At 34.9% G+C, this 132,195-nt stretch overlaps 15 protein-coding genes, 1 long non-coding RNA gene and 2 pseudogenes across 40 annotated transcripts; 8 read left to right on the top strand and 10 right to left on the bottom strand.

Annotated features, from left to right (window-relative positions):
* Nucleotides 1-22,133: 22,133 nt before the first annotated feature.
* Nucleotides 22,134-23,534, bottom strand: LOC110601606. The gene is made up of 3 exons (XR_002485847.2): nucleotides 22,916-23,534; nucleotides 22,451-22,710; nucleotides 22,134-22,299 (listed from the first exon to the last, which is right to left on the bottom strand). It is a non-coding gene; the product is annotated as an uncharacterized LOC110601606 (long non-coding RNA).
* Nucleotides 23,535-23,768: 234 nt separating this feature from the next.
* Nucleotides 23,769-28,146, top strand: LOC110601603 (potassium channel KAT1). Its single transcript, XM_021738797.2, has 11 exons — nucleotides 23,769-24,399; nucleotides 24,486-24,704; nucleotides 24,885-25,043; nucleotides 25,139-25,196; nucleotides 25,292-25,609; nucleotides 25,886-26,125; nucleotides 26,335-26,433; nucleotides 26,530-26,562; nucleotides 26,675-26,860; nucleotides 26,942-27,683; nucleotides 27,903-28,146. The coding sequence occupies exons 1-11, from the start codon at nucleotides 24,221-24,223 to the stop codon at nucleotides 28,043-28,045; spliced, it is 2,376 nt and encodes a 791-aa protein (XP_021594489.1). The 5' UTR covers nucleotides 23,769-24,220; the 3' UTR covers nucleotides 28,046-28,146.
* LOC110601605 (mannosyl-oligosaccharide 1,2-alpha-mannosidase MNS3) lies at nucleotides 28,079-37,212 on the bottom strand. Its single transcript, XM_021738800.2, has 6 exons — nucleotides 36,736-37,212; nucleotides 34,948-35,903; nucleotides 32,262-32,523; nucleotides 29,273-29,470; nucleotides 28,936-29,084; nucleotides 28,079-28,804 (listed from the first exon to the last, which is right to left on the bottom strand). The coding sequence occupies exons 1-6, from the start codon at nucleotides 36,811-36,813 to the stop codon at nucleotides 28,558-28,560; spliced, it is 1,890 nt and encodes a 629-aa protein (XP_021594492.1). The 5' UTR covers nucleotides 36,814-37,212; the 3' UTR covers nucleotides 28,079-28,557.
* Nucleotides 37,213-42,162: 4,950 nt separating this feature from the next.
* On the top strand, nucleotides 42,163-50,203 carry LOC110601684 (60S ribosomal protein L18a). Of its 2 annotated transcripts, XM_021738915.1 has the most exons (6): nucleotides 42,163-42,625; nucleotides 42,835-42,910; nucleotides 43,596-43,710; nucleotides 47,666-47,781; nucleotides 47,885-47,948; nucleotides 49,650-50,203. In XM_021738915.1, exons 1-6 carry the CDS (start codon nucleotides 42,430-42,432, stop codon nucleotides 49,989-49,991), a joined length of 909 nt encoding a protein of 302 aa, XP_021594607.1. In that variant the 5' UTR covers nucleotides 42,163-42,429; the 3' UTR covers nucleotides 49,992-50,203. The 2 variants fall into 2 exon arrangements, with proteins under 2 accessions (XP_021594607.1, XP_021594605.1); XM_021738913.2 differs by lacking the exons at nucleotides 42,163-42,625; nucleotides 42,835-42,910; nucleotides 43,596-43,710 and adding an exon at nucleotides 46,911-47,054.
* A 5,596-nt stretch (nucleotides 50,204-55,799) lies between these two features.
* LOC110602627 (cytochrome b561 domain-containing protein At4g18260) lies at nucleotides 55,800-57,630 on the top strand. The gene is made up of 4 exons (XM_021740195.2): nucleotides 55,800-56,187; nucleotides 56,275-56,436; nucleotides 56,989-57,137; nucleotides 57,233-57,630. Exons 1-4 carry the CDS (start codon nucleotides 56,056-56,058, stop codon nucleotides 57,579-57,581), a joined length of 792 nt encoding a protein of 263 aa, XP_021595887.1. The 5' UTR covers nucleotides 55,800-56,055; the 3' UTR covers nucleotides 57,582-57,630.
* A 449-nt stretch (nucleotides 57,631-58,079) lies between these two features.
* On the top strand, nucleotides 58,080-61,132 carry LOC110602628 (uncharacterized protein At4g18257). Its single transcript, XM_021740196.2, has 3 exons — nucleotides 58,080-58,582; nucleotides 58,680-59,003; nucleotides 60,599-61,132. The coding sequence occupies exons 1-3, from the start codon at nucleotides 58,302-58,304 to the stop codon at nucleotides 60,756-60,758; spliced, it is 765 nt and encodes a 254-aa protein (XP_021595888.1). The 5' UTR covers nucleotides 58,080-58,301; the 3' UTR covers nucleotides 60,759-61,132.
* A 3,184-nt stretch (nucleotides 61,133-64,316) lies between these two features.
* Nucleotides 64,317-70,906, bottom strand: LOC110601141 (DNA replication licensing factor MCM3). 11 transcript variants are annotated; one of them, XM_043950804.1, is made up of 17 exons: nucleotides 70,635-70,898; nucleotides 70,435-70,532; nucleotides 69,402-69,610; nucleotides 68,609-68,739; nucleotides 68,292-68,530; nucleotides 67,955-68,191; nucleotides 67,592-67,746; nucleotides 67,312-67,520; nucleotides 67,032-67,197; nucleotides 66,754-66,956; nucleotides 66,492-66,551; nucleotides 66,323-66,410; nucleotides 65,971-66,176; nucleotides 65,503-65,599; nucleotides 65,271-65,403; nucleotides 65,006-65,098; nucleotides 64,317-64,677 (listed from the first exon to the last, which is right to left on the bottom strand). In XM_043950804.1, exons 1-13 carry the CDS (start codon nucleotides 70,695-70,697, stop codon nucleotides 66,139-66,141), a joined length of 1,896 nt encoding a protein of 631 aa, XP_043806739.1. In that variant the 5' UTR covers nucleotides 70,698-70,898; the 3' UTR covers nucleotides 64,317-64,677; nucleotides 65,006-65,098; nucleotides 65,271-65,403; nucleotides 65,503-65,599; nucleotides 65,971-66,138. The 11 variants fall into 11 exon arrangements, with proteins under 11 accessions (XP_043806739.1, XP_043806738.1, XP_043806740.1 ...); XM_043950803.1 differs by having other exon boundaries at nucleotides 65,271-65,599; XM_043950805.1 differs by having other exon boundaries at nucleotides 65,271-65,599; nucleotides 65,971-66,152; nucleotides 70,635-70,897.
* Nucleotides 70,907-71,772: 866 nt separating this feature from the next.
* LOC110601652 (3-oxoacyl-[acyl-carrier-protein] synthase I, chloroplastic) lies at nucleotides 71,773-76,219 on the bottom strand. Of its 2 annotated transcripts, XM_021738868.2 has the most exons (7): nucleotides 75,683-76,217; nucleotides 74,460-74,891; nucleotides 72,895-73,068; nucleotides 72,559-72,672; nucleotides 72,330-72,431; nucleotides 72,161-72,227; nucleotides 71,773-72,069 (listed from the first exon to the last, which is right to left on the bottom strand). In XM_021738868.2, the coding sequence occupies exons 1-7, from the start codon at nucleotides 76,130-76,132 to the stop codon at nucleotides 72,002-72,004; spliced, it is 1,407 nt and encodes a 468-aa protein (XP_021594560.1). In that variant the 5' UTR covers nucleotides 76,133-76,217; the 3' UTR covers nucleotides 71,773-72,001. The 2 variants fall into 2 exon arrangements, with proteins under 2 accessions (XP_021594560.1, XP_021594559.1); XM_021738867.2 differs by having other exon boundaries at nucleotides 72,161-72,431; nucleotides 75,683-76,219.
* A 1,504-nt stretch (nucleotides 76,220-77,723) lies between these two features.
* On the top strand, nucleotides 77,724-81,480 carry LOC110601655 (high mobility group B protein 14-like). 4 transcript variants are annotated; one of them, XM_043951180.1, is made up of 7 exons: nucleotides 77,724-77,911; nucleotides 78,187-78,303; nucleotides 79,087-79,144; nucleotides 79,259-79,303; nucleotides 80,463-80,543; nucleotides 80,655-80,749; nucleotides 81,075-81,480. In XM_043951180.1, exons 1-6 carry the CDS (start codon nucleotides 77,832-77,834, stop codon nucleotides 80,703-80,705), a joined length of 432 nt encoding a protein of 143 aa, XP_043807115.1. In that variant the 5' UTR covers nucleotides 77,724-77,831; the 3' UTR covers nucleotides 80,706-80,749; nucleotides 81,075-81,480. The 4 variants fall into 4 exon arrangements, with proteins under 4 accessions (XP_043807115.1, XP_043807113.1, XP_043807114.1 ...); XM_043951178.1 differs by having other exon boundaries at nucleotides 81,064-81,480; XM_043951179.1 differs by lacking the exon at nucleotides 81,075-81,480 and adding an exon at nucleotides 80,873-80,950.
* LOC110601653 lies at nucleotides 81,244-83,075 on the bottom strand (annotated as a pseudogene).
* Nucleotides 83,076-83,292: 217 nt separating this feature from the next.
* LOC110601656 (cation/H(+) antiporter 15) lies at nucleotides 83,293-86,706 on the top strand. Its single transcript, XM_021738870.2, has 3 exons — nucleotides 83,293-83,913; nucleotides 84,048-85,022; nucleotides 85,128-86,706. The coding sequence occupies exons 1-3, from the start codon at nucleotides 83,686-83,688 to the stop codon at nucleotides 86,457-86,459; spliced, it is 2,535 nt and encodes an 844-aa protein (XP_021594562.1). The 5' UTR covers nucleotides 83,293-83,685; the 3' UTR covers nucleotides 86,460-86,706.
* Nucleotides 86,707-91,983: 5,277 nt separating this feature from the next.
* LOC110601702 lies at nucleotides 91,984-92,504 on the bottom strand (annotated as a pseudogene).
* Nucleotides 92,505-94,652: 2,148 nt separating this feature from the next.
* LOC110601999 (agamous-like MADS-box protein AGL61) lies at nucleotides 94,653-95,291 on the bottom strand. The gene has a single exon (XM_021739429.1). The coding sequence runs from the start codon at nucleotides 95,289-95,291 to the stop codon at nucleotides 94,653-94,655; it is 639 nt and encodes a 212-aa protein (XP_021595121.1).
* Nucleotides 95,292-96,310: 1,019 nt separating this feature from the next.
* Nucleotides 96,311-97,047, bottom strand: LOC110601998 (agamous-like MADS-box protein AGL62). The gene has a single exon (XM_021739428.2). The coding sequence runs from the start codon at nucleotides 97,009-97,011 to the stop codon at nucleotides 96,424-96,426; it is 588 nt and encodes a 195-aa protein (XP_021595120.1). The 5' UTR covers nucleotides 97,012-97,047; the 3' UTR covers nucleotides 96,311-96,423.
* A 3,038-nt stretch (nucleotides 97,048-100,085) lies between these two features.
* LOC110602580 (mitochondrial inner membrane protease subunit 1) lies at nucleotides 100,086-110,208 on the bottom strand. Of its 7 annotated transcripts, none has more exons than XR_002485991.2 (6): nucleotides 109,938-110,208; nucleotides 109,617-109,841; nucleotides 109,107-109,217; nucleotides 108,627-108,686; nucleotides 106,036-106,439; nucleotides 101,579-105,915 (listed from the first exon to the last, which is right to left on the bottom strand). XR_002485991.2 is itself a non-coding variant. In XM_021740134.2 (5 exons), exons 1-4 carry the CDS (start codon nucleotides 110,061-110,063, stop codon nucleotides 108,639-108,641), a joined length of 510 nt encoding a protein of 169 aa, XP_021595826.1. In that variant the 5' UTR covers nucleotides 110,064-110,208; the 3' UTR covers nucleotides 100,086-100,881; nucleotides 108,627-108,638. The 7 variants fall into 7 exon arrangements, 5 of the variants coding, with proteins under 5 accessions (XP_021595826.1, XP_021595824.1, XP_021595828.1 ...); XR_002485992.2 differs by having other exon boundaries at nucleotides 101,579-105,902; XM_021740134.2 differs by lacking the exons at nucleotides 101,579-105,915; nucleotides 106,036-106,439 and adding an exon at nucleotides 100,086-100,881.
* A 6,775-nt stretch (nucleotides 110,209-116,983) lies between these two features.
* LOC110601997 (probable beta-D-xylosidase 5) lies at nucleotides 116,984-119,766 on the top strand. Its single transcript, XM_021739426.2, has 7 exons — nucleotides 116,984-117,289; nucleotides 117,419-117,724; nucleotides 117,801-117,970; nucleotides 118,056-118,156; nucleotides 118,251-118,592; nucleotides 118,675-119,085; nucleotides 119,159-119,766. Exons 1-7 carry the CDS (start codon nucleotides 116,999-117,001, stop codon nucleotides 119,764-119,766), a joined length of 2,229 nt encoding a protein of 742 aa, XP_021595118.2. The 5' UTR covers nucleotides 116,984-116,998.
* A 3,249-nt stretch (nucleotides 119,767-123,015) lies between these two features.
* Nucleotides 123,016-126,166, top strand: LOC110602698 (probable beta-D-xylosidase 5). Its single transcript, XM_043951157.1, has 7 exons — nucleotides 123,016-123,622; nucleotides 123,752-124,057; nucleotides 124,134-124,303; nucleotides 124,389-124,489; nucleotides 124,584-124,925; nucleotides 125,007-125,417; nucleotides 125,491-126,166. Exons 1-7 carry the CDS (start codon nucleotides 123,152-123,154, stop codon nucleotides 126,096-126,098), a joined length of 2,409 nt encoding a protein of 802 aa, XP_043807092.1. The 5' UTR covers nucleotides 123,016-123,151; the 3' UTR covers nucleotides 126,099-126,166.
* Nucleotides 126,167-127,613: 1,447 nt separating this feature from the next.
* Nucleotides 127,614-131,382, bottom strand: LOC110601586 (transcription factor bHLH144). Of its 4 annotated transcripts, none has more exons than XM_021738769.2 (4): nucleotides 131,205-131,382; nucleotides 130,366-130,534; nucleotides 129,941-130,126; nucleotides 127,614-129,034 (listed from the first exon to the last, which is right to left on the bottom strand). In XM_021738769.2, the coding sequence occupies exon 4, from the start codon at nucleotides 128,709-128,711 to the stop codon at nucleotides 127,992-127,994; it is 720 nt and encodes a 239-aa protein (XP_021594461.1). In that variant the 5' UTR covers nucleotides 128,712-129,034; nucleotides 129,941-130,126; nucleotides 130,366-130,534; nucleotides 131,205-131,382; the 3' UTR covers nucleotides 127,614-127,991. The 4 variants fall into 4 exon arrangements, with proteins under 4 accessions (XP_021594461.1, XP_021594459.1, XP_021594462.1 ...); XM_021738767.2 differs by having other exon boundaries at nucleotides 130,366-130,518; XM_021738770.2 differs by having other exon boundaries at nucleotides 129,941-130,518.
* Between the last annotated feature and the right edge of the window lie 813 nt (nucleotides 131,383-132,195).

Below are 132,195 nucleotides of genomic sequence, written 5' to 3'. Positions count from 1 at the left end.
ACGTAGAAAATGGGCTTCTGTTCTTCTTCTTCCACCCTTACTAGCACTGCGCTGATTGCTTGTTCTGAGGCCGCCAGGTATATCAGAAGTTCTTCTCCTTTTATGGGACTGCTGAGCACGTGAGGCGAGCTGAGATATTTTTTAAGCTCTACGAAGGCCTTTTGGCAATCTTCTGTCCATTCGAAATTCGGTACTTTTCTCAACTTTTTGAAGAATGGCAAGCATTTCTCTGCCGACCTCGACATGAATCGGTTAAGCGCTACTACTCTCCCGGTTAGTCTCTGAACATCTCTTACACAGGTCGGTTCTGGCATATTCAGTATGGCTTCCACTTTCTCCGGATTAGGCTCGATGCCTTTACCGCTCACCATGTACCCCAAAAATTTTCCTCCCCTAATGAAAAAGGCACATTTTGCCGGGTTCAACTTCATTCTGTACTGATCTAACACCCCGAATACCTCCCTCAGATCTGCTATGTGTTGTTGGAAAGTGGAACTTTTGACCACCATATCATCTACATACGCTTCCAGATTTCTACCGATCTGGTTTTTGAAGATTTTATTCATCAACCTCTGATACGTTGCCCCGGCATTTCTCAATCCAAAGGGCATAGCCCTATAACAATAAGTTCCATCTTCAGTTATGAATGAGGTCTTTTCCTCATCCGACCTTTCCATTGGGATTTGATGATAACCCGACATAGCATCCAAAGAAGACATATAATCAAAACCGGCCGTTGAGTCGACCATTTTATTAATATCGGGTAAGGGATAACAATCTTTAGGGCAGGCCTTATTTAGATCGGTAAAATCTATACACATCCTGTATTTGCCATTGGCTTTCTTGACTAACACAGGATTTGCCAACCACTGTGGGTACATAACTTCCCTAATAAAGCCTGCCTCTTCTAGCTTCTGCACTTCTTCCCGGGTGGCCTGCTGCTTCTCTCTTCCCACTACTCTCTTCTTCTGCTTTACCGGTCTGGTCTCGGGGAGAACATTCAATCGGTGTGTCATCACTTTGGGGTCAATTCCCGGCATGTCTGAAGGCTTCCATGCGAAGGTCGGCGCGTGACTTCGGATCAGGGCCATGACTTCACCTTTTTGTTCCTTGGTGAGGCTGGCATTAAGACTGAAGACCTTGTTTGCATCTGCTTCTGACAAGGGGAAGGTCTCCAATTCTCCAACTGGCTCTGTCCGGGCTTCTTTTGTTTCATCCCTGACCTCCAGAACTTCCGAGTCGAGTGCTTCTTCAGTTGAGCTCGGCTCTGTTACTGTGGCCAAGTATACTGCCCGTGCTTCATCCTGGCTACCTCGAACCATTCCCACTCCTTCCTCTGTTGGGAACTTGAGTGCTAAATATCTGATGCTGGTGACAACTTCAAAGTTGAACAGCGCAGGCCTCCCCAAAATCGCATTGTAGCTCAGTGGGAGTTTGACCACCAAAAATACCTCATGATGGGTGCGATCTCTGGGTGCTTCTCCCAAGGTAAGAGCCAGCTTTACCTTTCCCTCTACAAGAACCGGTGCTCCTCCGATCCCCTTGATTGGTGACTGGTCCCGAACCAGCTGTTCCTCTGGAATTCCCATCTGCTGAAACACTCGGTATGGTAGCAAGTTGACTTTACTCCCATCATCCACTAAGACCTTCTTTACCCGATAATTATGAATGACAGCTTCGATGACAAGCGCATCATCATGGGGCATCTGAATACCCTGAGCATCTTCTGGGGAGAAGGTGATGATCATGGGAGAGTGGTTAATGATTTGCATGACTTCACTACTGCTAGTCTCTCCTTCCCGGTTTCTCTTCTTTCCTCGGCGGCTCATCCGTCCTCCCGTTCCTCCAACAATCATGTGGATGGTCCCACTGGACCCATCATTCACTGGTCCAGGTCCTATTCTTCTAGGCGTCTGAGTTGTCGGACCAGACTGAGGCCTTTGTCCCTCTGGTTTTTTCACAAAATTTTTGAGGTGTCCCCTTTTTATTAGCCTCTCAATCTCCGCGATTAACTGAAAACAGTTATTCGTATCGTGCCCATGGCTCTGGTGGTACTGACAATACTTGTCAGGATTTCTTTGATCTGCTTCCGACTTCATGGGTTTGGGCCACTGGAGGAACTCCTTATCCTGGACTGCCATGAGCACTTCGGCTCTGGAAGCGTTGAGGGGGGTTGGTTTCTCGGGAACCCAAGGAGGGAGCACTCTTGGTTCAAGAGCCCGAGGAGGAGGTGGAGGCCTTTGATCCCTTTTCTCCCAAGCCTGTTTGTACGGCTCAGGCCTCTTTCCATGTTTCTTCTCGTGTCTCTCCGGCCTTCTCTCCTCCGGGGCTTTTTCTTTTCCGGCCATCCCTTTAGCAAATCTACTCGTCACCAAGGCGTCATCCTGCCTTATATACTTCTCCGCCCTCTTCATCAACTCAGCCAGTGAGGTCGGAGGTTTTCTGCTCAAAGAACCAAAGAACTCGGCAGAGGTTGTTCCCTTTTGCATGGCCTCCACCGCTCTTCCTTCATCCAGCTCGGGAATCTGCAGGGCCTCCGTATTGAAGCGGGCAACATACTCTCTGAGTGATTCACCTTCTTTCTGTTTCACTGTTTCTAGATAGCTCGTCTTCCTATCAGCTGGCACCCCGGCTATGAACCGGCTGATGAAGCGGATGGCAAGATCTCCAAAACTTCTAATGCTTTCGGCCTCCAGGCTATTGAACCACGCCCGCGCTGGTCCCGAGAGTGTTGTTGGGAACACCTTACACATTAAGGCATCTGACAGGGTTTGCAACTCCATAAAGGTCTTATAGTTCATGACATGCTCTCTCGGGTTACCAGCTCTATTATAGGCCGCCATTGGCGGCATCATAAACTTCTTGGGAACGGTCTCCTGCTGCACTATCTTTGAGAAAGGAGAAAAGGTGGGCAAAGAGGTTTGGCTCTGATCTTTCTTACCTAGCTCGGCTAAGAGCTGCTCTTTCAACCTTTTCAGCTTTTGGTTCATTTTCTCGTCTTCCGGGCTGGATCCTTTGCCCCAGCTGTATTCCTCCTCCTCTGTTTCAGTTCTCGTTTCCCTGGTTGTTCCGGCAGAATAGTTGTCTCCCTCCTCATTTTCTATCAACTCTCTTGCCCTTCTCCCATGGATTCGGGCCTCCGGTTCTTCCTCTTCCCCGGCATCGTGGCTGTTAGTTTGGAGGCGGTCAAAGGTAGGTCGGGGTTCATTGGTTCTGGGTTCCTCCACTACTGGGAGTGCATTTACTGGGGTGCTAAGGCCCCTCTGTTGCATTATCTGCCCCAACCAGTGAGCAGTAGTCTGTAGCTGGAGGGCCATAGTTTGAATGTCCTGGTTAGACAGAGTCATGGTGGGAGTATTCCCTGCCAAGCTTGGCGAGGGATTAAGAGGAATAGGCGTTTGGTTATTCAACGTTGTAGGGCTAGAGAATGAGAACTGCTGCCCATCTTGGGCAGAGCTCAGGTCATTTGGAATGTTAAGGTTACTTTCTTGGTGGTTTGCCATCGTGGATCTCAGTGGGTTTTGAAAGTGAAAACTCCGGTGATGAAAAGATCTCCTTCGTTTCCCACAGACGGCGCCAATTGATGATCTGAGATCCAATAGAGTAGGGTTTTACAAGGGTTTTTTGTATTAAAAGATAAAACTTAAACTTTCTGGGGGGGTTCCCCTTTTATCCATTTTGCTATGCTTGCTGATGACGTGTAAAGACCTTTCCATGATTGGGACACGCGTCTCTGACATACAGATTCGGGTGTACGAGGGTATCAGCAGCCTGCTTCATGCGTAACGGCCTCTGATTCTCCTCGTGCGTACGTTCGAGCGGATCTGCTAGGCTGTCCTAGTATGGCTCTGGATACTGGGCTGGGCCGAGAGTCGGGCCGGACGCTGAGTCTGAGAGGAGAGGGCCTGCTAGTCACGGACTGGGCCGTTCTAAGTGAAGAAGCTTGGTTGAGCCCGGCCTTAAAGGTGGCACGAACCAGGCTTGTCTCGTGTATCAGGTGTGTGGGCCTCTACAAGATGGGCTTTTGGCTATGATCAAGGCCCTGGGCCTGGATGGAGAAATCCAGCGGTCATAAGATATGTTCCCCTTTTGGATCTCCAGCTTTCACATGCTATTTCTCTTCTCAAATTCATATAATATACTAAGGTGACAAAAGGGTATTCCAAAAGCTCATCAAAGCCAAATTATGCCTACCCATTTGGCTTATAAGCATGCGTTTGGATCAATCATGCACCACAAATTACCCTGATCATAATTAGTGATATGATCCCTCTGCAATATATCTCCATTAATATTCGGTTCAAAATGGATGGAATTGAATTAATTTAAAATTTAAATTTAAATTTATATTTTATTTGATTTAATTTGATTTTAATTTTTAAAAAATATAGTTATTTTGATTTCGTTCAGTTTTATTCTATTTTGATAAAAAAAAAATCAAATCAAACTGATTAGTTATCAATATCAAACCCTAATCAAAACTGAAATATTTTAACCGAATTATAAAATACTTAAAATAAAGTGTAAAAAATAAAAAAAAACTATTAAAAATTCAACTGACTAAATCAAATAACATCAAATCAATTTGATTCGATTTAAATTGATGTTTTTATTTGTTAAATTTAGTTTGATTTTTAAAATATTTGAATTTAAATTTTTAATTTTTACAATTTAATTCCATTTTAAATTCACTAAATATTCACGTTTAATAAGTGCAGCTGACTAACACTAGCTAGCGGAGGTTTGGGGGACCATTGAGGGGCTTCTGATCACATGAGATGATAGTAAAAAGCTACACTAATGGCATGCAACTGCCCTGGCCTAGCCTTCACTTCCACCCCACAATTGCTATTGCTATGAAAACATCTATCAATTCCTCTGTATCTCCAGACTAACTCATTTGGTCCCCTGCTGTGTGTCCTCCTTCTAGTTAATGGGTCTGCTCTAGCTGGCCAATCTCTATTTGTCTTGAGAATATCTTGGGGCATCTTTTTTTTTTTTTTAAGAATCAGAAATTAAATTAAACGCGGGATTATTTCATATCATTGCCGACATTATAGCTTTTTGGAAATTCAGCAATGTGAAATTGAAGATAATGAATTATCATAACTTTATTTCAAAAACACTATCCATTTCAAGCGGCTGAAGAGTTTGATTGTTTTGTGCAATTGTCAAAATAAACCATACGTGTAAATGCACATTCATTCACTTAGACCCCCCATATGCAAAAAGCATTTCAAAATTTTCTTCATCCGAATGACATTTGTGTTGAATTTTTTTTTTCTTTTCTTTTCTTTTCTTTTCCTTTCCTTTCTAAATTTACTAGAATGTGTAAGCAATCATCTATAGACTATGCTTCGTAGTTTCTACTATTGTCGGAAATAAACCTAGAACATAATTACCATCCAAATATTCAAAATTACAGTGAAATTTGATTCTGACAACTATTTAATTAATTTATGTGAATTTTGTTATTTAATTTTATATTATTAAAAAATTTATGAGTTAGTATCTCGATTTTAAAATATAAATTAAATTTTTTTTAATATTTTAAAAAATTAATTAATTAATTAATTAATTAATTTTAATTATTAAATATTATAAAAACTTTTAAAATATTTTAATACGTAGAGATTAATTTAATTTTTTTTTATAAATTGAGATATTTTTCAAATCAGAGTAATTATTTAATATGAAATAATTAATTAATAAATGTTTTAAAATATTATAAAGGCTTTTAAAATATTTTTAAAATTAGGTAATCAAAACTAAACAGTAAAATTTTCATAATTTGTTAAACTAATTATGGTGTAGAAGTAAGTTTTTGCTACGTTTTAGTTCTAGAGGGCATAAAGTAGCCAGCCAGCTGCTTTTGATTGGTCACGTGTGTGTGTGTAATATTGATTTTAGTTCGGATTGTCTGTCCAAGAAAAGAAGCTAACTCAAATTTTCAATGTGATTTTTAAATGTTTTGATTCTAGTTTGGTTCAGCTTTTCGACCTTTAATTTTGATTCGATTTAATCTAATTTCAATTAAAATTTCATTTTTTGAAATAATTTTATACAATGATGTTCTGAGATTTAGAGAATAAAGTTTTTAGTGTGTATAAAAATTTGAGTGTGGAGAAAATACTTTCATTCCTTTATCTTTTTTCTTTGTCTGTCCCATGGCTATAGTACTTCCTATCTCTATCATACAGATCCATATATACAAAAACGTCAGACGTTTGTCTCATGCCAGACGGCCATTTAAGTTCTCCCGGTGCGTATATGGACAGAATTGCGAGGTGACTGGGTCTGCTGTCTTTTCTCCTGTCACTTTTCAGGGCTGAGCTCGTGGGGAACAGATTGGGATTCATGAGTGAGGGATCCAATCCACTTGGCAAAACTGGAGCTGGAGAAACTAGCTCGGCCTATCAAAAAGGCTTCGTGGGATTCGGACCAACACTGCTCTCGCGGACTTGACCTCATGTTGGGATATTGAAACTCAGCGGTCATCAATACAAATGTTGTAATGGAAAATATAGTTTAACCTTAAAATTTATTGTTAATATATATTCTGTCATGACCTTTTTATTTGGAATAAAAATTTTTATAAAAATTTAATTTATTTTATTTTTTCTATTAAATTATTTATTTTTAATTTATAAAAATTTTATTTTTAAAAAATAAAATTATACATGATTTTATTGTAAAATGAATAGTATTAAACTGAAAAATATAAATACAAAAATAAAATATATTATTAATAATTTGTATACATTTAATAACACAGACTCTCGTAATACATATTAAATTTGAGAGGTTTTAGATTTTATTGAATTCAATCCCCAATTTTTATTTAAATATATATATATATATATATATATATATATATATATATATATATATATGATGATTACTAGATCTCTTATAATCGGATTGTAGTTAATCTATGTAGGAAAGTTAAGTCGTAACCCATTAAAATTAAGGTCTATTCTTTAACACGCAGCTCAAACCACGCTCCGGCAGACCGGATAAAACAGAATTTAGACTCAATAAAGAGTAATCCAACTCAAATGACTTGATGGTTTAGTAGACAATAGATTCTTATACATTTGAGATCATGTCAACTCAAGTACGGGAGGGAATTGAATAATTTGTCTATGAAAAAAAGGACAATACATCCATATGCATGTCTCTGCGTAATAACAACATGTAATATTATAATAAAAGGACAGAAAGAACAAAAATGATAAAAGTAGAAAAAATGGATCATTCAAGACAAGTTCACATACACTTATTCTACTCTTCTCCCATATTAAATCTCACATCATTAATATATATAAACATAAATTATTTAGTCGTAAAAATTAGATTAAATTAAATTAAAATAATAATATAAATAAAATTTACTATAGATTTTAATTTAATTTAATTCAATTTATTTTATTTCAATATCCCACTCATAGTATTACACATATACATAGATTATTTTATATGTATAATTCTTGTTTTGAATAAATTTATAATATAAATAAATGAAATTTTATATAATTTTTATTATATGTTATTTTATGAATTTATATGCAACGATTTAGATAAATATTTTTGGTTGTATGCATTTTGAAATGAGAGGCAGCATTGTCCTACCTTTCCTAATACCTGGGCCACTTAAGACCAATTATACTCCTAAACACTACAAAGCTTCTACATTTCTTTGCCTAATTAACTAACCCCACAATCCAAATATTACCTAACTATTGACAATTGAGTAGATATCTTAAGAAACTACGATCTTTCCCTTTTTCTATAGTGTTGAAAAATAGATAAATTTTATTGTAGATAAATCATTTATTGTGATGATTTTTTATAATTTTAATTATGATCAATCGTTTAAAATTTAATTGTGATATATGCAAAAAATTAATTTTGAATGAATGAATTTTTTTTATTTATTTTAAGTTCTATCTATATCTTAATTAATTAATTTCGAAATTATTAATTTATTAGGTGAGTGCACGATTTGAAAAAAAAAAAAAATTAGGGGGAGGGGAGGGGAGGAGGAGTCATGGTTTGGCGGGGGCTATGGACTGCTCTAGCCACCGCGTAGTTTTGCCGCCGGTTGGAACTTAGAAACTTTTGGTTATAAATTTTTTTTAGGAGGGAACTTAGTACTTAGAAGAGGAAGAAGGGAAGAGATAGGGGTCCACACCTTCATCCAACTACCAAATTGACCATTTCTAAAAAACCTTTTTCTGTGAACCAAAAGCCATATATCACGCGTATCATGTGCGATGCACGTGTCCATGATTGGGATATTTGGAAATTTCTTTCAACTTTCGAGACTTCTATAAAATTGTAGATTGGTCAATCATGCGAGAGACCATTTGACCAATCTACAATTTTAATTATGAGATATATAGTCAAAACCTATTAACATTAAGTAATTAATATCTTGATAAATATCATTTAATTGAAAATAAATAGATAAATGTATAAATAAATTTTTGGCCTATGCTTAGCTCTATATTTGATTAAATCAATGTTTTTCTTAATGATATACATTTTTTTTATATTTAAATATAATTGTTAATTAGAAAATTATAAATGCATTTTGATAATAATTTATATTGATAAATAGACATCAATGTTTATTAATAAAATGCAATTAGTTCAAATATAAAGCCTTTTTTATTTTAAATGATATATACAAGCGGTTTTGATAACTTAAAAAATCATAATTATTTTATGTTTGCATTTTTTTTTTGAAATTTTATGTTTTCGTTTTTTAACTTTTTGAAATTTTATGTTTGACATTAGAATTTCACATAAATTATTTATTGTGAAGAAATAGTTTATCCATAACATGACATAAATCCTTATCATTATTTGAAACTTTCTGTATATTAATTTGGATCATAAAACTTCTTGATGTTGCGAAAATTAGATTAATGACGTAGTCGGAATGGTATTATGTTGTGATTAGCTATATTTATAACGAAGAGAATGTGAGGTAGCGACTGTTAATGGCAGCTACTCCGACATTCAAGTCAGTATAATGAATAAGAGAGTGAATGCAATGAATTGTTTAAAACTTTTTGTGTGAGAGAATAACGTACTTTTACCTATGTGATCATTCTCCTTTTATACTGTAAGAAGATGGAGATAAATGTAACATTTTCTGATAATTCGATGATGATGTGGTCGGCCCATTGATAAGAGATTTTCACCGGCAAATTGGTCGAAAATTCCGTGTTTGCAGGTGTAAAGAGAATCTGCTGTTGTAGCTGTTAACGATAACTTTCTTATGGAGCCTTGCCTTAAAGTTGAGAGGGTGAGTCTGTCCGACCTGAGGCTGACTTGTACTGAACCACCCGGGTCTTTTTTTCTACAGGTGAAACCGCGTATAGGTTTATCAGATTTTTGCCACATGGCCCTATCTTATGGTGACAGCTCGCTGTCTACTTTGGGTGAGTCTTATGTAGCATTAAAGGTCTCCCACTGGTTTTCGATTCTTTAGATTCAAAGGTGACAATTGTCTTTGCAATCTAAGTCATGTAGCTTGTTTGTCTGGGCTGAGTGCACAATATCTTTTGCTTTCTTCTTACTTGCCTGCAAACCAGTCAAGTTCTAGATCTTGTATGGCAAAAATTGATCCGAGTGATATAGTAATGTCTTGACGAGTTTTCGAGCTCTCTCTAGTCCTGGAGATCATCCAGGCATCTTCTAGCCTTTACAAGTCCCTTGGTCTTTTCTAGGCTTATTGAGCTTCCAGACATTTTTTCAGCCCTAGCGTTCTTTTGGATATTTTCTTGTCCTTGCTAGCTCTTTGGCCTTTTCTAGTATTGACGAACTTCTGGGCATTTTTCTAACCCTTGAGAGCTCTTTAGTCTTTTCCAGCATTGTCGAGCTTTCGGGCATTTTTCAGCCCTGAGCTTCCGGGTATTTTTCCAGCCCTTGCGATCTCATTGATTTTTCCAGCCTTGATGAGCTTTCGAGTATTTTTCCAGCCCTTACGAGCTCCTTGACCTTTTTCAGCCTTGACGAGTTTTCGGGCATTTTTCTAACTCTTGCAAGCTCCTTAGCCTTAGTCTTTTCTAGCCTTGTCGAGCTTTCGGGTATTTTTCAGCCCTGAGCTTCTGGTTATTTTTCCAGCCCTTGCGAGCTCATTGATTTTTCTAGCCTTGATGAGCTTCCGAGTATTTTTCCAGCCCTTACGAGCTCCTTGACCTTTTTCAGCCTTGATGAGTTTCCGGGCATTTTTCTAACCCTTGCAAGCTCCTTGACCTTTTACAGTCCTATCGGTGTCATACCCGGCTCGAGTCCGGCCTCGGAATTCCTGTAGTTCGGTGGAATCTCGAGTGTCGGAACCCTCGAGAAGGGTAAGACCTATGTTTTCATGTGTGTGTTAAGAGTTTTGAATGTTTTCAAGTGTGAAAGGAAATGAGTTTTGAACCTGCACAACTGGAGTTAGGGGAGAGGGATGAGCTACTATAGCCCAGTGAGTAGAACAATAATAAAGAACAGGTGATCCTAGTGCCGGTGGCAGTTCGGTTTCCGGGCTGTTACAATCGGGCTTCCTGGCCCTTTACAACCCTGACGAGCTTTCAAATATTTTTTTAGCCCTTGCGAGCTCCTTAGTCTTTATCAGCCTTGTCGAGCTTTCGGACCTTTTTCTATCCCTTGCGAGCTCCTTGCCTTTTCCAGCCTTATCGAGCTTCTGGGCATTTGTCTAGCCCTTGCAAGTTGTAACAGCCCGGACGTGATCCCCGGCACTGTTACCGCTCACGGCCCAGGGCTATCCCTCGCCTGGCCTCTTGCCACCTCGGGCTTTCCACTGGCGTCGTGAGCAGCTCTTAACATCCCTTCACCCTCACGGGTTCCAGGCAGGATTTGTCCCTCGGGGGAGCCATTACGGCCCGCCCTAGCCCGAGTGGATTTGGCCCAATTCCTTCCTCTGGGAATTAGGTCGCCTCCCCCACTGCTCGAACCCTTGACCTCCCACTTTAAGGGAATAGTCTGGTGAGAGTGAGTACCAATTGTTCCATTGGAACAATTGGTACTCACTCTCACCAGACTATTCCCTTAAAGTGGGAGGTCAAGGGTTCGAGCAGTGGGGGAGGCGACCTAATTCCCAGAGGAAGGAATTGGGCCAAATCCACTCGGGCTAGGGCGGGCCGTAATGGCTCCCCCGAGGGACAAATCCTGCCTGGAACCCGTGAGGGTGAAGGGATGTTAAGAGCTGCTCACGACGCCAGTGGAAAGCCCGAGGTGGCAAGAGGCCAGGCGAGGGATAGCCCTGGGCCGTGAGTGGTAACAGTGCCGTGCGAGAAGGGCCGGGCTGTTACACAAGTTCACGGGTTTTCTCTAGCCCTTATAGGCATTTCCTAACTCTGATTCTAACCCTAACGTGCCTCCGGGCTTTCTATAGACATGATGAGCTTTCGGATATCTAATGCCTTGGAAACTTTTTATGAAGCGAGACTGTAATATCCGGCTAGACTCAGGCATCGAAATTCCTACCGTCCGGTGAAATCTCGGATGTCGGAGCTCTCTAGAAGGGTAAAGTAAAGGTTTTCTAGAATGTTTTTACATATTTTTTATGGTTTTGATTAGAAAGGATTTGAGTTTTGAAAGAAAAGACCAAGGAGGGAAGAACCCAAGTTCGGCCGCCGAACCTCAAGTTCGGCCGCTGAACATGGGACTGTTTATGAGGCACGTTAGGCTTCCGAAAATGGCTTCCTTTCGGCCGCCGAACCCCAAGTTCGGCCGCCGAACGTGGTGAAGTTTCGGAAGCAGCTTTGGCCGCCGAAGGAGGTTTGGTCGGCACCTATAAAAGGCCCCTTGTCTGGAAAATGGGCGAGTTTTCGCTCTCTTTTCGGGCATAGGTGAGTTCATACTCTCCTTTGGTTGTTTTCATGCTTTTTCTTCAAATCCCTCAAGTTTTTATGAGTTTTATCTTTGTTTTGAAGAGTTTTGAGCTTAAGACCAAGTTTTGGAGCTTGGAGACCCAAGGAGCTAGATTTCTCCCATCTCCAAGTTAGGGATCACACCAACCCTCGATCTTCAAGAGGTAAGTGTAGATCCACACCCTTTTCTTTGTTTTAATGAAGTTTTATAAAGTTTTGATGCATGGGATAGAGTAGATGTGCATGTTTAGGTTTATGTGGGTTTTATGCTTAATGTTTGTTTATGTGATGTTATGTTGTGAGGTTTAAGTAAGTTTATGCCCTATATGCATGAGGGAGTGTGTATGCATGTTTGGGAGAGAGCATGTGAGGTTTTGGGTTGTTTTGGAAGGTTTGGAGGCTGTTGTGCATGAAGAAGCTGAGTTCTGCCATTCTGGAAGAACTCAGGTTCGGTAGCCGAAGGGACTTTCGGCCGCCGAACCTGCCTGTGGTGGCTTGTTTTGGCCGCCGAACCCTGCCCCCGAAAGTTGGACTTTCGGCTCTGGAGGGGAGTTTCGGCCGCCGAAGGTGCCGCCGAACATGCATGAGTTTCGGCTCTGGAACCACTTTCGACCGCCGAAGGTGCCGCCGAAAGTGGCTGAGTTTCGGCTCTGGAGGGACTTTCGGCCGCCGAACCTGCCTGTAACGACCCTAAAACGGACCGTCACCGGCGCTAGGATTCAGGTCGGCTTAAGGCCGCCAGAACCCGTAGCAAGCCTGCTAAACTCTCTGTGTACCTGTAAATCTCATACATGATCATACATTTTCTGTGAAAATAAAACTCTTTTCTGCACCAAGACTCAACCTGTGCATGCACTATCACTGTACTCAGTACTCTGTACCCTGTACCCCTGACTAGAGCTTGCTCTAGATGGGTTATCTCGTACCTGTTAAGCCTGGTTTTTCACATACGTTGTAAAACATATACATATACAGATCATGTACCCAAACCAAAGAATTACAACACAAAACAGTACTAAGTCAAGCACAATTCTAATTGAATATACATCTCATTATACATACATGTCCACTCTAAACTATTACAAGTCTCAGTTTCTCTTTCTGAACTCTTCTGGACTTTCCCTCTGTACACTGTACACTGAATCCTGCAAGACTGGGATTAAGGGAGTGGGATGAGCTCTATAGCCCAGTGAGTAGAATAATAAAATCAGTCATAACATATGATCTCATGGAATGCGTCATAACACAGACAAGCCACATCAAGAGTAAACCTGTCACCACATAGCCTCAGTAACTTCCGTGCCAGGGCGTAGAATCGAGCACCTGGTCTTCCTGTCATATATATATATGTGTATAACACCTCTGTACTTACCATTGCCAGGGCGTAGTCAAAGGCTCCTGGTCTTTACTATACCTGCCAGGGCGTAGTCAAAGGCTCCTGGTCTTAACTCAGAGACTATTGGATCATTCAGCATTTACTCACACCAACAAGTAACAATGCAATGCAACAGATTCGTGAATACTAATGCAGTCAACCTATTTGCATAATCATGATGCATGAGATATGCTAAAACATTCCATTGTTTCATTCAAAAGCACTAAGTTTAGTTCCACTCACCTCTGGCTCTGGACTGCCTCTGCAGGTTCAGTAAACTCTGGAGCAGTACTCACTGCTGTTCTCTCTGGTTCCTCTGGTCTGTATAAACACATAAAGACTTAAATGAGGGACCAAACTACCTTAAAATAACTCTATTGAACTACCCAAGAATCCCCTTAATCTCACTCTAAAACTCATGCAAAGCATGCAAAAGAAAAGCTGGACAGAACACTTTCGGCGGCAGGTTCGGCGGCCGAATGTCCTCTCCAGAGACGAAACTCAAGCACCTTCGGCGGCACCTTCGGCGGCCGAATCCCCCAAACAGAGCCGAACATGCAAAAACACTCGGGGGCAAGCTGTGGCAACCAAGCCACCATGCAGGAGGTTCGGCGGCCGAATGAACTTTCGGCTGCCGAACCTGAGTTCATCCAGAACTCAGCTTCAACGGCAAACCATCTCCTTCCCTTTAACATCTCCAAACATGCATACTTCAACTATTCAACACACATATACTCAAGTATATGTTCACAGGGGTCCAAAACTATCTAATAACCCCAAACAACAAAACAAACATAACACATAAACATGTATACATGCATAAATCATCAAAACTACCATTAATAACCTAAGCATGCATCTCTTTCCTTAATCCCCATAAAACCTTCAGAAAACATATAACAAGGTTCGGATCTTCCCTTACCTCTATAAACAGGAAGATGAACGTTCTGAATCCAAGGAAAACAGATCAACTCTTCTTCAACCTTACTAACTCTCAAAAGCTTAACTTTTGCTTCAACACTCTCACAATCTCTTGAACACTAGCAAACTCCTGCATGATCTGCTCAAACTCAGCAAATAAATCATGGGAGACGTGGCCAAGCTTCTGGCAACAAGTTGGACATAACACCTGTCCAAAATGCTGACTAAGGATGCCCAAAAGCTGGCTGGCCAACTCAGTTTCGGCTGCCCAATCGCATGCACAATCATGCAACATTCGGGGGCCGAACTTACCTTCGGCAGCCGAACCTTGAGCACTTTCGGCGGCCGAACTTACCTTCGGCGGCCGAACTTGGCTCAACTGCCTTAGGTCATTTCAACTCAAAACTCACTTCCATTAACCTTAACACATCAACACAAATCACACCACTTAGTAAAACATAAATCCTACCTGTTTTATAGAATTCCGACACCCCGGATTCCACCAGACAACAGGAATTCCGGTGCCGGACTCTAGCCGGATATTACACTGCCGCCGAAAGTGCCCTGTTTAGCCTTCTTTTGCATGATTTCTATTATTGTTTTATGATGCTTTAGGGGGTTTTTGGGGAGATGTTTAGAGTCCTATTCAAGTATGTTTGGTCCCTCATTTGAGTCCACCTATGTAGGATCGGACCCGAGGAACCGAGGTGTTCAGCAGTGTTAGCTGCTTCAGAGTTAGTCCAGAGGTAGCCAGAGGTGAGTAGAACACAACTCTTTTATTTAAAGCAAATTAACTTTTAAGCATGTCCATGCATCACGATTGCCATGTTTATAGGTTGTTGCATTAGAATCCACGAATATGTTGCATTGCATTATATGATGATATTGTTGTGGATGGATATTGGATGATCCTCTAGCCCTCAATATGATATGATATGACATGAGATGATATGATATGACATGAGATGATATGATATGATATGAGATGGTATGGTATGATATGAGATGGAAAGACCAGGTGAGGCCGTATCGCCCCTGGCACAGTTGGACTGTAAGAGAAGACCAGGTGAGGCCGTATCGCCCCTGGCACAGTTGGACTTGCTATGATATGTATATGTAAGAGAAAACCAGGTGTGGCCGTATCGCCTCTGGCACGGTTAGACATGGTACGATATGCAGAGGGCTATTGGTGACAACTCCATCCTTAATGCGATTTGTTTGTGATGTGATGCATTCCATGATATCATATGTTTTAATGAATTATTTTATTGTTCTGCTCACTGGGCTTTTTAGCTCACCCCTTTCCCCTAACCCAGTTTTGCAAGACCAGAGGTAGCACAAGGAGTCAAAAGAGTAATGGTTAAGGGTATGTTATAGTTATGTCATGTAATAGTATAGTAGTGGACATGTATAATGTAAGATAATGTAATGAGGTTTAGTATTGTGCTTGGCCCTAATTTTTATAGTAAATCCCTTTTTATACATGATCTATATATAATGTTTTATGATAAGTTATGTTAAACCAAGCTTGATGTATGTTATGTTGCCCCATTGGAGCATTTGTTGAGGGCTCCAATGTGGGGTTTTATGTTTTTGAGTTGTGCATGCACAGGTTAAGCTTGGTAAATGAAAGAAAAAGTTGAAAGTTTTATGAATATGTTTGATCATGTATGGGATTTAACAGGTATTCAGGATGTATGTTAGGCTTGCTACGGGTCCCAGCGGCCTTATGCCGATCTGAATCCTAGCGCCGGTAGCGGTCCAGTTTCCGGGTCGTTACAGAGACTAACACCCAGTAGATTGGCTTGGCGTATACCCGCCCTGTGACTTGACATCAAATGCCTTAGAATTTTTTTTCTGTGAAGCGGGACTAACACCCGGTTGGTCGACCTAACATATATCTACCTTACGACCTAGCATAAAATACCTTAGAAATTATTTGAGAAGTGGGACTAACACCAGGTTGGTCAGCCTGACATATATCCGCCTTGTGACCTGGCATGAAATGCCTTAAAAACTTTTCATGGAGCGAAACTAATACTCGATTGATCGGCCTGACGTATATCCGCCGTATGGCCCTGTATAAAATGCTTTAGCAACTTTTCGTAGAGCAGGACTAACACCCAGTTTGTAACGATCCGAAAATCGGACCGCTACCGGCGCTAGGATCCAGATCGGCTTAAGGCCGCCGGGACCCGTAGCAAGCCTAACATACAACCTGCATACCTGTTTAATCCCATACATGATCAACATATACATAAGAATTTTGATCTTTTTCTTTCCTTTACCAAGTTTAACCTGTGCATGCACATAACTATAAACATAAACTACATACTGGAGCCCACATCAAATGCTCCAATGGGGTATCATAACATACATTAAACTTGGTTAAACATAAATATTATAAAAACATTTTATAGATCATGTATCAAAGGGGATAACCATACACATAGGGTCAAGCACAATTATAATCCTCAATATCATCATTACATGACTATTCAATACTTTACAATTCATCATGTCCACATCTAACTATTACATAAATATAACTTTACTCTTCTTGACCTCCTGGCCTATCACGTACCTGCATACCTGGGGGATTAGGGAAATGGGGTGAGCTACTAGAGCCCAGTGAGCAGAATAATAAAACATTACATTTAAAATTCATGCTTCTCATGAAATGCATCACAACACAAACAATTCACATTAAGGATGAACTTGTCACCAATAGTCCTCTACATATCCAAAAGTGCCAGGGACGTAGAATGGGTCTTCCTGGACTTCCTCTTACATTGTGCCAGGGACGTAGAATGGGTCTTCCTGGACTTCCATACTATATCATCATCATCACATCATACCATATCATACGAGTACTAATGGATCATTCAATATTCATCCACAACAACAACATAATATGCAATACAACATATTTGTGAATACTAATGCAATACATCCTAATATAAACATGACATTTATGATGCATGAAACATGCTAAAACTTTCATTTATTTAAAAACATAGTTCAGTTCTACTCACCTCAGGCTAGCTCAGACAAGACTCTGAAGCAGCTATCTCACTGCTGGGGTCCTCGGTTCCTCGGGTCCGAACCTACATAGGTGGACTCAAATGAGGGACCAAACATACAAGAATATGACTCTAAAATACTCCCCAAAAACCCCCTAAAACACCTTAAAACAATCATAGAAATCATGCAAAGGAAGGCTGGACAGGGCACTTTTGGCGGCAGGTTCGGCAGCCGAAAGTCCCTCCAGAGACGAAAGTCATGCACCTTCGGCGGCACTTTCGGCGGCCGAAAGTTCCTTCCAGAGACGAAACTCATGCATGTTCGACGGCACCTTCGGCGGCTGAAACTTCCTTCCAGAGCCGAAAGTCCACTTTCGAGGGCAGGGTTTGGCAGCCAAAGGCTTGCCTCCACAGGCAGGTTCGGCGGCCGAAAGTCCCTTCGGCTGCCGAACCTGAGTTCTTCCAAAGGGCAGAACTCAGCCTCCAAGATGCACATTTGCCTTCCAAACCGTTCAATTCAAACACAACACTTCTACAACATGCATACACACATACATAAGCTCCTAGGGGCTTCAAACTATCCTAAACCCCAACTACAACACATCAAACATACATAAACAACCCACATTGCTAAAAAACTCAACATAGACCCATAAACTCAATAAAAACCTAAACATGTATTTCTACCCCATAAATTTTCATAAAACTCATTTAAAACATACAAGAAGGTTAGGATTTAAGCTTACCTCTTGAGAATCGAGAGGAGAGACGATCCTAGCTTGGAGATGGAGAGAAATCAACTCTTTGGTCTCCAAGCTTCAAAACTTGCTCCTTTTGCTCAAATATCTTCAAATCAAGATAAAACTTGTTAAAACTCGAAAGATTGGAGAAAAACATCAAAAATCAACCATGGGAGAGCATGGACTCACCGTTGGCCGAAAATGGAGAGAAAACTCGCTCGTTTCGGCCATGGAGCCCTTATATAGGGGATGGCCAGACCACCTTCGGCAGCCTAAAGTGCCTCCAAAACTCATGCAAGTTCGGCGGCCGAACCTGAGCTTCGACAGCCGAACCTGAGCCACTTTCGGAAGCCTAACTTGCCCCCCTAAACTATCCCACGTTCGGCGGCCGAAGTTGAGATTCGGCGGCCGAACCTGGGAATGTCTCCATGGTCTTTTTCATTCAAAACTCAATTTCCTACTTACTTAAAATCGTAAAATACTTTAAAACATTTTATAAAAACATGATTTTACCTTTCTAGAGGTCTCCGACATCCGAGATTCCACCGGACGGTAGGAATCCCGATACCGGAGTCTAGCCGGGTATTACATTTAGTTGGCTTGGCATACACCCACCTTGCGGCCTGGCATGAATTGTCTTAGAAATCTTTTGTGAAGCGGGACTAACATCCGGAAGGTCGGCCTGGCATCAAATACCTTACAAACTTTTTGTGAAGCGGGATTAACACCCGGTAGATCGGCCTGGTGTATACCCGCCTTGCGGTCTGGCATCAAATGCCTTATTGTGAGGGATCCATGCCTGGATGGCCTTGTGGCTTTTTATGAATTTGTTTCTATGGAACAACACTCGAATTATATGCTGGACCCATACTCAAAGTATATGCGTGACCTATTCTTGGATGACCTTGTGATCTTTTATGAATTTATTTCCATGGACCAACGCTCGGATTATATGCAGGACTCATGCCTGGATGGCCTTTTATGAATTTGTTTCCGTGGACCAATGCTTGGATTATATGCAAGACCCATGCTTGGAATATATGTGGGATCTATGCCGGGAGCATATGCGGGATCTATGCTCGGATGGCCTTGTGGTCTTTTATGAATTTATTTCTGCAGACTAACGCTCGGATTATATGTGGGGCCCATGCTTAGATGGCCTGGCAATTGCCTTATGGCCTTTGTTCTTGTCTCCACGCTTCCATCCATCCAACAATTCTAATTTTTCTATCACAAAAGAAGTATGAAGAATGCATCATAGTTTTATAACATTTCTAAAAAATCACAAATATTTCTCTAAGGATAAAATAAAATACTCGGTCATCTAACTTGATCAATTTTAAGACTCGGAGTTTGACTCAAGAGCTGGACATCTGTGATATTCTCCTTATTGTCACCCCTATTAACGATCGGTCCTCCTGCAAATACATGAGTAATCCCCACACACTGTCAAGGGTGGTTTTAGGAATTGTTACCTCGCGCTTGGGCCTCCTTTCTCTTCTACTTTTTCTGATGAATTTTCAAAGTGTGACGTTTCTTATTAACCTCTCGATCTCATCTTTTAGATGCTGGTACCCCTTCATTACATATCCGTGGTCTTCATGAAAATAGCAGTACCTGGTCCTATCTCGTTTTCTGATTTTCTTATAGTTGAGTTTAAGAGGCCATCTAACTTCCTTGTCATTTTTCCTAATCCATACTAAAGTATGTGTCTGTGAGATATTCAGGGGAGTGTAATTCTTATACTTACCTCAATCGTTCCTTACTCGAGAGATTGAGTAACTTTTACAGTCTCCCTCATATCCTTGCTTCTCCGACTTAGGCTCTTCTTTTTATCCTCTTCCTACTCTCTATGGTCCTTTGGAGCAATACGTACTAGCTTCCAATCGACGTCATTTGGAGCATCGTTTGATGACTCCTCTTCTTTGAACTAGTACTTCCCTTCGGACTGTATCTAAACTAACCCTGTCCGAGTGCTCGAGGTCTCTACGGAAACTTCCTCCCTCCCCTTGGGAGCTATGAGTGACGCCTCTTCCTGAACTTTGTATTGCTTGAAAATAACCTATAACCTTCTAACGTTCTAGAGCATTTGCTCGATGTTCAGATTGTTGAAATCTACTTCGCTGACCATAGGGGGTGTGTTTGTCCAATATTAGGAGTGGAAGAAATGATAGCATCTTTATCGGTAGTAACCTTAGTAGCAGCTCGTGAATTGTCTGCCGTTTTGAGAGATAAAGGAGAGATTTCTTTACAAGGGATAAGAGATCGGTTTTAATCCAAATGAATAGAGAGAATTCAAGGGTTTCTCGGCAATAGAACTAAATAATATTGGGAAGATTAGATTGATGACATGGTCGAAATGGTGCTACGATGTGATTGGCTATACCTGTAAAGAAGAGAACGTGAGGTGATAGGTGCTCATAACAGCCACTCCGACACTCAAGTCAATATACTGAAGAAGAGAGTGAATACAATGAATTGCTTAGAACTTTTATGTGAAAGAATAATATACGTTTGTCTCTATGATCGTTCTTTTTTTATACCGTAAGAAAATGGAGATAAATATAGCATTTTATGATAATCTGGCGATAATGTAGCCGGCTCGTTGATAAAGAATATTCACCGGCTAATTGATTAGGAATCTCGTGATCGTAGGCGTAAATGAGATCTGTTGAATTATAGCTATTAATAATAACTTTCTTATGGAATTCTGCCCTACAGTTGAGAGGGCGGATCTGTTCGACTTGAAACCGACCTGTCCTGAAGCACTCAAATAATTTTTTCTACGGGTGAGTCGCAGATAAATTTATCAAATTTTTACCACATGATATTATTTTATAGTAACAGCTCGCTATCTACTTTAAAGTGACTCTCATATAGCATCACTTCTTAAATTTAGTTTCAAGAATATAAAAACTTTATTAATAACGAAAACTTCATATTACCAGTTGATTGCATAATAGCATCTCCTTCTCATGCACCGAGAATGCTAAATTTTCTGTTTCTTTTGGCATGAAACACATTTTTTGTTTTGTTTTTAAATTTTTTAACAAGCATCAAAAACACAATTTTTTTGCCAACAATATCCTTTTTTTTTTTTAAATATTGTAACCGTATGATAATAATAATACTAGCTGGAAAGAAAGGAATTCTAATTGAACTTTGTATTTGAAATGTGTAAATTGACTGCTATCTAAAGAAAAAAAAAAAAAAAAAAAGAAAAAAAAAGAAGGGGGATTCGGTTTGGGGGGAGGGGGGATTTCAAGCTTCCATGGGGATATATATATCACTGTTAGGACCTAACCTAAATTTGGCATAGGGCGTATGTTGCCGGTGGCGAAGTTGACAAAAATTTCCATGGCTTATTTTTTATTAATTCAGATTGGACCACAGATTTGGGTTTATTTTCATGAGGGACCATAATCATTTCTTAGGACCACTGCGTACCCTCCATATAGAGATTAACCAAGAGAGTTTTGATCTTCCTTTTCTTCTTCTTCATTTTCAAATATACTTTAAATTTTGAGGAAAATTTTATACCATAAGTAATTTTGTGGCTGTCGCATGTGTAGTTGTTAATTGGTCGATAAAGTTTAAAAGTTCCCATTTGTATTTATTATTATTGTTATTATTTTATTTTTTTAAGCATGAGGATTTGAAATTAAATAGAACAGATGAGTAATATATCTTTAATTATTAAATTAAATCAAGCTAAACATTATTATTATTATTATTATTATTATAATATTCAACTTAAGTTTATGTATACCTTAATAGGAATATATAAAAGAATATTTATATGTTTAATTACATTTAGAAGACATTCCTTATCTATTTGCGAAAATAAAAATAGAAAAAGAAAAAAGAAAGACAAGTTCAACGTATGTTCAGTCTATACGTTCACAGATTAATTTATTTGTGATGCCAAAAAAATAAACTTTGTTATATAATTTATAATATATTATTACTACTAATAATAAAACTTTTTTTTGTTTTGAACTGTACTAATAATAAAACTTTAACAATTATAATTATTAATTTGAAATACTATTTTTAAAAAAATGAATATATCATCTTGTGTTTTTTTTAGGTAGATTATGAAATAACATATTTGATTTAGTTTTATATCGTAAAATCAAATTCTCTAAATTAGTATAAATTATTATTTAATGTGCATGCGTGTTGAGAGATACGAGTGCTGATATTCCACGTCGTCAAAAAAAAAAAAAAAAAAAAAAGTCTCCAAGAGTGTCGGACTGTCTCACGGGGCTCTTGTGTCGGACCCACCAAAAATTGACTCCAATCAGCCACACCCCGTGCCCTTGCCTGCCCCTACCTAACTCCAGAGCCTGTTTAATTAAATTAATAGAGACATTTCATTATTTCATATTTAAGGAATAATAAATTCTTAGTTTCCAATAAATCTTTTAAAAGACTGCAATTAATATAAAATAAAATAAGATTTTTGAAAATAAAACAGAGGTAGTTTTAGGTATTTACCTTCATATACTTCGAATAACAGTGTGTTGCAGAGAATCTAGTCAATCTATGCTAAACATGAATATTTTCATTGTTGCAATCATTGTGTATTTTACTTCTTTTGAAATTAAATGGGGCCTCCCAATCCTCATATGCAAGATTGTACACAGTACACTGTTTTGGAGGGCCAGAACACAACATGTGCAAATTCCCAAGGGCAAGCAAGTCCAAAAATTATACTCATTACGGTTGTTGCTGCCAGATCAGATGCATACATCTAACTGTAAATTGAAGCAAAACAAGTCTAAATCACAATTTTGTAAGACACAAGAAGGAACCGTTATTGTCTAGATCTAATTCATAATGGACTTAAGATACGAATATATAAGTCTCATTTATTTTTATGAGAATTTTATTGAAATTATTGCATCTTTAAGTACCCAGATAAGAATTTTCCATCACACATAGGAGTTCTCAGATACTAACCTATCAATAGGACATGTGCAATTAACCTGTGCCATATGCTTGTTGAAAAGTTGTTTTTGCTGCAATCTATCCAAGTTATGCTACTGGCTAAACTTTGCCAGTGCATCACCCACGTCGAAAGAATCTTTCAAGGATACCTCATGGGACCTCCTTGATCTCTTTGGGACCCTAACTGCTTTCACATGTAAAATAAATGACAACTTTTTCTGAAGTTTCACTTTACATGCAGCCTATACTTATCAGTTAATAAATATCATTCGAACTGATCATGAACATTTTGGCGCAATAAAATACTTGAAACCATCATATTGGGATTTATTCTAAAACAATAATAGCAAGGCACATACCAGAAACTGGAGCATGAACAATCCAGATAAAAGATTGAACCCGAAAGTTCAATTTCAGTAAGAGTTATTGGAATTTGGATAAAATACGCAAGATATGTAATATCAACAAATCATCAAGTCGTGGGCCTATGAAAGGAGGTGGTGAAGTTAATATAACGATAAAGCCAGAGAGAAGGCAGGAAGAGAGGATATATGGCGGGAATCCATTTCACACTTATGGTCCTGATTGAGCTGCATAATAAAACAACCTTTAGAATCTTATAAGGAGGAGGAAGAGGGAATGAATCCATATTTTGTCACACAAGTGTGACCCCTCTAAATTAAGTTGTTATTGGTCCACGTGGCATCATGATTAGACTCTAGACACCCCTGCCTAAATCTACCGGGGGTATTTGGTTTATCTCACGACTTTGAAATGAAAACACCAACATATTTTCGCTCAAATCTGTCCTTGCAATACCTTTGTCTATATATGACTCGCACCTCCACATATTTGATCATGGACCTTCCACCACCACCACCACCACCACAATCATACCAAGCAGAAGCACCATTACCATCTTCTATGCCTTGTCTCCCTGATTTGCTCTCTCAGAGTATTCGTCGCTGCAACTGCATTACAGAAAGTCTCATGTCTGCCACTTGCACTGCTATCTCACCTCGCCTTCTTCCACTGCCTTTGTTTTTTTTTATCTTATTCGTTGTCCAAACGGGAGGGAAAGTTCCCTTTTCATGTTTTTCATGCTTTCATTTCTATCCTCTAGTGATGCACTAGTTGCATAAGTTACCTGCAGAATCATTTCATACATGTCAGGACTGTTAAGGGAAAAAAGGTGATCAAAAGTAGAGTTAACCCGTGTCACCAGTCACAAGCCTCCCAGGCCATATAAATAAAGCCATTTCCAAGGGACTCATTAACTAAAATTTAACAGTATTCTTACGATTTGAACAGGCCAAGATGTCACTTTCCTGCGCCAAAAATTTCTTCCAGCGATTCTGCAGCGAGGATGTTCAAATGGAGGGCATCCCCCCCGGCAACTTCTTTTCTAGTGACCTCCTACCATCCCTTGGAGCTAGAATAAACCAGGCAACCATACTTCGAAGATACATAATTTCCCCCTACAGTTCCCGTTATAGGTGATAATATGTGTGTTCATGGTTCACTCAATTATCTCTTTCCGTATTTATAGCTCCACCTTCTCATGTCCTGCTCCATATTACAGGGCTTGGGAGATGTGGCTGGTTGTTCTAGTCATTTACTCTGCTTGGATCTCTCCGTTTGAGCTTGCATTTCTAACTTACAAGAAAGATGATGCTCTTTTCATCATTGACAACATCGTCAATGGCTTCTTTGCCATTGATATTGTTCTCACTTTTTTTGTTGCATACCTCGACAGCCATACTCATCTCCTTGTCGATGATCCAAAGAAAATAGCAATCAGGTGAGTAAGCTGGCTGCATTTAAATCCCATGTTTCATTCAGATTGTAAGAATCAGACAGTGTGATTGATTGCTATTAGAAGAAACACTCTAATCCAATCAGCAGCTACCTGTCTTAACGAGTCCTTTTTGCTCTTTTCCCCGCTTTTTGTTTGAGACAATCAATTCAATCCAATTTGCAGGTACATATCTACTTGGTTTCTCTTTGATGTTTGCTCGACTGCCCCATTTCAGTCCATCAGTCTCCTGTTCACAAATCAAAGTAGCAGCGAAATTGGCTTTAGATTACTCAACATGCTTAGGCTTTGGCGTCTACGACGTGTTAGCTCCCTTTTCGCAAGGTTGATCATCACATACAATCCAATGCACTTTTATTTTCCACAATTTCAAATTGTCATGGTAGAAGGATATTAGAATAATTGTTTGCTTCTTCCAGACTTGAGAAGGACATCCGATTCAACTATTTCTGGACTCGGTGCACGAAGCTTGTCTCTGTAAGTAATGAAAAACTTCCACTAGTTACCTTACGGAATGTGTAAACACACTATTTTAGTAATTTCCAAACATTTTTCCCTCTGCTCGATTTCAGGTAACCCTTTTTGCAGTACACTGTGCTGGATGCTTTAACTACTTGATTGCAGATAGGTATCCGGATCCAAAGAGAACATGGATAGGTGCTGTAAACCCAAATTTCAAAGAAGACAGTCTCTGGAACAGATATGTAACTGCAATGTACTGGTCTATTACCACACTAACTACAACTGGATATGGAGACTTGCATGCTGAGAACCCTAGGGAGATGCTTTTTGACATCTTCTACATGCTGTTCAACTTGGGATTGACAGCTTACCTCATTGGAAACATGACAAACCTTGTAGTTCACTGGACCAGCCGCACAAGGAATTTTGTAAGTTCACTTGCATTTGTAACTTTCTGCTATTGCACCTAGGTTTTTGCCTGATATCAAAATGTCACAAATTAAGAAAAGAAAGGAGATCAAAACAGACTAAATTAGACGAATCCCAACAGTACTCTAAAAAACCCATCTCAGATAACTCAAAAGCTAAAGGGCTAAAATAATCTTCAAGTTAATTTCTTTATTGAAAAGTATCATTTCCTCAAAGAGATATGATACTCTCTAGTCTGACAACTAATGTAGAGAAACTTTCTTTTGAAATCATAGAGGGACACAATTAGAGCAGCTTCAGAATTTGCCACACGAAATCAGTTGCCGCCTCACATACAGGATCAAATGCTGTCACATTTGTGTCTGAAGTTCAAAACAGAAGGACTGAAGCAGCAAAAAACCTTGAATGGCCTGCCAAAAGCAATTCGTTCAAGCATTGCATACCATCTCTTTTACCCCATTGTTGAAAAAGTTTATCTCTTTCAAGGGGTTTCTCATGACTTTCTCTTCCAATTGGTAATGCTTCACATGCAATTGCAAATCATTCTTTATATAAGCATATGCTTTTCCTTTCTCTTCCTCCTCCCACCTTTTCTCTGCTTAAGCTATAAGTGTAAACAGCTGTATAGCTGCGTTAAAAATCAATTAATCAACAAATTGGAACATAAAGTAAATTCTATTACCAGATATAGATAGACCCTAATCTAAATTACTCTTTTTGAAAGGCTTCAGGAATGGAGGCTGAATATTTTCCACCCAAGGAGGACATAATTCTGCAGAGTGAAGCAGCAACAGATCTTTATATACTTGTCTCGGGAACAGTAGTAAGCTAATTTCAACCTCATTAATTCTTGCAGTTCCTATAAAAGAAATACATTCTACCAAGATTAATTTGCAATGGTAACCATTCCTTGTTGCAGGATTTAATGTGCTATGTAGACGGAATTGAACAGGTGACAATTCATTAAAGTCACTATTCTTCACATGCTGAACTAACAAGAAAGTAAACCATCAAATTTGTCAAATACAAAGTGAGCACTTGTACTATCTGCATGCACTGTGCAGGTTATTGGGAAAGCAAATGCAGGGGATATTTTTGGAGAGATTGGAGTTCTATATAACAGGCCGCAACCTTTCACAGCTAGGACAAGTGAACTTTCTCAAATACTACGACTAACCAGAACTTCACTGATTAACGCTATTCAGGCAAATACAGCAGACGGTTGCATCATAATGAATAACCTTTTCAAGGTAATATCAGCATGCTGAGTAATAAAGTATTGGTGTCATCTTTTCAATTCTATAACAGAGTTCTATCCTACACAATTACAGAAACTGCAAGGATTAGAAAGCAGTCGCACAGGCTTTGATTACCAGAACAAAGATCCAGGAACTATTCTTGGTGAATGGTGTGATGGGGTACCGAAGGAAGGATGTTCTTCTGAGGCAGGATGTCAAAATAATTTACATGGAGACCGATTATTCCATGAAGTTGGAGATTCATCTGCTGAGGAATCTGCGGCTAAAGGAAAAAGCAAAAGAGGAACAGGTCATAATTTTATCCCACATGTGGGCGATGTAAATTCAACAATTGAGGATGACCAAAATTCTCTTGTTACTGCTGTTCGCAATGGGCATATTGAAATGGTTAAGCTTCTGCTGGAAGAAGGAGCAAATGCAGACAAACCAGATGCCACAGGATCGACCCCAAAAGCTCTAGCAGCACAGCAGGGACATAAGAACATTTATGACCTTTTACTGAGTTATGAAAATAGAAGGAAATTAATTGAACATAAAATAGATCTTGTTGAGACAGAATCAGAAGAAGCCAAGAATAATCAAGGCCAACATAAAGGAGTTGGTGGGCCCAATTGTTTCTATTTTCATTCCAAAATGGTACCCACAAACTCCAGTTCACGCCCTTATAGTTGTCTCAACAATAAGGAACCAAAGAATTTAACCAAGAAGAGAGTTACTATCCATATGCAGTTTCACAACAGAAGTACATTGAAGAGACCTCCTGGAAAGCTAATTACACTACCTGATTCGATAGAAGAGCTGCTCAGAATTGGTGGTAAGCGCTGTTTGAACTCAAAAGAGCATTTGAACATTAACCTAAATATTAGGAGCAAAAATTATAGATCAATCTCAAGTTTGAGTAGGTATAAGAACAAATGCAAACATAGAAATGAACTATGATATCAAACCTTGAACAAGGATGATTTTTGTTAAATCTTATTTTCTCTCTTAATGCTTTATCCAATTTGTCATCGTAGCACTTGTGACACTGCAGGTGAAAAGTTCGGAGGGTACAAATTTACAAGAGTCATCAATGCTGATAATGCAGAAATTGATGATATAAGTGTCATACGTGATGGCGATCATCTGTATCTCCTTCAAAATGACACTGAAATTTTGGATTACAATGTGACCTAAAAATTTGTAGAAGCTTTTGATGTAGACATGGGATAGCTTGAAATATTGAGCAATGTATAAATAAATATTGAAAAAAAGTGCAATACATCAGTTGGTCCAAATAGGCCTCCAAATCTGCAGCAAGTGCTGGAAAATTGGAATAAGTCAATTACAAATGGTCTCACTTTCACTCAGTACTTTTGAAGCAGAGAACCTCATCCCGATGCAAACACGAAGAATGTTAACTAAAAAAATTACATCTAATACCCATGTCATAATCCGGTGGGCCATAAGAATAGAGTTGCCCAAAAAATGTTCTTCTCTGTTCGCAATTGAGTGCAGATCAAACCATCGATGCATTGCACGAATAACAATTCTTGATTTTTACTTGACCACCATTTTAAACCAGGACCAACCATGGGAATGATGCAACAGCAACATTTCAAGTAGTCAAGTCTAGTTCCCACCAAAATACAAATTACAAATGTGCTTCTTCAAATGCGTGCTTTAGATGCAAAAGAAATCAGTCCCTATTAGGTGCCTTTAATAGGGAGAGGATGAGCTTCGGTGTTAAAGACAAACTTATCCAATGGAATGACAGAGCTATCCCCAAATAGCAAGTATAGATACTTCAATGTCTCTCCCAAATAGAAGGTCTCCATCTTGTCTCTTTTACGAGGAGGAAGCACAGTCACATCTTCTAAAGAACTGTACCCACCAGATTCAACCTTTGTGTACTTCTCAAATGCTTCAAAGATCTGCCAACCCCATTCACGGTATCTGCAATATATGATATTTGGTCAGATAACTACAATAGTCATGAAAGAAGAAAAAGAAATATGCGACCGTGTTGCAGTGGACATAATGAGATTAAAGAATGCACAGTTATGCCTGATTTTTCAAGAACATACTTTGGGTCCTCTGTAATTCGATATAGTACAAAAAATGATTCGACGCTTTCAGGGCGCAAAAGATTATGCCGATCAGCATGTTTGATTATTATGTCATCAACAAACTTTGAACCCTTATTCCCACCATCAAGCCCACCTTCAGAATATTCCTGCATAATTCAGAACCAGAAATCAAATAATTGCACAACATAATCATATAACATGTTTAAAAGGATGCAAGACAGTAACAGCTTGAAGAGAGAGAGAGAACAAGTGGTACAATGGACCATTCCAGTGCTTAATAGAGTTTATTATCTAACATTGTTTTCAGTAAACAAATATTACAAATGCAACCAACCTTGGTGTGGAAATAAGCAATTTCTGGGGCAAGACCAGTAGAAGTGACTGAATACATTTCAAAGCATGTCTTAGCTAAATCTTCGGCAAGCTTTAGATTTTCCAGGTCTTCAAATTTGAGCAGATTGTCTCTCATTGCCTTTTCTTTTGTGATGCCCTTAGTGGCACCAAGAGCAAGAGTACCAGGTAAAAAGCACACCTGGAAAAGAAAGGAGACGGTTTATACATCAACTAATATTATTTACATATGCATCATGGATGTGCTTATGAAAATCATTCCAGAGACATGTAATCAAGAAGAAATCAAATCTCTCTCTCTCTCTCTCCAACCAAAATACAGAAATGAGAAAGTCATTTACAGAAAAGGGACAAAGCAAAAACAACAGTAAATCTGAACATCAGCAAAATGCTGCCAAGTGCCTGCTAGACCAAAATCTAGGAGTCCTTAGCCGACTACTTTTGAGAGTGAACGAAACGTTTTCTCCCTAGAAACCCTTTTGTATTTTTTTTCCTCCAAACTAATTAAAGAATGCAAGAATTTAAATATATGTTGATGAGTGAACATACATATCCAACCCACTGTTGTTAGAATCTTATGATTCTCGACTCCAATCTATTTTCTATCAAATCAATTCGAATCTATGGGATGAATCTTAAATATATTTGGATTTAATGATTCTTGATTCAAATCTTACGATTCTCGAGTTGATTCTACATCCTGACGATTCAAATCTATAGGGCATATGAATTGTGACTAAATCAAAAAGATTGTTAGTGAATAAGGTGAATAAAGATGACTCAATGGATTTTCAACTGTTCCAATTAATTGTTCATAAAGAGTTTGTTAGCCTTATATTTTCAAAATTTAATATCTTATTCATTTTTGCTATAAAAAAGTGTATATAAAACCTTTTTCTTCACTATTTTTCTTTCACCAACCATTTTTTCTCTTTCCCTCTTCTTGTCTTTTTCCTTTTAGTTAATTTACTTAATTAATTATTGTTGTCAAATTATAACCATCTATATTTATAATATTCTAATATGCTATCTTTTTTACTATTTAATTATTTGATCAAATTTAAACGAGAGTTTTAATATATGTATAATGATAAATATTGCCCATAATTCTAAAGTTCATAATTTATAATAAAAAACTATATAACATAATGCATACATATTATTCTATTATGAAGGATATTTCTATTTTCTTTTTGTCGAAGAGAAGAATATTTCTAATTAAATAAATGATAATTCTAATTAAATAAATGATAATTCTATATTCATCAAAATATATTATTATGATATATTTTTACTTATTTTTAGAACATATGTTAATTTTTAATTGATTTTTAGAAGTCTTAACGAATTTTACAATTTGATTCGATTCTTGATACATGAAATGAAGATTTCAATTCTTAATTAAAATCTTGATTTAACAACTATGAATTCCAACCATATATGCAGTTACGCACTACATCATGGAGAGAGAGAAAGAAAGAGAGAAAAAGAGAGGGAATGGGGCAGCTTAAAGCACATTTTAGATGTCAAGATTATGCAAGCCAAGCAGTAGTGCATATGATAATGTGAAAGAGCAGAAAGCGTGTTGTCTGCATGTGTTGCACTAAGTCCCATTTGTCTTCCCACTAGAAAAGAAAAAGAAAAGAATTTTTTTTTGAAAGAAGAAAAAGAAATATATAGGGACAGATGCTTTAGAAAATAAGGAAGTGTCCCTGCAGAGTTTAGAAACAAGTCTACCATAATATTAGTCAAATCCCAGAGGACTATTATATTAAATCCCAGAGGACTATATTAAACGGAAGGAAAGAGCATTATATTCCCCATACATAAAACTGGGTCCTGCACCAGGAGTGTTCACTATTTGGTATACACCGGCAATTCAAACCAAACAAATTCTTCATTTGTGGTAATCTCCTTTGGTTTATCCCTCCAAATGGTTTGATTTGGTTTGTTCTCTTTTCAAAACAGAAAAGAAAAAGTTTACAAATTGGTTTAGTTTCTAATTGTTAAAAGATTGAACCACACTGTAACCTGAACATTATAATATATATACATATAATTAATTACCTGATTAAGTTATTGTTTGGTAATATTTTATTGTACGTTTAAAAAGTTTATTCCTTGATTATACTTTTCAAATTTTATTGAATGATTGTATTATAATTTGTCATATGATTTCTAATTCTCTCAAGATAAAAAAAAATAACAAAACATATTTACAAAAAAAAAAGGGGAACAAAACACTAAACTGTGACCTTTCAGCTTCATTTGATTTGGCTTTTACATACAAGTAATTCGGTTTGGTTGAAAAATAGCATAATGAAATTGTCAATTTGGTTTCAGAATTTGTCTAAACTTCACCAAATTAGGCTATTCACTCCCCTACACACTGAAGCATAAAACAAATGTTTTACCTTGTAAATCTTCTAAAGTCTGCATGGCTCGATGATGAAAATTTTACAGTATCAAAAATAAAATCATGCCCTGCATTATCTTAACAGCTTCTTATGTTTCTCATACATCAAAACTGACATTGACTGTTCTGATTTGATTCCAAATGGAGAGAGAGAGAGAGAGAGAGAGAGAGAGAGAGAGAAAGTTCATGCATTAGAATTTTTAGTTCTGAAAAAGTCATAACTAGAAGCAGTAACATTCGTGAATCATCACAGTAATTAGGTCCATATAGTTAGACCCTAACCAACACGCAAATTTCAAAAACATATGAAGCAGGCATCATCTGTTTTGAGATAATTTAAAACATATGCAAACTGATGTAGATTTATAGCTCCAGACTTGGTCAGACTTCAGATAAAATCGTTGGCAATTTCACATGAATTAGATGGTGTGGCAGATGTTATATGCCAACCATCAAACATTCAAGAATATATGGAGGAGGCTTAGAAGTTAGAACACATAAGCAATCAGTTAGGTTAACACCTAAAACTATTGTAGAAAGGTTGTACTGTACATACCAAGTGATCCATTTTGGGATCAAAAGCACCCTTTGGTCCATAAGGCAATTCCCCAACAAAAACCAATCCATTTGGGATTGATTTCTGAACCAACAGGTGCCTAACACCCTTCATTGCCTCCTCATACATGTCATGCAGATACGTAAAATTGGTATCTCGACTGGTTCCCTGCTGAAGCCATACTTTTAATAGGTACTCATAGTAGCTGTCACCACGAGAACCCAGTCTAATGTTTTCTCCACTAAATTCACCAGTGTCAGGGCTGTAATTAACAAGAAGATAACATTAAACAAACAACAATTTTATCTCAATGACCAGAAATACTTGTTCAGACAAACAGGTATTGGCTTTTAGGACAAGAAGAGAAAGGCAATAAAGCAAACAAAAATCATTGAAAATATAAAAAAGGACATGTTCCCTTTTTTCTTATTAAAAAAAGAAAGAAATTTCATTAAGTATGGGGAAGAAGCAATACAATGGAAGATAAGGAACCTTACAAATCTTTGATCTATCATTTCATAAAAAGATGAATTATAATTTCATCCCTGGTGCCATTATTAACAAGTTAGTTTCTTTATTTTCAGAAACTCAATTAAATATCTCTAACTTATGCTGATGTTAACTATATGGTCCTTCTGCCAATTTGCAAGCATATTATACATTAAAAAATTGGTCAAAGGAAAGAGAAAATTTCTGAAACCCAGAATCTGATGTTTTCAGCCTTCATCCAGTTCAAGTTTCCTCACAAACACATTCCTTTAACCTTTGACCAGCTCCTAGCCCCCTCAGCAGCTGCTCTCTCACCCAACACCCCACAGGAGGCTCACGGGACAGTGTTGAGACATCCAGCTCCTCTGTCGGTCTTCCTCAATCAAAGACCTCACCTCTTCCCTCCCTCATCCTCACCATAGCCACTACTTCAACACACCAAACCTTCACTGACACAAGACAAATCAGGGCTTGCCATTGGGTGCCCCTCTTCCCTCACCCTCATGTCATCGACCCTACTACACCCAGTTCATCACCCAAAATGACCAGACCTGCACACACCCCGTGTCCCCTCACTGATAGACTCATTTCTCCTCATCCAATGCTGTGATCCACCTGCTCACCCCTCCTTACAATAACCAACACTGCCCAAAAGTCCCTCCGCCTCCTCCAGGAGATTTGCCTCCCCATGGGCCTCCTGCCTCTCGAGGTGGACTCTGGAGATAATAGGAAAAAAAGTTTCACTAATCTGACAGGGAGATTGAGGACATTTCCAATGTCAGATGTTGATCTGGAGGAGGCATTCTTTAGGCTGTTTATTTTGGATCAAATAAATAAATGATTTTGATTATTATTACAATTCTGGTTGTAATGGGCTTACAATATGCATTTTATTTTATAATGTTGGATTAGCTTCAGTTTTATTAATTGGGAGCTGGAGGATTGATACTCCTGCCAAGTCTAATAATCCTTTTGCAGATGCTATTCTCAGGAAAACAGCAAACTCCACTGCTAGGAATGGGGAAGAGGTTGTCCCAAAGAAGAGAAGGAAAAAAGGTGAGATTGAGGGAGAAACCAAAGAAGAAAATAGAATTAATCAATAAGGGTAGTTCGATCTTTTCATGGTCCTCTAATGGCAAAAATTAAGAAATTTAGATGGAAGGATTAAACTGTCAATGGAAGCAAAAGCTAAGGGCATTTTGATATTTTTAAAATACAAGAACCAACTTATTAATAATGGCAATATCCAATGATCCAAGGACCTGATTGTAATTCAACCCAAAAAAGGAATGGAAAAAGAACATCGGAATAAAAGGGATGCAGTCTCCATCCAAACCAAACTACACCTGAGGACAAATTTTGAAGATACTTCAGAGTTTAGTCCTTGCTGTTTCAAGATGGCAATTTTATTTTATAGTTTGTTAATGCCAAATTTAGTTCTTAATTGTTAAATTGTAAAATTTCAATACATTTTAGTCATTGCATACTGCACTTTAGTTGCTAAAATATAAAATATATTTGCAATTTGATCTTTGAAATACTCTATTATAGAACATATTCCCCCCCAAAATCTTGTACTTTCAATTGATGATATTATAGAGAATTGAATCTAACTTAAAACAAGAGAACCAAAAGTAAATTTTAAAGTAAACCTCAAGGCTTTTGGAAATTAACCAAAAGAAACAGAAAAAATATTCTCTCTCTTAGGGTGAGCAAGTAGGTTTAAACAGTGAATCTTATAGTTGCCATTTGATGAAGTTGGGGAAACTGAAATCATCTAGAACCCCAACCAATTGAGGAACCAGGAAAACTGAGATTCACATTCAAGAATGATGGTTCCAGTAGCAAAGATTGGGTGAAAAGGTTTCATTTTTTAACATTAGAAAATGTTGAAAAATGGACTGGGTAGAACTATCAGATGTCTGAAAAATAAAAAATGCTTTTCAGAAAAAATGTTGACAAGTAGAGAAAAGAGCATTGAAAGTTTAAACTGCTTCAAATTCAAACCCATTCACTTGTCAATCTAAGAAACAAAAACTTTAGATTGAATGAGTGATGAATTAGTAAGGCAACCATGTAGAAACGATCAACAATAACCATATAGGCCTTCATCGTGCAAACCAATATGGACAAGATAAATTTACTGACAGCATGAGCAGACAAAAATCAAAAAATACATTAGTACAAAGACCCATACCTTATGTAGATAGGAACCAGCCCTTCCACCTTAGGTAGATTCTTCATATGCTCCAAAACTTTCATAGCTTCGATGCTGTACTTGGGATCACCAGAAACGGTACTGAGATAATTGAACTCAAGCTGCAAAGTTGAAACTTCAGAAGTACTGCTCAAACCATCAGGTGAGGAATGCGCTGAGTGATCATGTAGAACAACATCACTGAAGGGAATAGCAGTTGGACTGGATGTAAAAGCCACTAGCAATCGATCAGCCAGGTTTCTAGCAGTTTCTAGATAAGGGATTGGTTTTTGCCCCTCACGCATAGAGTTAGTCCCTTGTTCCCCTCCGCTTAAGTGATATGCACTTAAAAGACCACCCAAGATACGAATGGTAGTTTCAAATAAATTAACTTGGCCTTTCTTGCTAATCCTATCAGAAAGGTGTGTTTCAATCCATGAGCCCGCTTCAGAAACAACTTCATTAGCACCCATAATCATGGCAGTATCAAGAGCATCCACGACAGTAGCACCTAGACCTCCTAACCCGTCAACTCCCCTCCTGCTCAGTGGCATAAGTTCATCATATCCCATTGCATAGTTTCTGTAGCCGGACCAAGCATGGATGAAAGCCTCCTTTACTTTTTGTTGCCTTTCTAACCATATTGGATCAGAATTTAGCCTCCCTAATTCATGAATAGGTTTATTATTAGTAACCTTTTCGTCAGGTGATAATCGAGGAGGAAGCCTTGGTGGTTTTCTCCAAAATCTTCCAAATCTGTTACTTACATCCATAACACTTTCTTCACTAGCATTTGTTCCTTTTGCGAGTCCGTCAGAAAAAGAATGAGGACTACTTGTATGAGTCAGAATAAGATATGCCAAACCAAAGATCATCAATAACATTAGAAACTTTCCAGTGCTACAACCTACACAGTCACGCTTTAAGTTACTAGTAATCAAGGACTGCGAGATCACCTGGAAGAAAAAAGACACAATAAGCTGGAAGCATTCTACCAGAATAAATGAATATTTATATCAATGAAAATCATTGCTTCTAAATACAATAAATAGATGACTGTATAAAGACACGGGAGAAAGATAAAGAAACTTTAAGGACATCATAAGTGTCATGATAAATTATTAGTAATCTTAATAACAATTTTACGGCTATGTCATAAGATGCATTGTCTAGGTTAATGCTTAAATTTTGGACAACAAAAGGAGATTGTTGGAGTAAGTAAACTGCGTTACAAGATATATTGCTTCGTACTAAAATGAGAAGAATTGTATACCACGTTATAAGATAAGAATTTCATACTAATACATCACCAATGAATAGATAATTGAATCAGTGGCTAAATAAGCGATATCCAAGTTTAGAATTCTATTAATAGAAATAATTAGATCTGAAAAAGAAATTTCATGGTCAACTGACATTGTCCATTTATAATAGATTCACGAGCACTGGAGAAAACCAACAAATGGATAAAAGAGCAGCAGGAAATAGAATTCTTACAGCCAACCTGTAATTGCCGAGTTGAGAATTTAGAAATCGAAGCTGCTATTGCATTGTCGTTATTTATTGGTAATTAACCAAATCCACAAAAGTATTCCATAGCTAACCAATATTTAAAGCAAAAAGAGCTCGATTCTATCTCAAATTCCCACAAAAATATAAACAAACCTCCAAAGTAAACACAAACACGATCAAGCTCATCAAGCTAAATGGTTATATCAATAAAATAATAAAAAAGCAACTGCAGAGAGGGAAAGAGTCAAATTGATCACAAAAAAAAGAGGTAAGAACCTTGACGAAAGAACGTTGGCGGAACTTGGCATTATCATAGTGCACATCTTTCATGGAATAGGGCAGAGATTTCGACATGTTCGAATTATATTAGGGTTTTTCCCGTGGTCTGCAATCTACAGATGCAGAGAGAAAGAGCTGAGCGGCAATAAGAAGATTGGATCAAACTAAGATTCGTATCCAATCAAATACTGACGGAGAAATTAGAGAGAAAGCGGAGGAAAATTGTATACGTGGATAGGAATTAGAATCGCGGGAATGGTAAGCATGGACAATTTCTTGCTTGTGTCGTTCTGTTTGGTTTTTGGCTTTGGGTTGCCGCCTGGTTAGAAGAGAAATGAGCTAAAGCAGCGCGAGACAGACTTTGAAATAGAATGACGATATTATTCAAGTCAACGTCACCGAGATCGAGAGAGATAGTCTTTGGAACATTTGCCGTGTCCACACCAAATCGTTTCGGTTGTTTAAGCGGTTGATCTGAAAAAACATAAAATAAATAAATAAATATCCTCTCTTTTTTTTTTTGGCATATTTTAAAGGCAAGTTTACGCCATTTTCTATGAAATCTTGAAAATCATAAAAATGTTTTAAATATAATTAATTTTAAGTTTACATCACTTTTTTTACCTGCAAACTTCGCTCCCATCAAGACAAAACAAAGAAATGGATTCAAAACTATAAAGCCCATAAAAGCTACAAGAGACGATCCAATCCAGCAACCCTTACAAGAATTAACTTTGCCACCTAAATTGTTGCAATTACTGCCTCATGCTGAAGCCCGAAGCCTTCTTACCATTAACAAATCACAGTAAAAGATTGAATAGAATTCAAAAATTCAATAGCTAATGGTTTAGTTGTCTCAAAAGTTATATATCAATAAAAATGAAATAATTTCAGTAATTATTAAATGGCTCAAAATTAATCACTAAATATTATTTGCTAACATATGTGAATTTATAAAATAAACTTAGCATTATGGTCATGCGTCTAAAACTATGAATTTTTAGTCTGAATTTAGAAATCAATCGTATAAAAAAAATAAAATTAATAATTTATAGCAATAAGATGAAAATGAATAAAATAATTTTATTAATTAAATTATAAATAATGAATTATGTGTCGATTGAATTATATATATATATATAAAGCGCCAAGTAACAGAAACTATAGATCGAGTTTTTATTGTGAGAACTAATAGACAAGACTGCATCATTAATTAATCAAGGCGTTTATATGAAAATTAAGCTTACGTTATTTTAAAAAATATTTTTCTTAATTAAAAAAATAATTTATTTTAAGAAACAATAAGTTTTTTTAAATAAAAGTTAATTATATTTTAAATTTACATAATGTTATTAACACTATTAAACTTTGTATGCATAAATTTTTTAATATTATTATTCTTTGCACTGTAACCAAATAATAAATAAGCTATTATTTTAAAAAATATTTTTCACATATAAATTAATTTTTTAAATTATATAAAGGTTTATTGTATAAATAATGATAATAATGGTAAGTTAAAATGTTCAACTTATTTGACTAATCGGATGGTAAATAATTTTCAAATGTATTGCTCCAGATCTTGACCCCTTGTATACTAAAACCTAATAAATCTTCTCCACCTGTCTCTCAAAAGCAACAATAAACCCTTTGGGAATAACAATTCACCAATCTCACAGCTAATATCAGTCCTTCTCTTCCAGTCTCCTTCTCAATACGTCAATATTACAAATGCTCCACAGCGAAATCTATCTTCTCTCATGGGTTTCAATCGAACCTTGAAGAAGCTCTTCTGCATTTTCATCTTCCTCCTCTTCCTCGTCATATCCAACTTTGCTTTCCCTTCCTCCTCCTCCTCCCATGAAATCCAATCCAAAACTGCCCCAAAAGAACCCGCCCAGTACCAATTGTTCTACATCAAGAACGCCCCACCTTTCATTCTGGATAGCGAAGGAGTCTACAAGAAGAAGAGAAAGAATGGAAAAATGGTGAGGAAGAGAAAGAAGCAGATCAAGAACTTGAAAACCAGGCCTGCTTCTTTCTCTGTCATGCTTCCTAAGGGTTTTGTTCCTCCTTCTGGTTCGTCTCCTTGCCACAATGAGAAACCCAATAATGAAAGAGTCGCCTTTTACTGCGATCTTTCAACCTCAAAACCGTAGTACTACAAATCCTACTTATCTTGTCCAGCAAGAAGATGGTTCTTTGCTCTTTCGATACTTTCTTGGTGTTTCCTTTTACTGTTTTCTCTCTTTTCTTGGAAGCCACCAAGTTTTGAATATGTAAACACGATTTTGGATACGTTGTAAGAGATGATATTGAGCATGACAATAGCTAATATTTGAATAAAAGATGTGTAAAAACCATTTCTGTCTTCCTTTAATGCATGATGAATCTATTCTCCTTCTACCATTTTCCAACTTCTCTTGAAAATACAAGTTCTTTTCTTTTAAAAAATGTTGATTCATAAAATGAAACCAGAAGAACAAGCTAGTTTGACCTTGTTTTTTTCTTTTATCAGGTAAATCAATTGACCTAAAATTATAATTAGATTGCGTTAATATTGGGATGTATATGTTCAAAGAGAGGTCTGAACATCTGGGAGATTGAGGGATGTCAAAGAAAGATGTCTGTAGCTTTGACATTTAATTAATTCATCTCTCCATGGACTTGAAAGTTTACATCCACGCTCGGCTGTGCATGAGTATTGGCCCAGACGATTCAAGAAACCATGTGATTTTGCATCGTTTGCAGGACTACTGTTTCATGGGCTACAGACATTTTCGTAGCGTGTACTCCATGCATGCAAAGGGAGAATTTAGGTGTTAAATATCTTAATTATATTATATATATGATTCTTAAGTATGTATGCTACAGTATATATTTCCATGCTTCTTTGCAATGGTTTTGTTTCATGTATTCTTATTTTTATTTAAAATTCTTCCTTTTATAATGAAAAAGTGATTACCCTAACTTTATTCTTATATACCTCATCTTGTTTAATATTAACATTATGGAAATAAATAATAAAGTTTTGTAAAATTTTATGCAACTAGTTTCAAATATACAATGTCTGGAACTTAATCCTGAAAAAATTATACATTTGAGAGCAATTTCCTATTGTGTACATTTCATAGCTAATTTAAAAATTATTGAAGCTTTGTACAAGTATTATTAATATCTAAAATTACTAATAAAAGTATAAATTATATAATTTATTTTACTGTTAGAATAAATATATAGTTATTAATTTATTATATTAGATTAATAGTTTTATTATTAAAATAAATAAAACATATATAAAAGAGAAAATAAGAGTAAAGTCTTTTTATAAAACTTTAAATCTAAGCACTTTCTTTAAAACTTTTTTAATCGGTCTCTGACTTTGTGGAGAGAGATTTTTTTTGGCAGTTATCTTTGTTTTTAGAGGTTTAATCTTCTCAGTGTGCTGCCTTCTTGAGTTGAGGCCTTCTTTTGCCTCGTTCGGACTTCTTGGCAAGAGAAGTAGGTTTTTATACTCTTATCTTTTGATCGGGTGTAAATATATCCTTTTAGCTTTTGATTTCTACAGACTATGATTATTATCAGTGAGGTTTTCTTTGAAGATCTATATGTGTCGGGACTGTATCTTACTTTGTGGTTTGTTTTTTTAATTGGATGTCTTAAAATTCATGCCATTGGCTCTTTAAAGAGGAAGATATGTACGTGGTTATAGAAAAATATTTATTTATACTCGATTTATTATGAAACAAAATACAAATAAATAAATTTTTTAATAAAAAATAAATAAAACCCACTGCAATATCTTATGAATTTAATCTACTTAAGAATTTCTATATGGTTACAACGTGGAATTCTAAAGGTGGATTTAGTTACAATAATGTTCTATTTTTTATTTTTTATTTTTGCTTTTTATAAAAAATTAAGAAAATGTGTTTATTTTATGTAATATTAAAAATTATTTTTAATTTAAAAAATTAAAAAAATGTTTAAATTATATTTTTTTAGAAATCATATTTTTCCAGTTTGAGTAAAAAAATTCATGTTTTTTTTTTATTTTTTAAAAAATATGAAAATATTTTTTAAAAGATAAACATGTTTTCTATAATTAAAGGCGTTCCGAGAGTTTATTTTGAAAAAAAAATTAATTAAGCTTTTATATTTTTACTAAAGGGCTAAATAAGTTGAATTCAAAATTTTAAGCTAATTAAATCTTTATATTTTTATTTAAGAGTCAAATAAATCATTATTTAATATAATATTATTTTTTAATAATATAATATTATTTTTTTATAATTTAAAACATAAAAAATTTATATTTTAATTACCATAAAAATTTTAAGAAATATATAAATATAATAAATAATTTTTAAAATTACAATAATAAAGTTTTATCATATAAAAATATTTTTATTATTAAAAAATAATATTATATTATTAAAAAATATTATATTAAATAAAATCTTATATAACAGTAAAAAAAAACTTAATTGATCTAAAATTTTAAATTGACCTTATTTATCTAAAGTATAGTGTGTAATTGGACTTATATCCCGATTTTTTCCCTACAAACGAAGAAGCTTTAGTTGTTCTCTTCCTTCCACATGCTAGCTGCCTTGTTTGAGTTGTTACATGCAGAGTTGATGATGGTTTGGAAGACCCATGGAGAGAGTGTTTAGTTGCTCTAAGAATCAGCATCTTAGGGGTCCAACGGCCGATTCATCTAATGGTCACCCAGTCCTTGAAAGAGGAAGCTGTTGTTCTTGAGCTCTTCCGATCGACAATCTCCACAGTTTTACTGATTAAAGCCCCAGTTTTGAAAGGTGTTCTTAGGCATTTCTTGGTGTTTGTCCGTCTTTCCGATGGTTCTTCCTACGGACTATAGGAGTTGAGGAAATTGTAACTTTTGCTGCTTAGCTCTAGGATTTTTTTATTTTTGCGTTTATGGGCACTGAGCCTTTTTATGTTTAGAGCTTTTATTTTTTATTTTTTTATTTTATTTTTTTGTCTATGTAACATTGAGATTGTTTGTTAGGTGATTTGATGCGCACAATTTGTATCAGTTTCTCATAAATGAATACTTTATTTTGGCAAAGAAAAGAAAAGGGAGGAAGACACTCCAATGGTGATTTAAACCCACCAAATGAAAGGATCCAAGAACAGGATTGATTAGTTGATTGAAACAGCAATTATGAATTTAAGAAGCCCAACCAAAATCCAGTCCGTTCCCCGGCCGCGGGCCTAACCTTAACGACTTTTTACTTTTCCGTTTCCCCCGAAAAACGCTACCTCCAGCCTAATGATTCAAAATTGTTTGGTTTAAATTAATGAATTATAAACTTGGAATTTATTAAAATATCATTTTAATTGTTTTTCTCCCGACGCAATTTAGATGAAGTCAAAGTTATGCATATTGTCAGTAGAGAAAATTCTACAGCAGATTGCTTAGCGCGGATAGCAAGTCAGTCTTCCATTAGAAGTTCATCGTCCCTCTGTTCTCGTCCTCAGCTTTTCCTCCAGCTGCTGCATCATTGTATTGGCGTAGCTCATCCTAGAATCTGTTTTCACTAGTTAGTGCTCTTACTTTCTCTGCAAAAAAGAAAAAAAAAAATCATATATCTAACACGTAGCCGTGAAACCCAAATCCCAACTCTACGGTGAGGAGGAACAGAAGCAGAACAAGAAAACGAAACAATGACTGAAGAAGGGAAAGACAGGGATCTAGCCGGCAAACTGCAGAGCCTGTACTATTATGGGACTTTTCAGGGCGTCGCCAACTATTACCCTCCTGCTCCGCAGCCACCGTCCCATACGGTCGTTGGTTTTCCTCAGTCAGTTGCTCCTGTTAATCCTCAGTACGATTCTCATGGATATAGCAACGTTGCATCAGGTGTTTACATAAATTTATTGATTATGTGGTTCTCCCCCATTTATTTATTTCTAAAAAAACCGAGTCTTCATTGTGGTTTTTGATGATTTATTCGTTGAGTTTTTGAGTAGATAATTACTTAATTGAAGGAACTTGTTCATGCTGTAGGTTTGGTTCGTTTTTAGGTGTTCAAATTAAATATAGAGCTTATCGAATTCGTGTTTTGATAGGTTATGAAGTCATTGAAGAAAGGCCCCTGAGAGAACATAGACTTCCGTTCTGTGGTATGGGCATGGGATGGTTCTCGTAAGTTGGCATTCATTATCTTCTCGTTCTATTAGGTCTTGGAGACGATGGTTTTGCATTCCCTAGAAACTTTTCTCTAGTTTTTCTGGTAAAAAATTTCTTAAAACTCCTCGATTGACAGTTTGGTTTCATTTCACTGACCTGAGATTGCAGCCAGAAGAGTATCTTACAAGCTTACAACTTAAAGCTGCTGATCTTAACATTCTCACAAACAATTGTGCACAAAATTTCTTTGGTGGGAGATGAATATTCTTCCTCTGCCTTCTTGCTATTTCCCAGTCATCTTCTATGAGCAGTAGAAACCAATTGTCGTGACTCAATCACAACAATAGTGTTTGCAAGACAAGAAAGGAAGGGAAATTAGAGGAAAATAGAGAGAGAGAGAGAGCACTAGACAGAAGAGGACAGCAGATCAGGAGGAAAAAGTAGAGGGAGAAAGTAATTGTTTCATGAATTTTCAATGTGTTCCATACAGCCCAAGAACTACATTCACATTTATCTTTTGGCTTCACTAGCCAATTAACAAAGAAATTAAGTCAATCTATTAGTTCATATGACAAGCATCTGCTCACCAGTCACTAATCCTCTACTTCCAGGGACCTTACATTCTTGTGAGCAAGAAAGATCAATGTATTTTCCGTGGTCTGCGTGTAAATGATGTTAACCATTTGTCTTTCTTTTTCAGGTTTATTATTGGTTTCTTTTTAGGTGGCATTCCTTGGTATATTGCAACTGTTATTCTACTTTGTGTTCAGGTGGATTACAGAGAAAAGCCTGGATTGGTTGCATGTGCAATAGCTGTAGGTGATCCCTATTCATCAGTTAATTATTCCCTTAAGGGTGTAGTTCAGTAGTTTTGTTTCAGTTACAGGCCTGTTCATCTTCTAATCCTATGTGTTCTGAAATTATGGATTTGTCATGTATTCTCATTGTCACAGAAAGGTATCTGTTAAACCCAGAACTAAGATTAGAGAAAGATGTCGCATAGACCAATACATAGATGAAAAAGAACCGTGTTATAAATAACTTACCCTTCTATCCAGATTATCTAATAAAATTTACCTTTTCTTCGTTATAATTTGGCAAAATATGGGTCTTCTCTAATTTGTTCTGCCATGAAGCCCCCTCCAGTTATGACCTTTTCTTTTCATTTGATGTGGATAATGGCAAGCTAGATATGAGCATAAATAGAACGAATAAAGCTTATTTATCTTGCATCTTTAAGTCTTATGATTCTGTGGGGCTTGTCTTCTGTTTCTGTTTTGTGATGAAATTGTACTTCATTTGCCATTTTAGTTGCTGCTTGCTGGGAAGCATGGTTTTTATATATTGCCTGTGCTCATACAGGATTGTGTTTTTTGATGTGTTCAGACTATTGTTGTCATGATTGCTGTTGGCGTAAAAAGTGGAGCACTTACCTGGTGAGGAAGACCAGACTGTATATTTAGATGAGGGATTCTGTAAAATGAATGGTTTGTATTATAGTATCATTTGATGTTGCCATTTAATGTTTAAAGACAATAATGCAGTTCTTCTTTGTGCGTTTGAAATGCTAGTAATGTCTTCTATGAATAAAAGTTGAAGGAAAAGAAAATACTAAGGAAATGTGGTATATTTGGAATATCCGGTTTTAAATTTATTTAAAAATTATTAAGTTGCAATCTAATCTAACTTAGTACAGTAATTAAAAATAAAAAAAATTATTTTTTCATTTCTGAGATACAGTATAATTAATGAATTCGTACAATACTTATTTTTTGAACTTGATTCTCTAATTATTCTTTGAATTTGATTCTATTTAAATTAGAGAATGACGGTAATGACAGGAAAAATAATCAAACTACCTTTTTTAAAACCTAATATTTTAGTATCCGAAATTTAATTTCTATAAATTTATAAGTCACTCTCTAAAATAATCCAAAGGAAAAATACTTTTTCGTTCTTAAGATATTATATAATTAATAGATTTATATATCTATTTTTTGAATCTAATATTTTTGAATCCAATAATTTTAAAGTTTAATTTCATTAAAATTTAGAAAAAAAAATTTCAAATTTAATTTTCATAAATAAATAAAAAAAATTAATAAATTTAAAATTCAAAATCATTAAATATAATAAAAGTTAAAACATATAAAATATAAATTAAAATGTAATATAAATTGTGTTTTGATGCCGCTCTCAATTTTCGATTTTCTTTTAATAAGTACTAAGTATTAGTTATTTTTTATTTTAAAAAATATATTAAAATATTTTTGATATTTTAAAAAGTCTACTTATTAGTCTTTTTATTATTTTTAGTCATTATGTATTATAAAAGAAAATCTAAAATATTTCTAATATAAAGTGATTAATTAATAAATTTTTTAATAATTTGAGAGATCAACTAATAAATTTTTTAAAATTATAGAGATTAAATAGTAAAATGTTAATAATAAAATTAATGAATAACTAACTAGTAAATTTTTTAAAATATTAGAGACATTTTAATATATTTTTTAAAATTAAATAATTAATTAGTAAATTTTTTTATATTATAGAGACTAAATAATAATTTTTAATTTTATTATTGATAAAAATATTTTTAAAATTATATATTATCTTTTTTTAATTATAAATTTTGATAAAATTAAATTAAGAATGAAAATATAAAATTTTAAAAATAAAAATAAAAATTTATTAATTATATTATATATATAAACTAAAAAATAATTTTTCCACTATACCGCGCAAAAAGATATAAGTTTGAATATCCACTTCTCATTCCCCATTCAAAAAAAATTGTGTTACATGTTGGAATCAATATCTTCATGATCTGCCGGGACCTTTATCAACTGGTTACTTCATAGTTGATATTCGATACCATTGCTAATCCAGACATTTCTATCATACCCTCCAGCGGACCCAGGTTATAGCCAACGGAGCCATACATTCCTTGATTTTTTTTTTTATAAAAAAAAGCCTAATTTAGAATTTTGAAAAATTAAGGTATTTATAATTTTTTTCTTTAAATTTCTCTGAATTTTGGATTTTTTAGGTATAATAGTCTTTGAAAAATATAAATTACATAAACCTCACATTTTTAATAAAATTTGCAATTAAGTTTTATTATAATTTACTTTTTGAAAACATGAATTATAATTTTTTTTAAAATAAAAATTGAGATCGAAACAATAAAATCCAAAATCTCTCAAAATGTATTTACCATCAGGTTAAAGCACATAAATTACAACTTCACTTTTTCATTTACTATACATTTTATCATTGAATATACAAGTATTAATTTCACTAATTATTGACAAGTTTAACAATTTTCCTTAATACTATTTAAAAAATAAACAATTTTCCTTAATAAAATGAGAATTTTGCTCATTTATCTTAAGGTAAATGATATTTTTAGAATTGTTAATTAATTTTGTTTTAAATTTCATAAAAAATTAATAGAATTTTTTATTTTAACATACTACATATTTTCAAAGTTGATATTCCACTAAATATATACCAGAAGAACAGGGCCATAAATTTTAATTTAATGTAATTTATTTTTGTAAATTAACAACGAAATATCAATTTTGGTGAATACTCTGATTCACTTAATCAGTAAATTATTTTACTAAATGTTAAAATAATTCTTTAGCTATTCCAAAATTAAATAAAATATCAATATGATTAAATAATAAAATTAAAAAATTTTAAATAAAATAAATTTATAATTATTAAATACTATGTAATGCTATATTTGGCAATATTGCATTACCTCTATTTACACTTTGTATACATTATAGATTAATTCAATAAATTATTTTATAAATATATTTATAATATTAGAATGTACTTAATATTAAAAATATGATATTTTACCTGTATAATATCAATTCTTAAAGTGAGATGGGAAATTATTATTAAATAAAATCTAAATTACATTAGCTAAATCAACGTGTGATACTCCAATTGGACTGTGAACATGTTTCTGTGAAACTACATGTTACTCTAACCCATCTTTAGTATTAGGGTTTTCCGGGCTCTTATATAAATCCACCGAAACCCTAAGGCGCTGCTCTTCTACAATAGAGAGTGGGAGGGGACTGCAAGCCGGAGATATTTCCAGTTTATATTCTTCCCTCAAGAAATGGTTACTCACAGGGTAAGTTCAAACACAACTTCGCTACTCTAATCGATTAAACGATACAGCAATCAAAGTCCCGGGTTGCTATTTGTATTTGTGCCTTTTCAATCTTCAGTTTAGCTCGATCTTTTTGTTTTATGGGTTCCATCTTACGTTGTTTGGTTACTAGGAAAAAAGGCCTTTATTTTTTCCCACTCTGTACCTGCTTGATTACGTCGCCTAAATCACTTTTCTTCTTCTTTACTTGGATTGCCAGGCAACCAAGTTATTCTCTGCATTTTGAGCTGGTTTTGTGGGTTGCGCTTTCTTTCATTTTATGTGTTTTATATTGTCAGATGAATTGGTTTACTAATTTGGATGCTCTACATTTATTTATATTTTGCTTTTTCATGATACGAGTGTCGGATATCTCTTAAAAATCCAGATAGTAGGATCCACTTTTGAATAGGTTTAGGAACTTAGGAGTTCGAACCATTTAGTTTTCGTGTCAATAAGGTTTTGAAAGGTATGCAATTGTGAAAGATAGTGTTGATTTGCTATTGTTTTTACGAGAATTTTAGCAATTACATACCAGGTTTGACGTTTGCTTTTTTTTTTCTTCCTTTTTTATTTCCTTTTGTTGGGTGTAGTTTCACCAGTACCAGGTTGTTGGAAGAGGGTTGCCCACCGAGACAGATGAGCACCCTAAGATTTACCGGATGAAGCTGTGGGCCACGAATGAGGTTCGTGCAAAGTCCAAGTTCTGGTGAGTTATTATTAGATTTGATGTTTTTTTTTTTGGTTAGGATGAATGTGGTATTGGATTTTTTTAGTTGGCACTTGTTATTTATGTGTGTTTGTTTTGACAGGTATTTCCTCAGGAAGCTGAAGAAGGTCAAGAAGAGCAATGGCCAAGTTCTTGCTATCAATGAGGTATAAATGCTGAATGTCAATTTGTTATTGGCACAGCTGATTGGAATGATAATTTTGTGTAAAAAATTATGGCATGTACATAGTATTGCCATTTACAACAATGGTGTTCTGTTTTAGTGATTTGTTTGTTTTGGTTTTAGCTTATTCTGTTATATGTTTACCTGGTCTTTTGTTGTTAAGAATTAGTTTCATTTCAATTAAAAATCCTATTGGGATTTTGAAAATTATCCATCTTGATGTTTGTTTGTTCCTGCTTGTAGCTTCTGTTGCTTTTCACCATCAATTTATGCAGCTAAACTGTGAATTATTTTTCCATGCTACTGTGCAGTTGAATTGATGCCTCTACTTGGTAATTTTATAATAAAGCTAAACTATACAATGTGCAGGGTTTAAGCAATCTTGTTCTTGCCAAACTTCTACTTATTGAAGTTGTATGCTTAAACATTGAAAAGATGTTATGAGTGTACCTGTTTAAATGCTTCATTATCTGGTCAGTGTGGATTTGACTAGTTCCCGCTAGACTCGTTCCCTTGAAGCAATAGTACTTGTGTTGTTCTATTTATCTGTCCCACAGCTATTCGTTGCTGCTTTTGGGTGAACACTGGGGTAACTACATTTGCTCTTTATGTTAGTCAATCTCAATCCAGTCAAAGGGAACTCTACATGGTCGTTATTGATATTGAAACTATCAGTTGTTTATGATCTATTGGAGCTGAATTTGAAGAGAGAACCCTTATGTTACATGTACTGTCTAGGAATATGTTTGGACTTCAAAGATCAAAGTAGGGTGAACTGGTTTGGGTTGCTTCATTATCTGGTCAGTGTGGATATGACTTGTTCCCACTGGACTCGTTCCCTTGAAGCAATATAAATTGTGTTGCTTTTTAATATGTCTTCCTCAGCAGTTCCACATTGCTTTGGGGGAACACTGGAGCAGCTACAATTTGTTGTTAAGTTATTCTATTTCTTGTTCATTTAATGACATTGAACAGTGTAATCTACAGGAAATGTTAGTCTCTTCCAAATTTCTTGGAACTGAATTCGAAGACAACTTTACATTCTAGCCAAACTAATTATGTAGGCTGAACTAGTTTGAATGCTTCATTATCTGGTCAGTGCGGATATATGGCTCATTCCTACTTGACTCGTTCCCTTGAAGCAATATAACTTGTGTTGCTTCTTTCATATCTCTCCCTCAGCTGTTGCACATTGCTTTGAGGGGAACATTGGAGCAACTACATTTGCTCGTCATTTGATTCTAAATCCCATCCATTTGAAAGGCGCTGAAGTCTTGTTACACTTGGGAATCAGTCTTTTGCAAATCTTTGAAACTGAATACGAAGAGGAACTGATTTCTAATCGAACTGTTTGCTGAAACTGTGCTTGAAATTAAAAGAAATTAGTGTTGAATTTGTTTATTGTGTCATTTTTAAAAGTGTGATCTGACTGCTTTCCTTGAAGCAATATGTCTGCTGCCTTTTTATCCTCTCCCTAAGCTTGTCTTCTTTCTGTTGGGGAGGCCTGGTGCTGTTACCTGTAATCTTTATATTAGTTTATTCCAACTGAATGGCTTATGGTACAGATCTATTTAAATTTTGTTTCCTTGGCCGAGCTTGGTTGCATGTTAGATTTTTCTTTGATGTTTTAGTATTTTCTTCTCCTTGTTCCTTTTACTGATAATTTATGTAAAATGCCTTGTAGATCTTTGAGAAAAACCCGACCAAGATCAAGAACTATGGCATTTGGCTGCGTTACCAAAGCCGAACAGGTTACCACAACATGTACAAGGAATATCGCGATACAACACTGAATGGTGCTGTGGAGCAAATGTACAATGAGATGGCTTCTCGACATAGAGTGAGGTTTCCTTGCATTCAGATTATCAAGACTGCCACCATTCCTGCTAAGCTGTGCAAAAGGGAGAGCACCAAGCAATTCCATAATTCGAAGATCAAGTTTCCGTTGGTTTTCAAGAAGGTTAGACCGCCAACTAGAAAGCTCAAGACAACATACAAGGCATCCAGGCCAAACTTATTTATGTAAGCTCTATACTCTGATGAATGAGGTGCAAAGAGATGAATGTTGGTCTTATGGATTTCAAATTTTGTAGACTTCTCGTCATTTTTGTTTATCGGATATTTTGCTTTGATTTGAAAAGCCTATTTGGTAGATTTAATATTTGGGATGTTACTGTTATCATCTTTCTGAACATGGATCAACGTTTGATGCCTATAAATCGGTTTAATGTTTCTATATATTTAAGTTGAAAAATGTGCATGTGGTTCTCTGGAGGTACTTTATCCAACTTCCGATTTAACCTGCATTAGATTAGGGAACTGGGTCATTGTATGCACATCTTTTAATCAATGGTTAAAGAATAAATAGCTAGTCAAATTTTGTTATTGGATGTTCAAATTCAAACCATTGTTGGCTTTTAGAGCATGCATCGGCACCTGGTGTGCGATTGCAATTGGGGAACACGGGGGAAGGGCCCTAAGAATGGCAGAGCTTATTCTAAGCCTTGGGGATGTGGGCGTCGTTTTGCTTGAGTCGATGTGGCTGGGTGATCTGTAAAATTGAGTATACGGGCGCCGTCTTACTTGAATCGCTGTTGTTGTCGGTTGAGATCTCAATTTGATTTTACGGACAGCATAGGAATCATGATCTGTTGATTGTTGTTAATTTGGGCTTCATGAATTGCTGTGAAACAACTACTGTAAAACCCAACTGTGTTGTACTGTGAAATTGTAACCTAACAGAGAATACAAAAACTATTAAATGGAATCAATTTTTTTTTATTTGGTTCAATTTTGTACATAAGTAGTTCACATTATTAAAAATTTAAATAAATTTTACTTTTTTTTTTCTACAATATATATGAATATTAGAAAGTTAACAAATAAACTTTTATTTTTTAATTTAAATAAATTTTACTTTTTTTTTTCTAAAATATATATATTAATATTAGAAAGTTAACAAATAAAGTATCATTTAAAAAATAAAAGTAATCTATAATTTTTGAGATGGATAAAAATTAAGCTATTCTTTATGGGGTGTGAGCATAATTACATTGAATTAGATTAAATATATTATATAACAATTTTTTTTCCCATTTTGTTATGTGTACTAAATGTAATCTTTTGGGTTAAATATCAAAATTTTTTTTGGTTGGATATATTATAATTTAGTACCCTAATTTAGTGTAATCAATTGTTTCTTTATCGTGCTAAATATGGCAAGATTAATATTGATGGTACAACTCATTAGTCATATATTTTTGTAGGAGTAAGCTAATTAGCCTGTGTAATTTCCAAAATTAATAAATTAATCCCTCCTATATATGAAATTATAGTTAAATCATTATTGGTATATCATTTTTTAAGGATTAATCTGTTATATATTTTTAAACTATATAAATTAAATTATAAGAATATATAAAATTATAAAAATTAAATTGTAATGAAACGAAAATATTCTGCTCAGATAAAATTAATTTATTGACTACTTAAAATTATAATTACTAAATAATTAAATTTTAAAAATATAAAGAATAATAATAATATATATATAATTTTGAGAATTAAATTATAATTTCCTTTTTTCTTTCAAAAGAATATTTATCAAATGGAAAGTATCATTAGAGATAGATGAAATGTCATGTTTGCATTGGTTTTGGCATTAGCACTATCTTAAAAAGATAGAGAAGAGAAGTGTGATTGGTGACTGCCAATTTTATTTACCTCCTCAGATGTTTGTTCGAAAGCTGGATATATTGGGCTGAATGGCTTTTCCCTAGAGCCTTTTCCTCCCTCTCCCTCTCGTTCAGGTTTTGTTTTTTCCCCTGAAGATGTTAATGTAGTAAAACGGCTAAAAAGCCCAAGATAGAAGTTTAAGTCTATGAAGACTAAAGTCCAATCCAAGATTCCTTCTAACTCTAACTTGTAGACAAAAAGAACTCTTTGGAATTTTGTTGTTGCTGTTTGAAACCACGCTGGATGCGGAGGCAACAAGGTCATTATCAGGGATGGCAGGCGGGCGGGTTTTCACGGGTACCCGATCCGTCCAAACCCTATTAGAACGGATTTGAGTTTTTATAAAATGGATTTGGGCGGATTCGAATTTGAAAAATTTTACCCGTCTCGGATTCGGATAGAGTTCAGGATTAGGTGATCGGATACCCGTTACTTCGATTAACTATACTAACAAAACTAACCCTAACCTTAATTTATTTTTTCATTTTACTCTTTCCTCTCTTCGTCTACGTCTCTCTCTCTCCCTCGCTTCCCTTCCCATAGTTCTCAGTCACGCCTCTCCCCCACTTCACTGACGACTGCCGGCAGCCAGTCGTCACCGGCGACGTCTCCTTTCTTTCCCCGATAAATCTTTTCTCCCCCGTCAGGAATATCTCCTTCTCTCTCTCCAGCGGCGACATCTCCGACTTTCCAGTTAAAGACAACTCTTCCCTCTGCCAGGTCGGCGATATCTCCTTCTCTCTCCCCAGTCGGGTGAAATCTACTCTTTTCGATTTACGCTTCTCTCCCCGCACTTCACTGATGCTAGAGACAACCCTTCTCTTCTCATTCGGCGACATCTGCTTTGATTAGAACTCTGTTCAGGTTTCAAGATCTTTTATGTGTATGTTCTTAAAAAATTTTATAATTTATGAACTTCCAAATGTTAAAAAATCTAATTATTTGCTATTTGATTAATGTAATACTGTTGATTTTTAAAATTTATGGACAATTAATCTAATTATTTGATTATAAATCATTATTTGCTGGGTTGCTGAGTTGCTGGTTCTTGTCATTGAATATGTATTGTGCAACTGTTAGATAGTTTATTTGGTTTTGTCATTGAATTGAATTAAAAAAATTATTTGCTGAGCTCGGGTTCGGGTATTGTGCGGGTATTGTTAAACGGGTTTAAGACGGATTCGGATAGTAAAATTAAAATATTAAACGGGTTTGGGACGGGTTCAAAAATTATATATATAATCGGGTTCGGGTTTGGGTACTCTTAATTTTGCGGATACCCTATCCATTTACATCCCTAGTCATTATCTAAGATAAAAGGATTAAAAAAACAAAGCATAAGGCCTCTAGATATAAAGAGTCCACAACCAAAGATGCCTCAGGAACCCACAAAAAGAAAAAAGTAAAATTTTGGCCAAAACTTAGCCAAAAAATAAAATGAGCCGAGAGTTGGTGGGTAACATTTCGACTTTGTTTAGTTGGGATTAAATTACCTAAAAAATTTTAGATTTATGAAAAGTTAGCATATTCATCTTGTTTGATTGTAAATTTTTTTTTTCGCTTCTCGAGAATTTAAAGAATTTACTTAAAGTGAAATAATTAACTTATTTTTTGTGAAATTACTTTTCAGAAAATAAAAAATTTGAACCAATTAAAACTTTAGTCTTAAAAGATTATCTATCGATCCAGTCAATGAAAATGATTAAAAAATCTCAAGATGTTCCGCTATTAAATATAAGAAAGACCTTTTCTTAATTTAGAATAGGTCTTTTATCAATTGAAATTTTGATAAGTGAGACAGTGAGAAATAAGAAAGTGTTTAGACAAAATAACTACTCTTTCAATGCATGCAAATGAAAATCTCTTCATATTCTGTCAATGTCACTAACTTGTATGCAATCAATATCAAGATAAACATAAATACAAGAAACTAGAAAAAATTTATCCAAAAAACCACTCCGTCATCATAGACAGTCTATCAAAAACTAATCAGAAAATAATTATTTATCTATAATTCAGCTTAGAAGTAGAGAACGAATAAACCCACTTTTTGAATAAGAAAATGGACGGTTGTCCTCGTCCAAAGAGGCAGAAGGCCGCAATAAACATAAGCGAATCTAGCCATAGAAAAAAAAAACTGAGAAAACGAAAGAGCAGAGAGAGGGGGAGAGAAAAGAATTCCCCCTCTTGTTCAGTTTTACTTGCAACAATCTGCTGCTGTGTCATTAGCAACCATAGCCACCTAAAAAATCCTAACTAAAACCATAATTACATTGTTAAGACGGTGATTACCAGTGTCCACAATATTTCTACATCCCTTAATCAAAAGTAAGATGATGGTGACTACCCAACAAATCAATCTCTTGTTTTCTAATTGAATATAATTCAAGGTAATGATTGTTATGACTTTGCAATCCTTGTAATGATCCGATTGAGTATCTTTCTGGCAGATCAACAAAAATATTTTACCCTCCAGGATTAGCCATCTGTCAAAAAAGCAGCTAATCTTAAAAGAAACATATATTATAAGATTAAACTCCCTCTTTATTATGTCTTTGAGACATCATGCTTATTCTTTCCACTATTATTCTCGATAATATTTGCCCCATTCACAACAGAATGCTCTTGATTAAATTTTTGCTTGCTCAATCAACTTGCCTTTTCTTTTTTATTTTGGTTCTTTCAATTGAACATTTAGTTTACAATATAATCTTCAGTAATGATAAGATAATTGGGTGATCTCATACATGGGTTTGACGTTGACCCAGTAAATACAACTACATAGGATATCAAACACATCACTGTTGGATTAAATCATAAAAGCCAGATTTGAAAAAAAAAAAAAAAGCGTAAAATTTCTTTTGAAAATATGGAGTAAGTGGTTTGTTATAAGCAATGATGTTTCATCGACAAGACACATGAACAAGAATAAACTCTTTGCTTTCCCCTTATCATGAAAACTTTGTGAAATCAAGTGTAATCTTAAAAAAAGCATGCATGTGCATGGCCATTAAACATTCAATCTCATTTAAAGAGAAAAATACCGAATCACTCCTCATAACATTTCTTGTGATAATATATAAATATAAGACTATTTAAAATCTGAAAATGTATCTTTAAACCTTTGATCACAATTCAAAAAATTCATTTTACTCAATCGGATTCTATTATGTACGATCTAATGATGAGAATCAGGTCGAATACTAATACTCTGATTTTATTCATCCATAAAAGAATAGATCGGTGGGCAACCCTATATAAAATGATATATATTTTGTGTTGAAAATTTATATTATGACAAAAAAGTTTATATTTTTAGGTGCCCAAATTAAGATGGGATGGTAATTTGTGTACAGAAATCTATTTCCACCATTTATGTGGTAGGTAGTAATTAATTAATGAATTCAATACAGAGTTAATCTGAATGATTACACACTTGTCAAACTCAATTACAATGATCATTGATCAAATGGGGACCTGTTGTATGTAAAAGAATGATGGATCATGTTAGTCTGACATAAAGTCTCCAATTGAAAATGATGTTCCTCCTATCTGTCACCACTTACAACTAATTAAGCCTTCAAACTCCATTTCTTTAACAATACAGGATTTGAATTCTTCATCCACACATGACAGAAGAGGGAGAAAAAGGGACAAAATTCATTGAGTGTGATAGGTAATTACTGATTCTATTTTCTCATAAAATTTTTTTACCCAATTTTCTCTTTAATTCTCTCTCTTTTCTATTCTAAATAATGGGTTCCTAGGAATATGCACCACATGAAAATGGCAGGAAGTGGGATGAAAGGAAAATAAAAGTTTCTTCCTGAACATATATAGAAAAGATACATATATATATACACGTGTATATAGAGAAAAAAGGCTAAATCTACAGTAGTCCATACCACCACATACACTATAATCCATTGAAAAATTGACCATCTTTCCTTTTGCCAACCCACTTTCTTCTTTATGCAATTAAAAAAGCCTGTCAATGTCAACCCCACTTTGTTGAAAATCAATAAAACAATTCATAATCTCCACTTTCTATCTTTTTTCTTTTTTTTTTTTATTTTTATTTTTTATGGCTAATGGCGCTTCTTGTATCAGACTGCAACCCATCACTAACCGCCCATGCTTCCTTATAAATCCTAAACTAAAAACAACCCCATGCTATAGTAGCCTCCTTTTTGTATTCATCACTTGCAGTCCCACATTCCACATTCCCCATATATAAACTAATCTCAAAAACCTTGGTTTATTGCCATCCAAATCTAATAATATTCTTTTGAGTTTTTTAATTCTGTCTTTCTAGAGAAGGAAGAGAGCTTCTTTTTATTTTTGGAGGTTCAGGAATGCGAAATTCTCATTTGCTGTCATCTTTGTCTTTGCTTGAATGCTTTGTTACTCTTCTGCCATTTGTTTCTTGCTCATCCCATGAAGATGTGAAGGGTCACAAGAGCACAAAAGCAGAAAACACTCACAAGGTATAATACATACTCTTAGGATTTCTACATATGCATCCTTGTTCCCTGGCTAAGTAATCAAGTTTTGTTGTTATTTACTCTGTGCAGTTAAGTCCTACGATGAAATCTGATGTTGCTTTTCATGGGGTTCTCTTATGGGTTTCCATGGGATTCTTAGCACCTCTTGGATTACTCATTATTAGAATGTCTCACAGAGAAGAAAGTGGAAGCAGAAAGAAAGTTCTTTTCTACCTCCATGTGATTTTGCAGGTAATTTTCAGGTTCTTGCTTCTACTCTTCTGCAAAACATTCGTCATTTCGTTTCTGAATGTCCAAATCCACACCCTCCAATTCTCCAACCACTGAAGAGAAGAATAAAAGAAAGAGAAAAGGTTTTGAGAAAGTGGTAGCTAATTAAAGCTAGTTTTACACAGCTATAACTATAATGTCCTGTGAGAGTAACCAGTTGTGATCATGCAATATCTTTTGCCAAGTTATGTCATCATAGCTTCCTTCAACTTTAATAATGATGTCTCCAATTTTATTATTTTTTCTTTGAATTTCTTAAAATTTTTTACAACTTATTAATTAGTTTTAATAATAAATAAAATCAGTTTAACCACATGTTGATCATGAATTCTTAAAAAGCAAGAAACTAAGATTTGTCTTCGTGTCAAGTGATGCTAATCATTCGATATCTTGAGCTTATAACTTGTAAGAATTATTGCTGCAGCTGTATATTTTTAAACAGTAAGCAAACTTGAAAACGCTAGAGTTTCCTATAATATTAATTTATATATAATTCCATTTATTAACTGGCAGGTACTCTCAGTGCTTCTCGTCACATCTGGAGCTATCATGTCCATAAAATCCTTTGAGAATTCATTTGATAACAATCACCAGAGAATAGGTTTAGCCCTTTACGTTGTCGTTTGGGTGCAAGCTGTTATTGGATTTCTGAGACCTCTTAGGTATATGTATATACGTAAAATCATCAGCTCTCCTTATCCACAGCTACTGATTTTTTCTTTTTTTGGAAGTTTAATATATGTATAAAATGCTGCAGAGGGAGCAAAAGGAGAAGCATATGGTACTTTGTGCATTGGATACTTGGAACAGTAATCACTCTGGTTGGGATCATCAACATCTACACAGGCTTAGAAGCTTACCACAAGAAAATGTCAGCAGATACAAGGATTTGGACAATACTTTTCACAGCCCAGGTCTCTGTCATGGCTTTCTTTTACCTTTTTCAGGACAAATGGGATTATATGCAAAAGCAGGGAGTGATTTTAGGGAATATTCAGCCAATCACATCCACCAATATAATTACTGCTCAAAGTGATGATACCCAAAAGGTGTTGGTGCCTGAACCATGTGCCAAGAACAATGCACTTAGGAACTTGTTTGACTAGTTATTATAATAATATTTTTATTATTAATTAAAAGGAAATTTCTTTATTATTTTAACTGTGGCAATTATGTTCCCATTTCTAAGAATATGCAAGAAGAAATCTATGCACATACAGCCAGAAAAAAGTTAAAAAATTTTATTCTCTATTTCTGTGTTTTTTTTCTTTTTTTTTTTCCATAAGAATTTGGTAATCTGCAATTGATTAAATTGTGATTGGGAATTTTTATTTTCAACTCATCGAATCAATGGATCAAGAATATTTTTATTTTAAAAATTTTAAAAATCTTAAAAACTTTTCATTTCTTTCCAATAATAAAAAAATATAACAATTTAAAAATTATGACAACATTATTTTATAAAAAAATATTTTACACTAACTCCTGTGTTAAAGAAAAAAAAAAAGCACAAGGCCCAATTGAATAAGAGATGAGATGGGCCACAGGCGGAAGACACAAAGTAAAATAAAATATACGGGCCGGTGCAGACCAAGACCCAATCCACAATTCTACGGCATCCCACCATCCAATTGATTGCTTGTTCAAGATTCGAGAAGGAGTTCCAGTGCCCTAGAGAAGAAGAAGAAGAAGGAGAAGAAGAAGCGTTTGGTTTGAGGGAGAATTCGCGCCAGAAATGATCGACTAACCCAAGAATCCACCACAATTAATTCTAACGACAGGGGTTTACTTGTTGATCTATTGATTTTGGTTTTCTTTTGAGGGATATGGGAGAACAAGAGGGGAAGAAGAGGAGGGTGGTGGTCGAGTCACTGGGATGGCTGACGGAATCGTCGATATTGCCAAAGAAGCACAGAACCATAGAAGGAGTTGGTGCCTCTTCCATCCTAGAGCTCAAGGCCCAGCTCTACAAATCCCAGGAAGAGGCCAAGGTTTCCAAGCAAACCTCCACCGTTTCAGATGCTAATTACCACCGCGCCAAGAAGAAAATCAGTCGCTCTGATCCTTTCTCCGCCAAGAACTCCGGCGTTGAGTCCCGCGCTCTCAAGTACCTCCTTTTTATCTCTCTCTTTACATATGCATGGTTGTGTAATTACTTTATTGGATTAGGGTCTCATGATACTTCTTTTGCCCTGGAAATCCAGGGACAAGCTCGAGCTTAAAGCGATTGATGATGGGTCCGCCAGCTATGCAGCATTGGAGAAGAAAGCAGAGCTATATGATAAGCTAGTAAGGGGAGAGCTTTCTGATGAGGAAGGCGAGGAGAAGTATTGTGTTGATTTTTTCCGCAAGGGAATTGAGCAAGAGGAGTCGCAGCAGCCACAAAGCCATGATGCTTCTACCACAGTAGCTCATCCGGAAAATGAAGATGGTGGGAAGGATGATTCTCTTTCCTTCAGCACAAAATTTGTGGGGCCTGGACGAACTTCTGAAGCAGTGGACAGAGATAAACACAAGCGTTTTGTTAGGTATGGTTTCTTTCTTCTGGTTTTCTATTGTATTTAACGTCTGGCAGCTGTTATTGTTTAATCTGGCAACTGAAAATGATCAATGAGGCGGTCCAAATTAGAATAAGAAGAATAGCTTGATTAGCCAATTCCACTAATCTTTAACCTGATGTCTAAGATTGCATTTTCCTATTGAATCACCATTAGAGCTGCTATGTGATATTTATGTCATTCATTTGCACTTGCATTGCATTTTATTGTTAAAGGTTTATGGTGGAATAAGCTAGTATCCTTGGAATTTCAAAATTCTCTCTTTTTTCTCACTCCTCTCTCCAATTCTATTCCTTTTCGTGTAATTCTGTGCTTTCCTCTCCCCTATCTGTCCCCTTTTTTTTTTTTGCAACTCCCTCTGAAACAATGGAGGAGGAATCATTTTACCTTGTCCTTGAGGTTTTTGGTAAAAAAAAAAAATGCAAACTCTTGAGAAACTGATTCGATGATGCTTTTAAGAAAATGACAAGAAATTTCAACAGCAGAGAGTGACAATCAGGAATGAATGATCAATGAGGATTTTCAGTTCAAGATGGTAACGTTCTTCCAACTCTTAAAGTTGTTGAATTCTTTAGTGCATTAACCCAAGAGGGTATTGATGATTTTACTTGTGCTTGGAGAAAATTTGAGAAGCAAAAGCAAAGGATTTATATAGAAAAAGAAAACCCAAATCTTATGGTAGGTGTAGGTGCTATGATTTTGATCAACTGTTATAACCTTAAGTCGGGTTCCTCTGATGTTATACTCCTTGAACAAAATGAGTATGAAAGTGGAGAAGAGGAAGGGAAAAGATTTAATTATTGCAGAAGAGAATTTGTGAATGAAAGATACTGGTTGAAATGCTAAGTTTCTGAAAATTTCTTCTCATCATGGCCGTGGTTTTGCCGCTAGGAGGATGTATGGTAGACGTTCTTAAGAATGTCTTTGAGGGGGAAAAATATTTTTCTTTTCTAGCACAGCAAAATTCCAGTTGAATAAATATCCAAGTGCAGGTTCATCCGTAGCATTTCAAGATGCTACTTGGGCAAGATTTTATTTTATTCAACGCCAGCTCCACACTCATTCTTGAGGACAAGAATGCTTTCTAAGGAGGGTAAGGTAGCATTAGGAATGTGAGCAGCAGTTATGCACGATATATAAACCACTAACCAAATTAGAACCATAGAGTAGCTTAACATCTTATAAGAAGGATGAGTTGTAACGAGAAACGATTATGAGAAAGCAATACAAAAAATTTCAATTCTCTCTACAATCTTTCTCTTCCTTTCTCCCTTTGTATCATTGCCTTTTCTACTTCCTTTGTTTCTCATCTGTATCTCTCTGTTCTTTTTTCTTCTCTTCTTCTCTTCATTTTCTCTTCAATTCCTGGTTGCCTAACAAGCTGTTTATCGGGCGTTGTGATTGCGTTGTCATCCTAATCGAAGCAGGATCATGTAACTGATCAGTGGTTTTGTGCATTTTTGCTTTAGTTAACATTTTTATTGTGCTTCTCTTACCTGATTCAGTCCTGTATCTGTTATTTATATCGCAGACTGATGTCCATTTGCATGTGTTTTCTTTTTCAGGGAAGTTCATGAAGAAGCAAATCAAGCAAGAGAAAAGGTTTCAGAAATCAAGCTGCGTAGACAAGAACAAGCAGCAGCTCATCGTGAGAAACTAAGACAGGCATATCTTCGCAAAAAATTGGAGAAATTGAAAGCTGCACCCAATGCAGAACAGGAATGATTAGCAGAAGGTGGGAAGTGATAATGCCATAACTCCGACGGTTGATCAATTTAAACAATTGATGCAGCTCAAATGAGCAAAGTGGAAAATTGATAAAATTTTGTGAAATTTATGTAAAAATCCAAAAGAACTCTTTGCCGACAATTGCCTGCTTTCATCAACGTACCCATGTACATCCAACTTTTGAGTTAGCATACAGATTAGATTTTTAGACTTGGTAATCTTGACCCTTGCTGATTTTTGTTAAAGGTAGATATGAAGAAACACTTCTCAATATTTAATTTGCTTGCGGAATTACGCCTTGCGTTTTCTTGTTGTGCAGTCAAAGGATTGAGATAATATTTGGATTAATGTTCAATTTCATCTTGTATGTACCGAGAAAGTTTAATTTAGTTTGTTTTTAATTTTTAAATTACCTCAAAATTTCCCAATTCAAGTTCAATTTTAAACAAAAATAAAGAAAACAAGAAATTAAGGCTGCCCTGCAGTAACATTTTTTTTCCAATAAAAACAAAAATAGGCTGGCTTACTTTTCGATCACCAATGAATATTATATATTAATTTGACTGCAAAACTTAAAGACTATCCAATAAATCTTTCTCTAAAATTATGATATTTATGAGCATGCTTCCAATAAATTCAATTCATATACTTCATTTCTCTCACAGTTTCTGACGATATGTTTTTTTTATTATTTTAAAATTATTATTCACTTTTTTTAACGTAAATTAAGTATTATAATTTTATTTATTTTTTTAATTTTTAAAAAATTTATCAATATCTTTTAATATTTAATATATTTAAAATGAATATACTTAAAAAGTTAATAAAAAGTTATTTTATGTATGAAAAAGCAAAATGGAAACAAACTATGCATTGGAGAAAGTAATATTTTTTATGCTAATGGTTTCATAATTAAATCGTCAATTGTTAAATCCTTTTTTCTAAAGGAAAGCGAAAAGGAAGCACATTTTATTATTTCTGTGACGATTTGGGGTTTCTTATTTTCTTTCTTTCTTCTTTCCCTAATTTTCCTTTAGTTTATTTGTGGTTCTTCTCCTGCTTTCAAACAGAAAGTGCCTCCGTCCGCCATAGTTATTCCTCGCCATGGAGAAGCGGAGATGGTTATTTTAGTATTTTTTTTTTTTTTTTTAAGTTTTTGATTTTGCAGGTACTCATTTATCTTTTGAGAGGGTGGACTGTTGTCTTTGGTCATGAACGTTGGTTTGATTCGACTGCTTTTGACTTGTTTTTCTAGGAGCTTCTCTTCTTCTGTTTAATGCATTTGTATTTGTTGTTGTGATTTCTACTCTCTCTTTATTGTTGTTAATTTTAATGTTCTATTCTGCTTTTTTATAGGATGGTGATGGACGGTGTCCAGACATATAATGCGGCGATTTGTGTGACATAGTTGCAGTGTAGATTGTATTCTTAATTTTAAACTAAATTTTAATTTCTTGTGTTAGACTGTATTGTATTTTTGGTTTGATTTGGATTATGGATGGATTTTTTGTATTTGGATTGCTTTTAAATTGATAAATTTTTCAGCCTCTCTATGTAATTAGCCTTGTCGTTCTTGCGGTGGTGATGATACGGCTCATTTTGCTGGGCACTTGTCCGCGAGCATCCGATTAATAGATAGAGAGTTTAGGCTAGGATTAATTTTGTAATTTCTTGATGGAGTGATCTATATATATTTACCATAAAGAAAGAAAAAAGGAAAAGTAGATAAATTAGATTTTATGTGATGATGGCTGAGTTTTGATATTCGGATCTGGCTGTAATTTTATTAAAATTTAAATAGTTAAGTTCTATTCTAACTCGCAGTTCAGACTCTGTTTGGATAGATCGAGCAAAACCAAATTCAAGTTGTTGAAATGATTTGATGAGTTAATGAAAAACAGATTTTATATATTCAATTTATGAAAAATATATTTATTTTCTTTTAAATTTTTATTTTATAAATTTATTTTAGAAGAAATTAAACTACCTATGAATTTTGTTTGATTTATTTTAAATTTATTTATAAAAATAAATAAAATTATTAATTTTGATATGTCATTAATTATTTATATATAATGTATATTTAATGTTTTTATGAATAATATATCAATTGAATTTTGATACCCTTTGGCTTTTCACTCTTGGATCGGACAAACAATAAGAAATTATTTTGCAAGTTTAATAGTTTTCTAAGCATTAATAGACATACGATTTTTAGGATGATGCATAAAAGTCTCTAATAATATCATTATTAATAAATTCATCTATGTATTTCTCTTAGTTTTTGTTAAAGTTTTCATTTTATATTTATCTATTTAGCTATTAATATTTAAAATATATATTAAAAATATCTTATATATATATAAAAGAAAGTTTATGTCTATGTTAGAAACATAGATGGACAGAAGTTTTAAAAATAACAAATTAATTAATTAAAATTTAATTAATAAATAAATTTATTAATAATAACAATATATAAAGATATTTTTATAAATATAAGAGTGAATTTTTGTAGAGACTAAATAGTAATTTTTTTATTTTATATATAAATTAATATTGATAAAAGTTTCCTTTCCCTGGATAAAACTCGACCAATCAAAATTGAGAGTTGATGCTGTTGAAGTGTAGCCCATCACATTTTATAATAGAACCACTGAGCCTTAGTATATTGACAGGTGTAGGTAAAAATAACTCTATGAACAATCGTCAATATTTAGAAGAAACCCACCAAAGAAATACAGAATTTGAGAGAAAAGATGGGATTATTATCTTTGAAGGCATTTCATGATTAACTGCACTGGCACCACGCCTCCCCTAAATCATTTTGTTTGTGGTTAAACCAACATAATATCTCCTTCCTAGAAAACCCATTTGCTCCTCTCCTCCAACATCAATACCTTGCTCTCACTCACTTCCCACTCTCTTAATTTTGTATCTTAGTGAAAATGGAGGGTTGCAACTACATTATGATTCTTCTGGCTTTACTGCTTTTGGAATTGGATTGCTCCATCAATCCTTTTATTTTTCAGTCCATCCCAGAGAAGTTGAGTCAAATGTTGTCTGGTTAAGAAATTACATTATCATTCGTTCTTTCTGAAATTCTGCAACTCTTCGTGATTCTACCATCATCTTCTGCTACTGAATTATTGATTTATTACTTTTACTTTGTCTCACAAGAGGAAAGAGATGAAAGAGAGGTTTTCAGTAGTGGCACGCCAGCCTATATATCTTCTCACATTATCAAATTACATGAATAAATTTGATTTTATTACAACATAAATTTAATATGCGAATGTCAACAAGGGAGTTAATGTTTTTGATCAAGACAATTTGAGTTAAAAGCTTATAATATAGTTAGAATCTGAATCTTGATTTTGTAAATTGCGAAAAGAAGAATACATTTTATCATGAAGACTAAATTGGAGGAAAATAATATATATGATATATCATGAACAAAATGGCAATGCTTTAAATTCTGATATTTCTGTTTAACGGGAAATTGGCCGTACAAGTGAGGCTGCCTTGCACAAAAGCCACAATCCAATGCGCAATCACTAGAAAAAGCTTCATTTCTTACTTCTTAGCTTTTCAAATAGTTAAAGTTTTACAAGGTTACTGTCTGTTGTTTGATTTGTCAATCATCATCCATCTGGATATAGGGCAATGACAAACAGTAAAAGAAATTCTACCGGTCTTAAATTAAATACTAGGGATTGAACTAAGTGATTGAAAAGAACACAGTTTTACTTCCCCATGGAATATATATGCTTTCTGTCTAACAAAGCTACAGCAGCCTTTTACTCACAACCTCCAATTCTCCTTCAGCAATCATATACATGAACTCTGCGGTTGCAACCTTCGTGTCATTTTCCCCTCTGGAGTCAGATGACTGCTTCACCAACAGATTCCCATAAACCTGAAATAAATTTCTCAAGTCCATAACCATAATCAATAAAGAAGCAAAATTTCTTGACAAAAAACTAACAGAAAATGAGACGCTGAGGAAAACAAATACATTATACTTATTTCACCATTCAGGCAGAAAGTGCGGTTAACAGCTAAAAGGTATACCAGAATAGCCTTCTAGGGGGCGGGGAGATCAGTTCTGTGGACCTGCAGGATTCTTTCTTTTTTCTTTTGTGCTTTTTGCTTTTATGCGCTAGCTCAAACAAGGGATGTTGATTTGTTGATTTGGATAGTTTTCAGAAATGTCTAAAAGCATAAGCAATCTGAAGTAACAGTACCTGCATGAGATTTGCAGGTGCAGTTTGTACTCATGATATCACCATATGGACTTTTCCATCAAATATCATCACTTTATTCTCATCGTGCAGTTTCTGCAAAATTATAGTGTTCAAAGTAAGCACACAGTACCATCTAAAGGTAGATTCTAACCCTTTAAATGGGGGCGGGGAGAGGAAGGCCACCCAATTTGTCAGATAAGCGAATACTAACAAAGGTTCTGTATCATAAACACTGAAATCAAAGCTTGAAGAGGGTTCAACTTACCTGCAATAGCAACATTATCTCATCTCTTGAGTAATGCATGTCTCCTGTATTGACTACCTTCTCTAGGTCATCAATGGTAATATTATCTAAGTAGCGCATATGCTCACGGAATGTAGAATTAAAGGCTTCAATTCTGCAAGCCAGGAGCCGCAGAAATGATGAAAATAGTATTGAATCAGGGAACTTTAAATTCTAATTGGTACATCAAGAGAGAGAAGGGAAGGGGAAAAACCCGATTCTGCAAGCTGACATCTAACCTTTCTGAAGATAGCTCGGTGGTGGCTTGCTCTGCAGGAGGGTGTTCTACTTCCATGGCATCTGCCGTTGTACTGTCCATAATAAAATTTTAAAAAATGGCAATATAATGTGTTACATCTTAAAAAGTTGAAATACAAGCATTCCCACCAAATTGTTAATGATAAGGCAACCTCACAGAAACCTATTTATCCAAGTGATAGCATGAGATTCAAGGGCATGTTTACACAAATATAGAAGTTGCTCTTAGTTATGGGCTGATCTTTTTTTTTGGGAACATTTGCAACGCTTGTTTAACAAACACTTCAATGTTAACATAGTCTAGCTGATAGAACCATGCAAGTGAAAAAAAGAGTTGTGATGAAGCTGTCATTGCTCTTGGCATGCTAATTAAATAGGGAGAAAACTTCTTTTAAGAAAAAAATTTCCTGCAACATCTACTTACCCTTCTATATCATCAGCATTTTGACCATCTCCATCATTTCTACTAGAACGATGCTCAGCTCTGCGTTTTCTCTCTAATTCTCTCTCCCTTTCTTGTTCACGCTCCTCCATCTCAGCTAACTCCTTATGATATATTGCAAAATTTAGAACTTTCAGTGCAGCTTCAACATCAGACTTGGTAACCTGCCAAGGCAAGAAAATCATGCACTACAAAGCATGGAAGACAAGTTAAACACCAATCCATAGATAATGACCCATGAGCTGGTGGTACTGAAAACTGAGACAAACGAACTCAGCTCTCACATAATCAAATTGATAATATTGCGCAACTAGAGAATGCTAAAACCAAGTACCTTCCTTTTCAACTTCAATTTGGCATGAGCAGTAGAGACGTATTATGGTTTCTAAGGTTCTGGCAGTGATTGGAAGTGTTCCTCCAGTCTAAAAAGAACAAGGATCTATCAGGAGATTAAAAGAATTCAATTTGCAGCAGCCATAACTAATGCCTAAGTGCAAACTGATCTTTGCAGTTGAACTAGCACTTCTAAGCTCAGCATATGCTGTTGCAATGTGTTCAGATGCCTGAGGAAAAAATGTTGGCATCAAACCTGTATTAGCTATGCTACATTCAGGTGGGATGGGAAGACCAAGTATAAGAACCATCAAATTTGCCCCCCAAGAAAGAAGTCTATTTTGATGTGTTGAACTGTAGGAATGGCAGATATATCGTACTGGAAAGGATAAAATATTAAATCACAGAATACAAAGTGAACAGCATAATGACCTCATCACTCAGCTCAGGCTGAATCCTATGTTTTGCATAATGAATATACTTCTTAAGAAATTTGATTGTAAGGGTATCAAACTTTCGACCCCTTTGTGTTTTCCTCCCATGAAGCATTCGGTTGTACTTGACAAAGACAGATGAGTCAGCATCAGCTTCGTCTTCTCTTCCATATCTTGGACCACCATCAAATGTTCCCTCACCTGAAATTTTTTAATTTCTCCTGTTTAGCTTGTATCAGAATGGTGTTTAGTTAATGAACATCAAAGTTCACAGACCTCCATCAATTGCAGAACGGTAACGATGCATACGCAAGACATGCTCTGAAATTTGACGGTCAACATCTGGATCCATTTGATCCAATAGTGTAAACAGCAAATCAAATCGAGAAAGCAAAGAGTCTGGAAGCCCAATATTCTTTGTTGGTGTCAACGAGCAGTCATACTATGCATCCATTCAGTAACCAGCAGAATTTCAAGAAAGTAACCAGAAAACTAATATACAGGGATAAATCACTTGCGGATAAGTGGTAGAATTAATAATATAATTCACACTTACAGTTCCATATATTGGGTTTGCAGCAGCCACCACACTACATCGGGCATTCAGAGATGCATGAATACCAGCTTTGGCAATGGTAACAGTTTGCTGCTCCATTACTTCATGTATAGCAACACGATCCTGATCATTCATCTTGTCAAATTCATCAATGCAAACAACACCTCTGTCAGCAAGAACCATTGCTCCAGCTTCTAGCCTTCTTTCTCCTGATGAAAGTTAAAAAGTAAATACATATGACATTCTTTAAAAAAAAAGCCTAGCTTATTGAGATTTTCACCTGTTTCTTGATCAGAAGTTACAGCAGCTGTCAATCCTACACCGGAAGAACCACGACCAGTGGTTGATATGGCCAAGGGAGCAATATTCATTATTGCTCTTAAAAGTTGAGATTTGGCAACAGATGGATCACCAACCATCATCATGTTAATGTCACTAAAAGAACAAGACATTAATTAGCATGATTAAAAATGGAAACCATGCTAAGCGCTTTAAAACTGCCCCAGATAAAAACAGAAACTTCTCAAGAAATGAAATGCTCGTCTCAAAATGCATGTAACAGAGCAACATTTTGTTCAGCGACAAAGACAATCAGTGATATAAGATTTAACAAGAGAAATGATAAGTAACGAGTATAACTCACCCTCGTAAATGGGTGCCGTTCTTCAAGTTCTTTTCCACTCCACCAAGCATCAATAAAACCACTGCTTTTTTTATCCAAGAATGTCCATATATTGAAGGTGCCAATGAATTACCAAGAAGATCAAATGTATCATCCCTTTCAGCTATCTTTTTGATGTTCTTTAGGTCTTCTGGACTGTAAATTGGTGCATTTGCCTCCTTATTGAGCAAAGAAACATTATTAGCTACAAGAACAGTCCTGTAAATCAAGACATATTCGTTAAACTTCAAATAGTTATAATCCATAAATAAGAAAATGAAGATGGCTTAATTAGTGCATTTGGTTCAGTTGTTACTACCTGAATACTCCATTCACACTACCCTTGCTTCTTCCAGGAAGTGCTTTATATATCCCCACAATAGCCACACGATCTCCAGGCTTGCATGAATCAACCAGGTCATCTTCAACTATGACATCCACTGTTCGTGGAAGCTGACCAGGAGCAGAATTTTCAGGCACTTCTTGCATTGACAAGGTTTGATGATCTTTATACTTGCATAAACCATACTCAGTCACCAGTAAATTCCCGTTGTTATCCTGAACATGACGTTGTTGTGAAAGGCATTCCTTTCATGCAGATTATAAACCATAAAAGTCAAAGAATTTTAGAAATACCCTTGTAGGATACACAGAACCTGTGGGCAAACCCACATTAGATGTAATGTCACGATATTCACGAGTGGTGAAATCCCCAGTTGCAGGACAGAAATGAACGCTTTTGACAACCTTTGGCCTTACAAGAGAACCTGAAAATAAATCACAAGATTGGATCTATGCACATCTAGCACCATTCTCAGACTAAGAATAAATATCTTATAGGCATTAGTTACAGTCATGAAATATTTTCAAGTTCAAATAGGCAGCCCTTATGTAGATTATGCATGTACAGTGAAGTCCACATGACAAGAACATATGTCAGTAGTTTGATACTTTCCAGAGAAAATTCAATACAAGCTAAAGCTAGTAGTGAAGATTCATTTACTTGATTTAGTCACTCACACACAATTTCAATAAGAAGATATCAAAAGGATCTTTGAGCAAAACAAAGCAAAAGGGCATAGCATCTCTTTAAAATCCAGTAAGGCATTCCATGTAGCTATTAACATCATATTCAGAAGTCATTTTCAAGTTACCAGTCTAGTTAAGCAAAACATCCGATAAAATCTTTAGAATGAGATCCTAGTTTCACAAAATTGAGCATTTCGAATATGCAGATTAGATGTCAGGCTTCAATATTTGCATGATAAATCAATAGGAAAATTCTGAATTCCACAACTTTAAGTTGTGAATTTTTGTGAACCAGAATGAAAAACAAAAGAAGAAAAGAAAAATATGGAATTCAATAGCAGAATATATTGAGGCCTGGAAAGCAAAGAAAGTAAACAGGACATTCATAAAAGAAAAGTACATTTCGTGACAATGCCCTCAACGCAGACCATGGAGCCAATAAATTCAGACAGAAGTTCCCTCGGAGTAACACGTCGAGAGACAAAAGGGCCCTCAAAACCCACATGAACTTGCTCTCCTTCCTTCAAGTACTTAGGATCAATGCTACGTGCCACATCTGTGGCTGCATCACAGAATGGTTGCATGTACTCATTCGGGTCCTTGAGAATCCTAAATCAAGCAGAAAAAAAATAAATAAATAAGACCAAAATCAAGAATTGGAATAAAAATTTACAACTATAATTCCACAACTCTTACTTCCAAATTGAAAAGACAAAAATAACGAACTAAATAAAATCCAAAATTAATATTAAGGGAAATGGAGAGAATAGAAAAGATTTTTTTTTTAAAAAAAAAAAAAAAAAAAAAAAGCCTAGCTTCTCTAGTTTGACAGTAAATAGAGAAAAGATGAGTATGGAGGGAAAATCTGATTTCCCAATTTCTCTTATTTGTCTCCAAATTCAAGGGAAATGGAGATGAATGTGACACTATCAATATTACTCCTATGTAACCAATAAGCTTTAGATCATCGAACACAAGCCAATTGTGCCAAAAAAATATTACTCCAATGTCTATAGATAGACATAAAAAATAGTTGAAGGCAAAATAGTTATATTCTCCTTTTCTTAAGGTATAACCTATTCTAATACTCTATCCAAATTCCAAATTACTTTCTCTCTCTCTCTCCCTCCCATATTCAATTTCTCCTCATTTCCACTGTACAATTAAGGATCCAAACAAAGGGCAAGAGTTAATGTGCAAAAAGGCCCAAAACCCTCATAGCATAGAAAACCATAGGCACTTGACGATCGTGGAGCTAAAATTCGCTCAACCTGGCATTTGGGAATTGTTTGGATGAATTAAGACCCATTTTTCTTTCGCTAAATTTTCAGACCATAAATAGCCTCAGCTTTAGAACTTTTTCATTTCTTCTATTCATTAGTGAGTACAGATTGATTGAATTGGTAGATTTTGGAGGGTAAGAAAAAGAAAACCTGGGACCAAAATCCTGAAAAGCATGTAGATCGGAGATATTGATAATAAGGCGGCGACGCTTGTGGTTGATCATAGCCTTTATCTCATCCTTGTAAATCTGATCCATTCATCAACAAACATTTGATTACATATACAAGCACAAGAAATGAACATTTCATAACATAAACAAAGAGAGAGAGAGAGGGTTAGGAAGAGATACATTTTGATCCAGAAATTCCAAGAATGCTCGCTTGTGACTGCTTCTATCGTCCGTAGTGGCCATCTCTCAACCTTGGCCGGTAGCTTCAGCATACACTCCTTAGAGAGAGAGAGAGAGAGAGAGAGAGAGAGAGAGAGAGAGAGAGTGGTAACTAGAGAACAAGGGCAATATGAGCTGTTCTAGCACTCCTGGGGCTAAGGGGAGGGCTCTTGGCGGGTAGGACGGAGAATACCACCCTTGTTTTGGCGGGAAAATGAACGACTCACTGATGGGTTGGGTCCCATTTAAGGGCTGGCTTCCATGGGCTATCGTTATTATTATTTTTATTATGAAAAATTATTATTTAGCACTGTTATCTCTTAATTTTAAAAAATAAAAAACACTTCCTTCTATAATTTTAACATAGTATTAAAAAAATATTATAGATAATTTTATAAAACTGAAACTAATAATATTAATGATTAAAATTAATTAAAATATTAATTAATATATTAATGATATTTTAATGTTTTTTAAAATTAAATTTTCATATTTTATATAGATTGAATAATAATTTTATTTATTTATTATAATTTTTTTAGTATGAATAAGGAGATTAAGAGAATTAGAATTGCTTAGTTCAATTTGGATGCAGGTACTATAGAATTAAGCCCACGATTACGTTATGATTATTATTTTAAATAAAATGAATTTAATAAAAATGTATGTCTAATCAATTAATTTATATATATAAATATTCAATCTAATAATTATCAAATTAATTTCATGTAAATTTGTATTTTACATGGCCTTACTCTGTCTCCAATTGAAAGCAAAAAACGTGATTAGTTTCAAGCAGCAGTTTCCTTTTCCTATTTACCAAAATGAAGAAAAAGAAATAATTTTTTCAAAAAAAAAAAAAAAATTTAACTCAAGATGGTGAAAATATGCATATTTTTATAGTATTGTGATTGACATTTAATTTCTTTTCCTTAACAATGGCTTATGTATATAAGGCAAAATTAGCCTGCATCATCATCTAGTATTAGTGAGAAAAGACGATTTCTATAATTGCTAGTATCCCCTGCAGCTGCATAATTTAAAACCTCAACTAATCTGCACGCCCCACTGCAGCTTAAGCTTAAGTTACAAAGCAAAATGCAAAACGAAAATATTACTTCAAAAAGAAAATGTCCTTGAGCTATGGGCCATACTCAAATTACTGGGGGCAAAAACTACAAATGTTTTGAAGAGTGACTATCAGCCGCCTCAATGTCTAGGTTACAAGCAACTCACAATTAGGCGGAGACTAGTTCCTGCAAAAAATACAGGCAAGGAAAATGGCCAGCCTTGAATTGCAGAAACAGATTCGCTGACAAGCCAGACATTCAGGGCTTAAAAGCAGAAAAGGCCACAACGGAGTTGTGTCCACCAAATCCAAAGGAATTTGAAATGGCTGAAAACACAGTAAAAAATGAACATATTCAGATTATGGGTTAAAGCAACTGAAAATCAGGACACCATGTTCAATAGTATAGCATTCTCACCAACATTCACTTCGTGCTGCTGCTTCTTATTGGCAACAGTGTCAAATTCAACTGAAGGCTCTGGATCCTGCAGGCATGGAAAATAATCTTTCAAGGACAGATACATGCAAGATGATCTTAATTGATTAAAAAAAAGATCAGCTAAAACAGAAAATGATCTAACACATACAAATTGGTTAATGCTAGGATGCAACCATCCTGTGGTTATGGCCTTCACACAGGCAATTGCTTCTAAACCTCCAGCAGCACCAAGGCAATGCCCTATCATAGACTGGAACAGATAAATGCAGAAAACACCAATCACCAATGGCAAGAGATCAGCCCCACAGCCTCTCAGAGTTAAAATCCAGTGTGTATGGAAAGAGAAAAACACAAGATATGTTACCACAAAAGCTTACCTTGGTTGCATTGATTTTGATCTCAGAAGTATTCGTGAATACTTTTTTGATGGCATTTATTTCAGCAAGATCACCAGCAAGGGTAGAAGTTGCATGCGCATTTATGTAGTTAACCTGGAAAATGTTAAGAGGGCTAGTTTAGTTTATTTAGAAATATATCAACGATAAAACTAATATGCTCAAGTTTTTGTGAGTGCATGAAGGAAAAAACTCAATTGAATTTGAAACAAGTTATCAAACCAAGTTGAGTTCTAATAGTAAACTGTATTAACTCAACTTCATCCGAGTAGGACACTAGTCAGAAAACAAGATAAGCTTCATAAAACAAAGAATTACCTCCTCAGGTGACACACCAGCATCTTCAAGACTTCTCTCTATACATGAAGAGACCCCAAGTCCATCAGCTCTTGGATCAGTCATGTGATAAGCATCGCAGTTAACAGCACCCCCCAAGTATTCTGCAATAATAGGTGCACCCCGTTTCATTGCATGTTCCAAGCTCTCCATAACCTGCCCAGATACCAGAGCAAATAACTATTGAGTTCTTACTAATAACATGATGATGCAGTCAAGGAAGATTCAACTTAGAAAATATATTAATTATAGAACTAGGAAATCTTAATTGCTATGACATCTAGAGCGTTCTATTAGGTCTACTATTTTGTTATTGAGTAATTTTCTATCAATGTGGAATTCAAGTTTGGTTCAAACCAAAACGAAATCTTAAAACTGAAAAACTGATTTCAAAAAAAATGCCAACCAAAACCAAATCAAATTAAAAGAGAAACCAAATTGAATCGAATCATTTCAGTTAGGTTCGGCAGTTTCTGCAAATCACCATTCATAAACATTGTCATTCTACTCTTCCTCTACCCAAAACCTAGCAACACCCACAATTACCCAATATCCAGCCAAGAATAAAATTAATTTTCTCAATTCTCAGTGTGACTATAATGGGGCTTACAAATTTACAATATCATTCACAAATTTACAAAATCTTCAAGTAGACTCAGTTTCAAAGTGAACAAACACAATGAAATCATTCACACATAGGTATTTACCTAGCTACTACCCAAGATTCCACATCCTCACAACTCCATAAACTCAAATGTAAAAATAGGCAAAAATTCTTCAATTTTCGATCAACAAACCAATCCCATCAACTGAAATTGTACGAACAGAGATATCCCTGATTCCTATTGAATTGAAGAATCTTTCATTTGCGCTTGTGAATGAGTTTCGATGTTTAGATGTTTCTAGGAATACAAACGCAAAGCATAAAGTTCTCTGTTTTAAGTTTATTACCAATAGCCAAGAAGAAAAGTTCACTTTTTCTCCAAAATCCAGTTCTTTATTCTTTTAGATTACAAGACTTGAGGTTGAGTTTTCTCCAACCAAAGAAGAATGATGCAATCAAGAAAGATTCAACTTAGGGATTATATTCATTATAGAATTAGGGAATTCATATTGCTCTTAATTAGGAATGTTATTGTCATATGGGAATATGATGGAGAGTTATTAGGTTTAGGATTTTTGTAATTTAGGAATTTTGTGCTACTGTGGGATTCCTAATTAGTATTTGATTGGGGTTTTCTTGTTCAAGTATTTTCAATCCTAGAATTGGTAGGACTAATTGATATACTACAAGTATTTATGCCTTTTAGGTATTTTAGAGGAGATCATATAATATTATTGTTAACTATTAATAAGATTTGAGAATTTGTTTCTCTATATGATGTGCTTTCTAACCTATACAATTTTATTTCCTACTCCCTTATCCTTTTTGTTCCCCTGGTTCAACATCACATGTGGTCTGGTTACAGTATTACCACTTGCATAGAACTTGATTCCATGATTGACAACAACTAAGACCAAATTCCAAAAGAGGAATACAAGCTTACCAACACTCCTGCACCTTCACCCATAACAAAGCCATCTCGACCTTTATCCCATGGCCTTGAAGCAGTTTGTGGATCATCGTTCCTCTGAGATAAGGCCCTACATGCTACAAAACCTCCCAATCCAATGGGAATGATGGCAGCTTCAGTTCCGCCAGCAATCATCAAATCAGCCTCACCACGGCGAATGTGATTAGCAGCAGCGTAGAAACAATAATTGGAGGTAGCACAAGCAGTTGAAATTGAATAGTTCGGCCCCATGAAACCAATGTCCATAGCAAGCAAGGCCGAGCCCATGTTTGTAATAGCGTAAGGAATAAAAAATGGGGTAATTTTCCTATATCCTCTTTCAATTAGAGCCTGAACACCATCTGAAAAAACTGTAAGGCCACCCATCCCTGTTCCAACAAGCACACCAGCCCGCTCTTTATCAATCTGCAGTGGAAAAAGAAAGAGATGAGCATAAATCTGGGAAAAAATAGAAGTAAATAAATTTAGCTCAGTACAAAGACATAAGCTAGGACAGTTTTATAACGCCTTCCCAAATTCATACTAATTCACTAATGTTAGAAAAAAATATATCAATTGATAAAACAGAGAATAATGCATTTTCTATGTGGATTTAGCAAAAGCCAAATAGGAATCTCTGAAAATACAGACCAATACCTTGCACCTTTTGTAACATTAAAATAAGAACAAAGGAACTACAAATTTGTGGGCTTTGAGACGGAAACAAACTGTTTTTGATCCAATCCATTAGTAATTCCAGAAATATGCTTGTGAGCAGTGGTGAAATCCATACTGAGATTCAGATGACACACACACACACACACAAATCGAATCCGCCTACCTGAGAAGCCTACATGATTCTCAAGTAAAAGTAACTGTACAATGCATAACAATTCAAATAATTGAAATGAACATCAAAGCTAATGGACACAAACACAGTGAAATATACAAGCGTGACCACTTTGACTCGAATGTTTAGCATTTTCTTAGAGATACACACTTCATAATAAAGCAAGATCAAGTAGCAATGCATAATAATAATTGCTCCCTCTCTCTTCGTCTATATATCAAACACCTATCAAACAACCATCAGATCCCAAATCCAAACCAAACGTCAAATTCCCATCACACACAAACGCTCGAAATAAAAAATCCACAAAGCAAAACAAGAAAAATCGAAAAAAGAAGCCACACAGACAGAACCAAACTCAACAAACCTTAGAGAGTTTATCCCCTCCAAGATCCGCATGTTCCAGCGACTTCTTGCCCGCAACAATGCAATACCTCAAACAATCATCAAGCCTTCTATCATTCTTCCCATCGATATAACCTTCTGAAGTAAATCCCCGGATCTGTCCCCCGAACCTGGTGGGAAACTTGGAGGCATCGAACCTGTCAATGAGTCCGATTCCACTCTCTCCATCAAGCAACTTGTCATAGTAAACATCCACATCATTCCCAAAAACAGAAACCAACCCCATACCCGTAATCACGACTCTTTTCTTGGGGTCTTTCTCGCGCTTGGGAGCCGAAATGGTAGAGTTATTTGTAGATGAAGCAGAGATAAAAGATAGCTTTCTAGTTGGGGTTTTTTTTGCATTATGAGAGTTCTTGTGGAAAGGATTAAGAAGGGGTGGTCGGAGAGATGGGGATTGCAGGGATTGCATGGCGGTGGAAGCTGCGGTGGTGGTGAAGGAAGAAGAGGAGGGAGCAATGAAGATGGCGATAACAACGATGGCTAGCTAAAGGGCTCTTGCAGAGGTGTTAAGTAGCATGGAGGTGTCAAGCTAGCTACTTTGGACTTTAGCTAACTGTGAGCCACGTAGGCATTTCTGTTTGGAAAATTTTTGGCCTCGTTGCGACTCGTTCTATTGTCGTTTTGGTCACGCAACACACACAAGCACACATCTCACACGATCCAATTTTGTATAATTTATTTCAACTGAAGCAGAAATTTAATTAGTGGAGACAAATTAAATACCTAAATTTTTAATATAACTATTTAATTTAAATAAATTAGCATATAATTTGATAATATATAAAACATTTATCTTAAAAGAATGAACTCAAAAAAAAAAAAAATGTCACGTCAAGAGAATAAATTAACAAATATACTTCAATCTCTAGAATATACCTGTCATCTATTTTTTCCCCTGTTTATGGAGACAATAGGCAATAAAGGATCTTCTCCTCTTGGTTCTTTCCTTTTACTCTCACAAACAAATATTTTTAGATCAAATTGGGCGTCAGAATATCCGTACCAGGGAAACAAAAATTGTGAAACAACTTGTCAAGACTTCATTAATTAGCATACCAAATTGCACGAAAAGTTGCATCTCCTTACCGTCCATTTTGTTGCAAATTAATTTGAGCATCCTATTACTCATTTTCTTAGATAAAGTGAAAAGAAAATTACTAAATTTTAAGAATAAAATTACCGAGACTTGTAATTTGTTACAATTTAATCTATAATATTTATCTAATCGAAAAAATTATTTCATTTATATAATATATAGTTAGTTGAAAGTATTTTTTGAAGTGATTAATTGGCTAATCATCTAAATAATTGACTAGCTTTGCTTCCTTGAGAAATACTGTTTGATAAATTGAATGATTAATATTTCATGGTCGAATTCAAAATTTTAAAATTGTAAATTATTGAAAAATCAAGTGGTTTAGATTATTTATTTAAGAAGTATGATAGTCAAATTATCCTTGAATAATTTGATCGAAAAAAATAAATTTTAAATAAATCGATTAAGATAGAGTTTTTATTGTGTTTTTTGTGATAACAACTAGTTAAATTCTTATTTATCATAATATTCATATTTTATATGTGTATTTAAAATAGATTGTCTATCATATTTTAATTAATAAAATTAAATTTTTTACAAAATTTAAACATAAAATTTAAAGTTTTTTAATAAATAACTCGATAGATATATATATTATTAACTATGTAATGTAATAGTACTTGAACTGAACTCACTAGCTCATGTTAATTATTGAAAACGTGTTCATATATTAATTAATTAATGTGTTGATTATTAAAATTAAATAGCTGCAATATAAAAAGACACATGTTAATTAATATATTTTGTAAAGTGAAGGGATTGCTTAATTAATTTTACTAAAATACAAAAACTAAAAGTTAATTTTACCTGACTCTATATTTCTGGCAGATATGCGTTTTTCCAAAACACGCTAGGAACAAAATGAACAAAACGCAGCGTTTTGTCCCAGCCCGCTTGGTTTGTGATTCGGTGGTTGGCGCGGGCTGCGAGGTGGGGGAGAAATGCCACAAAGGAAAAAGGTAAAACGAGGTGCAGAGGAGAAAGAAGAAAGAACCCAGCTGCTGCGCCTATTATGGCGAAGAAAACTCCAAATTCCAGGAAACCTCGCTCTTCTCCAGCTTCCTCGGCCTCGTCTAAAATATGCGACGACGGGTAACAACTAATACTTTTCTTCTTACCCATTTCTACTGTCATTTATCCTATTTTTCTTGCCCTGTTATCTTCTGCATTTGCTTTGTTGGTGCTCATCATTTTCTTTCCGGTGTTCAAGAAATCCAGAAATGATAAGAGAGAATAAGGTGAACTAGAAAGAAAATTTTTCTAATTTTGTGGTTTTGGGTAGGTTGCTTTTGCAAACCCTCATTGATTCTATGAGAAATAGATGTTGTAGGCTTATTTTGTGCTCATCATTGGTTTGCTGTTGGTAGTGATAAAGAGAAGCGACCAAAGTCAGCAATAAAACCGAAGAGGATGCCGAAGAAGAAGAGTGTGAAACTTGATGCTAAAAGGCCCAAGAAGCCCCCGACTGCTTTCTTCTTCTTCTTGTATGTGAGTTTTTCCTTCTTAATCTTGTAATCCATTCACCCCTTACGTTCTTATTATCAGTAGATAATCTAATGAAAACTTGACAATTTAGTTTATATGTTTTCTAGCTGTTGATGGTCTTGAAATATGTTCATTATTAAAATATTACATTGCATTTGTAGGATTTGCTATTAAGCGCTTGATGTTTATGACGACCATGTCCTTATATTATGGTGACAATTGTATACAAATGCTAATTAGAGATAATTCTATGAACATTTTATTCTTCGAGGAACGATATCTGTTTGGGAATTGGGTATTTCTGAAATGATAATATCCTATTGTTACTGAAGTAACTGCTCTCCAATAAGCATGGTATACTTTCCATGGCTCCATGGCTATAGCTTCGCGTTTGTTTTTGTCTTTCATGCTTGTGTTTAGTTTGTTATTTTTGCTCATATCATTTTACTTTGCTTAAGCTTGTGCCGCATTAACATATTAATTTAGGGTATCCCTGCTGCATTCGCAAAAGTTAGACCGACTTCCATGTGACATCTTGGAACTAAGTCGCTGGGCTTTGCCTGAGATCCCTCGTTCATGGTTCTTGTGCTTTTCTAGTCCTGCTTGTCGTTGCTATTCTTTAGCATGTTCTCTGGAAAATCATCAGTATTTCCTTAGTTGAACTTGTTCTTGTAAGTTTTAGGTGACTGCTGAGCACTGACCAGTTCTGTTTGATATAATTTCAACCACAAAAACCTTTCTTTGGCCCCTATTGCTCACTGAATTTTACTTTGAATTTGAAGGGAGGATTTTCGCAAGGATTTTCAAGAGCAGAACCCAGATGTCAAGTCAATGCGTGATGTATGTTTATTTGTTGAAGTAACTCTTAGCTTTGTTTCTCTCTCTATCTTACATGCACAGAGGTTTTTTTCTCATTCACATGTGAGTGAATTTATGTATTATTATTATTTTCAGATTGGGAAGGCATGCGGTGAGAAGTGGAAAACAATGACTTATGAGGTTTGTGTTCACCATACCTTTCCAACATATATGGTTGTTTTTTTCGATGAGTGAAATAACCAAGAGGGTGGAGCCTAAGTATTCCCATTGTATGATGAATTTTCGTCTAGGAAAAGCTATAAAATTAGTTATGATGGTTATTTGTCTGAGATTCTGAATTGTATGAATAACCACAACCCTTTTTTTTTTTAATGTGGAACATCATAGTCTCATATACAAGTCATAGAATACAATTGTAATTCAATTAGACAATCTGTGCAGCTGTCCCTAGTACACTGAAACTGTCTTAGTTACTAGCCTAGTATCATTATAACTCGTGGATTCTTCACTATGAATATAAATGAGCGATGCCCTAAACATAATGAGAAAAATAACTCTTTCACACAAAGAACTCTGAGCTCTGTGTATGATATTGACTTCTGGAGATCATAAATATGTTGAGACATACTGAGATATTGAAGGCCGTAATTGGTGTCTTGGTTGTATCTGTTGAAAAATGAAAGTCACCTCCCTTTGCACCCTTTGCATCTAAGTGACATAGTTGTTGTTTTTTTCCCCAAACTTAGGAGTTTAGTTTTTAGAGTCTAAGATGGCTTAGTAGCATTATATTTTAGTTTTTTTTTTTTTTTTGCCTTTTCTTCCCTATATAGGATTTACCTTATGGCACATTTTTAGTTCTAGTCACAGAATTAAGATGGAAAACTTAGAATTAAGGTTGTAATAGTTCTAGGCAAAACCAACTCTAGCCGCCATCATATCTGCTGCTGTAACTTTTTGATGCCATAATTAACCACTTTTACAGAATTTGGATCCTTAGTTCAGGCAAAGTAGAAACCCTAGTTACTGCCTCAATATTTTCTTTGCAAGGGGGTGGGGGGTTGGGAATGCTGAAATGTAACAGCCCAGGCCTAACTGGCTTAATTAACTTTTTGGCCAAAATCACTTTGCATAAAATGGTTAGTAGTTGGAAGCTAGTGTCTTTAAACCCTTCATTTTTTTTATAATTTCCCACCAATATGCAATCTCACATAAAAACAACAAAAACTGTAAGAACCCTTATGAAACATTAATGAGGTCACCCTTGTGCAACTCAATCTTTACAGCCACGTCCATCTGCCAACCAGAATAACCTTCTAATTGAATGTTTTGCCGGTGATAGGAAAAGGTCAAATATTATGATATCGCCACAGAGAAAAGGGCTGAGTTTGATAAAGCCACAGCAGACTACATTAGGAGAAAGGTACACTTGCTATGCAACTTCTTAATTTTACTGAGAAACTGGTTATCTTTTTTTTATATATATATATACATATGTCACGGTTGTAATGTGGTCAAATTACATTTGTTGCAGGAAAATGGTGAATATGAAGATATTGAGGATGATTCCGAGTTCGACGACTGAGGTTCTAGGATTGTTGTATTGGATAATCATAGTTTCAGTAGGAGGTACACGAGGGGACAAATTGTATATCAGCTTATGAGCCACTTTGCTTTTCTCTTTTATTGAAGTTATCTGTCAGTATCATTCTAATGTGATTTTGTTAATTACTACTTGGCAATTGCATCTAGGTGATTGGAGATCAGATTGAATGCCTAATATGAATTAACATTCAAGTGAATAGAAAAATATGGTATATATTGAGAATTGTTACTGTTTCTGATTGTTTATCTCCTGGAATTAATTGTAAAACCATGCTCTCTTTCTAAATTTATCTTGCTAGTTTCTTTTGCTCTGGATATTTTTAATTGGTTAAAATTAGATGTTTGACAGATACAGGGGGGCGAAAGAAAATAATTGAGCAGCGGAGTCATTTGAGATTGGCTTAGAGGGTGCAAAAGCCTTTTGGGTTTCAATCATTGAATTGTCTTTTTAATCACATGGAAGGATTGCTTCCTGAGAAGCACTTCATGTTCGTAATAAACAAGAAGCACACTTCAGTTCACAGTGTCAAAATTCTCTCTTCAGAAGTGGCATGTCTATCAGCTGGGTTGCCTAATGAATCTGCAATACTTCTAATCTCTGCAATCATTGCAACCACATCATTTAGCTTGTTAACTGCTGAGCCCACTCCCTGTATTTTTTTTTTTTTAATAATGCGAGTAATTTATACCTCAGGAAGCCTTATAGCTATGTAATGATCAATTATTTCATATCTAACTAGCTGTTCTTTGATTGCTTACCACACCAGAAGCCCCTGCTGTGATTGCCATTGGTGCTGTTACCGCACTAAGTCCAGATGAACACATTACAGGAATATCCACCGCTCTCGAAATTGAATAGGCTGCGGCTAAGGTTGGCGTAGCCTAGATTTTCCAGTATAGTGATTGCAAATTTGTTATGTTAAAACAATAAATATCAGTTAGAATTTTCCAAAAAATTATGAAATTATGTTTCTTTTACAATACAACAGAGGATTCACCACATGTTCAAGAAATCATTCGTTCATTCACCTTCTCAATCAGACCAAGAACACCAGATTCTGAAGGATCAGGAACATTTTCCTCTTTCAGTTTGTATAATGTCAGCACCTTCTGGTTCCAAAAGCTCTGCAAGCTTGACCTATTTGTAAAATAATAAACAGATACACGTAAATGGACGCTTAGTTCACATCAGATATATAGTTAAGTGCAGCTTATTACCTGGTCAGGGAGGCTTAGTGACTGATAGTGTAACAGATGGAAGGATCCTCTTGGTCTCCTTTGTTAGATTTAGTGTCTGCATAGATTGCTTCTAAAATTAAGAGAAGATAAAACATGAAAAGTTTTTAAAGACCATGATTTAGGAAATAATAATTGGAGTGAATGTGATCAGAGCAACGAGTTATTTGCAGAAATTAAACAAACATATTACCTGCTCTGGAGAGCAAACCCCTCCCTGCTCATAAAATGAATCATAGTTCCCAATTTCCACCTGTGAAAACCATATGCAACCACAAATTGCAGTCTTATTTTCCATGTAACTTGGGCAGAATTTTAAAAAATGGCTGAAAATGAGATGACAGGAATTAAGTTTGTAATCAGACTATCAGTGCTCCTGCTTCGACTGCAGCCACAAATGCTACTGGATCCACAGAGGAAACACAGACCTGCAAATGGGTAACTTCATACGAGAAAGAGAAAGGTGAAAAACTCTAACAGAAGATTCCTCTTTTTCTTTGGATAGAGATGAATTGTTAAAAAAGGATTCAGATGACAGATTTCATTGCTTATATATAATTAAATAACTACTTAGAATAATAAAATGTGAAGCTGGCCAACCTTGTCTGCAGCAGTAACAACTGAAGCAACTATGTCTGTTAAAATTCTGCAAACCTGAGATAATCTGTGCATTACATATTTTCAACAAGAAATACAATTACAAATTCTAGAAATGGGAATTTGACCAGGGAAAACAAAATCTTGAACCAGTTGCACAAGAGGCGTAGAATTATCCACCAAACACACATACCTTGAGAGCTCTTCTTTCATGGAAGCCCTTCAACACTGACTCTTTGGTAGCTGAGAGAAGAGCTCTGGTAGTTAAAGAAACTCTTCCCTTGAGAAGATAACATAGTTTCGAAGCAAGAAAGTTTCCCAGAAGAGGGTTGTTGTTTGGCTTCAGAAGAGAGTGAGAAGATGATGAAATTGGAGTGGAGATTGAAGAGGAGTTCATGTTTCTTTGTTCGCCTCTCTCATTGTGTCCTGTGAGGCGTACAAAGTCGGAAGGGAAGAGATAAAGAGATATTGGTCACTTTTTCTGCCTGCTGCCTCTGAAAATTGTAAAATGTCAACAAGTTCATTTCATTTCAAAAGCTTTAATCAACTCATACTATTTTTAAGATTTTTAGATAGAAGGTATATTGAATCATCTTATTTTAAATTAAGATTATAACTAATACTCTAAAAAGAGAGAGAATTTTATAATAAAACCAATAGTTGAATTAAGAAAATTTTATAACTTGCTAAATTAGATAAACATCACTAATTATGTTTCAACTAATAAACAAATACCTTTTTTTAATGAATTTAACCTCAAGAAAAAAATCTGAACCGCTGTGAGTTTGAGATGTCTGATAATCTCCATATGTAGAGAAGTTACTCTGCTTGAATGAAGAGGTAAGAGAAAACAGGACACAGCAAATCATTTTCTGTTTGGTGGGTTGGAAAACATATTTAAGTTTATTATGTGTCAAAACCGAATCTATTACAAAACTGTTGGCGCAGAATCAACTAGAAAAACGGACCACCATGAATTCTACGCATAGCCTCCGTTCTCAGAACCGAATTCTTCGTTTTTATTTCTTTTTTCTCGCTTTACCTTTTTCTGCTCTAGCTCAAGCAAACGCCGCCGCTGCCACCACCATCTCCATCTTGCATTAGCCGCAGGTGGAGGTGGCTGAAATATGGATATAAACAGCCCCCTAAATTTTTATCATGTACCAGAAAACACCCCTTTTCATTGTTATATTGTGAACATCACGGTGGAGCATAGTTTTTGGCAAAGCGAAAATCCCTTGACTCAAGCCCTCCCTCTCCTCGCATGGCAGCTTTCCGTCGTTATCATAATCAACCGCGTTCTCTTCTACCTCTTCAAGCCTTTGGGTACTCCTCGAATTGTCACTGATATTCTGGTAATAATCATTACACCTAGACATATAATTTTCTTTTACAGAAACAACGTATGCATTCATCAAAGATGCATTCCATTGCTTTTGATTGAGAAGAAACAATTACAAGTTTTGATGAGATTTGGCTGTGGTTGCAGGCTGGTATAATGATAGGACCGAGTTGTTTAAGCAAAACTCGATTCTTTGCCGTGATGTTTCCTCTGAGAAGCATCTTCATTGTAGAAACGGTGGCCTACTGGGCCTTGGCTTGCCACTTGTTCTTGGCTGGTTTAGAAATGGACGTAGCTTCCATTTTCCGGTTAGGCAATAAATCTATCCGCTTAGCTTTTGTGGCCACCCTCCTCCCCTTCATCATTGGCATTGCCCTTTATTTCATTTCCGTTGATGCCAGGGGAGATTCTCATAGTAACATTGGCTGCATATTTTGGGGCGCAGCTCTCACGGTCACAAGCTATCCTGTGGTTGGTCGAGTTTTAGCTGATCAAAAGCTCCTCCACACTGATATTGGAAGATTAGCCATGTCAGTTTCCACCGTGAGTGAGCTATTTACATGGGTTCTTCTTGCCGTTCTGATACCAGCCAGGGTGAACGCATTGAACGCAGTACTTTCTCTTGTTGCAACTGCAGGTTTTGCAATTCTCTGTTTCGCCGTGGTTAGGCCAGCTCTTGCCAACATAATCTGTAAGACTTCGAAAGGAAACAAGTATAGTGAGTACTATCTGTGCTTCATTCTGGTGTCAGTTTCTTTCTTTTCTTTAATAAGTGACATGCTAGGGACAACCTCCATTGTTGGAGCTTTCATTTTCGGACTTATAATGCCAAATAGGGAGCTTGCGAGTGCGCTTCTAGAGACATTTGAGGACTTTGTGACTGATTATTTAATGCCTTTGTTCTTCTCTTCTCTGGGGATAAGACTTGAAATTTGGAAAATTAGCCACTGGACTTTAGCGTTCCTTCTGATAATCTTGTGTTGTGGGGCTAAGATTGTAAGCATTTTCTTGGCTTCTTATTACTACAAGATGCCCAGTCAAGATGGTTTTGCTCTTGGAGTTCTCATGAATACCAAAGGCATCTTGGCATTGATCATCCTTTACCTGGGCTTCGACAAAGGAGTAATATTTCCTCTCTCTACACATAATTATATTGGACGACATTTCATGCCCAGTAAATTAATTAATTTCTAACTAAGGAGATTGTGTATGCAAAAAATTGTGCAGCTGTTGGAGAAAGAAGAATATGTAATAATGGTGCTTGCTATTCTACTGATGACTGGAGTTGTCCCCTCAATTACCTCCTCTATTTACTGCCCAAACAAGCGTCTATCCAAATACAAGCAGAGGATGATACAGAAAGCTAGACCAGACGCCGAATTCAAGATCCTGGCTTGTTTCCAGAGCAACCGCAATGTCTCTGGCATAATCAATATCTTAGACTGCTCCAATGCCTCAGAAGAATCACCTCTCAACGTCTTCGCCCTCCACCTCGTCGAGCTTACAGGCCGTGCTTCCGCCGTTCTCATTGTCCACAAACCCAAGGATAAAAACTCCTATTCCGAGCAGATAATCAATTCACTAGAGACTTACGCAAATTTGAATGAGCAGCTGGTTACTATCCACCCTCTAACTGCACTGTCTCCATTAACCACTATGCATGAAGATATTTGCAGTCTAGCTGAGGATAAGGAAGTGAATTTCATGATCCTCCCATTTCACAAGCTACCAACTCCTGATGGGGAATTAGAGGAAGAAGGTAGCACTTCATTCAGAGGTGTAAATCTAAATGTGTTAGCCGATGCACCATGCACAGTTGGTATCTTTGTAGACAGGGGATTTGGAGTTAATGAAGAATCCAATCTCGCTATGCGCCAGATAGCCATGTTGTTCATTGGTGGCCCTGATGATCGCGAAGCATTATCGTACGCCAGGAGAATGTCAATGGGCCATGGGGTTTGCTTAACAGTCGTGAGGTTTATTCCTGGAGAAGGGATGGATGTCGAAGCAGCACAGGCTCCAGCTCGTGATGATTCAGGGAGATCACTAGCAGTTCTCACATACATGGACAAACAAAGAAGACTGGATGATGAGGTTGTGAATGAGTTTAGGCTCAAATCTGCAGGACAACAGTTTATGGGGTATGAAGAGAAGTGGGTGAACGACGATGAGGAGCTAATTGCAGCCCTAAGGGCAATGCACCATATTTATGATCTCTATGTGGTGGGTAGAGGACAAGGAATGACCTCGACTCTCACTGCCGGATTGATGGATTGGTGCGAGTATCCCGAGCTGGGTGCTCTGGGGGATTTGCTCGTTACCTCAAGTTTTGCACAGGGTTCAGTTATAGTGATGCAACAATATACCGGTTATGGTTATGAGTTTGAGGATGAGGATGAGGATGAGGATGACAATGAAGATGGTAGTGGAACGGTGAATATGGCGGATAGCTCGAGGAATGGAAGGGTGCAATTCAGTGATTGGGGGGCAGGCTCAGAGGAGAGTGATCATGTTCATGGTGGTCTGGACGAGGTGGAGCCATTATCATTGCGCAAATGAAGTTATCGCAATCACATGCGTAGGGATATATCGGTTGAGGAAATTATGACTTACCTCATCCCTGTCCATATTAATCCAAATCTAATATGGGCAACGGCTAGCTATCTGCAATAGCAAAATTTTTCCTTATTTTCATTCCCCTGGTTATAGGTTGAGGGAAAAAGACATCTTCGCTATCTTCTTGTCAATTTGAAATTTCAAAATCTCTTCAGATAATCAATTCCTCGAAATTTTTTGTTGAATTCGTTCCACCACTTATATACAATAATCAATTTTTTATTAGTTAATTATTCTATGTAAATCATCATTCGTCCTGCCAGATGATAATGTGTAGCTAGAGCCAGAATAAAGTTATAAAATAATTTATTATTTATTATATTTATTTTATAATTTATAAAAACTGTAATAAAACGTCGGATTCAACCGATCCAAATAACTTTATACTAATTTTTTATTAGATTTAAAATTGTTAACTCAAAATCTAAAATAGTTAATTCAAGTTATTTCTAACTATTATATTCAATTTGAAATAGCCTTATTCCGCCACGTTTAAACAAGCAGCTAAATAAATATACACTTTAACATAAATTACTGTATTCCGCCACGTCTAAACAAACAGCTGAATGAATGTACACTTTCTCTGTTAAATTGTGATATTCTCGTCGTAACTAGCAGATTCTCGTCACAACTGAATTAGATATAATTGTTAAATTATGATTGAAATTACGATAAGAAATTTATGATATTATCGTCGCAAATTAAATCAAATACAATTATTAAATTAAGATCGAACTCTTAAATATTATGACTCACCTCGTTTCACACATGTAGTCCTTTCTTCACAAACTCATTAGCTCTACATAATTTTTCTGATTCAAAATGGTTCTGGTACTAATTGAAACAGTTCGGTCCAAATTAACTCAAATAACTTTGGACTCATTTTTCACTTAATACTAAATTTAAAATAATTAATTGAAGTTATAATAATTTCATGCTACATATTATATTCAATTTAAAATGATCGTATTCTGATATGATTCGGTACGTTTTCAAATCAAAACAAGGCAGCAGCTGAATGTTACATGTTATATGTATATTTAAATATTTTTATTTTAATTTATTATATAAAAATAACTATAATATTTTTATTTATTAATTCAATATAATTAATTAATTAATTTTTATATAATATTAATTAGATTTTTTTTGTAATTTTATTTTTTATATAATATTCATTAATTTTTTTTATATTATTATTATTATTATGAATTTAATATTTTAATTCAATTATTTTTATTTTTATCTTTTAATTTCTGAAAAAATTATTATTTTTTAATTCAATTATACATATTAACATGTATATATGTTCCCTGCTTAGTGGGAGTTATTAACATAAAGTAAAATTATACATATTATAAAGTTTTTATTGTAAAATTTAAGATGCGATGAATATTTAAACATTAACCTAAAAGTAATATACAAGTAAATCTGATATAACTAATTTTCTTTAGAAAAAAATAAAAGGTATAGATAATGTTTATGAGATAAATTCAATAAATACAACTTTAAAAAATATAATTTCTATTCAAATTAATAAATATAGGAAAATAAATAAAACTTCAAACTTTATGCTAATTATAAAAGTTTGAAAGAAATTACATAATCATAGTGTTTAAATTATTATAATATTTGTATAAAAATTTTAATGAATTTTAAAAATTTTCGACATGCATATTAAATTTATGAAAAAACAGTAAATGAAATATAAAAGTAATTAACCCACCGGTCAATAATAGCATATTATAGATTTTTTTTAATATCTAAATTGGAAATTATGGATTTTTATGATATATATTGAAATTGAAGGACCCTGGTGATAAAATAACGAAAGTTGAAGAGGGTATATGAAATTAACCCAAGTAATGGGACTTTCTGCTAATCGAAGCAAATATGGATGATGCCAAGCAGAAAGGTCAAAATTGGGGAAAAGGCTTCTACGAGTTCAAGGCTGCTTCAACTGTATCCAACTGTACAAGTGTGTAAGATTAGATTGCTCTTAGGTCTTTGACTTTTCACATAATGGTTTGACCATCGTACGTCGCCCAAATCTTGGTGCTTTGCGTCTTCATGTATATTTTTAAATTCACTTTTCCAATCAAAACCAGATTTCATGTAGGCTAAAAGACAAGCCATGGTTTGGCTGACACACCTGACTACACATCATCATTATATAAATGAAATTCAAATAGCTTCTTAACCTCTACAAAAGTTGGTGGATTCTTGAGCAAGGTCTCCCCTTTGGGTGGTTACCATCTCATGTAGGCTCTGCTTAATTTGCAATTCTCTGCAGCTTGATTGCTTTTTATCCTTCAGCTGTAAGCTAGACAACCTTACTCACCCTGAAGCTGACTGTTGATTATTCTGCTTCATTTTTCGTATTTTGGGCTGTAATTATTCTGGTAATTTGAGTCACTGATTCCGGAAATTTCAAATGGGTCATGAACTGGCTGAAAGTGGTATGACCACAGGACCAATTTGACATCTCTTCTTATTTTCCTTCTTACAAACCAATACATTTTTTTCACGATTTGACTTCGATTATTTCAAACTCGAAACTTCTCATTTCTGAAGATGATTTATACTGAAAATTCAAAAGCTCATTGCTAGAAACCAATACATATAACTACAAGTAAACTCAGTTTTGAATAGACGCAGAATTAAGCCTTGCGCCAGCTGTTTTCTATACTTGGAATCAAGCACATGCAATAGAGGAACAATCAAAGAAAAACCGAGCAACCCACAAAATTAGAAATAGAGAGAGCTACAAATTCATTTCAGAAAAGGGTTTTAGACTTTATGAATTTATGAGCTCTTTACATGAAGTAAAATAGCTTTCTGTCAAATTAGCTCCATTTCTAACTCATAAATTCATCATTGATCCGTTCAAGAGAAACCCAAAAAGCTTTCAAGTTCCCATTAGCAACAAGCTGCATTGACAGATCTACCATTGAAGTAAAATTCCCTCCACTATCATCCCACAACACCCACGAACGTCATCTTCAGATAATTAAGCTCACAGCTAAGGAAAGAAATATAAAAAAAACCTCTACAAGGATCTGAGAAGCTTTATATACCAACAATTAAAAGATAAAAATAAAATTACAGGTGGGTTCAAATGTGGCACCCGCAACACAGAAAGAAGAAGCACAAGGTAGCCACCAAAACAACAGCTTCAAAAACCGAAACAATCTTGAAAAGCACATCATCAAAAAACGAGAGCTGAAAGTGAATTCTTTTCCATTTGAAAGCAGAGCCCAAGAACCTCCATCTCCATCTCCAGGAGTCCTTGATCCTCAGCTTCCTAAAGAGCCACAACTTCATCTTCCTCCTACTGCTGCTGCTCTTTTCCATCTCCTCTTGCATATTTTTATCAAGCATTACTGTCTCCAGATCTCTCCAACACAAAGACTTGTTTACTTCTGGCCTCCGAGGGAAGAAGAAGAAGAAAGGGTTTGGTAGTTACAGGGGGAGGGAAGGTTTGGTTTGTTCTTAATAAAAACGAAAGGAAGGGAGTGGAGGGATTTATGGGATTTTATGAGGGTTTTTTGGTAATTAGGAGACAATGCGTAAGGAATAACTGTTCCGCGTTTGGATGGGTCAAAATCAGGAAAGGTGGCGTTTCTATGTAATGGTAAACGTGGAGGAGTGGAGTGGATTTATCGGAATTCTTCGGTCTTCTGTACTGTGGATGGATGAAGTTTCCTAATAAAAAATAAAAATAATAATAATAATTTCAATAATTTTTTTAATTATATTGCAATGTTAAAGTTAATGTACAAAGAAGTATAATTTTAATTAGTGAAACAATTTTTTTGAATAAAATTATTTAATTTTTATTATAATTGTAATAGCTCCTCCACCGTAGCAAAAGGCAATTTTGATATTATGGATATTATAACAATGAAATTCAGCAAATGTAAAGCAGATGAAGAACGGAAAGCCAGAAAGTGAAGCAGCTTCTAAATTGAATTGAAGAGTAAGATTCAATCAGTGATAGTTGGAAAGCGATCTTAACAGTTCATATATTCTTTACAAGTCTAAAACAACAAGTTACAATAAACAATTTCAGAGATTGAACACTCAGAATATAATGCAAATCGCATGCTTAGCTATTGGCCACCCATAACACGTCTAAGAATATCTATCCCTAAATTCACTTTTTAACTTATTAAATTAGTGGATTTGAAGGATTTAGCCTATTTTAAAAAAAAAACCCATAATTTTCTTTTGTTATTGGGCATTGAAAAGAATGACACATATTAGACTGGAAAAAGAAGAAAATGCCATTTGAAAGTTTCTGATGAGATTTGAGACCAGATCGAGCACATGGCTGTGTACTACACTAGTGTATATGAAAGAAATTTATAAATTGGAGTTTGGCTTACATCTTTTCAATTATAAAGAGAAGGTTCTCATAAGCTGTGGATTCCATGCTTTGGTCGGCTAAAACTAATACTTTATTTCAAAGATTCACCACCTAAACAATTGAGAATAATCTTTTTGTTTGCTTTTCATATATTTAACAATTTCTTTCTCTCTAAGTCACTGTAATCAGCTCTCCCATTACTTCATAAACCAAAATTATTTAACCAGTCCAAATTCAAATTTAACTCGACTCAGTTCCCAATTCGTGGTCCAAGCCCGCCAGCGCATGGCAGCTAGTGCGTCGTCCATTGCCAATAACAGTCATATTTTAAATTGCCAAATCCCTCTGCAGCTAACACTTCCATCACTTAATTATGTAACTACACACATGTGGCCTAGTTTGGTCTTTAAAGATTAGGACACCATCATTCAATTCAATAAAAACATTAATTATAGTCTAATCCATAGCTTTGGGTTGGCATACTTTTATTTAAACTCATAGAATGCAACAATTCTTTATGCTTTTGGCTTCATCATGTCACCCTGTCAACGTTAGGTGAATATATCCCAAATCCTACTTCTACCTATGCTTTTTTTTTTTTTTTTCAAATGTTCTCTTGGGCTAATGTGATTATTTAAGTTATAAAGTTTATTTTATACGTTGTTTTTACATTTCCATATCTTCTCGTGCAAGTGATTAAGATGTTAATGATTCTTGGTACTTTTTTATCCCATTTTTAAAAAAAATAATTTTAAATGATTTTGCTCTGTCACTCATGGATGAAAATCTGGGCCATCTTGGGCTGTAACCTTTACCTGTACAGAGCTTCGGCTTGGAATTCGGTACCTCCGTCTGCGCTAATTAATTTATAAAATTTTCTTTTTATATAAATCTGTTAAAAGTCCATTGATGCTATCCAGTAACCAATAATTAGTATTTAACAAATAAATGATAAACAAATCAAAATTATAAAAAATCTTACATTTAAGTGGTGGAGTGCATATACTCTAACAATATAATTCTATTTAGGAACATGACCATCTTTGCAGTTTCATGGATATCCATCTTTCAAAAGACCTAATCAATGATGATAATTTTCTAAACAGATTTCTTTGACAGCATGAGCAAAGAAGATGACGCCTCCATTTCAACAATACGAGCTTATATCTTCTCACGAAGCTGCTCCATAGCTTTCTTGAACTTCAAAAGCTTATCAACGCTCATCTCATCAAGGAATTTAGGACTTCGTGTCCCATTTGCTTCCATCACCGTCTGAAGCATCTGTTCTTTCTTCTTCTCAAACTGAACCTGCCTCTGCAACTCACTGAGCTGGTTATTAAGCTTCTCCAATGTGGGATCTGGTCGGCAAAAAGTATAAAACTTTGGTCGGATTCTTGATCCGATCATTCAGAAACCGCTCAGCTATACAGACTCTACGCTTGGGTGACCAAACGAAACTGGCTTGCCTCCTGGAGAAAAAATAACAATGGAAATCTGGGGTGAACAGAGGGTCGCAAGCTCATGAGATTTCTTGAAAGACCACTCCTGCGCTTAAGGAAAGTCACCTGCCTAGAATTGCTGTCTTTCACCATCTTCATCTCTATCTTTCTCCTGCCCATTATTATTCAAGATTTTAAGAGAAGTGAAAGAGTAAGAGATGGAGATTGCTAATGCTGTAGCTCTCAGTCTGTAGATGCATGGCTTTATATATATATATATATATATATATATATATGTGTGTGTGTGTGTGTGTAGTTGGGAACTTGAGGATATTTCTAATCTTGGATTTTTTCCATTGAAAAAATTTTGATTTTGATGAAAAGAAAATTTAAACCTTTATATTAATTTATATTTATATTTAAAACTTTAAATTTTAAATAATAAAATTAAATATTTTGAATTTATCAACAGTAAAGAGAGTTAAACTAATTAAGAAAGTTAATAATAAATTATAATATAATATTTAAATTTTTTTATTAATAAATATTATTCGCTTACTTTACATTTTGTATTGAAAAAATATTATATATTTATCATATATAGTAATTTATATCATATATACTAAATATTTAGTACAAATGAATTCATATTATATAAAATTTTATATCTTAAAATATTTTATTAAATATTTATATTTACATTATTATAAATTACGTGCAAATTATTTTTATATAAAAAATTCTACTTCATGTCAATAATAATAAATAAAATGAATATCATTATAATAAATATTAAAATTAATAATAAAAAATTCTATTACAGCTATTAATTTTTTTTATTATATGTGTTGATCGATGTAAATCAATAATATGAGTAAATGATGTTAATAATATGTAAAAAGATATAATAACAATAAAAATTATAAAAACTAATAAACAATCGTTTTAACAGTAATTTTTGTTGTTAATAAATTTTTTTAATAATAATAATAATTTTATTATAAAATATTTATTGATTATAATTTTATAATAATAACATATAATAATTATATATTACTAATATAAATTTATAATAATAAATTTTTATATTTTCAATAAAAAATTTAAATTTTTATTAATTTATAATATGTATATAAAAGTGAAAATGATGGATAAATAATGTGATTGACATAAAATGATATTATTAAAATAAAATATTTATTTTAAGAATTATTTTATCAATCAAATAAAATTTTAAAAAATATATTATAATTTATTATTACTTTTTAAATTCAATTTAAAATTTTAATATATAATGATGACAAATTAAAAATTTTAATTATATTATTAATATTTAAAATTTTAAATATAAATATAAATTAATTCAATACATATATTAATTGATATAATATAAAAAACATCAAATAATATTTTATCTTTGACATTTTTGAAACGTATAATTAAGATTTCTCTAGTAATTGCAGTTGATTAATTTGATAATATTTCTTTTGCTTTTGCTTTATTTGTTTGAGAAAAATAATTAATTTATATTTAAAAATATTTTTTTATACTTTATTTTTTATTATTTAATTTTAAAAAATAAAATATATTAATAAATTTATTTATACACATTATAATAAAATTTTTAAAACATAAAGAATGACTTTTTTTTAAGAATAAAATATTTTTTTATTAATTAAATTTTTTTGGTATCGAAACACTAAAAAATTTAAAAATATTTTCTAAAAGAAGCCTTAGTTATGATTTGTTTTTGTTAACATATAAATACCAAATTTAATGGGAAAATGGTCCTGATATGGGATATCCCACCCCATCATTTTAAAGATTAGACAGCCTAAATGGTAAGCTACAAATCATGCATATGCCATATTCATGTACATGAAAAATTAATTTATATATATATATAACAATTGATATTATATTATTTTTTCTTTTAAATATTAAACATTATAAATTTATATATTTATACAGTCACATGTGAATCCTACAGTAAGTTACCTGACAGTGAGTGTATCTGAATAAATTTGAGAATTTTCGATTTTACTTTTCTATCTCTATTTAAAAATTTTTTTATATATTTATATAATTTTATATATAATAATTTTAAAAATACATATATTTTTTTATATATTACAAACGTGAAGCAAAACTGAGGCTAATTTTCCTTAATTATCTCATTGCTAATTAATTAAAAAAAAGAAACAATTTTATTTAGGAGAATGACTTCTCAAATTAGAAAGGAAAAAGAAAAACTCTTTATTTCAATTCATGTGCTCTTAGGCTTTCATCTTCTTGTACCTTGAAAAAGAAAAACGAAGAGAAAATAAACTAAAAATGCATGCGCCCATAACCAAATCCATGAGGAAAAGAAGCAGAAGGATCCTTCTGAAGATTGGCATTATTAGAGGCCAACGATGGATTCACGGATGACGAGGCTCCACTGATTTTCCTGCACAAGTTACCATGAAGCTCTTCCAACGTAGCATTCATTTGGAGTAGTTCTTCAAAGCCAAGCTCATCGATAGGAGTCTCCCACCAGTAACTCTGCTGCTTCTGCTGCAGCTGCTGCTGCCTTCCACTCCCAGTCATCATCTGCTTCAGCAAGTTTCCTCTGTCTTTCTCAGCTTCCCCTCTGCTCAGCAGTTCATTGTAGTGCTGGGTTAGCTCGTTAATCCTCATCTTCCGATGAGCCTCCACCAGAGGGTGTGTAGTGTCACTTGGTGGTGGGTTCTTGTCAAGGAAACGATTTGTTACGCGTTCAATGGATGGATGGCCAAAAGAGAAGGGCTTACCAGCCGGTGAAAACACCAGCACAGCAACCTCAGCACCACACAGTGTAACCAGTTCACTTCCCTTCTTGTAAATACCGGATCTCCTTTTGGAAAAAGTGATTAGCCTGTCGTCTTCCTTCTCTATTCTCTTCATTGTGATCTTTTGCCTGCCTTTGGTTTGCTTGCCTGCAGCCATTGATCACAAAAGTTAAGCTTCTGTAAAAGAAAGATATATGTGCATATATTTACGTTGGATGAAGTATATATATATATATAAATAAAATGTCAAGTCATTAATGGTGCAATTCGTGGAAATTACCTGTCAAAGTTGGCCTTTTCCCTTGTAGTGTATGGAGGATGAATATTTTAGTTGGCAATTTAAAGTTCTAAGTTTTCCTTTGATATATTTTGGTTGGCACTGCTGCATAACCGATTTAAGCCAACCACGACAAATTATTACCAAATATATTTAATCTATAGATATAAATTAACGATAATGGTTTGATATCCAATAATATTATGGTGACATAAAGTAATAAATTATTTAAAATAATATATTTATTAAATGTTAAATAATCCATTTATTAAAATATATTATTGTATAATATAAAAAATTAATTTTTTTTTATAATTAGTTTAAAATACTGTTAAACTGTATAATCCTAAAATGCCATAATGATATTTAATATTTTTATTAAAAATATGTTACTGATATCTTATCAGGAATTTTTGCAACGAATTCATATAGTTGTTATTAAAGTTAGCAACAAATTAGCGATAAAAGGGACTAAGCAAATAGAAGAATACAAAGCACAATATCTCTCTCTCTCTATATATATGTATGCCCTTGCAAATATTTTGCTTCTCTATCTGATCAAAAAGTCATTTCATCCAAAAAAAAATAATAATAAATTGTATTTTATAGTAAAAAGCTTAGACCAATAGAATTCATACAAACAAATCCATTTTAATATTATTATTTGAATTATATATAATATTTTAAAAATAATTTCTTCAATAAATTAGATAGAAAATATAAAAAATTATTTAAAATAAAATTTAATGTACTTTTAATCATACAAATTTATATTTTTTTAATAACATTCAAAATAATATCTTTAAAAGTAAGAACCTCACTAACAATAAAAAGAAGCAGGAGAACATATGAAATTAACTATAAAAAGAAGCTTAATTGATTAATTATTCCATTGATGATCTAAAACATACTATCAATTAGCAAACCCATATTGAAAAACTTAAAAAGAGAGAAATTCTGTAACAAAATTTATAGAATTCCATATGCAACAGATATATTGAATTCCCATGATCTAGGGGAAGAAAAAAGGATTCATTATTTGAGCTTGATGATGAGCTGCACAAGCTCCATCATAAGTCTTGGCCTTGAGCTTGTTGATCAATTTGGCTCGAATCTCCCCACAAGCAGCTTCGGCTTCTAACATTTGCTGGACACTCATTTCCTCAATGGGAGTATCCCACCACCCTTTTATCTCATTTCCTGTCATTTTTTGCTTTAATTGTTTACCTTTCTCCTTCACTGAATCCAGATGATGGAGAAGTTCATTGCTCTCTCGATTTATTTCCTCAATCCTTACTCGGCGATGAGCTTCGATAAGGGGATGAGTACTGCTTTGTATGTTTGGTTGTGGTTGCTCGCCAGAAAACCTATTAATAATTGCGTCAACAGAAGGATGAGCAAAAGAAAATGGCTTACCAGCTGGTGAGAACACTACGAAAGCTAATTCTGTGCCAGTTAAAATGACGAGTTCACTAGCTTTCTTATAGATCCCTGACCTACGCTTTGAGAAAGTGATAAGCTTATCATCTTCATTTTCAATTTTTTTCATTTCTATCCTTTGTCTTCCTTTAGTTTTCTTTTCTTGAGTTTGGGTAGCCATTGTCAAAAGCAAAAGCAAAGACAAAGAAGTAAAGGAAGAAAGCGTTAATTTGTTGATATGCACTCTATGGCTAGGATTCCATTATATAGAGAAAGAGAAGTGCAAGGTCATGATGAAAGATATCATTTTTCAGCAATAACTATAAATTTTAAGAAAATTATAAAATACTTATAATAATAATAATTTTATTTTAACAATATAAAACAATTATATATTATTATCATAAATTTATAGAAATAAACTTTATATTTTTTTAGCAAAAGTTTTTACTGCAATAGTGATTATTTGAAAAAGAAAGTAAAACTTAATTATTTTAATTTTGGAATATTTTTTACCTTGTATAATAATATAATTAATTTTTTAGTATTTCTAAAATAATTATTTAATTTTAATTATAAGAATATTCTAATATATTTTTATATAAAAAAATTATTGTTTTCAAATTTGGAAATGATAGATATGAAAAAAAAAAAACTTTATTTTTGGTATGTAAAAACTTACCAAAATAACTATTTAAAAAAATTTTTTTTTTTCATTGAATAATGAATAAAAAATAATTCTTTTGAATAATACCAAATTTGTTTATGTGAAATTATTTTTCTTTCTCACTTGCCTAATTTATTTGCTGTCCATTAATTATGATGCCAACTCATTTATATATTTCCCCCTCCTGCATGAAAATTTGCATATTATAATATATATTATATATTTTTCTCACAAATATTTCTTTTTTTTTTTCCTGTAAAAAATATTTCATTAGATAAGTTGTATGATATATATATCCATAAGATATTTCCATCTAGATATATTCATTTTATAAGAAATTTATTAGTTTATTTATATTTTAATATTATTTAATTAAAATGTTTAAATATTTTATAAGATTAATTGGTTTAATCATTCTTAAAAAATATTAATCAATTTCTTTAATTTTAATTAAAAAATTTAATTAATATGAATATTTAAAATTATATAAACTAAATAATACATATAATTAAAATTATGTATTAATATTTAAAGTAATGAAGAACTAATTTAACAATTAGTAAAAAGAATTTAAATTTTTAAAAAATTTATTAAAAATTTAAACCGATCAAACTGAATCGAATGTGAACCGAACTGAACCGAATCAAACTGATTCAGTTCAATTTAATTTCTGATAAAAATTGATTTAATTTTCATAAATACTAAAATTTCAAATTTCAATCAAACAAATTGAATACTCACCCCTATTCACAACGGTTGATGAATGACAAGAAAAAAAAATTATATTTTTCTAATAAGAATTTATATTTTTTGTAATTATAAATATCCATTTTAATAATATTTTTGTCCTCTCATGGTTAATTTCATTACCATTTTTGGTACCCACAGAATTTTAGCTATGTATATACATATATAGAATTTACCTTGTAGAGTTGTATTATTATAAATATTCATATTAACTCATTTTTAATTTTTTTATTTAAATTAAACAGAAGTTTTTAAATCAAGAAAATAAAAACTGTAACTTAATAATTGGTAGACTAAATTAAGAAATTAAGTTTAATTTAATCTGCAATCGAAATTTTTAAGTAAGTTTCTTAATGTTTAATTCAGCAAAGAATTAAGAAATTTAATTTTTAGTATTTAAACTTAAATTATACTTTTATAACTTAATTTTGACAAAATAATAAAAGTAGGAGAAACATTTAGCCCATTTTAAGAAACAGAGAAGCTCCCTTTTTTCTTTGACAAAATAAGAAAACATTCCCTTCTTTCTCTCATGATGGAATTGCAAAGAAAGAAGAATCCAAAGATGGGAAGATCATAAAATCAGCAATAAACAGATCTTCCATGAAAGATACCTTAAAAAAGATTGCCCTTTTCAGTCCGTACACTTGAAAGGAGCTATAACCCACAGAAGCATTGGCTCAGCTTACTCTCTCTGGCGCTCTCCTGTTTTCTACAGAGAGAAAGTCCACCAGAGAGAGATAGAGAGATGTTGGAAGTGGGAGAAGGGGGGATGTTGTTTTCCACTGGAGGTGCTAGGTGTGAATTTGGCTCTTGCTTGTGTTGATGGCATTATTGCGATTCTTGCATTCTCTCAGGTTCGATTAGATTTATAGGTAAACTAGTTTGCACGTGTAAGTCTGCTTTTTCTTGTCAGGGTACTTCTAAAGAGCTCTTTATCTTTGGCTGTGTCTTATGTTCAAGACTTGTAATATGCTCCAAGATGAGAAGAGTTGGGTCTGAGAGAGCTGCATCAGAAATGTGGAAGGTATTTAGTCTATAGCTCTTTTGTCATTAAAGATGTTAATATTACTTATTTGCCGTAACATTTCCTTCCAAAATATTTTGAGATGCTATCTTTTCGGTTTGAATTTTAGGAACTAAGCTAGGAGACGGCAAGGTTGCTTGTTTATTTTTCTTACTTGGGATTTGGAATTCATTTTCATCACAATATTTTTTATTGGAAATTGTTCGAGTACGAATATTATTGTATTTAGAGAAATTTCACCCTTAATTCTACGTCTGCAGTTCAAATCTTGTTTTAAGATTTTATTTATTTGTTTTAGGTTCCTCCGTGCCCTCAGCATTTATACTGTGGATCACGAGAAAATTGACATCTGCTATATTGCCTGATGCACATGAGTCTAAAACAATTGCTTACATCACAGATTGTTCAGTAGTAGTACATAATCCTCAGCGTTGGATTACTGCAACAAGCTTGCAGAATCAGGTGGATTTTATATTTTTTCACATTGTTCATGCCTATATTATAATTGTTCTCAAAATTGATTTCTCTTTCTATCTCTTTTCGAGAGAGAGGAGTTCAAATTCTCGTCGCAAAACATTTTCCTTGAATAGCCCGGGATTCGTCCATAGTTTTGCAATGAAGTTAACTGGTTTTGGCTCAAAATGAAATTTCAATGTCAGTCACCCAGAAAAGTTATGATTTTTTCAGTTTTGCGTCACCTTCATGGACGAAGAGACTGTGTTGTGTGATGTTGTTACTTATGTGCAAGGAATCCCAGCTTTTAAAAGAGGCAGGCTGTGTTGTTTGCTCTTTTTATGCAGTTGATGTCTTATGAATAATGATTTTTTTTTCTTTTTATTGAAACCAAAGTACTGAACCAGGGGAAAACATCACATAAACAAAATACAATAAAAAGTCATCTAAGAAAGTGAAGGATTTGAATATCCTTTCATGCTGGAAAATTGTGGCAAAAACGTGTTTATCCTTTATTGTAGGTGAAGTATTGCTCCTAATATCCTTGAAAAACTTTATTGCCCTCAGATATTGATTTATCCATACTATGTTTCTGTATTCATTCTCGCCAATAATCAAGAAAGTTGTCTTTCTCTTCTTCTCATTTAATTTGTTTTCTACCTTGATTTGTGCTTCTCTAGTTGAACTAAATTATTTGATCTTATTTTGGTTGGAGGTTGATCTTTTAGATGACTGTACAGGATAGATAAAAGGGATAGCGACTTCAGCTTTGTAAGTGCAGTTACCAACAGGCGGCCCTATATAATAGAATTCACCTTGCCTGCTGAATCTGAAGCATTTTGGAATTGCCAACAATTTTGATAAAGACGACTTCAGACTCTGAGAGTCGTAAAGAAGCTACAGCACTCTACCCACGAAAGAATACGGGATACAGCGTAAGGTCGGCGTCACCAGACATTTAGAACATGTACATACCACAAATGCTAAATAGGGACTTGCCCTTTATTTCTTCAACATGATTTTGAATCTCTTGCCGATACTAAGTCATTACGTGGATTTTCCGTTGGGGAACTTCACTGTCATCCAACTGCTTATTTTTCTTCGAGATAATTTTGTTGATACAGGAAATTTTCGAGTTAATGCAAAGTTAATACCTGCTTCAGGGACAAAATATGTGCTTCAGTAAAATTCGTACTTCAATCTCTACATATGGGCCCAACTTGATTCTAAATACAGGCAGCTGGAACTAGTGACATAGAGATCAACTAGAATACCAAATGTTTATGCAAATTTAGTAATGATCAAGATATTGCCAAGTTCAAATGTACAAGTAAATGGCATAAATGGGTCTGTATTTCAAACATCATTAAGCAAACTATAGATGCAAATGGGATGCCTTTAAACAGCCAATTTCAACATTTTCCAACCCATTTGGTACACATTGTGTAATACCAAAAGAATTCCAATCTCTAATTCAAGTAATATAATTGGACTAACCCATATAATGTCGCCTAAATGTAATACGAAGCTTAGCATAAAAAAGGAGGGGGGAGACAAAAATCAGTTCAATAAAAGGTAGGACTGCTTAGTCTCTGCTTGTTAGTCTAGTTTACAAAGACCCATAATTCCCTCCCTACCAATTACAAAAGCTGCAGACCAAATGCCTCTTAAAATACAGACGTTGAATAAGAAAAATGAAAGTTTACTGTCTGCCTTCATTGATGTGTCCCATGATAGCCTGCTACTTAGTTCTCTTTAAGGTTAGCAGAACTTTCCTACAAATGTGATATTCCAAACCCTATGTCTTCAATTCTGAACATAGTTCAAAGATCCCAAAAATTGATCACCCTGATGATAATTCTTACAACGGTTAGATACAAAGTACCTACTTTACCATGGAAGTCCAATTCCACCAGCCAATATTAATTGCACAGTCCAAACTACAATTTTGATTGGACAAAGCATAAAAATGCATGAAATTCGAAACCAAGCATGAGATCTTTCCTAGGCCTTAGACATAGGTTGCTCAAAACACAGGAAAAGAAGGGGTGTGAAGGGGACGGGAATTTTGTATTTTATTCCAGCTTGTTTGGCTTAGGGATAGTGAGTATACTGCTGAAGTGTGAAGAAGATAGTTTGTATCTTTTGTTATTTGTCAAATTTTAACCCATTTCTTTCAATTGGTTCCTTACTCTATCTATTGGTACGACCTGTCGGATAATTGCCACGAATGGAATCTCGACTTGAAAAGACAGGAACCTTGCATTGCTGAATGATGGTTTCTCCAAACTACTAATAGCAAATCCACCGTAAACTTTCATCGATTGAAAATCTTTTATCAACCATTGCCTACAGAATAGCTATTGTAGATGAAAGAGAAATCACAGAAATCACCAACCCATTTTCCCCTAGTCGTGAACCCATACCACAGGGTTTTGTTTTCCGTCCTCAAATCTACTATGCACTTGAACTCACTGTTTTTGTTTCAAATAAACTAGAAATTCCTACTTTTAGTTCTCCAAACTACTGATAGCAAATCCACCGTAAACTTTCATCGATTGAAAATCTTTTATCAACCATTGCCTGCAGAATAGCTATTGTAGATGAAAGAGAAATCACAGAAATCACCAACCCATTTTAACCTAGTCGTGAACCCATACCTCAGGGTTTTGTTTTCCGTCCTCATACTATGCACTTGAACTCACTGTTTTTGTTTCAAATAAACTAGAACTTCCTACTTTTATTGGTGAAGATCCCATTGGATGGCTTTCTTGTTGGAAAAATATTTAAATAAAGCAAGAAAAAAGAATGTTGTGCAAAGTCTAATTTTTATTGACTGCAATATTAACTTAAATACAACAGAAATAAAAACTGAAATAGCTAAAATCAAGCAACTACATGAAACAAGTCTCTATGTTTAACAACTAAAAGCTGGAACTAATGGATGACATGTCATTGAACAAGTCAAAGTTAAAAAACAACAGAAAAATAAGCGAAATTTCAGCAACTTAGTGACCAAGAATGAAATTGCAGCAACTTAGTGACCAAGAATGAAATTGCTGCAGCAGCAGCAGCCAAGTCAACTTCTTAACACTCTTCCTTGGCTTTGATGCTATAAACTCCAAGTTTTTCTCTTAAAAACTCAAATTTGTTTTTTGGCAAAAGTTTGGTAAAGATGTCTGCAATATTAAAATCTATTTTGCAATATTTCAGACTGACAGAACCCTCTTTGAGGAAAAACTTCTTGATGTTAAAGTGTTTTGGTTTTCCATGAAAAACAGGATTGTTGGAGATAGCAATTGCAGCCTGATTATCCACAAATACATTTGTGCCTTCCTTTTGCTTCAAGTTCGTATATAACACCACCTTTCTAAGCCATAAGGCTTGATTTGCAGCAGCTATAGCTGCAATAATTCAGCTTCTGCAAATGATTGAGCAACCACCTCTTGTTTTTTTACAACACCAAAAGAACATCCCTGACCTCATATGAAAACAATAATCTGAAATACTCTTCGTATCATCAAAACCACCATGATCACTATCAGAATAGCCCAGCAGAACACAATCTTGACTAGCTGAACTTGATCTCATAATCTAGTGTTCCTCTCACATACCTTAAAACTCTTTTAGTAGCAATAAAATGAATTTCAGTGGCACAATTTGTAAATCTAGATAGCATACTTGCAGAGTATAAAATAGTGGTTGTTAAATACATCAAATAACCCACTAGACTTCTGTAGAGAATTTCATCAACCTTCTCATCTATATCTTCCTTGCCCAACTTTTCATTTTTACCCATAGGAGTTGTAGCAATCTTACATTCATCCATTCTGAATTTCTTCAGAATTTCTTTGACATATTTGGTTTGGCAAATAAATACCTCTTGCTACTTTTAAAACTTCCATTCTAAGGAAAAATGTCATTTGTCCTAAGTCAGTCATCTCAAATGTCTACTGCATATATTTCTTGAACTTATTCACAAGTTCCAGGTTGCTTCTTGTGACAAATAAATCGTCCACATACAATGAAATAACAACAAAATTGATCTCATCACTTTTGATGCAGAGGTAGCCTCACTAAGACTTTTTTGAATCCCAGCTGCATCAAGTGCTCATAAGTTCTACTATAGCAAGCCCTTGGAGCCTGCTTCAGGCCATATAAAGCTTTTTTTAGCAAGTACACATCTTCCTTTTGCTCTTACACAACAAACCCCTCCGGTTGTTCAACATAAAGCACTTCATCAAGCAAGCCATTGAGAAATGCTGACTTAACATCTAGCTGATACACTTTTCAACCCTTTTGTGCAGCAATAGCCAACAACAACCTGATTGTTCCAATTCTGGCAACAGAAGCAAATCTGTCAGAAAAATCAACACCAGGGATTTGAGCATAACCTTTCACAACGAGTCTGGCTTTGTGCTTCTTGATGGAGCCATATGTATTGAGCTTTGTCCTGAACACCCACTTCACTCCAATGACTTTTCTGTCTGCAGGCCTTTTCACCAGCTTTCAGGTTTGATTTTTTTTATTATGTTCAGCTCCATTGCAATCATCCATTTCGGATCTTTCTCAACTTTCCAAAATGCTCTGATTCAAGAACACCAACATTGCACCTCTAATAAATTTCAGAACGTGCTTTTGTACCTCTTATAGGAACATCATCAATCAACTCATTATCTATGAGTTGTGGTTTTAGAAAAAAGTCAGGAAACATGATTGTTTACATTCCTTCCCAATCCCACTTGTCATTTTCCATGAAGTACACATCTTTGCTTATTAAAATTTTCTTGGTGTTGTGCTATAACCCACAAATACACCAAGTTCTGCTCTTTTATCAAGCTTATCTCTCTTGATCTGTGCAACATGAACAAAGAACAAACATCCAAATAGTTTACGATTTTTCAAAGAAGGTTTAAAACCATACCAAGGTTCAAATGGTGTCTTTCCTTCTATTGCCTTTCCCTTTGTTGGAAGCTTGTTGAGTAAGAAAACTGCAGTATTTGCAGCCTCCACCCAAAATTCTTTTGGCAAGCTCTTCTCAAGCAACAAATATCTGGCCATCTCCATTATAGTTCAATTTTTCCTCTCATAGACTCCATTTTGCTGTAGAGTGTATGGAGCAGTGAATTGGTGCTCAATCCCAGCTTCTTCACAAAAAAAGATTGAACTGATTTGAGGTGTATTCCTTGCCATTATCTGACCTCAAAGCTTGAATGTGATGACCACTTCGTTTTTCAACCGAGTTCTTGAATTTCAAGAACAAACCAGTAACTTTTATTTTGAACTTGAGAAAATATATCCAACACATTCTGAAATAATCATCAATAAAGATGAGAAAATAAAGTGGCCATCTCTCTTGTGTCAGATTTCTCCATTAATTTTTGTTGCAAAAAACACTAATTGTTCTTCTTCCAGTGGATCCAATGCAAAGCTTTTTCCTTTTATTTTTACTTTGAAAACATCTTTGCCTTCTAAATATTTGATAAGACATTGATTTATTTCAAAGAGAACTTTGAACTCATTCTCAAACAATTGTGCAATAATCGAGATTTTGTTTTATGTCTAAGTATAAATAATACATTTTTAATTAACTTTATACCTGAGATGCTTTCAATTGCTACTATTCTTTTTTCCTTTGACTGAAATTTACTGTCCATTGCCAATCTTCACTTTGGAGACTACTAAGTATCCAATTCTTTGAAGAGATCACGATCAAAGGTCATGTGATTTGTACACCCGCTATCAATGAGCCACTTCTAACTTGAATTACAGGTTGAAAAACAAGTAGCTGCAAAGAGTTGCTCCTCCTCTTCTTGATCAGCAACTTGAGCAACATTCTTTAGCTGTAAGTTCACTTGTGTTACATTCTTATGTTGAATGTTACTTTTACAAATTCTTTAGTGATGTCCCATCTTCTAACATTTCTCACACTTTTGGTCTGGCTTTCTCCAGCATTTGGAGGGAGGATGTCCCTTCCTTCCACAGTGTTTGCAAAGAGGGAAATCAGATTTTGTTCCCTTACCTAAGTTTCCCTTACCTGAGTTTCCCTTTTTGCCTTTCTCATTCTTCTTCCATGGTCCTTGATTGGACTGAACTTTTGCAGCTTATGCACCTTCAACTGACCCTTCAGACCCCATAAGCCTTCTCTATTTTTGTGCTTGCAAAGCTTGCATCAATTCTGCCAAATTAATCTATGACAAATCTTTAGTATTTTCCAAAGAGGAAATGGTTGCTTCAGATCTCTGAGGTACAGTTACAAATATTTTTTGAACTAATCTGGAATTAAGAAATTCGGAACCAAGTAACCTTACTTTGTTTGCAATCCCAAGCAATCTACTAGAGTATTCCTTCACCGTCCTAGAATCTTTCATCTTCTGAAGCTCAAATTCTTTGATTAGATTAAGAATCTGCATTCCCTTAATCCTCTCATCTCCTTTATACTCCTTGAAGAATTTCCAGATTTCAAAAGCTAACTTCATTGTCATAATTCTGACAAAGATTTCTTATGAGACTACAACAAATAAAGTAGCTCTTGCCTTAGACTTTCTTGTCTTCTTCTCCTTGTGACTCTTGATCTGCACCATCGTTGGATTTGCAGGTAATGGAAGAATCTCATAGTCCTCTTCGACAGCTTCCTAGAGATCATTTGCCTCCAAACGAGCCTCCATTCTTGCTACCCAAACATGATAGCCTTCTCCATTAAAGGCAGGTGGTGCTAGTGAAGTAAATGGAACTTTTGTTAAATCCATGGAAAGAAAAACAAGAAACATAAACTTCCTTTTAATCACAGATCCCTTAAGAACCTGACTCTAATACCACAATTTGTTGGAAGAAAATTTGAATAAAGCAAGAGAAGAGAATGTGTGCAAAGTCTAATTTTTATTTACTGCAACATTAACTTAAATACAATAGAAATAGAAACTGAAATAACTAAAAACAAGCAACTACATGAAACATGTCTCCATGTTTAACAACTAAGCTAAAAAGCTGGAACTAATGGATGACATGTCATTGAACAAGTCAAAGTTAACAGAAAAAAAAAAAAGAAATTTCAGCAACTTAGTGACCAAGAATGAAATTGCAGCAGCTGCTAAATCAAATTCTTAACATTTCTCATATAGAGAAATACTTTGTTATACAAGGAACCTGTGAGCCTATGAAGACGTATTATGTTTTGAATTGCATGGAGAGAGCTCCTCTCCACTGGTTCAGGGGCCTTTGTCAAAAGAGTCCTTGCCTCTCTTGGGAACAATTTAGATTAGAGCTCCTACAGCATTTCAATGAAGACAATCGCAACTCCTTTGAAAATATAGTTGATGATTATCCAAAGGGCTCAATGATGGAGTTTGACGATGGTTTTGTCTCCAAAGTAGCATAGGTATTGAAGCCCTTTGATGCTCACTATTTGGGTTCTTTGATTATTGGGATGGCATCAAGGAGCAGCAATAATCAGCCAATATTTTTAAGGAATTTAGCAAAGCGAATTTGGTGATCAAAGTAGCCAGAGAACTTCAAAAGGGTCTGTTTGGAACATTACAGAGGAAGACGACAATGGGTGAAATTCTAAATGGGCTGAGATTTAATTTCTTTGGGTTAAGGCCTATGGTTGTATGGGACACAAAACAACGTGCTGGCCCACTAAACACCTGCCCACAATTTTGCACTAGACCACCTCCAAAGCCTCCACACATATCTCAGGTACCAAGGCAGAAATCCGTATCTCGATCACATTCTTCTTTTTCATCTCTTTCAATGGGATTTCATATATTCCCTTTAATCCACAAGCTATGAGACAAACTTCCCAATCCACTGGTAAACTGAAGATTCTAGAATTTCTTCGCATGCTTCTACGGTGACTGCAAGTGCAGTTGCTACTGCTCATTTGGGTTCAAAGTTTTCTCAGCCCAGATTTTTGACACATCTAGATCTATCAAAGGGGAGCTGCATGTCATATTTGAAAATAGATTGCAGTTTTTCTGCCAACTCAACCAACAAATTCCAACTTGGAGCATGTTTGGCTTCTAGCAAGGCCATTAAAATCACACATCCTGCAAAACCAGGAATGTTTCTTGCAAAGGATTATTACCCAAGAAAATTAGGATTTCTGGGTGTTAGGCTTCTTGGCTCCTATAAAATTGCATATCTAATAGGCATGGGTTTTATCCTCTGGATTTTGAAAACAATATCTCCATTAAAGTGTGGAGACATTGGTGGAGGAATCACTGCTGTTTTGAATTGGGCTTCGAATTTAACGTTGAAGGATCATATTTCTTGTGTTTGCAATACAGCCTTGAGGTCAAGGCTAGTTTTTAGGGGGTGGTATTGATGGGGTAGTGGAGTAAGGCCTAGAGATTCCTTGAGAATTCTAGAGAAAATTGTAACAGAAAGAATGAGGTGCTATGGGCATGTGATGGCAGCTGGAAAGGTGGATAAGAGATCTATAAATTGAGAGAGAAGGGATTGAGTGGAGGATGGGAATTTTATATTTTATTCCAGCTTGTTTGCCTTGGGGGCAGTGAGTACACTGCTGGAGTGTGAAGAAGATAGTTTGTAACTTATTCCACTTGGACCCTTTGGGTTTTCTTCAATATAATTCTCTTCTCCTGCTGCATATTTTTCTTTTGTTATTTGTCAAATTTTAACCCATTTCTTTCAATTGGTTTCTTACTCTATCAAAGTGAGATGTCTTTCATTAGATAAGGTTCAAATGGAAGTGTAGTGTGTGTCCATACATGAACTTATTCATATACAAAATTGGATACCAGAAACTCGAAAACCTAGTGACTAATAAGCCAAACTCAATAATGTTCCATCAAGAATAATATCAGTAAAAGCTTCAGACAATCAAATGAAGTGCATAAAAAAAGTGACAATCAAGATGTGTTCAAAAATTTTATCTTACAAATTCATTCATTTATTTTGCTCTTTGTCCCAGAGGTCCAAAATCTTTCGGTGGCCATACCTGGAAAAAAATTAACCGAAGACAAAAAAAGGTGATTAAAAACATAGCATCAAAGTACCTATATGAGTCTTCTGCAAAATAACTATGAGATTAGGAGAGGAAAGAAGTATAAATTATTGTCCAGAAGAGAGTTTACTTGGTTAATTTGTTATCACAATTAACAGAAAAAATATCTGAACTTAATTAAACATGTACACCAGCAGGCATGACTGCTAACGAAGTCAACATTAGCTTTGATGATCATAATATTTTTGCCTTGACAATATATGTTGCCTGCCTCGTTTAGATGGCTTTGTTCATTCTATGGTCTTTCCATGCATCATATTTGACAACATTCCTACTCATATTCAACAAATTTTCCCATGGAAAATGAAATAGAACTTCCTATAAAATTAGGCTCATGAAAAATACTAGGCTTACCCTCCAAAATACTTTTGCATGAAGGAGGCCACAAGGAACTGCCCCAAACTTTCTTGAGTCATTAGAATCGTATATGTTATCTCCCTCTATCCAAATATGCCCCTTAGGAACCTAAAATAGAGAAAGCAATATCAATCTACATTTCAAAAACCAAAAACAAAAATTTTGAAGCAAAGCCAAAAAGAAAAGAAGCAGCAGCATTATATCCAGTAATACATCCAATAAATAGTCAAAAGATAACAAGAGAAGGATAATATCAAACACAAACCACATGAAGCACAATCTCTACCATCCATAAAATAAAAATGACACAAATGGAAGCCAAATATCAAACACTAGCAAGTAAAGTACAATAAATAAAACCCATTAAGCAAACAACCATACACAATAATAAAAAGCAAAATATCAAGCATTAACACCAAAAAGAAAAAAAAAAAAAAAAGTAAAACCCATGAAAGAAAATTATATCCAAAGAGAAGGAAGAAAATTTGCCGAATCTATAACAAATACCACAATAGTACAGGTTTTATCACTGTTCTTGGGGTCAACAACGTAAGTGACGCTATCACCTTCAATGCCCGTCACGCGCTTGGTCACTATCCTTCTAGGATTGACAGGGGACCGTACAAGAACAACATCGCCAGGACCCACCTTGCCAATCCGGGGCGTGATCCTCTCAGCCAGAACGAGGTCACCGGTGAGGTTGAGAGTCGGTAGCATGCTGGGGCCGAAGGTCTGGAATGCACCGGTTGAGATTAATCTTGCATTGAGAATCTAGTACAAAGCATAAATTTATGCAAAAAAAAAAAAAAAAAAAAGAAACCAGCTTACTACAGCAGCAGTGCAGATATAGGTGTTGGTGACATGAAGGAAGCAGAGGAATCTTGCTACCACAAATGATTGATTCAGTGCTTCTATGGCGAAGCTCTTCCACTGCTGTAGATTTCTGAGGCCCATTTCTCCGATCCTCTATTATCGACTTATCTATCAAATTTTTGCGAGGAATCTCTCTCGGGGTTGTTTATTATTAGAAAACCGTTTGCAAGAGAATCTTATGTGAATATATTGGGCCAAAGGCCCAATTAATAAATCCCATATTCGTGCCCTTCTGATAATAGCTGGAAGAGAAATCACAAAGCGAAAAACTATAGATTTGGTTTGAAATTGAAATAGAAAATAGAACTTTAAACATAATGAGAATCGAGTTGAACCGCATAATCAGAAAAACCAATTCGGTTCGGTTGTTCAATTTGCTTCTCTCTTTCTCAACGAGCACGTCACTGTCAGTGAAAACACAATAGCGAAGCAGCAATTTGAATCAGCCATTCAAAGCCGTTCTTCAACAGCAACACAGCAAATCTCAGTCAAAATATATATGTAAACCAAAAAATATAAAAAATTATATGAATTTATTATAGGTAATAATTCAATTAAATTATACTCAGTCGCTTCCATAATTTTTATCTATTTATTTTTTATATATATATATTAAAAAAATATAATTTTATTAATTTTTTAATTATATTTATTTTAAATATATTAAATTTTATTAAATATTATAAAATAGTTGTTAGAGATTTTTAAAAATAAAATAAAATAAAATAAAATAAGATTATAATAGTTAATTTATATGTTAATATAATTTTAAAAAATGAATAATAATTTATAATAATTAAAAAAATGGACAAAAATATAAGACTGAGGAGATAGTATTTGATTAAATAATTTTTTATTTTATTTTTAAATGTAATTATTATAAAATTTTACTTTATTTTAGTATGTTAAAGTACCTAGTTTTATTAATATTATTATAAATATTTTATATTAAATTCATTTGAATTTTTTGAAAAATTTTAAATAATTATTTTTCTAATAAAATTATTATTTTTTATTAAATATAATTCACATAAAATTTTAACTAAAATTATTTATTAAAATAATCTGATCAGTAAAACTACAAAAATATTTAATTTATCATGAATGTATTATTGTAAAACAGATTTTATGAGAAGTGAAAGAAGAAAGAAAGAATAAGAGGAAAGAGTGGTGAATGAGAGAAATAATTAAAAAGAATAAAGAAAAAAGTTAGAGCAACCCATAATTAAATCATACCATTGTGCGGATAGAACAACGGGTATATAGAAATTGGAGCAACTAAAAATGGATTCTATCTTTTCTAAATATCATGAAAAATTAACGTTTTGAATTAATTGATAAATATTATTTAATTAAGAGTTTTGATAGATAAAAAAATTTTTAAAAAATAAAAATTTCAAAATTTATTAGAGATTTAAAAAGATTTTTTATTAAAAAAAATAATTTTTATGCTAATGAAACCTATTTTTTTATTTACTTTTTTCTAATAAATAACTAAATTACTGATAAAACTTTACAACATTATTATCTGATGGCCGTTAAATTTCTTCATCCCGGTCTAAAACCAGACCCATTAGGACAGCCCATAATCTGAAAGTTTCTAAGTCTCATCCAAGAATCAGGTCCAGCCCGCTCAGCTCAAAGACCGGGCTCCAGTCAGATTCTTCAATCAGGCCGGCTCAGCTCTTTCGGCCCAATGAACAGATCCCCTCTGGGCCTAGTCTTAACCTTATCTTCCGGCCCAGCGCGGAACCAGGAAGGAATTCAGCCCATTCGCCTTGTGGGACCATCCACATGCGTGCCCGGGGAGAATCAGGGGCCGTTACGCATGGGGCAGCGATCTGATTTCCTCGTACGTCTATATCAACGTGACAGGGACAGGTGGCCCAATGACGTACATTCTGTTACATGTTACTAGCGGACAAAAGAAAACATATAAAAGGAGAAATACTCTCCTCTAGCTCTCCCATTAGAACAGAACTAAAGGAGAAATCCAGCTTCAGTTCTCATCCGAACAAAACTAAAAACAAGGAGGCCAACCCTGCTCACCATTTTAAAAGGTACGTGATACATTTCGCTTTGGTTATAAAGGGCTACACGCCCAAGCTCGTACATGTGAAATAATGAAAAGAAAAGTTGAAGACATTAAGTCAGTTGTTAAAAACCGAGCTCATAGTGAAGACCTAATGAGGTCGAAATCTATAAAAGTACAGCTTGACGATCTTGGCTTTAAGGCAAATCTAGCTCGGAGAAAATTTATAGATAAGAACGCCCTAGTGAAATTAGAAAAGATTATAAGTCAGAGACTAAGTCTCTGGCTAAGATTTCAGCCCTGATTGACTGAGGGGCAAGAAATGAAAGACGATCTAGTCGATTCCTTACCAAGTTTATTAGGCACAATTTAAGTGTCTCATTCTCAAATCTTTAAAATTAAACAAGTCAGACTGTCTAAACAGAGTAAGTAGCCCGATAAGGAGGGAAGAACAAGCAGAGGTAGGAACAGCTCAAGTACGAATAAAGCCAGAGAAATAAATAACCATCAAAATAACTCAAAATACCAACATAATTGGAAAATTAAATTAAAAAGAAAAAGTAATTACAAACTACATTACAGCCTATCCTGGTTATCCGCACGGGTTGGAGGAAAAACAGTCCTTAAAGGACTAATACTCCTAGGTACGTTATCATCTACACTGGCACTATTTACATTATCATCTGGGAGAGGTCTGGCACCCTCCTGCACAGACCCCTCAGCCCCTGTGAAGGGCACAATCTCTTGCCCTGGAGGCCCAGCGTCTTCATCCCCTAACTCGGAGCCCGCCTCAGAAGGTCCGGTGGCAGTACGAGGAGCCCCTTTGGGCAAAGGCCTGTCGTCCTCCCCATAAAGCACCTCCTCACCATCAGAGTCTTCCTCTATAGCTTGGAGTTCAGCCAACGGGGTAGAGGGAGCGTATCTGGCTGTCCTTAGGCCCCGGTTGTATCCAGAGACGAACATGTGAAAGCCCTTATTCCATACAGCCGTCTTCATCTCATTAGAAGCTTTAAACTCCGCAAGTCGCCTCTCACAGGCCTCAGCAACCTCGGCTTTATAATCAGAAGAACTCTTGAAATTCTGGAGGCGAGCTTCACAAGCCTGCTCGATCTCTTTCTTCAACTCGGGAGACTCTTTATACTCCATCAGATGCCTCTCACACTCCAGCTGGACCCTGTCTTCAGCGAGTTTGGCATCCTCAAGCAGGGCTGAGCATTTATGCTCCAAAGTCCTGACCTCATGGCAGAGCTTTTGATTATGAAGTTTAGACTCTTCTGCCACTGAAGCCAGGTCTCTGATACGATCCAAACTTTTACTCAACTCCCGCTCGAGAACCTCGACCCGAGCTAGTGCCTCCTCCTTCTGGACCTCCACCTTGTTAAGACGAGCCCGAACTCCCTCGAAATCAGCCTTCAAGGCCTCATACTGACGCTGGGCCTCGTCCCTCTGGTTTATAGCCTCGTCCTTTTCACGAAGGGCATCTACCGTGGAGGACAGCTGCTTCAGGACTTCTTCACAGCGGACTTCAGCAGCCGCTGCCCTCTCGTCAGACTCTTTAAGAACCCTCCGAGCGTGAGACAATTCCGCCGCTAGGGACCTAGAATGCTCTCGAGCTGCCGCAAGGTTGCTCCTGGCATCACTGGTCGCAGACAGGTTCTCCTCCAGACGCGCCTCCTCGATCCGGCGATCAACAGATTCTCGGAGAGAGAGGTCAGGAGCGTCCACCTCCATGAAGAGGCCCATCACCTAGTACAAAAAGAGAAAACTGTCAGAACAAAGAAACAAAGAAAATTGGAATACGAGAAGAAATCGGAACGAATAGCTTACCATCAGGAGCATCTCCCTAATCCTATCTCCGAGCTCCCCTCGAGGTAGAGACCGGAAGGCTGCCTGCTCCCGTGTGAAGCCAGCCAAATGGCCGGTCAAAGCAAGCAGACGAGAGTCAGAAGCCTCCGTGATTCCCCCGAACATCCGCTTCTGCAAGATCTCCGCTACAACGCTCGCCGGAGTTTGATGAGTGATGTCCTCAGCGTTCAAAATGTCGTTGTCAGGAGCAGACAACAGGGTTATCACAGGAACATCCATCTTCTTTTCAAGAGGGAGCAGAGCTGGAGTTAATCCCTTGGAAGCTTCCTTTTTCTTTCCAATAGGAGGGAGAGCTGGAGCTGATCCCTTGGAAGCCCTGGATTTCTTCCGAGCAGGAGCTGGGGCAGACATTTCGGGGGAGGCAGGACGCTTGTCCCCAGCCTTCTCCGTGACTCCTCCGTCATTAGCAGGGCCAGATCCAACATCTTCGGTAGGGGCCTCTTGAACACCTTTGTCTATAAGAAAACCTCCCTACTTTTCCCGGGAACTTCCTCTTCAGTAATGGGGGCCTCGAGCCCCACCTTGGGGACCTCCTTCTCAGCAATAGCGGGGACTTCAAGCCCCACATCAGAAGCGTCCATAGGAGGAAGGGCGGGATCCGTCCTCGCCATCCCGGCGTCCTCAGCCACTTCAGAAATAATTCTTGGAGTCTTTTCCGCCCTCTCAGTAGAAGAGCGTTGAGGCCGGGGGGCTTGAGAGGACTGGTGAGCCGAACTCGATCTGCTGTGACTAGAAGGCCGAGACGACTTACTACGTCGGGAGCCTGGCCTAGGAGCTTGTGAGGAGACCGGAGGAGGAGGAGGTCGGGTAACCGATCTGGAAGAAATAACCTCGGCCACCCTTTGAGTAGTCTCCCTTACGGATTGCCCAGCCAGGAGGGCATCCAGAGCAATGTCCATGCTCTCCCGGGACAGTATGAGATTCTTGGGAGGCTTAATCTGATCCATCTTTACCTCGGAGGCTACAAAATTAAAAAACAAAGCAAAACAGAACAGTTCTCAGCAAAGATCGCGTAAGCAAAAACTAACACAGGCAGATAGAATAAGATACCCGCGTCCTTAATATCCCTAAGGTTGGACGCGTAAAAGCACTTTTCGACGTCATACTTCCTATCCACAGAAGTCAGTCGAAGAAGTCCAACCTGCTCGGTAAGGCCCAACTGGGGCAGGTCGTTGCAACCCAGAGAGACATCCTCCCAGGCAAGATCGAGCTCCCAAGCCAACCCCGTATTCTTCTTCAACTCCACCACCAGAAACCCCTCTACCCAGCCCTTGATGGAGTCTTTATAACCCGTGAAAATGGACAATCCTCAGCGAGGGGCAAAGTAATAAAATTTCTGGCTCTCTTTGACTAGCCTGAAGAAGCTGACGAACAAGTGAACCGTGGGTGTAAACCCCCAGCTCAGACACACAGATTCAAAGCAAGACATGAAAAGAATAGAGTTAGGGGTTAGCATTCGATGGGTGATCTCGAAATATTGGAAGACCTCTTTGAAGAAAGGAGAAAAGGGGAAGGACAGACCGTACTCGCTCTGTTTGTTGAAGAAGACTAAACTAACGTCCCTTTGAGGGTCGATTAGGCCAGGGGGAGAAGGATCAGGAAGAACGATCCTCTCATTCCGGTAAGGAGTCCGGATGTGGTAAAGAGGGGTATCCAGGTATTCCCTAGAAATGACACTCCTAATATTAGACGGGGTGATGCTAGACTCCTGGTTGACGACATCGGAGAGACTAGAACTATCCATGGTAAAAGAAGAGGCGTACCTGAAAAGTGATTAGGGCAAATGAGCAGAGGAAAGCAAAGAGAGCAGTAGAACAGAGAAGAGCCAACGTTCTGGGGAGATTGACGGGGAGTGAAATTTGAAACAATAAAGAGCCGAAAAGATGTTCTGAACAGTTTTGTTCTTGGGTGGCGCAGTCATGATGACTCTCGGTATTTACCCCCTCATCAGTTGGGCAATAACTAACGAGAAGGTAAAGGGGCAATTGATGACCGCTGGATTTCTTCACCCCGGTCTAAGGCCAGGCCCATTAGGACAGCCCATAATCTGAAGGTTTCTAAGTCTCCTCCAAGAGTCAGGTCCAGCCCGCTCAGCTCAAAGACCGGGCTCCAGTCAGATTCTTCAATCAGGCCGGCCCAGCTCTTTCGGCCCAATGAACAGATCCCCTCTGGGCCTAATCTTAACCTTATCTTCCGGCCCAGCTCGGAACCAGGAAGGAATTCAGCCCATTCGCCTTGTGGGACTATCCACATGCGTGCCCGGGGAGAATCAGGGGCCGTTACACATGGGGCAGCGATCTGGTATCCTCGTACGTCCATATCAACGTGACAGGGACAAGTGGCCCAATGACGTACATTCTGTTACACGTCACTAGCGGACAAAAGAAAACATATAAAAGGAGAAATACTCTCCTCTAACTCTAAGTTTTTTCCAATTTTACAGAATCCATTGTAAAACCCTATTTTCTGTATCTCACATCATCATTATCAAAATGTAAAATATAAAAATATATATTACATTATATATTAATAAAAATAAAAATAAATGCGCAATGCTGATATTTAAGTAATTTTTAAAAGTTTTCAATTTTTATTTTTTAATTATTTCAAAGTTTTTAATTGTATATAATCATTACGACGTATTTCATTTCCTATCAAAATTGTAATGAAAACGATTGACAAGGCATTAGATTTTGTAAATAAAAAAATAACATAATATGGTAATCTCAAATAAATTGGTTAAATATATAATTTAAACTAAAGAGATGCATCAGTTAACTATATCAAACTAAGATAATATATTCATAAAATCTCAACAGCAAATATCCATTAGCAGATTGCAATCTCAAAAGGAAATGAGAAAACTCTATAAATTGATGCATGGAGGAAGAATTTTAAATCAATTCTCTGTTAACTTATTTCTTCTCCAACCAAAGGCATGGCCAAGGTCCTGAGTTTTCTTCTTTTTACTTTGATCCTATCATTCTCTGCAAAAGCTAGAAATGCTCTTAGAACTCCAACTTCATACTCCGCATTAGGCCATGATGATGCAACTCCAAAGGGGTCTAACTTTACATTTGTTTGTGACCCTTCAAGGTATGCTAGTCTGGGTTTGGACATGTCAAAATTTGCCTTTTGTGACTCTTCCCTTTCCTATGATGTGAGGGCTAGGGATTTGGTGAACCATATGACACTACATGAGAAGGTACGACAGCTTGGAGACCTTGCTTATGGGGTGCCTAGGTTAGGGCTGCCTAAATATGAATGGTGGTCCGAGGCTCTTCATGGTGTGTCCAATGTTGGTCCAGGAACTTTCTTTGATGATCTTGTTCCTGGTGCAACTAGCTTCCCCTCAGTAATCCTCACAACTGCTTCATTTAACGAATCTCTGTGGAAAAATATTGGTCAGGTAAATGTCACAAGCTAACCCTTATCATTTATTTATTTTTATTCTTTCTATATTAGTTGGATATGGTGATTTACCTGGAATAAGAAAGATTTCTTGTAAACAAATGATGAACCGCGTTTGTTTTTGCAGGTTGTTTCAACAGAAGCAAGGGCAATGTACAACTTAGGTAGGGCAGGATTGACATATTGGAGTCCAACTATCAATGTAGTGAGAGATCCTCGGTGGGGAAGAGCCATTGAAACACCTGGAGAAGATGCTTTCGTTGTTGGCACTTATGCTTCCAATTACGTGAGAGGCTTGCAGGATGTGGAGGGGACTGAGAATTACACAGATTTGAATTCCAGACCTCTCAAAGTTTCCTCTTGCTGCAAGCACTTTGCTGCCTATGATGTTGACAACTGGAAAGGAGTTGAGCGCTACAGCTTCGATGCCAGAGTAATATTCCAAGAGAATACCATAAATTACATAAGTAAAGTTTTTCAAAATTATTTATTTATTTAACTAAATGCAGGTAACAGAACAAGATATGGTAGAGACCTTCCTTCGACCTTTCGAGATGTGTGTCAAAGATGGGGATGTAAGCAGTATCATGTGCTCTTATAATCGGGTTAATGGAGTGCCAACATGTGCTGATCCAAAACTTCTCAACCAAACTATCAGAGGAGATTGGAACCTTCATGGGTACAGATACGAGCTTCCATTTCCATCCTTTCTGTACAAGATTGAATATTGAAAATGACCATTTAAAATTTTTTGTTTGCAATAGGTATATTGTTTCAGATTGTGATTCTATCCAAGTATTGGTTGATAACCATAAATATCTTGGTGACACAAGGGAGGATGCAGTTGCACAAACACTTAGAGCAGGCTAGTGGTTCTTGTTCTCTTGTAATGATTTCTAGTTTATATTGTGTTGTGAACTCTATGCAATTATTTAAAGTCATTTCTATGTTTTTGACAGGCTTGGATTTGGACTGCGGCATTTACTACACCAATTTCACTCAAAAATCAGTAGAGCAAGGGAAGGCAAGGGAGGAACACATAGACAGATCGCTTACATATCTTTACGTGGTGCTTATGAGGCTAGGCTTCTTCGATGGAATCCCTCAGTTCCAATCTCTTGGCAAGAAGGATATATGTTCTAAGCAACACATTGAATTGGCTGCTCAAGCAGCAAGAGAGGGAATTGTCCTCCTCAAGAATGATAATGACACTTTGCCTCTGAGATCTGATAAGATAAAAACAATAGCTGTAGTTGGACCTCATGCTAATGCTACGTCAGCTATGCTTGGAAATTATGCAGGTAGCTATAAAATACTAATTCAATTATATTGTAAAAAAAGCTTCTAATTAATGTATTAACAATCAATCTTTTTGCATCTCAGGTGTTCCGTGCAGAATTGTTTCTCCAATTGATGGGTTTTCAAGACATGCAGATGTGGACTACAAAATTGGCTGTGATGTTGCTTGTAAGAATGAAAGTTTGATTTTCCCAGCTATGAAAGCCGCAAAGAGAGCTGGTGCCGCCATAATAGTAGCAGGTATAGACTTATCAGTTGAGGCTGAGAGCTTGGACAGGGATGATCTCCTCCTCCCTGGTTATCAAACTCAGTTTATCAACCAGGTCGCCAATGCTGCAAAAGGTCCAGTGATTCTCGTAATCATGTCAGCTGGTGGTATAGATATCTCTTTTGCTAAGAGTAACAGCAATATTAAAGCCATCTTGTGGGCTGGATACCCTGGACAGGAAGGTGGCCGCGCAATTGCAGATGTAGTTTTCGGAAAATACAATCCTGGTAAGCAAAGCAACTTTCAATTGTATTCATTAATATTCAGTTATTGCAAATACTAATGATTTTATGTTTTCAGGAGGAAAATTGCCACTGACCTGGCATGAAGCTGATTATGTTGACCAGCTGCCCATGACATATTTGCAGCTCAGACCAGATGACATTAACGGATACCCAGGTCGAACTTATAGGTTCTTCAATGGCTCCATTGTGTATCCATTTGGCTATGGCCTCAGCTACACTAAGTTCAAGTACAATTTGACATCTTCATCGTCGTCAGTTCACATTAAACTGAACAGATTTCAGCACTGCCGTCATTTGATATACGATAAGGACAGCTTTAGACCTCCATGCCCGTCAGTTCTAACAGATCATTTGTCGTGTGATGATGATATTAAGTTTGAAGTTGAAGTAGCAAATGTAGGGTCTAGAGATGGGAGTGAAGTTGTGATGGTGTACTCCAAGCCCCCAGAAGGAATCGTAGGCGCTCATATTAAGCAGGTGATTGGTTTCAAGAGGTTGTTTGTAAAAGCAGGAAGCCGTGAGAAGGTTAAATTTAATCTTAATTTGTGCAAGAGCTTGCGTCTGATTGACTATAGTGCATATTCTGTACTGCCTTCAGGAAAGCACACCATTGTTCTTGGGGATGATGTAGTTTCTTTTCCCCTTCAAATTAGCTTCAACTAAGTTTAGGGATGTAAATCATTAGTATGTGAATTTTTAAAAATAAATTTTTAATTAAAATTTAGTATATTTAAAAATTTCAACTTTAATTTTAAGCGTACTGTATTTTTTTTATCATACATTATGATTCAAATAATATAATTAAATATAATAAAGAATACGTTAATCAATGTTTTTAATTAACACACAAATAATATAATTTTTTTTTACTTCAAATAAAACTATAACTAATTTAAATAATAAAATTTAAAATATGATTATCAAAATTTAAAATATTAAAAAATTAAATTATATATTATTAACATAAATTAGTAAATAATTCAAAAAATACTCGGGCAAAACAATTGACGTGTCTCAATAAATTTTTATGAAATTAAAAATAGCATAATATGATAATTTTGAATAAATGGTTTAACATATTATTTAAACCAGTTTCACTTTCTCATTCTAATAATTAGAAAATTTTAATTTTTAAAAATTTCTAGTAATTAGAAAAAATAATGGCAAATTTGTAATTTTTTTATTATTATTTTGAAATTTTTTATTATAAAAAAATAAAAAAATAACAACAAAATTTACTGTTTAAATTATATATGAAAAAAATTTACTAACTGTTTACTGATTATTTTTAATTATTTAAAATACTTATAGTTTACAAATAAAATTTTGTATTTATTTGTTTATAGTGAAATAATTTATTAGTTATAGTTTAGGGTAAATTTATTATGAGAAAAGTTTAAAATCAATAAAGTTTAGAATTTTCGATATTTAATTTTTATTAATAATAAATTATATATTAATTAAGATTTATTAATTTTTTCTACTCACTAATTCATATAGGATTTTTTTATTTTCTAATATTTATCCTTAAAAGAAAAAACTAACTTTTATGTGCATGAAATATATATTTTTTTATATGAATTTTAAAAAAAAAAAAAAAAAAACAAGAGTTGCATACTCGTGCATACTTTTGTTATTTATTTTCTCACTTTAAATCTTCTAAATAATAATTCCATAATCAATTATACAATTTTACTATTATATTATATATTTCTAAAATTAATTAATATTTTATTAAAAATAAAAATAGTTATGAAATTTATGAATTATATTATAAAAAAAATAATTATTAAAATAAATTATCCACGGTTTACGATTATAAACTATAAAATTATTGATTATTATCAATGAAATCATGTAACTTACGATATTTAATCATTTCAATTTAAAAAATATCTCTTATATTTAATTAAAAGAATTTAAATAATAATAATTTGAAATAGCCATCTGATGTGCAATTTTTTCTACTTATTTATTTTTTTAATTTTATTAATCAATTTATTTATTTATTTATGAACCCTTTAAATTAAGATGAATTAATAAATAAAGTAAAACATAAAAAAATATAATGAGATTTTACTTATTTTTAATTTAAAGTCTATAATTAATTTGTTTTAAAATAATAGGTCATGATATCACATAATTAATAAATAATAATAATTTCAAATGTTGTAAAATATAATTATTAATATTATTTTTAATTTTTTTTTAAAAATAAAAATATATCATATTATTTTATTTATTTTTATTTTAAAATTTATAATTTAACTTCTGTCAAAATCATAATTTATTATTTACTTTTTCATGTTAATATTTTGTAACAATATTTAAAAATTGAATTATAAATTTTGAGATGCGAATTAAACTACATATTATTTTTTTAACTTTTACCCAATAAATAACTAAATTACTAACAAAACTTTTTAATGTTATTATGAAAATATAAAATATAGAAATATAATATAAATATTAATAAAAATAAAAAAAATATGCGCAATACGCTGATAAATTAGCTAATTATATACATTAAGAGTTTTAAATTAAGTGTAGTTATTTTTCAGAAAAATCATGATATTTAAGCAATTTTTTTAAATTTTCAGTTTTTATTTTATAATTATTTCAATATTTTTAATTTTATATCAATTATTAGTCATTACGAACGCGTTGCATTTCCTATTAAAATTTAAAAAAAAAAAAAAAACATAATATGGGAATCTCAGATAAATTAGCCAAATATATAATGCAAACTAAAAGCGCTTTCTCTTTCTCATAATTCTAAACATTTAATTTAAAAATATGTAATAAAATTATTAGAATAAATAGTATACCATCTACCACAATAAAATTATTGGATTTATTGATGAAAATATGTAATTGGAAAGTATTTTATTTTAAAAAATTAAAAGAGTTTTAGAAATCTTGCTTCAGTCACTTATTCCGACCGTGACAAATCGATCAAGTGAGTACTCACATATTTAATTTAATTTAATAATAAGTGTATTCGAATAAATATGAATGATCTCAGATTTTACTCTCTCAGTTAGAGGTGAGCATTCAGTCGGTTCGGTTCAAAACCGAACCGAATCAAAAAAACTAAAAATCAAAATTTTAGTGTTTATAAAAATCGAACCGAACCGATTTTAGTCAGAAACTGAATCGAACCGAATCAGTCTGATTCGGTTCGGTTCGGTTTGATTTGATCTGTTTCGATTTTTAAATTTTTTTTATTTTTTATACTTTATTTTTAATATTTTAAAATTTAATTAAAATATTTTAATTTTAATATGATTTAATTTCTCTATATTATTGAAAAAATATATTATTATCACTAATCGGTTTAGTTCGATTTTTTCAATTTTTTTCTGATCAAAATCAAACCGAACCGAAATAACTGAAATTTCTGAAATTAAAAACCGAACCGAATCGAAATATATAAAAAACCGAACAAAATTTTCAAATCGATTCGATTCGATCAGTTTTTTCAGTTTGAACCGAATACTGCTCACCCTTGCTCTCAGTTAGGATTAGGATCACTTATCTTTTTTTAGGATCACTTATCTTTTTTTTTTTTTTCGATTTTCCTTTTTGGTTTAGGTGCTTGTGATATTTTTTTTATTTTTTTTCCTTATGTTTTTAATAATATCTTTTTCTCATAAAAAAATTGAACTTAAAAGTTAAAAATAAAAAGCATTGAATATTTAAAATTATTAATATTAAATAAATAACCAATAACAGAATGTCTACCTTATATTTTCTTATTATTTATATTAAAATATAGCAAATTATTTATGTATCCACAATATTTAGATTCTAAATTTAAAATTTTCAAAAAGAAAAAAAAAAATATATATATATATATATATACACCAAAAGAGATGCATCAGTTAAATAGATCAAAGTAAGATAATATATTCATAAAATCTCAACAGCTAATATCCAGTTGCAGATTGCAATCTCAAAAGGAAATGAGAAAACTCTATAAATTGATGCATGGAGGAAGAATTTTAAATCAATCCTCTGTTAACTTATTTCTTCTCCAACAAAAGGCATGGCCAAGGTCCTGAGTTTTCTTCTTTTTACTTTGATCCTATCACTCTCTGCAAAAGCTAGAAATGCTCTTAGAAATCCAACTTCATACTCCGCATTAGGCCATGATGATGCAACTCCACAGGGGTCTAACTTCACATTTGTTTGTGACCCTTCAAGGTATGCTAGTCTGGGTTTGGACATGTCAAATTTTGCCTTTTGTGACTCTTCCCTCTCCTATGATGTGAGGGCTAGGGATTTGGTGAACCATATGACACTACATGAGAAGGTACGACAGCTTGGAGACCTTGCTTATGGGGTGCCTAGGTTAGGGCTGCCTAAATATGAATGGTGGTCCGAGGCTCTTCATGGTGTGTCCAATGTTGGTCCAGGAACTTTCTTTGATGATCTTGTTCCCGGTGCAACTAGCTTCCCCTCAGTAATCCTCACAACTGCTTCATTTAACGAATCTCTGTGGAAAAATATTGGTCAGGTAAATGTCACAAGCTAACCCTTATCATTTATTTATTTTTATTCTTTCTATATTAGTTGGATATGGTGATTTACCTGGAATAAGAAAGATTTCTTGTAAAAAAATGATGAACCGCGTTTGTTTTTGCAGGTTGTTTCAACAGAAGCAAGGGCAATGTACAACTTAGGTAGGGCAGGATTGACATATTGGAGTCCAACTATCAATGTAGTGAGAGATCCTCGGTGGGGAAGAGCCATTGAAACACCTGGAGAAGATGCTTTCGTTGTTGGCACTTATGCTTCCAATTACGTGAGAGGCTTGCAGGATGTGGAGGGGACTGAGAATTACACAGATTTGAATTCCAGACCTCTCAAAGTTTCCTCTTGCTGCAAGCACTTTGCTGCCTATGATGTTGACAACTGGAAAGGGGTTGAGCGCTACAGCTTCGATGCCAGAGTAATATTCCAAGAGAATACCATAAATTACACAATTAAAGTTTTTCAAAATTATCTATTTATTTAACTAAATGCAGGTGACAGAACAAGATATGGTAGAGACCTTCCTTCGACCTTTCGAGATGTGTGTCAAAGATGGGGATGTAAGCAGTATCATGTGCTCTTATAATCGGGTTAATGGAGTGCCAACATGTGCTGATCCAAAACTTCTCAACCAAACTATCAGAGGAGATTGGAACCTTCATGGGTACAAATACGAGCTTCCATTTCCATCCTTTCTGTACGAGATTGAACATTGAAAATGACCATTTAAAATTTTTTGTTTGCAATAGGTATATTGTTTCAGATTGTGATTCTATCCAAGTATTGGTTGATAACCATAAATATCTTGGTGACACAAAGGAGGATGCAGTTGCACAAACACTTAGAGCAGGCTAGTGGTTCTTGTTCTCTTGTAATAATTTCTAGTTTAGATTTTGTTGTGAATTCTATGTAATTATTTAAGTCATTTTCTATGTTTTTGACAGGCTTGGATTTGGACTGCGGCATTTACTACACCAATTTCACTCAAAAATCAGTAGAGCAAGGGAAGGCAAGGGAGGAACACATAGACAGATCTCTTACATATCTTTACGTGGTGCTTATGAGGCTAGGCTTCTTCGATGGAATCCCTCAATTCCAATCTCTTGGCAAGAAGGATATATGTTCTAAGCAACACATTGAGTTAGCTGCTCAAGCAGCAAGAGAGGGAATTGTCCTCCTCAAGAATGATAACGACACTTTGCCTCTGAGATCTGATAAGATAAAAACACTAGCTGTAGTTGGACCTCATGCTAATGCTACGTCAGCTATGCTTGGAAATTATGCAGGTAGCTATAAAATACTAATTTAATTATATGGTTAAAAAGCTTCTAATTAATGTATTAACAATCGATCTTTTTGCATCTCAGGTGTTCCGTGCAGAATTATTTCTCCAATTGATGGGTTTTCAAGACATGCAGATGTGGACTACAAAATTGGCTGTGATGTTACTTGTAAGAATGAAAGTTTGATTTTCCCAGCTACGAAAGCCGCAAAGAAAGCTGGTGCCACCATAATAGTAGCAGGTATAGACTTATCAGTTGAGGCTGAGAGCTTGGACAGGGAAGATCTCCTCCTCCCTGGTTATCAAACTCAGTTTATCAACCAGGTCGCCAATGCTGCAAAAGGTCCAGTGATTCTCGTAATCATGTCAGCTGGTGGTATAGATATCTCTTTTGCTAAGAGTAACAGCAATATTAAAGCCATTTTGTGGGCTGGATACCCTGGACAGGAAGGTGGCCGCGCAATTGCAGATGTAGTTTTCGGAAAATACAATCCTGGTAAGCAAAGCAACTTTCAATTGTATTCATTAATATTCAGTTATTGCAAATACTAATGATTTTATGTTTTCAGGAGGAAAATTGCCACTGACCTGGCATGAAGCTGATTATGTTGACCAGCTGCCCATGACATATTTGCAGCTCAGACCAGATGACATTAACGGATACCCAGGTCGAACTTATAGGTTCTTCAATGGCTCCATTGTGTATCCATTTGGCTATGGCCTCAGCTACACTAAGTTCAAGTACAATTTGACATCTTCATCCTCGTCAGTTCACATTAAACTGAACAGACTTCAGCACTGCCGTCCTTTGATATACGATAAGGACAGCTTTAGACCTCCATGCCCGTCAGTTGTAACAGATCATTTGTCGTGTGATGATGATATTAAGTTTGAAGTTGAAGTAGCAAATGTAGGGTCTAGAGATGGGAGTGAAGTTGTGATGGTGTACTCCAAGCCCCCAGAAGGAATCGTAGGCGCTCATATTAAGCAGGTGATTGGTTTCAAGAGGTTGTTTGTAAAAGCAGGAAGCCGTAAGAAGGTTAAATTTAATCTGAATTTGTGCAAGAGCTTGCGTCTGATTGACTATAGTGCATATTCTGTACTGCCTTCAGGAAAGCACACCATTGTTCTTGGGGATGATATAGTTTCTTTTCCCCTTCAAATTAGCTTCAACTAAGTTTAGGGATGTAAATCATTAGTATGTGATTTTTCTGTTTTTGTAAGTGAATAAAAATTAGTGTGAAGAGAAATATTTATTGGTAGTGTTAATTATTTATTTGCTGTTAAAACTGTTTGAGTCTCCACTTGGTGCTAAAACTGAACATGACAGAATAAGACTTCATACCTGCCGCTAATCCCACTCCCCTAACTTTCAACTTCTAATCATTAGTGATAATTAAGGAAGACAATGAAACTCTCCAGTAAGTCAAGGGTGCATAACAGCAGAAACCTAACTTCTTGAAAGGTCCAAGCTTGTAATCCTAATTAAGCGTTTAATAACGAGAATCACAGATAAGATGAGTGGAATCATGCAGTGGGAGAAATTAGTTTTAACAATAGTAAAAATATGATTATGGGGGTGGATTTTAAACAATTTTAATTGAAGCAGCACTCCATTAGAAATGTTCTTATGTGCTTCTAGAAACCACTCAAAGTCAACTGGTGGTTTTATTATATTCCTTTTCTACATAATTTTTATTAAATAATGAATAATAGGGTATTTGTTTATGTGATAAAGTTGCTAATAACACCCTACATTTTGAAGGGCAATTTTAATACTGAATAATTCGTGGATGTCCAAGTTTCTTGAGATCACAACATCAACTTGTGAAGAAAGTCACCTCATCGTTGACTTTGAAAATGAAAAAGGAGAAAAACCACATATAATGTACATGAGTCAAAATTGTTGGGGAATTGATACTCTGCTCTGCTTGACCTAAATTATCCTCCAATGGGGTTCTGTTTAGAAGCACAAAGAAGCTTGGCAAGTGATGGATTGGAGGATACACCAACAAAAAGGGTTTTGGTGGTGCGCCACTAATACCACTACTAGGTGGCCCTGCAGAGAGTATGTGAATTGTAAAGGATAAGGAAAAGGAATTTTAAAAAAACAAAAAAAAAAGCAGCCGAGCACCATGCATGCATGCATGCATGATGCATGACAACAATCACCATGTCCCTAGAATTCCAGTACATAAAGGATAAAAAGGGCACATATTTAAAGCATATATTAAAAAAAGAGACTTGGTGAGAAATCTGAGCAATTCATGCTCACATAAAGTGGTGGACTGCCCACTTAGGTTCACTCAAAAAGAATTACAACTTGGATCCAACCTTGCACAAAAAGTGCTGATTCTGCCATGGTGCTCCACTGACACCACTACATATAGGGACTGCAACAGAGGTGGCAAAGCACCATAAATGCGTTATCAAGATCTTCATGTCTCTAAATTCCCAGCACAAATATGCATTTACAATAGCCCAACTGCAGATAAGGGGTACCACAAGTATGTTTAAAGCATTATATATGTAGACAGTAGCAGATTTTTCAGTAATACCTACTGACATAAAGCAAACCCATTAAAGAATTTAAAAAGTACCAATGGATCAAGCACCAAGAGAGTACCAACGGATAATTGATTAGAGCATATGCTAAAGACAGAAAGAAGGATATAAAGCAGTGTACAGGGCATAGGAAATGAGGACAAATTAAATAGACTTAAAAGTGTAGAGTACAACATTGCATTAAAAGTAGTACCAACTAGTAACAGGCCAGACAGAATACCTGCTAGTAGAAGACAGTAATACATATTAAACATCAAGCCAATCTTCACTCCACTGAAGAGTACATAGAAACAGAGATTAAAGAGACATTTACGAGATAACAACCACTATATCTTCACTCTGTGGCAATCAACTTATAACTGGATTGATGTAACATGAACATGGGTGTCCAATACCTGCCAGCATTATTCCCCTACTACCAAACCACCAAGAGAGAAGGAGCCTAACTGATGCATGATTACCTGCATCTCATAAAATGGAGTTCGATACCAGATGACATTAAATTTTAGTTCTTAGAAGTCCCAACTCCAAGCTTCTGCACTTCAACTTTGAGAGACTTTAGATACCTGACTGCTTCATCAAGCACAGTGACAGTATTCATTTCGTCACCACCAGGTACAATTCCTCTCAGTGCCTTCACCATCTTCTTCATTTTCTGCCGTTTTCTTTCGCTGTTACAGCTGCTAAAACTTCCAGAGGACTTCTGAATAGAAGATCCATTTTTCCTGGGTTCATAACCATAAGTTGAGTAAGAATCAGGAGAGTTGCTTCCTTGATTTCCATAAGTTCGCGCCGTGCTGACTTCTTCGTCATCATATTCATCTTGTTCCTCCTCTTCTAAGCTCAACAACACATCAATATCATCTGAATCCTCTTTTAGAGAAGCAGATATATCTCTTTCAATATCATTGACCGCTTCATTATCAAAATTCTCTTGGACATAACCTGTATACACATTTAAGCCAGGACCACTGAATTTGTGGGCAACATCCGGATGGAACATAATTTGGCTTCGATGATCATTCTGATCGAAAATAATGAAGTTCTTCGGGCAAACCTCAGAAGGTTGAAATTCAATGCCATGAACAGGCATCAAATGCTTTGCAGCAGGATGTAATGCTGCAGCATTTGAAGGTGCGGCTGAAATATGCATGTAATTGTTACCCCTTTGATTTGCAAAGTGGGGCACTGCCTTCCTGGGTTGAAATTGTTGATCACTCTGCATCAGAATCCCACCTTGGATGAAAAAGAAAAAGTCAAAGAGAATGATGGGTTTTTTTGGCTTTGGCTTGGTGATTATTTGGTTTCCAATTTGAAGAAGGTTTCTAAACTGAGAAAAACACTACTATAGCAAATCAACGCATTGCCATCCTGCATAAAGAGCTGTCTATTCTAAATGAACAACTACCAGAATCAAACGGTTCATCTTTGTCATTGGCTTCTTATGTATGAACACAACCAGAGGCAATTCATCCCGGACCCAATCCCCCCAAGCTTTGTAATGCTAGACTACGTAACAGGCTTAAGCAACTGACGGAAATATTCGGCCTGTAACAGCAATTGGAAATTGTTATTGATAAATTCAAAATGATAAAACCCAATAAGCTATTGTTAAGGAGAAGCAACCAAGAAAAGAAGAGATGGTAATAAATAAAGCCACGTACAGCAACTTCCACACATAGATAGTGCAATATCATATAGAGAGAAACAGTAAACTATTACATTCCTTTAAGCTTTATAAGGATTAGGGAATCAGTTTATTTAATCTCGTAGAACTTCCATAATTCATTGCAGCAGATAACATCTTATAACATTTCTAAATTTTGTGATTTGTTGGGTTTAGCATACTTGTCACATCAAGGGACATACATAATCGTTTAACCAACAGCTATACAACTGCTTCAGCAACAAATACCGTACTCAGAAAGCTAATCTAATTAGAAAGGAAAAAGGGTTTTTTTTTTTTTTTTTCTCTAGTCATTATTTCACTTAAACTTGGTTCCCCAGTTTTTACTACCCTAACCCCATGCCGGAAAGAGAAATCAAAGCGAAACCATAGAAGCACAGTCACATTTAAACATAATCTGATACAACTTCTAACTACATTTCCATGCATGATGAACCTGTCTCTTATCATTAAGGGGGGAAAAACTACTGAAAACTGACAGCAAATTGAAGTAACATTAATCGGTGTCTACAATCAGGTCAGAACTTGCAAACTATTGAACTTGGCAAAAGATTGTCATGGACAATTCAAGAAATCACCAATGGGTAAACAGTGGAACCACGGCATAAAAACTCTTTAACTCTATTGGATGTAAATATCATCCAAATTGATGGAATGCCCATTCCAGTAACACAAAAAAGCCTTGAAAAATATATTGGAAGAACAAGAGTAAAACCCAAAATATATACAATACAAAATTTCTAAACAAACATGGATGTCATTTTTACCTGACAAACTTGCATCACTTGGTAATATGCAGTAATCCCAACTATCATTTTAATCTTCCCTACTTCTTTCACCGCTCGATACCTCTTTATGGTGACCGCAATGTACATTCTCACTCCTCAAACCGCTTTTAAAATTGATGCCACACCAGATAATAAGAATTCCTTTGCCAATCAAAGAGGATTTGCCTGAAATAATAAGCATTACACCTTGAATGATTAACGAAAGCGAAAGCAAAAACAATTGGCCTTTCATTTTGTAAGCAAAATTGTGACAAGCATATCCATAATCCTTCACTTCCCTGTGTTTTGCCGCAACAAATTTAAACACTACTAAATCTTCGTTTCCATTGACAAATATATACAAACATATTTCAAAAACCATATAATAACGAAAACTCAAAATATACAGCAGAGAGAGCAACTACCAAGGCGATCTAAATTACAGTATGACACGAAAGAACACCACCAGACGAACACAGTTTCTGCTATAGTTCACAAACGAAGAAGCCCACGGCATGTTGCTCTTCTTCTCCAAATCCAAACGAGTATGTAAATCAGTAAAAGAACTTCCAAGTCCACTGCAAAAGGATAACACTTGAGGGAAAAAAATGAGTTTGAGGGGGGACAAAAGAAGAAGAATAAACCTAACTATTGAACACGCAACACTTAAGATTCAAATATCCAATCAAAGAACTGTGGTTCTTCGATATCAAGCACAGCCCATAAGGATCACTAATCAGCTTAACAAAAGAGAAAGAAACAAAAATATTATTCTAAAAAAAGAAAAAGAAAAAGGAAAACGTAAACTCTATTCATATAAAAAATCGAATCATTATAATCATCGAATTTCCTTTTGGGTCTTATGGGAAAAAAATTAAAGTAAATGAAGCATAAGCTAACAATAACATGGGAATCAGAAACTTCAACTGTCTTTCACTTTCTTCAATTTTCTTAGCAATCAAACAGCAAGAAACAAAACCCATAACACATATATACCAGGACGAATTGCAGATAATAATTACAAAAAAAAGTAATAGAAAACTCCAGCTTCACAGAGCAATTGACCAATCAACAGCTAAAAAAAAGTATTTTAACATACCCACCAGCACAAACAACAATAAAAGGAAAAAAAAATCTTTATGCTATTAAACAACCAGAAAATCTCAAACATTTACAAAATAAAGCCAAAAAAACTCAAGAATCTAAGGAAACGATGATTAAAATTATTCATATAAAAAGATAACAAATAAAAAAAAATCCAGACCTGATTTTTTAATCTTTACTATTAAAGGGCTCCAAAAAAACAGAAACCGAAAGCTCAGAACTGAAGATATGAAAAATCCACAAGATTTTCGCTGAAGATCTACGGAGGGAGAGAGAAAACAGACAGAGAGTGAAAGTGTAGCAATGTGAGTGGTGTGCTGAGCAGCAAACAAGCGAGCGTGGATTTTTATTTCCAAAAATAAATAAATATATATCATTTTTAATTATTTAAAAAGTAGTTTATTGGGATGCGTGCTGTTTTCTCAGGCAGGGAAGAGTCAAATGCGGAGAATCTGGGCCGTCGGATGTTTGGTGGGCATCGGGAACCCATCCGCATAATGCGGGAAGGCATGTGGGCCGTTGGATGACGAAGCACGCGTGAACTGGGAGCAGTGGCGGGCCCATCAGGTTTGACGAAATCGCGTATCGTGGAATCGACTCTTCTTGCCAGTTGCCAAACCCTTTTTTGGCTTTATACCCTCAGTTCAGATGCGGGAGTGGGGAAGAAAAATAATTGGTGCAAAAAAAATTTTTTTTTTTTTGAGAAAGCAGAAATAATTTAAAAATAAAAATAAAAATTATTTATTTATAATATTTTTCTTTATTTTAATGAAAAATTGAATAATTTTAAAATAAATAAAAGATAAAAATTTTAAAAATTTCTTCCCTTATTTTCCTTCCTCACACATGAAAATTCTAACAAAATACCAAGCACTGTTAAAAAAAATTTCAAAATAATGATATTAATAAAAAAGCAAAGACATGACTGAATTTCAAATATTTATTTCTTTTAAGAATTATTTTATTAATTAAATAAAATTATGTGTACTATATTGTTTTTCATGATCAACTTTTTCTAAATTCAATGTATTGCTTTAACTATAATTTTGATAAATTAAAAAGTGTTGATTTTATTTAAAATTTTAGCTATAAATATCAATTAATGCATTTTTTTTTATCTAATAGGCTAAGTTTTTAAAAATTAACTTTCT

Source organism: Manihot esculenta, chromosome 15, assembly GCF_001659605.2.
Source record: "Manihot esculenta cultivar AM560-2 chromosome 15, M.esculenta_v8, whole genome shotgun sequence".
In the NCBI taxonomy this organism is placed as follows: Eukaryota; Viridiplantae; Streptophyta; class Magnoliopsida; order Malpighiales; family Euphorbiaceae; genus Manihot; species Manihot esculenta.
The sequence above is the reverse complement of the archived record's forward strand: the minus strand, read 5'-3'. Positions and strand labels throughout refer to the sequence as shown.

Coding starts and splice junctions, on each gene's coding strand:
- LOC110601603 (XM_021738797.2), top strand. CDS start 24,221: ATGTCACTTTCCTGCGCCAAAAATTTCTTCCAGCGATTCTGCAGCGAG. Junction 26,563..26,674: donor ATGTAGACGGAATTGAACAG/GTGACAATTCAT, acceptor TGCACTGTGCAG/GTTATTGGGAAAGCAAATGC. Junction 27,684..27,902: donor AGAGCTGCTCAGAATTGGTG/GTAAGCGCTGTT, acceptor GTGACACTGCAG/GTGAAAAGTTCGGAGGGTAC.
- LOC110601605 (XM_021738800.2), bottom strand. CDS start 36,813: ATGTCGAAATCTCTGCCCTATTCCATGAAAGATGTGCACTATGATAAT. Junction 32,524..34,947: donor CTGGTTCCTATCTACATAAG/GTATGGGTCTTT, acceptor TGTTAATTACAG/CCCTGACACTGGTGAATTTA. Junction 29,085..29,272: donor TTGCTTATTTCCACACCAAG/GTTGGTTGCATT, acceptor TGAATTATGCAG/GAATATTCTGAAGGTGGGCT.
- LOC110601684 (XM_021738915.1), top strand. CDS start 42,430: ATGACTGAAGAAGGGAAAGACAGGGATCTAGCCGGCAAACTGCAGAGC. Junction 47,782..47,884: donor CGTGCAAAGTCCAAGTTCTG/GTGAGTTATTAT, acceptor TTGTTTTGACAG/GTATTTCCTCAGGAAGCTGA. Junction 47,949..49,649: donor AAGTTCTTGCTATCAATGAG/GTATAAATGCTG, acceptor AATGCCTTGTAG/ATCTTTGAGAAAAACCCGAC.
- LOC110602627 (XM_021740195.2), top strand. CDS start 56,056: ATGCGAAATTCTCATTTGCTGTCATCTTTGTCTTTGCTTGAATGCTTT. Junction 56,188..56,274: donor AAGCAGAAAACACTCACAAG/GTATAATACATA, acceptor TACTCTGTGCAG/TTAAGTCCTACGATGAAATC. Junction 56,437..56,988: donor ACCTCCATGTGATTTTGCAG/GTAATTTTCAGG, acceptor ATTAACTGGCAG/GTACTCTCAGTGCTTCTCGT.
- LOC110602628 (XM_021740196.2), top strand. CDS start 58,302: ATGGGAGAACAAGAGGGGAAGAAGAGGAGGGTGGTGGTCGAGTCACTG. Junction 58,583..58,679: donor GTTGAGTCCCGCGCTCTCAA/GTACCTCCTTTT, acceptor CTGGAAATCCAG/GGACAAGCTCGAGCTTAAAG. Junction 59,004..60,598: donor AAACACAAGCGTTTTGTTAG/GTATGGTTTCTT, acceptor TTTCTTTTTCAG/GGAAGTTCATGAAGAAGCAA.
- LOC110601141 (XM_043950803.1), bottom strand. CDS start 70,697: ATGGCCACTACGGACGATAGAAGCAGTCACAAGCGAGCATTCTTGGAA. Junction 67,747..67,954: donor AACGGCACCCATTTACGAGG/GTGAGTTATACT, acceptor TTGTTCTTTTAG/TGACATTAACATGATGATGG. Junction 66,411..66,491: donor GTGCTAGTTCAACTGCAAAG/ATCAGTTTGCAC, acceptor TGTTCTTTTTAG/ACTGGAGGAACACTTCCAAT.
- LOC110601652 (XM_021738867.2), bottom strand. CDS start 76,132: ATGCAATCCCTGCAATCCCCATCTCTCCGACCACCCCTTCTTAATCCT. Junction 74,892..75,682: donor GAGGGGATAAACTCTCTAAG/GTTTGTTGAGTT, acceptor TTTCCACTGCAG/ATTGATAAAGAGCGGGCTGG. Junction 72,070..72,160: donor GCAGCACGAAGTGAATGTTG/GTGAGAATGCTA, acceptor CTGTGTTTTCAG/CCATTTCAAATTCCTTTGGA.
- LOC110601655 (XM_043951180.1), top strand. CDS start 77,832: ATGGCGAAGAAAACTCCAAATTCCAGGAAACCTCGCTCTTCTCCAGCT. Junction 77,912..78,186: donor TCTAAAATATGCGACGACGG/GTAACAACTAAT, acceptor TGCTGTTGGTAG/TGATAAAGAGAAGCGACCAA. Junction 79,304..80,462: donor GGAAAACAATGACTTATGAG/GTTTGTGTTCAC, acceptor TGCCGGTGATAG/GAAAAGGTCAAATATTATGA.
- LOC110601656 (XM_021738870.2), top strand. CDS start 83,686: ATGGATATAAACAGCCCCCTAAATTTTTATCATGTACCAGAAAACACC. Junction 83,914..84,047: donor GAATTGTCACTGATATTCTG/GTAATAATCATT, acceptor CTGTGGTTGCAG/GCTGGTATAATGATAGGACC. Junction 85,023..85,127: donor ACCTGGGCTTCGACAAAGGA/GTAATATTTCCT, acceptor AAAATTGTGCAG/CTGTTGGAGAAAGAAGAATA.
- LOC110601999 (XM_021739429.1), bottom strand. CDS start 95,291: ATGGCTGCAGGCAAGCAAACCAAAGGCAGGCAAAAGATCACAATGAAG.
- LOC110601998 (XM_021739428.2), bottom strand. CDS start 97,011: ATGGCTACCCAAACTCAAGAAAAGAAAACTAAAGGAAGACAAAGGATA.
- LOC110602580 (XM_021740134.2), bottom strand. CDS start 110,063: ATGGGCCTCAGAAATCTACAGCAGTGGAAGAGCTTCGCCATAGAAGCA. Junction 109,842..109,937: donor ATATCTGCACTGCTGCTGTA/GTAAGCTGGTTT, acceptor GGTGCATTCCAG/ACCTTCGGCCCCAGCATGCT. Junction 109,218..109,616: donor ATAAAACCTGTACTATTGTG/GTATTTGTTATA, acceptor TCTCTATTTTAG/GTTCCTAAGGGGCATATTTG.
- LOC110601997 (XM_021739426.2), top strand. CDS start 116,999: ATGTCAAAATTTGCCTTTTGTGACTCTTCCCTTTCCTATGATGTGAGG. Junction 117,971..118,055: donor GGAGATTGGAACCTTCATGG/GTACAGATACGA, acceptor TGTTTGCAATAG/GTATATTGTTTCAGATTGTG. Junction 118,157..118,250: donor TGCACAAACACTTAGAGCAG/GCTAGTGGTTCT, acceptor TGTTTTTGACAG/GCTTGGATTTGGACTGCGGC.
- LOC110602698 (XM_043951157.1), top strand. CDS start 123,152: ATGGCCAAGGTCCTGAGTTTTCTTCTTTTTACTTTGATCCTATCACTC. Junction 124,304..124,388: donor GGAGATTGGAACCTTCATGG/GTACAAATACGA, acceptor TGTTTGCAATAG/GTATATTGTTTCAGATTGTG. Junction 125,418..125,490: donor TTTCGGAAAATACAATCCTG/GTAAGCAAAGCA, acceptor TTATGTTTTCAG/GAGGAAAATTGCCACTGACC.
- LOC110601586 (XM_021738769.2), bottom strand. CDS start 128,711: ATGCAGAGTGATCAACAATTTCAACCCAGGAAGGCAGTGCCCCACTTT.